Source organism: Gobius niger (assembly GCF_951799975.1).
Source record: "Gobius niger genome assembly, chromosome: 6".
In the NCBI taxonomy this organism is placed as follows: domain Eukaryota; kingdom Metazoa; phylum Chordata; class Actinopteri; order Gobiiformes; family Gobiidae; genus Gobius; species Gobius niger.
In genome coordinates this window covers 22284197-22406092 of record NC_136857.1, presented here as the reverse complement: position 1 = coordinate 22406092, position 121896 = coordinate 22284197, and the positions used below count along the sequence as shown (strand labels likewise).

General features: G+C 41.6%; 5 protein-coding genes across 10 annotated transcripts; all 5 read right to left on the bottom strand.

The window, feature by feature from the left end:
• Positions 1-517: 517 nt before the first annotated feature.
• Positions 518-10137, bottom strand: LOC306965043 (uncharacterized protein). Of its 5 annotated transcripts, none has more exons than XM_079559260.1 (6): positions 9903-10137; positions 9246-9335; positions 9112-9161; positions 8737-8805; positions 2293-2437; positions 518-1451 (listed from the first exon to the last, which is right to left on the bottom strand). In XM_079559260.1, the coding sequence occupies exons 1-6, from the start codon at positions 10108-10110 to the stop codon at positions 1138-1140; spliced, it is 876 nt and encodes a 291-aa protein (XP_079415386.1). In that variant the 5' UTR covers positions 10111-10137; the 3' UTR covers positions 518-1137. The 5 variants fall into 5 exon arrangements, with proteins under 5 accessions (XP_079415386.1, XP_079415388.1, XP_079415390.1 ...); XM_079559262.1 differs by lacking the exon at positions 8737-8805 and adding an exon at positions 2527-2595; XM_079559264.1 differs by having other exon boundaries at positions 9246-9330; positions 9903-10101.
• LOC306965045 (uncharacterized protein) lies at positions 7755-8628 on the bottom strand. Its single transcript, XM_079559266.1, has 2 exons — positions 8518-8628; positions 7755-8163 (listed from the first exon to the last, which is right to left on the bottom strand). The coding sequence occupies exon 2, from the start codon at positions 8069-8071 to the stop codon at positions 7844-7846; it is 228 nt and encodes a 75-aa protein (XP_079415392.1). The 5' UTR covers positions 8072-8163; positions 8518-8628; the 3' UTR covers positions 7755-7843.
• An 11416-nt stretch (positions 10138-21553) lies between the features above and the next one.
• On the bottom strand, positions 21554-30266 carry rhoab (ras homolog gene family, member Ab). Its single transcript, XM_079557812.1, has 5 exons — positions 30150-30266; positions 25554-25711; positions 24333-24453; positions 23360-23490; positions 21554-22801 (listed from the first exon to the last, which is right to left on the bottom strand). The coding sequence occupies exons 2-5, from the start codon at positions 25707-25709 to the stop codon at positions 22628-22630; spliced, it is 582 nt and encodes a 193-aa protein (XP_079413938.1). The 5' UTR covers positions 25710-25711; positions 30150-30266; the 3' UTR covers positions 21554-22627.
• Positions 30267-32455: 2189 nt separating this feature from the next.
• tmem115 (transmembrane protein 115) lies at positions 32456-37279 on the bottom strand. Its single transcript, XM_079558758.1, has 4 exons — positions 36958-37279; positions 35516-36148; positions 33894-34258; positions 32456-32910 (listed from the first exon to the last, which is right to left on the bottom strand). The coding sequence occupies exons 2-4, from the start codon at positions 36005-36007 to the stop codon at positions 32664-32666; spliced, it is 1104 nt and encodes a 367-aa protein (XP_079414884.1). The 5' UTR covers positions 36008-36148; positions 36958-37279; the 3' UTR covers positions 32456-32663.
• A 2648-nt stretch (positions 37280-39927) lies between these two features.
• LOC306963829 (helicase ARIP4-like) lies at positions 39928-101874 on the bottom strand. 2 transcript variants are annotated; one of them, XM_079557548.1, is made up of 24 exons: positions 101851-101874; positions 98007-98085; positions 78192-78321; positions 52796-53039; positions 51875-52008; positions 51570-51749; positions 49593-49807; positions 49250-49432; positions 48355-48488; positions 47319-47530; positions 47023-47226; positions 46716-46854; positions 46427-46604; positions 46120-46329; positions 45826-45944; positions 45624-45745; positions 45199-45298; positions 44629-44834; positions 44357-44532; positions 43896-44092; positions 43262-43452; positions 42990-43079; positions 42805-42894; positions 39928-42187 (listed from the first exon to the last, which is right to left on the bottom strand). In XM_079557548.1, the coding sequence occupies exons 3-24, from the start codon at positions 78286-78288 to the stop codon at positions 41346-41348; spliced, it is 4263 nt and encodes a 1420-aa protein (XP_079413674.1). In that variant the 5' UTR covers positions 78289-78321; positions 98007-98085; positions 101851-101874; the 3' UTR covers positions 39928-41345. The 2 variants fall into 2 exon arrangements, with proteins under 2 accessions (XP_079413674.1, XP_079413675.1); XM_079557549.1 differs by lacking the exons at positions 78192-78321; positions 98007-98085; positions 101851-101874 and adding an exon at positions 65167-65475.
• Between the last annotated feature and the right edge of the window lie 20022 nt (positions 101875-121896).

The following is a 121896-nucleotide window of genomic DNA, read 5'->3' as shown; positions in this document are numbered from 1 at the left end:
AATGACAGAATCAGTTTTACCAGGACAGGATGTTTTAGATTTTGGAAAGGTAAGGCAAGGTTTGAGAGCATTGCCTTGTTGTGTGACTGTATACACGATGACCGTGTGTGATAATTGTAGTCTAATGTGTCATAGCCTGTGTGATGGATGTGATGCCATGTGATGTGAGGTGACGTGATGGTGATGACTGAATGATTATTTGCACTGTATATTCACATTGTAATTCTGCTTTTGTCCCCTAGGACTTACAGATGGAAATTAGCTTGAAAAAGCTACAGTCTGGAACAAGCATCTTTGCTCACAGGCATACTGTAACTGTACATCGTCCTGATAAATAAATAAATGAAAAAATGAAATGAGTTAGAGCCTGTGACAGAGCATACAGTGTATTACAGATGTACCAGTACTTATCATTCCAATCGTTCAAACAATGTTGACATCTCCACAGTGCTCCATTCAGCAATCACACTAAGGTTGGAGTTTTGAACTGCCTCCCTGACTTAATGTGGCAAACGCGAAGAATCAATCATGTTTTCATGAGCAAGAACCACACCACAACATAAGGCGTGATTAAAGAATTTATAAACAGTGAGTAGTCGACGACCACTGGGTTGAGACTGTGGGTGGGGGCTCTGTCTCGGGCGTGTACCCAGATATTCAGGACCCTTTTGGAGTCGCCTCTGGCCACCTGGGGGTGGTATTGCAGCAATGTCATGAGGTCCAAAGAGAGGGGCTTTTCTCACCCAGTGGGTCCACCTCATGAGCACACAGTGATCTGAAACCGAATCATTCCGCGATCATGCTCATGAAGGAGGAAGCAGGAGTGTAGGTTTTCAGTTTTACATCCACAAAACATAAGGTGCGTGTGTGTGATTTATTTATTGCAGATTTTCTGAAAAGCCAAGTTTCAATTGAAGTTCAGTCAAATGAATAAAATAAAATGCGGAAGTGAATTGGCATCGAAGCAGGTACTCGTCGATACTGATGCTTGAAAAATCTGTGGAATTGGCCCAAAATCCGCTTCCGATATCGGAGAAACCAAATAAAACTTAACTCGGTTTAAAAAAGGGTCAAGATTTCCAATATCGGTTAACACATTCACATTTTGTCATATAAAAAACAAGCCATCTCCCAGTCTTATAAAATACCCTCATGTCCTGTGACGCTCAGTCTCTCCTCCGGCTCACTGTCTGCGGAAGAGGGCGCGTCCTCTCCCAGCTGCCTCAGCTTGGCTCTGTAGTACCTCTTCTTGAGTCTGTAGGCGCGCTCCTTCTGTCTTGTCGCTCTCCGTTTCTCTACCAGCAGCTCCTGCTCCTGGGACAGGTTCTTCATGCGCCCTTCCCACTCAAGCAACGCCATGTTCCTCTGCTGCTCCAGGACAGCGATTGAGTCTGATATGTCCGACTTAGAGGGAGGACGGCCACGGCGGGACGGCCGTTTTGTGGCACAGCCTGAGGATGAGAGGGGAGAAACTGTAACTATTACAAAGAAACTAATGTTAATATGCCGCTTCACTATGATCGGACTCATGTGTGAAGAGTGGGTGAATGGGTGAGTGGAGGGGATGGTGTGGGTCAGGTGGCAGAAACAGAGAGAGACAGACTGAGAAAGTGTGTGGCTATGTATGCAATACTTCTGTTGATATATTGCTCTGTAAAATAGACATAAATTTTACCATGTAGGGTAAATGAGCAGCACATTTCTTACCATTGCTTATGTTCCTGCTTGTCTGATATGAAAGAACAAAAAACAGTAATAGAAATTCTATTGGGTCCTCAGTTCTTCATGCATGTCCATTTTGTGTAATCAATGTGACCTGAACACAGGGGTATCTAAGAAGTGTAGTAAGAACACATGTGCACACTGATACACAAGGTTCAAACACAATTGTAGCACTTTGTTGTTTAGCTACACGTTTTTAGACTGTGGTTGGTTAAAACGGAACAATCTTAATTAAACCAGCAACAAATACCAGTCTGTGCTCTTCCCATTCGATATTCAACAAGTCGCCAATGACTCATGATTGTAGATTGAATTTCAGTGCAAAAATCATTTACAAGCTCATAACATGCTGATAGGTGCTGTACCAAACAAACAAACAAACAAACAAACAACTAAATCAATAAACAAACCGCTGCAAGCTTGCTGTTGTCTTCTTACTGAATGAGAGTGCCTTGATGCGAGATTGCTTAGTATGAATAATACGATACTGATCATGCATGACAATACCATGACATGAAAGCTACTAACATTTATTGCTTCTAATTTGATTTGAACAAACCAAGTGTTCACCTGTTGCTGTGATGAAGGTTGTTGTGAAGGCAGGGTGCTCAGGGAGCTGCTGCTGCTGCTGCTCAGAATCGTGGGAAGTGGAGTTCTTGTTGTGGTTGACCTCAGACCACTCGGGAGACTCTGGAGAAGGATCTTGAAATTCAGACTAGAAACATAGGAAAGATATTTCAGCTTTAATTTTATTCTAGGACTGAACATGATTAAATTAGCAAAGATTCACTAACAACAGAATACCTTTACTACAATCGGCTGTGAATGTCCAAGCCTCTTTTTATCCTCCTCAGGCCAAAACGTCCCTTTTACCTAAATAATAACAGTAACATTAAAATCATTGGCTACACTTTATTTTACATTACCCTGATACAATGTGCCTAAACTAAATTTAGTACAATGTCATCTGGAAACATCGGTTCTCAACTGGTGCAACATCACGATCCTGTTTCAATTTATACAGATAAGCTGTGATCAAAACTAAGCCAAAAAACAATGGTTTACCTGAGCCATGCCACCATTCACCTGCCTCGCTGCATCGATGGATTGAGAATTACCTGCGGAAGGAATGTAGTGAAGCTTTATTTAAAGATGCAATAGGAAATGCCTTTACACGAGGTTGTCTAGTGGCTTAACCTCTTAACCCCCACCTGAACGGAGCACATTTTCTCCAGTTTGGCTTTACCCCTTGAACAAAGCGTCAAAATAGCGCCGAAAACGCTGATGAAAATACAACCAAAAAGTGACAAGATAGCAACTATTAAAAAAGCCACAAAAACATAATAAGTGACAAAAATGCATTAAAAAAAACAGCGAAAACCAGACAAAAAAGATGAAAACACGACAAAAACTCTGCAGCAAATGCAAGAAAAAAGTCACTATTAGCTTTGTAGATCTTAGCTTTCAAATGAGGTGTTACTCTGGCCTATAGGCTGTAAACTTTGGGTAAAGCTGAACTGAAGAAAATGCGCTCGGTTAAGGCGAGTAAGAGCGAGATTAATATTTGGACTCACTTTCACATGGCAGATGTAGATGGATGCTTCTTTCGCCTCCAGGAGAATTTGTAAAGCTGGGTGAGTTCTGGGGCCTGTACAAGGCCTGTGCTGAAGAAAAAGAGGAGACATTGAATAGAAACAAATATAGGGGGGAAAAAAGAAAAGAAAAACGTTTTTGCTTTAACCAGCCTTAATAATCACACTAAGCTGGGTTAGAAAGAAAATTTATTTGTCACATACAATGGGAAAACATACTTAATAATATAATAGTGAAGTGTCAAGGAACCCTCATGCTTGTTTAAAGGAATAGGCCACCGTTTTTACATACTGAGATATGTTCTTACCTCACTTTAGCCGAGTTAATATATCCCCGTCTGGTCTTTGTCCGTGCGCTCTGCCAGGCAAACGGAGCACATACGCAGCCTCTCCCACATGTCATATAGCTCCAAAAAAGCTCACGATAGAAGCTACCAAGCTCTTCCACGTGTTCCCTATTTAAATAAAGTTACGTGAAGTGTTTTCATGCGAAGTATATTTACACAGAAATGTAGCGTGTCGATTTTATAAGCAAATAAAAAGGGGGACTATATTGTGAGGCGTAATGATACGAGGAGCACAGCGTCCGCGCAGTAACTCCTAAAGACTTCCCCGCTCACTTCCGTCAATAACCTTTAGGAGTTACTGCGCGGACGTTTTGCTCCTCGTATCATTACGCCTCACAATATAGTCCCCCTTTTTATTTGCTTATAAAATCGACATGCTACATTTCTGTGTTAATATACTTCGCATGAAAACACTTCACGTAACTTTATTTAAATAGGGAACACGTGGAAGAGCTTGGTAGCTTCTATCGTGAGCTTTTTTGGAGCTATGTGACATGTGGGAGAGGCTGCGTATGTGCTCCGTTTGCCTGACAGAGCGCACGGACAAAGACCAGAAGGGGATATATTAACCCGTCTAAAGTGAGGTAAGAACATATCTCAGTATGTAAAAACGGTGGCCTATTCCTTTAAATGTTAGCCATGATCGGCTGTGCCGTCCTCATACACCCTTGCTTGACGAGTACTTAACCACACAAAGTAACAGCTCGATAAATAACTGGATTATAACAATGTTAAAGTGGGGGTATTATGCAAAATCGACTTTTTCAAGCTTTACATCATGTTATTATGTCATTCCCTCATTAAAAACATGCCTGAAGTGTTGCCTTGGCACATTCACGTATTTTTGAGAAATCTGTAAAAACTCTGATGGCAGCCATTTTAGGGATAGGTTTGCCTGAGTCCTCCTAGGAACGCCCCCACCTCCTGGAGACGCCTCCGACCTTTCGTCACCAGCCGAGTAACCAACCACTGCTCCTCAGCAGAGCCCCCTCCCCACTGATGCCACAGACAGCGTGTGGAGGGGGCGTGTCGGAAAGAGTCAGAGGTTCTTAAAGAGACAGAGGCCTATTTCAAGACATTCACTACAGCCATTTTGAGAGAGTAATTTTATACAAGGCAGTTATTCTAATTTACTGCATTTACAGAAGGTTTGGTCATCATTGTAGTGTGCTATAGACTGGTGCTATGTGATTGAAAAAAGCATAATACCCCCTCTTTAAAAGTTAAACAAATCCACTAGTATATCAGGTGCTTTACGGTACTTTATATGGATTTTATTTTTATATTAATGCACATTCTGGGGCTGTATGGGTGGTTAGCAAGGCGCCTTTACTTTACTTTCGCCTCCATGACGCTTTTCAGGGTTTCTGGTAGGTTTTCTGGATGGAGTATATGCGTAACCATGGAGATGGTTCCATCATCAGTGAAAACCTAGAGGCCACTCCACCAATACAGCTGCTGCGTCACTACAAAATGTGCATTAATATCAAATTTAGTTTTCGCCTAAAAAGTTTAATGCATCTATAGGCTGAAAAGAACTTGGACCCTTATTCATTAAAACCTCAGCTGGAATTTGAGGAATTTGAGTCCGCCTCCCTTAAAGATGACGAGAGCAAGTGGTATTTAAAGCCCTGGCATTTCTACTGCACCAGTCGTTCGACTTTTGTTTTTGTTTACTGACGGGGTCTACACATTAAATTACCAACACACCCCTCAGCCAGCCAGCTGTCCCAAGAGAAAACACACCGTGTCATCACCAGCATTTACTGCATCTTCCTCACAACCAGTATAGCAGATTTATCGCACTAAGCTTGTCCTTGACGTCAGAGCATGTTACCTTCCAGGAGTTTACGGACCGCGACTTTGTGCCCCGCGCCCCCCGCGTGAGAGGTGAGCGCTGCCTCGCCCATCGTCTGGAGTTTGATGAATCGGTTGCACGCGAGACATCTGGCGGAGTGGATGTCATGCACGTCTCGCATCAGCCAGTCCCGATAAATGTCCTTGTCCAGCCACGCGTCCTGGAACTTGCATTTCCCCGGCATATTAGCTCGAAGTTAGCAGTTTGGCACTAATGGGCAGACACCGGAAATGACGTAAGAGTGTGTACGGAAGTTGTGTGTCGTTCTGTGAAAAAAGCGGAATGACCATTTTTAAATCCTTTTTAATTCATAAAAGGGGAAAAATGTATAGACCGCACAGGGAACAGTAGGCACACAATCATTCAATATTTAGAGGATTTTTGAATCATAAAAGGCAGTGCTTAACTTTGATATTTTGAGACCTTCCATCGAATTGAAGAGGCAAAACAAGACATGTATTTATTTTGTGCAAAAAAACAATTTAATGTGCCTTACAGAAGAAATAATAGAACAACAGTAAAAATACAACAAAAAATTGGTAAAGAACAATATTTTTTAAAAAAAACAATACATAAGACATATAAGGGGTCATTTACGATGCTTTTGCTCATGTGCACGAGGAGCACATGAGCAAAAGTGGATCAGCAGCAGAGCGTAACTTGCCAACATTGGCTTGTGATAAATAGGGAGATATTTTTCATCAGTGTATCAGCCAAAGGAACTGCACTCCTTTGCCAGGTGTGCGTAATGTCAACCCTTGCCATGTAAATTGCCTGATGAAAATATTGTTTCCTTGATATTCCATTATTCTGCTTACCATTGAGGACAGGGATTTCTTTTTAAAAAGAGTACCAGAAGTAGGGAGACCAGTTCTATAGGGGGGATCGCTGTTATTAAACAATAACAGCGATCCCCCCTATAGAACTGGATGTTTTGGTGACTGGTGGGCAAACAGCTGATTTTTCCGAGCTTGAAGAGCTGTTTATGTAAATCACAGATCTTTTACAGCGCCAGTCTTTTCACCGAAGCAATGCTCTTTTTGTGAACAATGTTTTGACCCACCATAGAACTATTATTATCTATTTAATACATTTGTGTTGCCCACCAGTGCCTCAGATGCGACGACACAGTGATTCTGATTAAGACTGAAAAGTAGGACACTTGAGCTCAAAAAACCTATGGAAAATAGGCTATATTTAAAACAATCTTAGATTAAAAATGTACAACGCCTCAATACCTTTGCACAATAGGAGCAGAAAATAATACAAATAAGAATTTACATGATATCATCTAATGATTGTAAGGGCTACACAGGCCTGTTCACCTTATTCCGTCCACTTTTGCCTCTTTTTGCCTTGTCCCGGCACTTCCTTTGTACCGATTCTTCCGGTCGTGCACGAAGTCCGTTCATTAAGCAGAGAATGAGGGAGAATGTTCGCCGCTAAAATCTGATCTCATTAGACTGATTTGTGTAAAATGTCCAATGTTCATTTGCACCATCAAGTCAACACTGCACTGTTTCTCTGCACGGCCTGAAAACGGCTTTGTATTTGTGTAGTAATTGATTCTATCTGGACTTCTCCAGTCCTGTGTTAACTAATCGGAGAGAAGGGGCGGGCACAATTCATGGCGGCGCCCACACGAACTTCCGGACTAAGGTGAATACGCTTTTTTGACACTATTTTGACATGGTGTGGTAGTTTGGTTCATGTGCTAATGAAGTATAAGAACAGACAGAGTAATGATTGCGTGTGAGCATGAGTGTATGCGCAGAGGCACGGCTCCAGGCCAAGGTGGATCATGAAAATATATTACTTGTTACTTAAGATAGAGAAAATTGGGAGTCTCCCACGTGAATCAGTAGAGTTGGCAAGTATGAGTCATTTGCATTTTTTTGCTCACACACTATTCTTTCATGTTCGTATCTAATTTGGGGCCCTAATACTGTAATTCAAGCAATTTTAATATACATATAAGCGATTTTCCAAATTGCACTTACCATTTAGCACCTGTTTTGATAAATGACCCCATAGGCACTCCTACATTACATAGAGACTGGGTTTTATCATTGTCAGCGCTGAGGCTTGTCTTACATACACTGGCTAAACTAGAGCCCCAGACTCTAGTTTAGCCAAATAAAACTGAAATGCAGTCACTCCATGTTTAGTCCTGACTCTGGCACAAAACCAAATACCAGTATCGGAACAACCCTACATAAAACTGAACTGACTTGGTTTGGAAAAGGGTCAAGAGGAATGTTTTTCAATGTTAGTTAACACATTTAATAACATTCTACAAATAAAAAACAAGCCATCTTCCCCCCTTATAAAATTTCCCCATGTCCTGTGACGCTCAGTTGCTGCCCCTCACCCAGCTCACTGTCTGAGGAAGAGGGCGCGTCCTCTCCCAGCTGCCTCAGCTTGGCTCTGTAGTACCTCTTCTTGAGTCTGTAGGCGCGCTCCTTTTGTCTTATTGCTCTCCGTTTCTCTACCAGCAGCTCCTGCTCCTGGGACAAGTTCTTCATGCGCCCTTCCCACTCAAGCAGTGCCATGTTCCTCTGCTGCTCCAGAACTGCACCCGAGTCTGATACAACAGGCTTAGAAGGTGGGCGGCCACGGCGGGACGGCTGTTTTGTGGCACAACCTGAGGAAGAGAGGACAGCACTTATTGTTAATTGTTAACAACAAGTTGATGTCGGCATGTCGGTAAACACCCATTATAATTGAAACAAAAGAGGTGTATTATGACTATTTATAGGTTTTTACCATGTTACAATGTAATTCTCTCAAAAACTCTCTCCAAAACATGCCAATTAGCAGCTGTGAGTGACATGGCCGCAACCAGATGTTTGCTTGTAATGGAAAATACATGCATGACAATACAATGATATGAAGAGGAACATACATTTTGATATATTTTTTTGTTTGTTTTGGGTATTCATTTTACCAAAAATGTAATATTATTTGAAACATTTGACAATTTAACAATAGTATTCACCTGTTGCTGTGATAAAAGTTGTTGTGAAGGCAGGGTCCTGCTGCTCAGAATCGTGGAAAGTGGAGTTCTTGTTGTGGTTGACCTCAGACCACTCAGGAGACTCTGGTGAAGGATCTTCAGACTGGAAAACAGGAGATATTTCAGCTAGATATTTCAGCTTTTGTGTTATTCTGGGAATGAGTAAGACTGAATAAGCATTATCCACTAACAACAGAATACCTTTACTACAATCTCCTGTATATGTCCAGGCCTCTGCCTTTCCTCCTCAGGCCAAAATGTTCCTTTAACCTAGGACATAATGATAGTACCATTCAAATTATTATATAGATTTTAGGGGAAAAATACTTCTTCATACTTCATGCTTCAGGTCAGTGGTTCTCAACTGGTGCAGCTTCAGGGTCCAATTTCATTCATCTATAAAGATAAGCTGTTACCAAAAACCCCAGATCCAATCGATGCTGGCAGGGAAAACATACGTACATGGAACGCCATAACCAAGTGGCTGGTTGGGTTCCGACACATCAGTGGAGAACCACTACTAACTCAAAATAGAAACAAGGGTTTCAAAACATTTGAAATTGCTACATGGTTTACCTGTGCCATGCCACCATTCACATGGGGTGAATCAATGGATAAAAGATTACCTGCAGAGAGAAGGTAATAAAGCTTACCGGTACTTTTAAATGTACAGATGGATTAGGAAATGCCTTTACTCATGCTTCACTCACTTTCACATGGTAGACAATGTTGGATGCTTCCTTCTTCTCTTGCAGAATTGATAATGCTGTGTGAGCTCAGGGGCATGTACAGGGCCTGTGCTGAAAGAAAAATATATTTTGAATAGAAGAGAAATTTAACTTTTTTTTCTTGTAGCATTAACAATGGCACTAACTAACCACACATCTGCGTTGTACTATATACATGATAATTTTAAACTATGTTATGATGTTTACTCATAAGATAAGATAAGATTTATTGATCTCACAATGGAGAAATTGACTTGTTTACATTCAGCTCTTAGAAACACTCAGGGTGTGCAAATAGGCAGAAAATGTGAGGAAAATAAACAAATAACAATTAAATAGTAAACAAAACAGTGCTTGAGTTTCAATACACTTGAGTTTAAGTAATCTTGCGTCCATCTCCCTCAATAGTGGCGAGAACCAGAGGTCTTTTAAAGAGGTCGAGAGCATTGCTATTTTTATCCTTGTTTACAGTCTGTCTGTCAGGGCACACACACCCCTCAGTCAGCCAGCTGTCCCATACAAAAACAAACTAGTCGCATAACCATCAGCATCTTCAGTAATTTGCAGTTTTCCACATCCTATATAACATTTACAATGAATGCACTAAGACTTAGTTGAATGCTTAATGTGAAAGCATACCGTTACGTTCCACCAGTTTACGGACCGCGGCTTTGTGTCCCGATCCCCCCGCATGAGAAGTGATCGCTGCTTCCCCCATATTGTGGAGCTTGATGAATTTGCAGCACGCTAGACATCTGGCGGAGTGAATATCGTGCACGTCACGTATCAGCCAGTCCTTGTATATGTCCTTCTCCAGCCATGTGTCCTGGAACTTGCATTTCCCCATAGTTAGCTAGAAGTTAGCATTGAGCGCTAGTGGTTGAAGGCAGGAAATGACGTAACAGTGTGTACGGAAGGCGTCTCTTCTTCGTCTTTCTTTGGATGGCTGCCACGAGCGCTCGGCGTGCGTGCTGACACCACCATGTGCTGAACATTAGCCATATAGTCGACTTTCCTTTGTTGTAAAAGTTACCCGGAGGTCTTGCAAACCACTCTTATTGAACTTTTTATGCACAAAGGTGGACTCCCTTGCTTTTCGACTCCAGCTCCTCAACTGCAATCAGCTTAACCGCAAACGGCCTTGTACACGCGAGGAAATCAACACTGTCTTGCTAAAACACCAGATGAAAGAGAAACGGAGGAGAAGCAAAGGGAGGCAACAACCACAAAACCCAGGTGAGAGCCCGGAGACGAGAAGCCGGGATACGGTGGAGGTATTCCACTCCTACGCTGCTTCGGCAGCGAGTGCAGAGGAAACCCCACATAACGTATCCCAAACCTCCACACCTGAGGCAAAAAAGGGTAAAATGGCCCTTTCACTTGATCAAGTCCACGAAGACATTATTAAGACACTCAATGCGTGCACTGACAGTTTACTTTCCAAAATTGAAAAGAACGCAGAATCAATTAAAGATGTGGATGAGAAACTGAAGTGCTTGTTTGCCGACATGGATGAAATGAAAGAGAATGTCCAAGCTATTAAACTTGACGCTACTGAGCAGGAAAAACGCATTGCAACCCTGGAAGAGAAAATAAATGAACTAGAAGCCCACCACAGGCGCTGGAACCTGCGCTTGTATGGTGTAAAAGAAGAGCAAGGAGAGACGCGGAAAACTCTGAAACGTCAGGTTATTGACATCTGTAGCGCTGTGGCACCGGAGGAAGCCAGCACACTGCACATCCACCTGGACGTCTGCCACAGAGTCGGGATCCGCCAAGAGGGAAGAAACCGGCCGATAATCATCCGCTTCAGCTCCAGGGACGTGAAGGAGGGGATATGGAGTGCTACAAAAGACTCAGACTTTTTGCAAGCCCGGAGATTCCGATTCGCCCTTGACTTGACCACGAAAGACAAAGAGACGCGCATGACACTGTGGCCTCAAGTCGATGCTGCGAGGAAGGCCGGTAAAAGAGCCTTCTTTGTCGGGGCCAAAGCCATCATCGACGGAAAAGTGGTAACACGGTAACTTAGTCATGTATGTGGTTGTGATAATGTGTAACCCAAACTTGATCTAAGACCTCTGAAGGAACCTAAATATGATGAAAGGAAAAAATAAAAAAAAAGTTTAATTTAGTTTATTTTAAATACAATTAAATAAAGTACTGCTATTGTTCAGCACTCTTTGGTTTTTGGTTTGTAGGTTGTAAGTTTTTTTTTTTTTTCTCAACCTTAATTTCAAAATTGAAATAAACTTTGGTTCTTTGAAACTTATTTCTTTAAATGTACGAGGCATAAGAGATATTACAAAGAGGAAATCTGTTTTTCTATTTAGCAGAAGGCAAAATGCTGAAATAATTTTCCTACAAGAGACACACTCGCTAAGCGAGGATGTAAAATTCTGGAAATCACAATGGGGTGATCAGTGCTTTTTTAGTCATGGCACTAACCAATCAGCAGGGGTCGCTATTTTTATAAATAAACTCAGGGGTGATGTAGTTGAATTCGAGGCATCAGAAGAAGGTAGATGGATTATCTTAGTCATAAAACAAGGCAACCATATTTTTATTACTTGCAATCTTTATAGTTATAATAACATCCCTCTTGCGAGAAATATGTTTGTGCAACTTTGCTCCAAAATTGAACAGTATCAGACCAAATTCCCGAGCTCTTCTGTAGTTATTGGAGGAGATTTCAATGATGCACCAGACGACCAGCTGGACAGAGTCCCACCTAAAGCCAACGCACAATCTAGATTTAAAAGTACACTCTACACTATAGATAAATTGAATGTTATAGATGTTTGGCGGTTCCTAAACCCCAATTGTAACGAATTCACCTGGAGTAATGTCAACAAATCTCTCTGCTCAAGAATTGACCTGTGGTTGATTTCACCCAACTGCATACAATGTGTTAAAGATGTTTCTCATAGCTATGCTCCTTTATCTGACCATCATGCTGTCACTTTGCACTTTGGAGGAACTAAAAACAACAATTGCTGTAGAGGTTACTGGAAAATGAATGTTAATTTGTTAAATGATGACTCTTTTTGTAGTATGGTCAAAATGAATGCTTTAAGCATCTTTAAGAATACAAATCTTGACCATATACAAAAGTGGGATTACTTCAAATTTAAAATAAGAGAAATGGCTATAAGACGGAGCAAAGAAATAAAAAACAATAATATTGCTAAGGAAAATCAGTTAATGAAAGAACTAAGTGCATACTTAAATAAAACTAATCTTGATGAAGACGAAGAAAACAAAGTAAAGCAACTAAAGGAAGAGATTGACAATATGTATGTTGAATTAACCAAAGGAGCATTTATCAGATCAAGGAGCAAATGGCTTGAGCAGGGAGAAAGGAACTCCGCTTATTTTTTCGCGTTAGAAAAAAGAAACCAAAAAAGAAACAGTATCACTTCTCTAAAAATTGATGACAAATTCACGACAAACCCAAGTGAGATAACAAAACATGTTGGAAACTTCTATGGTAAAATTTATACTTCGGAATCTCAACCAGATGCTTGTGACTCCTTCATGCAGTGTATTGGACAACGTATCCCTAAAATTTCAGGACAATTTCGTGCTCAATGTGATCAATCAATTACCAAAACAGAAATGGGGACCGCTGTTAGATCTATGAAAACAGGGAAAGCTCCTGGCAATGACGGACTCCCAGTAGAGTTCTACGTCCATTTCTGGGATATCATTGAGCACCCACTTTTTGAAGCACTTTCTCAATGTATTGAAAACAATGAAATGTCAAGCACCATGAAACAAGGGGTTATTTGCTTGATCCCTAAACCTCAAAAAGACCCACAGATAATCGAAAATTGGAGACCTATTACTTTGTTAAATGTTGACTATAAAATACTAGCTCTAATTTTCGCCAAACGTCTGAAGAGGGGACTCAATGATATCATCTCTGAAACACAAACTGGGTTTATGTCTAATAGGCACATAAGCTCAAATATTAGATTAATATTGGATTTATTGGATCATGCTGAATACTTGAACACACAAGCACTAATCGTATTCTTAGATTTCTATAAAGCATTTGACACAGTAGAACACTCTTTTCTTTTCAAATCAATCCAAACCTTCGGTTTTGGTCCAAATTTTACAGCTGCCATCAAATTGCTCTATAAAAATATCAACAGCTGTGTCATGCTTTATCCCAACACAACCCCCAGATTCCAGGTAACTCGATCTGTCCGACAGGGTTGTCCTGTGGCCCCATTTCTGTTTTTATTAGTGGTAGAAATGTTGTCAATCTACATTAAAAATGACCCTGAAATTAAAGGCTTACAAATCTTTGGAAAAGAAATTAAAATAACACAACTTGCAGATGATACTGCAATTTTCTTACAAGATAAATGTCAGGTTGAGAAGGCAATAGGAGCAGTGCAAAAGTTTTCAGATGCATCTGGGTTGAGACTTAACATGTCCAAATGTGAAATACTATGTCTTTATGAGAGCAACGATACTGTTATACACAATGTGATGGTGAAAGAAAAAGTTAAATATTTGGGTATTGAGATATGTAAAGACGAAAAAGAACGGCAACACTTAAACTTCTCCCCCAGGTTGAAAAAAACAAAGACTATCTTCAACTTATGGACTCAAAGGGACATTTCAATTTGGGGAAGGACTTTACTAACCAAAGCGGAAGGGATCTCTAGATTTGTTTACCCTGCCCTATCCTTAAATGTGGACGACAAGGTGTGCAGTGAAATTAACAAAATGATGACAGACTTCGTCTGGAAAAACAAACCTCCTAAGATTAAAAGGTCTGTACTTACCAGTCCAATAGAAGCGGGGGGGCTCGAACTCCTTGACTTTATCGAATTAAATCATACTTTTAAGATGAAGTGGATCAAGCAATGTCTGACTAATCCTGACTCCATATGGTTTTTAATTCCCTCTAATATTTTTAAAAAGGTTGGTGGTCTTCCCTTTCTTTTGAAATGTAACTACAGTATCGCCAAATTGCCAATGAAACTATGTGCGTATTATCAACAAGCGTTGTTGGCCTGGAAAATCTGCTTCAAACATAATTTTTCCCCACATAAAGCAATTATTTGGAATAATCAAAATATAATTAAAGGCAATAAATCACTATTTATGACTAAGTGGATAGAGAGAAACATCATACTGCTTCAAGACTTATTTGATGGAAACGGGCAGCTTTTTACATATGAAGCGTTTATGCGTAACCATAACTTTCCAGTCACTTCAAAGGACTTTAACTCTGTAATGAAAAGTATTCCCAACGGCTTGTCAGAACTAATGAAAGCACATCGTAGAACAGCAGCTCCTGTAGTTACAAATCAATTATATATTGATGGGGTCGACATAAAGAGCCACAAATGCTCAAACAAGCATATTCGGAAATGCTTACAATCACTAAACAAAACGACACCAACCTGCAAAGCCAAGTGGATTGCTCAATGTCCAGACATAAACTGGAGGATAACTTGGTTAAATACGTTCAAATATTGCATAAACAACAAAGTTCGAGAGTTACATTGGAAAATACTGCACAGAATATATCCAACTAACTTGTATATGTCCAAATTTAAAGATGTGGACAAGAACTGTTCTTTCTGCAACAAGAACGAGGAAACTTTGACTCACTTGTTTTTTGAATGTACGCTTTCTAGAGATATGTGGACCAGATTGGAGACTCTAGTGCTGCAGAAAACATCCTTTAAAATTCACTTCAGTTGTGGTGACATAATAACTCACTTCAAACATCGAAACGGGAATTTAGAATACATCGTAAACCTGTTTATATTGATGGGGAAAAGCCATATTCATAAAGCAAAGTTTGGAAATGGGAAGCCTCGTTTTAATTCTTTGTTAATGGAAATTAAAAGTTACTTAACTTGTTTACAAAACGTCTCAAATAAGAAATCTGCCAAGACGCTTGATTCACTACAATCACTAAACCTGTCTATGTAATTATAAATCTTGTAGACACTTTTATTTGCACCCGTATGTGATTATGTGTTATGTTTCTGTAACTGAACCTCTGTAAATGAATTATTGTTTTGCCTCGGAAGAAAAAAAAAAAAAAAAAAGAAAAAAGAAAAAGAAAAAAAAACAAACAAAAAAAAACACACTGTTTAGGTGGCGTTCACAATGTAGAATGTGATGGTTTCACAATGCGGCCGTTGCTGCTCCAGAGAAATGCCATTTTTGTAAGAAATCGCAAAAGTCAAATGACAAATGTTTTTCCTCTTGTGTAACTGGGACTGGATTTTCGGACCTATGATACTGTTTTGGCGTCTGAAAGTCCATTCTGTTGAACACGGCCATGTTTTCATATACTATCACCTCTTTTGGACGTTTTACTGAGAGGTTGGCTGGACATTGGCTCATGTGGACGGAACTTTGTGAAGATTTGTTGAACTCTGTGGAATGTTATTATGGCATGTAAACGCAACCTATGGAACGGTTATGTTAACCAACCTTTATGTATGTCAGGTGTGCCGCATGGCCTGGCTGTCCTTTTCTTTAAGTTGGAGAAGGCTCTCCATCAGTATTCTTGTTGTAAACATGAATGAATGAACAATTAAAAAAAAAAAAAAAAAAAAAAAAAAAAAAAAAATTCTTCGTCTTTCTTTTTCTCGGTTGGAAACCAGCCTAAAGGAGCATTACCGCCTCCTACTGTTCCGGAGTATGGGTCAGACAGTGAGCGTACAAGCTCCTTTGTACCTGAACACGTTCATAGGGAGTTAAATATACTGTCAATGGTTAAAAAGGCAGGAAATGAGTTATCTCTTAGCGGTAATTTAATAATTTAGCCCTCAAATGTGCCCTCTCAGTTAATCAGTAATTATTATTATTTTTTTTATTATTATTTTTTTTTATTTAACAAAAATGTACAAACAAATTGGCAATTTTCAACAAATTAATATGACATTAAAGACACCAAAGCAATATAACATAAAACAAAACAAAACAATAGAACATAAAACTAAATAAACATACCCATTCACTCACACAGTTTCCATTAGAGGTTTTCTTCAAAAACACTCAGATTGTCAAGTGCATTAAGAAGAGATAGTGCAGATTTACATTTCATACATTTCAAAGATATCAGATAGTTTCCTTCAAGTTGTCTCTTAAACACTGAAAAAATAGGCTTGACTTTCTACCATTTGCAAGAATGAATAAAATATTTTTGAAAGGCTTAATAAATTGTTCAAAGCATAGTCCGCATATTGTCCAATGTAAGAGTGTCCTGTTGTAACCGGATTTTCGAAGAGATCCAGTCCATAAAGTCCTCCCAGAATGCGTTTGTGTACATACATTGATAAAACAGATGTTCAGTGGTTTCAATGTCTGAGTCACAGAAAGTACAATTGTTATAAACAATACCAAACCTCACTCTAAGCAACTCACTGGATGGATATATTGCATTCAAAATTTTAAAATGAACTTGCTTTGTTTTTGGACTAACAGGAAATTTTAAATATTTAGTTCTTATATTTTTCATCTGTTCAAAATCGTTCAACCATGGACCCATTTTATCGCTACATGATGTTGCAATGGTGCGATTGTACCGCTAGAGGGCATTGCTACACTGTTATATTTTCTATCAAAGTGGAAGGTAGAGCTCTGAGGCCCTTCATGAGTGACATTCGTTCATTCAAACTGATTTAAACTTGTGCATCATTTCATGGGTCCACTAAAAGCATAGACCTACTTCCCTTTCCGTAATGTTAATACCTATCTTTCAGTTTACTGCATAGACGTGTCCTCAAGCCAACATGGTGCAAGAATAACCATTCATAATTACGTTTAGGATCTTTTTGTTTTATTGCTCGACTGTAGCCCCGTGTGTGTAACTAAGTGATGTTATTGTGACATGATAGGGTTATGGTGAGAGTGGGGTAGGGTGTAGGGTCCGCTGTGCGCGCGCACAGCGGACCCTACATATGTGGTGTGTTGGAACCATACGGGTGCGCGGATGGTGGGAGCGCGCATGTACCTCGCCCACATACATCCACACAGACATAGTGTGGTGCTGATTCAATGTGGAGCAAAGTTTCTGTACAAAGTGCCGTATGCCATCGGTAAAGACTGATAATGTGGACGGGGCGGTGTGACAGGGTCGGGGACAAAAATAAACGATAGGAAACTCGGCGGTGCGTTCTACGGGGGTGACTCAACGGGGCAATCCCTCTATATAATAGTTACAGATATTGTGTGTGAGGAGAGATGAGCACATGGAGTCTTCTTGAGAAATTGTTTATTGCTTCCTATACATTTTTTCCAATCTTCCAAGTTTTTATAGTGACCAACCAAACAAAGGCTTATCTTATAAAAAAAACTTATCTCCGTGAACACAGTGATCACTCTGCCTTGTCTTTTCCTATGGTTTCACTGCAGTTGTATGTCACGCCCCCTTTTCTCGTTCTGTCCTCCCATTGGTCGGCCACGTTTGAACCGCCTCGCCTGATTGGCTGGAGCGTACCGGTGATGAGCTCATATTGGTTAAAAATAGTTGGGCTCGCGCGGCTAAAAATAGAGCGGTATATAAAGCGGCCGGCTGAGCGGAGAGCAGCGCTGTGTTGCCTCGACCCGCGGCGGAGCGACAGGCCCTGCAATGGAGCGGCTGGATGAGGAGGAGCGACCAGCGGCACGGGGAGGTTCAGCAGAAAACAGCCACCTCCTTTCGGCTTGGTTCTCTGCGGTGTTTTCTCCGCAGGCAGCGGGTTTTAGAGCGACTCAGGGCGGAGGAGATGTGACGGGCTTCCTTCCTTCCGCTCATTCAGAGTTTAGTTTACTGCTTTCTCCCCACTGAACTCAGACCAGGCCCCAGCCACACACTGTTACATATCCGAAGTGTTTTTAATTCTGCATGCCACATTGACATAGCCAGGGGTGTCCAAAGTGCGGCCCGGGGGCCAAATGCGGCCCTCAGACCAATTTATGGTGTCCCTCGGCCTCTTGCTGTATCGGTACACATCACCAGAGATGGACCTTTTTATTGATTGACTGCGGAATTCTTCCGCAGTCAATTATTGGTTTTCATCTTCTTTATTATTATTCCTCTTCCATCTTTTTCCCGATTTTCTAGAGCTTTCAGCACCTTCATGCTTTGTGCAATTTATGCAAGTTATGCATCAAAACGTTCCGCATGTTGAGGAGAAGGGTGCTATTACTTTTGGGACTTCTGCAACTTATGGTTTTTCCGCAATCGGCCAAAATGTCTGAGATTTTTCCCATTGACTTATAATGGGGCTGCCGCAAATCCATGCTTTTCTGCACTTTTTTCTGCATTTTATGCAATTTCTGCACTTTGTGCATGTTCAGCTTATGCAACTTGTGGGTTATGAGAAAATATTGTCCTTCTGCAGTTTTCCAGTTTTTTTATACGAGAGTTTGAAATTTTTGCATTGGTGTGTATGGGGGAATCCAGCCAATGGGGAGACTCCAGGCCTTTCAGCCATTTGTGCAGCTTCTGCCAATCAAGCACTTTCAACAGTTTGACCAGTTTATGGAATATAAAAGTTTATGCAATATTAACAATTTATGCAATTTTAAAGAGCTTATGCAATTTACATAATTTATGCAAATTAACCCATTCATGCATTTTACCACTTTATGCAGTTTAAACAGTTTATGCAACATGACATTTTATGCATTTTACCAGTTTATGCAAAATAGATTATGCAATTTGAAGAGTTTATGCAATTTTCTGCATTCGCTTCCCGCATTTCCGCAGTCAATCGCAATGGCGCAGCCATTGCATTTCTAGTTTGAAATGTAATCATTCTATACAATTCTAACCTAACAACTAACATTTCGTTGTGAGACAGAGCTGGCATGAAGGTTTTAAGCTTAAATAGAGGTATGGGGCACAATTTAAACCTCTGCTAGTCAAAGGTTTTGCGGCACTAACTACTGATTTACGGCCCTTCACCCCGTGTACGCTTCAATATGCGGCCCCCCATGAAAAAAGTTTGGACACCCCTAGACTAAGCTTTTAGTTTGTACACACAAACTGTTGCTGCTGCTTGTGACTTGATTATTTAAAAGCAAGATGAACCAGACGACCTTTAACATCGAAGGCCATACTTCTGAGGAACGGTATCTTCAGTAAAATCAAAGTCGGGGAAGTTGAATTTCGTCCTACCCAAAAAACGTATTTGTCTTTATAAAGGTTAACGTCTGTTACAGATTCAGACTTACTTCTTTGTGATGTTTGATATTCAAATTAAATAGCTTTTCATACTGACCAATATTGGGCCAAGTTTCAAAGCGCTAGTCATTATTCATTCATGCCATACCCGGTGGTGGAAAGCTACGGTTGTAGCCACAACTGCCCTATGGGGTAGACTGACAGAAGTGAGGCCGCCAATCTGCATCTCAATATGCTTCTGTTTTGTGACGTCTGTCATTAAGTCGAAGGATAATTCTCCTGCTCTTAGTTTAGCCCCTTTACACAGTTTGACAGGGCAATGTTTTTGTTTGAGCTGGCAGATGGTCATGACAATTCTAGCACTGCCACACAAAGGCCCAAACCTTATTATAGTTTTCATAGAAAATGAGCTGCAGGCTGGATTAAATTGTTTGGTGGCCTGAATCTGGCCCACGGACAGTAGTTTGCCCACCTCGTCCAGCCCAAAAGGGGGGCAAAGCAAAACAAAACTTGATGCACACTACACACCTGATCCATTTGTGAACACAAACTGCAATTTGAGACACACCTACACACAACACGTTTCTTATAATGTAGCTTGTATTTCCTCAGAGATTTGCTCCGGTATGTACTAGTGCTCTGTCTGTGAGAAAGAATATAGTGTACATTTGGTCAAATAGCTGGAATATTTTTTATGAAATCTCAGTCTGTCCACAGCTCCACCTTTGCAGTGATATGAAAAAAACAGTATGAAGGCCATTGAAGGACAGGCTGGTATTGTGTCCCTGGGCAAGGCACATAGTAAAGGTATATCTACTGTGATGGCGTTAATGTGGCTGCGTTTGCTGAGGCCACAAACGGGCACAGAATAACAGTCATGTTTCCACAGCGGCTGTGCTTGCTGCCCCTGAGAGTGACTCAGGAGTGGAGGAGGACTTCTAGCACAATAACACCTCAGCCTCAAGATGAGTTACCTTTACCATGGCCCTGTATTGTCCTATTTTTATCTGAAAGTACGGAACAGAGCAAAAAAGAACTGCACAAAGTTTGTTTGGTCTGGGAGACATCCGTAAACCATTTTTTAAATTATTTATAATATGTCATATTCATATCAATCAATCTTTATTTATATAGCGCTTTTCATACCTTTCATGTAACACAAAGTGCTTTACAGATTTATCACTGTGAAGGTTTTCTCAGAAACTATTTCACTCGAAGATGTACTCATGGGATTCTTTGTGGACCATATATGTATTCACTTTAAAGTATAGGCTACTGAATTCCATAATACAGTGACTACAGTACTTGCTGTGCAGGGGTGTTTGTGTTATTTGTGGATCGAACTCCTCTGCTGAGTTACATAACAGCGTTTCATGTCCCCCTCCCACAGAGCGCTTCACCTCAGCCCACTCACTCTGGTCCTGCAGCCACAGCTGCTCCAGAGTGGAGGGAAGACGGACTCGAGTGATGCAGATATTTTACTCATCAGGATTGTACAAAAGTTCATATTTGGGCTCACAATTAATCGTAAAGTTTAAGTTCTCAGGCATCTTTGTGAACCACGAGGAAGTTATTGGAAGATACGGTTAGAGCTTCCAATTTCATCTTTAGCATGTTGAACCCATATGCACTTCTAATTGAATTCTATTGTAATTGTATCAGCAGAATTCCTAAAGCCACCGTGGTAAGTCCATTGCTCTCTAGCTGTTCCTGAACAGCACTAATGAAGCCCATCCTTCAGTTCATTCGAGTCCAGCCTTTCATCGATCCCGGCTGCTCCTCCCAGACCACAACAAAGCCACACGCCACTTTAATTATAGAAAGTCATTTATTACACAAACCGAAGCTAGTTAACAAATATGGACCCCGTCGTGTGCGTCAAGTTATTTACAATTTGCATACAGCGTTTTTTTTTCTTCCACATTTCACAAATTTTAAAATACAATAAAATCAAGAATTTAAAGATAATTGAGTACATGTTTTTATGCCAGATTTACCGTTTTTTCTTTTCAAATCACAAATAAAAGATATCGAACCAGCACATTCCAGCTATCACAGCGTTTGGCAGGTTTGATTGACAAGTGGAAGCGACTAATCACAGGTGGAGATTATCTTGGAGGACAAAACTTTTAAAAAATAAAGTCCTGGTAAAAGCACAAAAAGAAACCTGAAGCCAACATAGAAGAAATCACCTCTTATTTTTAAATACTGATAGAGTTTAAACATATTTCATCAAAAAAGTGAGAAAAAAAAAAAAGTATAAAACAAAACAAAAGTAGTTTCAGGAACAGGCTCCGCCCTCAAGTCAAAAGCATCAAACCAGGACAAAGGAGGAAGAGGACGTCTGAACTGAGGAGACGGGGAACGAAAGGCCATTTAAGCCAACGTGGTTTGGCGTAAGACAAAACTGTCCAAGCACCAAAACTAAATTATCTCTCAAAATTTGATAGTTGGCACAAAGCATAATTTTAACTCCCGTAGCCTGGACATCACTCAATAAAAGATGTCCCAGAAATAAGGTCTGAACACATTGCTGTTTTACAAGTTTTGGAAATGTAAACTACTAACGTTTATCCATCCCATCACCTCTTCTTGTTTCATATATGCACAAATCCACTCACATCACAAGGCATGATAAAAATAGTCCTCTTCCTGGTTCAGTTAGACGCGGTCCTCTTGATTCCTTGGTTTAGTCCTGCTTTGAAGCCGGGGGAAGAGCACGAGTCGTCTCTCTGGACACTGCAGGGAGGCCGGTTTGGAGCGGCGGAGGGTCGGGATTCGCTCGCAAACTAACAGCTGAGCACTTACAATCGGATTTTGAGCCAGGATAATCGAAGGCAGCCGTTACAAATTTTAAAAAAAATGATTGCGTAACGTAATTAATCACAAGCCAAAAAAAATAATTACAGTGAGAGTTGCTTTTACACATTCTACAGCTAAACCCACACTGCCTCGTCAATACTCATTTATGTTTACCGTCGGCTTTACTAAAAGGCTCAGGGTGTTCGCGTCTTTGATCGAGTGAATCCTCATTGTGCCCCCCTCCCCAGCCTCCCTCAGCGCCTCGCACAAGTTCAGTTCAGCCGTTACAACAGCGGTATGTTCGTCCCTCCCTCGGGTCGCACCCCTCCCAGTAGAAGCCCTAATCCCAGGCTGAAGAACCCGGGTTTCAAAAAAAGTCCAATACAGCGACGTCGGCGTCCTGCGTTTAGAGGAGCGTGCATTTACTGCGCTGCTTGCTGCGGCGGGCCTGCAGCGCCGCCCTGGTGGCCATCTCGAACACCTCCCGCACCCCGTCCTTAGTTTTGGCCGAGCACTCCATGTAGCCGAACGCCGAGATGCGATTAGCCATTTCTCTCCCCTCCTCTGACTTCACTGGCTCCTAATGAAAGAAAAGAGCAGAAACAATTCAATTATTTTACTTCTATCATTACAAAGACACATCTAGGTTTTATTCTCATCTGTAGCTACAAGGCTACAGAAAAAGATAATCATGTATATGTTTGGATCAGAGAAAACAGTATGGGCTCCGTCTCTTAGCCAATCACCCCGTGTCCGTCTGTGTCTGCCTCAACATGCTCTTGAATCTGAGAGCAAGAAAACTGCAGCTCTTGTGAAACAGATTGAGAGATCTGTTCAGCAAGTAAAATTCTGATTTTTTAACACATGTAGGTAGATAATCATCTTTTTCTAGCATGATTTTAATAGTAAACTACGTTTTGACTTGTGAAAAGAAGGGATCTTCCAGGGAGAAATGACTTTGCACTCCCACACCCCCTTCCTCAGTGTGAATGATGTCAGGGCTAATTTTAGATAGAACAATGAATGTTGTCGAGTGTCAGTTCCACTTGTTGATACAAAGCCTGTGGCAACTACCATCATGACATCATCTCTACTGTGAACATGCGTGAGGTAATATACATATATAGATAAGCTGTACCTGCTTCATCTTGGCCAGCTCTCTGCGCGTGTGCTCGTCGTTGCGGAGGTCCTTTTTGTTTCCCACCAGAATAATGGGGACGTTTGGACAGAAGTGTTTCACCTCCGGAGTCCACTTCTCAGGAATGTTTTCTGCCAAAGAGAAAATAAGAAGCAGATGATGCATGGCACATGGCAAAGCTTATCCTTCAAACTACAGCTGGACGACACTTTGCCCTTACAAAATACTGCATCACCCATAGAAATAAGTGCAAAATAAGAATTAAAATACCATGAATCAACCACGTCGTCTTCCTATGTCTTACCCTACAATGACAAAAGCTTTTCCCCGGATACGCCTTATCTGCGATTCACTTTATCAGACCAAACGTTTATCGAGCAATTACAATTTCAGCGCCAGATAAAGAAGCCCGTGTCGACCGGAGGCAAACGTCAGCAGAAAAGGAAAAAAGAAATGCCCAGAGACGTTAGAAGCGTCTTGTTTTTACTGCCTGGTGGATGTACAGAGACAGAGACATTAAAGGCATCATTTCCTCTTTAAAACCGCTGACTCATCAACAGGAAGAGCCGCACACACTGAGACGACTGCGACGGGAGAAGAACCAGGGTTTGTCACATTACGGGAGTGTGCTGTTCCTGTGACAGAGACGACGCCGAGTGTGTGGTACGGGATCTTTTATAGTCTGTAAATGTTACGTCACTGTATAATCTGCTGGACTCATATTTGTATTCCAAGTTCATACCCAGATACATCAATGCACAGAATTTGAATGCAAGAACAAACAAGTCAAGGCATTTTAACCAGTGCTCCTCCCTCGTCCCTATGTAACCAGGAAGAGCTCAAACTCTCAGACGCCCTACGACACGACACACTGCAGCCCATACTGATACTAGCGCTGTTGCTCGCTGCACTGGGATCCACCCTTCAATAAATATAAAAGGAAATGTTTTGATATGTGCTTGTGTGGCCGTACCCAGACTGTCAGGGCTGTCTATGGAGAAACACATGAGAATGACGTCGGTGTCTGGATAGGACAGGGGCCGGAGCCGGTCGTAATCCTCCTGACCAGCTGTGTCCCAGAGAGCGAGCTCCACCTGCGATGACCACAGAAGAAGAAGAAGAAGGAGACATGGTTAATAATATGACGCAGCTTGTATACGAGTTTCCCAACCGCACTTCGCAGCTTCTTAGAAACATTTGCAAGTCATTAGGTCATGATCAAATCAAGATCATACCGGTAATGCAACTACTTATAACTACTTAAGATTTGTCCGTACAGTAAAAGTCCATCAAATGCAAACTTCCAGGATTAACTGCGCTCCATTTAATCATCTTTACAAGAATCGTTCTGTCCTAGAAACCACATCTCTCCTGAGTCTGATGTAAAACGAGGAAACTAAAACAGGTCAAATGGAGCGGCTGAGGGGCACAGACCGGAGGGAAAGCAGCAAAAACTCCATTTCCCAGAATCCCACTGTTCCAGAAACAGGTCAGGGCTTGTTCTTCTGAGACGCGCCATGTCGTTTTCTCCAAGAATGTGTCTGCCAAACCCGAATGGAAGAGGACATTCTTTTCATTTTACAAAACTATAGACAATGTGTACTTCATATATTGGCTTCATATATTCTCATCTCGTATCTCGACCCTTCCCGACGCCATAATTGGGAAAAATTGTCCGAGTCAGACTGAACTCCTGCCCTCGCACTTCAAGAACATTTCCGCCGACACCAAACAGAGCTCTGAAAATAAAGCGCTTACACAGAAGATTGATCATACGTCACATGATCTCAGGCTAAGTGGTTCTGAGCCTGTGCTGCGGAGAGAAGGCAATGTAAATGTAGCAGCAGCCGTCTGTTCCAACACCAGAGAAAGTCCCGGAGGCTGAGTTAAAGCGCTAAAGCGGCAGCAGGAGGAACACGCTCGGCTGAGGAGATGGAGCTGACAACTCTGACTCATCACAAAGAGAGAGGATTTAAACGTCTCCTGCCTGGAATGGGCTTTTACTTTATCCTTCCAAACTTCTGTCAGTTTGAACTTCTTCTGCCCATTGTTGATAATGGCTTGCATTGGGACTTGTCGGGAATTTCTGACAATGGACTATGGAATTTCTTTTCAACCATTAAAATGTGGTGACCTCTCCTCCGCCTCGACATTAAACAATGGCCTCTTCAGAACGTTTGGTGGTCTTTCTCACCTGTTTCCCATCGACCTCTATGTCCGCCACATAGTTCTCGAAGACTGTAGGCACGTAGACTTCAGGGAACTGGTCTTTGCTGAAGACGATCAACAAGCAGGTTTTCCCACACGCTCCATCTCCGACAATCACCAGCTTCTTACGGATCGCCGCCATTTCTGAAACAAAACACACAAACAGGAGATCACACACCAGGAAACGGGAGGGCTGACGAGAAGGTCAACAGGGGCGTTTCATTATAAACAAATGATGTGCGATATATCCCTTTTGTGGTGATGAGATTTATGTGACCGAGTGAAAGAGATTGACAGTCTGTATCGTTTTGCTGACATCCTGCGGGCCCTGTATGTGTGCTGTAGTTAGAAAAATGAAGCAGCGTGTTGCGTTCAAGAGCTGCCAGACTGTCGCTGGGTGTGAGGGAAGTGAAGAGGAGGCACCGTGTTAAGAATGAGTCACTCCTGACTTTCAGCAGACTCCACCATTACTGTACAAAAGAGCCACAGCACACGACTGGCCAACAGCTTCAAGGCTCAGCTGTTCAGGCCTTGGATCTGCTCGGCTTTTGTTTCAGGAAATGTAAAGCTTCATGCACACTTTAACCATTCACGGAAAAGTGGCTAGACGCACTTTGTCAATGCTCACATTTATGCTTCTGAGCTCTTGCCTGTATTGCAGCCGCCGATACCAAGGTCCGACATCACAGTGAGAATAAAAACTATCCTCACGGCTTGTTACAAAAGACCTCCACTCTAAAGAGAAGGCAGCAAAGAGATCAGGCTAGCTCTGTGATAATTTGGTGAGTCAAATGTAAAACAAGCACGCCACAGCAGCCAGAATCACTGTATTATACCACAGATTTTTTTAACACAGGGTGGACTTGAATACAGTTTAGGTGCAGTAAAATGGTGTGAGCCCTGACATTTGTGTCCAGATGAAAGTGGCGTGGCAGCAGGTTTACAGCGCTCATCACTGGCCTGAGCGGAGCAGCAGAGAACAGTGGTTTACGACACAGTTAACCCCTGACTTATGACGGCTGTGGGTCCCTCACTGACGGGAATACAGGCTGCTAAACCACACAGGGATGGGGGCGGCCACTGCACTGACGGAACAGAGCTGCTTTTCCTTCATGCATGATCAGCCAGATGCAACTTCCTCTATATCCTAAACAGATGATCTTCATTTGGTCCCTAAGCGACTGAATAAAAATCATAGTTGATACTTTCCCCTATTTTTTGAGCTTTTAGAGAACAGAAGTGGTTCTTAAGTGGGACAGCGCTGTCAGGACGATTAAAGCAGTGCATTTGTGACTTGAGCAAAATAAATACTCAAATCGGGGCAGCCATTGCCTCGAGCTCTGGGCCACAGCAAATGTCTGGGACCACAGGCCTTCGGCGAAATGAGAAGCATCTGTTCTCTCAGGGCAGACGCTGACGTGAAGCAGTGACACAAAGTGAATGAGGGACATATGATTAATGCCGGTTATGTAAGCCTAATTGTGACTGGTTCCCCTTTGATTGGAAACATTAAACTGGATCTAGACAAAACAAGACATGCATCACAGCAACACAACAGGAAAACGGCCATTAGCTCCGGACTGTGGTGAACTGTCTGACCCTCGAGTTCAAAGAGTGGGTCTTAAGAGTGGGCAGCAGGAGATAAGAGGGTTTGCTTTGGGCAGTGAGCTCATAAGGGACGAAACAATATGCAGTGTGACAAAGATAAAAGATAAAAATAAGACTAACGTGCGGGAATGGAAACATTATAAAGTGAAATTGTGAGGCATTAAGGCTGTTGGTCTGGTTTAGCACCTGGTAAATCAGTTCAATCGCTTTTCTGTCCCTCCGTGATCTCAACATGCCATCATTAACTTGTTCTTAAATTAAAATACCAACATGAGGATGCTTCAATGACAACTCATCATCACCAGTACACACACGTGGCCCCGGTAATAATTTCACAGTTAAGTGATCATCAGCTCCTGTAATACCATAAATCTCATGTCCTCCCTCATAAATGTATTAGCACAGCGGCAGATGAGGACCCAGGTGCGTCACAGGAACTAACAGCATGTGCTCTGCTCCGGCTCAGACCTATCACTCAAATGAATTAGGCCCGAGGATAGACAGGAGAGAGATCAAATTATTGGACTGGTTATTGTGAAATGGTTAGTTCCATTGAAACTAAACTCTTGGCTCCGATGTTCACATTACAGTCAAACCCTCTCTGGCTTTGTATTGACAGAAAGAGTTTTCATTCATTGTTCGTTAGAGAGTTCACCTCTGCCTCCTGTCACTGTCGAGAACATGAATAATATAGGACTTGATGATTCACCGTTTGTATTTCAGAAAAGCCCATGCGGTCGACAGCTGCTGCCTAATGAACAAGCTCGTTTTGACACAAACTTGTTTCGAGATCTGTTTCAGTAATCTCAGGGAGCAGTTGAACTTTTGAACTAAAATGTGAACTAAAGAGTGAGCGGGAAAATGCTGTTCCAGTCACATGATGCAGTCTGTTAGGTATAAATAAAACAGACAGGCCCTGGTCAATGGCTGCAAATGGCGTGAAACTTTCAGCATTGAGATTGTCAATCTGCAATGTGCCGCTAGGACGTCCAGCACCAAAGTCAGGTTCACTCTCGCTCGCTCCCTTAAAAGGCTCTATACTTGATTTCTTTGATAGCTGTCACTGTGTCACTTTCAAATAATTGGTTGCATCTTACCTCATCCACAACTTTCCTAATGTATTTCTAGCATCCCTATTCTTCACAGTGATGAGTTTATACGCACTTTCAGAATCACTTTTTCAGGACAACTGTCACAATAAGGCTTACAACAATGTGCCTGCTAGTTCCTGGGGGGAAAAAGTGTTTAAATGACATGAACGGTTTGTTTTAACAGATGTCTACTTTCACAATTCACATTAGGAAGGAAAAAAAATGACGGTGGTGAACTCCATTACCTGGGAATAATATCAGGTATAGGGCCTTTAACTTCTCTGAACGCTGCCAGCAAAGTCTAGTCTTTGCCCGGTCCCCACTCATAGACAACGAACACAAGGAATGAGCTTCATTGGCTAAATAATGCTGCTAAACAACTTATTTGGACAGATATGTCTTAAAGATCGGTACGTTGCAACGCGGTAACTCACTCAAAAGTCATGGAAATGTCAGACAAAAAATGGTCGCGCCGGTGCAGCTAGTGAAGGTTAGTTAAGAGCTCTGCTATGGGAAACTATGTTACAAACTGTATGTTAAACATAATTGCACACTGGAATGCGGTTCCAAATATAGGGGCCGATTTATGTTTTTCCCAGTGGGTGCCCAGTCAAACGAGCTAACCATTAGAAAAACTAAAAGTCCTGTGGAGCAGAACAAGACAGCACCTATATCAATGTAAAGGAATGACCCGCACATACATATGAGAAGGGGAAAAACAGCTTTCGTGTTTTACAGGTTATATAATTTCGTAATCAGGACAGTCTGGGTGCTCATAGATTTGGGTGGTGGGATCGCTACGATTCCAATACGTCAACTACGTTTAAGAGGTCACTTCTATCGTGATTTTTTGTTAATTCCATTACTTCCTTAAACATCATGGTCTAAATGTGCTATTGGCCCCTCCTTAAAGCCTTCCATAGCGTGTTAATAAGAAAAACATACGATCGGTTTTGGCTGAGGAATGCCAAATGTTTTAATAGGGTAGTTAGATGTCTGTTTCCATTAATCCACAACACGATTTGGTAGTTATGCAAGAGGTTGAAATAATTGCCTAAAGGTATAGCTTTCCATCGCTTGCTACCAGCTGGGATTTTCTCTGTGAAACTTATGTTCTGCAAAGCAAAAAAAACAATTATAGCAATCTTCGTTTACTTATAAATGCAGCCATGCCACATGTAAAGATTTATACAAAAATCCAAGTGCCTGTCGTATAAAGAATAAACATAGTACGAGTATTTCATCCGGTGCAAAGTCTAAGATTGTTTTTAACGTGGTGCCTCTGGGTGGGTCTCCAGAAACATGGCGTCATCACAACGGCAACAGATGGCCGTGTGTCCGCAGTGTAAGAAAGGGTGTGTGGCCAACCTCCAAAACTCCCGACACCCAGCCCCAACACCGCCACAGCCACGGGGTATGACTCCACGGGATATATATCCACATGAACTCAATATTCACTCGAGTTTTGTCGACGAAAAGGGCGATCATGTGGGAGTTTCAAAAGTCACCGTTTGAGGGGGAAAAAATAGCTTCATTGTTCGGTATCGGTCACCAATATCGCAATTTCAAATGCTGAATTTAATGAGTAGCAAGGTATTTTCAACAGGTTTAGGAGATGTTCCATGAAATAAAGTAGGCTCTTGTTGTAATATGTATGAATAGGATAACTAGAAGTGCTTTAGCCCGGAAAAACTAGCTTTTAGCGAGTGCGGAAGCGGCGTTCAAATTGAGGTCGGAAAGCTAGCGGTTGACGTAGCTTTGAGTTAGCGCAGCTTCACCGCGCTGTCGACAACTTTAAAATTACATATTTTCGCTTTACAACTAGCGATATTACTGTATTTACACTAATAAATGTGTGTAAAGAAGACGTGGAGTCAGTTTACCTGTAGTTTATGCGTCTAGAAGCTCGTTTCGATAGGGTTTCGCTGGAGAACACTGGTTCCTTCTCGGTCTCTATCGTTACAATGAATTAGCGGTGACTCGGGAGCGCGCTGCGGGGGGAGGGGTAGCGGGCACGAGCACCGAGCCACGCCTGCGCGTGCACGAGACGCACTGGACGGAGCGCATACATATCATACATATCATACATATAGATGAAAAACGCAATGACCGCATACATAAAGAAAAAAACTGTTACCGGACCACAGCTTCAACACCATGATCCCTCCATTAAATAAAGAGCGAAATCTAAGTTATGTTTTATGTTTGATGTTTCATGTTGCACGATCGACCGAAAAAAAAAAATCCTAGTTGTGAACCTGTTCATGACAATGGCAATATATACTATTCTGATTCTGAATTAATGTGCATAACTTTGTTACCATTTAAAACTAGTTTACAACAAAATAACACATGCGCCACATGCTATTAAAAATGTCCAGAGTGACACAAAACTTAACATTAGTGTTGCTGTTAATTCTTGTCATTCTTCAGGTGTCATTTAAGTGTTGGAGTAGCAAAATTACAATTTAATAAAAAGTTCTTACCAGTGGTTATCCTTACCTGTGATGAACCCAGACTCGGGGCTATTTTTGTATGGTGTCAGCACGCCTCCTGGTGGATAGTTTGTGGACATCTGCAACTATTCACTTGCGTCAGATATGCAGCAAAACTTTAGCGCGTTTGGTAAACCTTATGCTTATGCTAGACTATCTCGTCTAAACATCAATAGCTGTGTATAGTCTATAGCAGGGGTAGGCAACGTCAGGCCCGGGGGCCAAATCCAGCCCTCCAGCACAGAACCTCAGGCCTCCAATATGATTTTAAGAAAATATTATAATGCAAATATAGGATCAAATACCTGTCAAAGTGCTCTAAAACTGTCTGAAACTACACAGAAACACACTGGAGTCTTATTAATATAACTGGGTTTGTTTTGATTAATTTCAGTCTTAAAAGCAAATCTACGGAAAACATGTGTCACAAATACAACATTTTATATGATATATGACAAATTACAGTTCTATTTGGGTCGCAGCTTGTCATTAAGGTAATGGTGGGTCTCGGAGCCAGACCACTCAAGAACCACGAATGCAAAACATTGGCATTTGCAAAAAATGGTTCTTAACTTTAGGCTACAATGGTGAGGTTCGACCCTTGGTGTTTGGGCAATGATGAAAAACGGCCCTCCATGACGCAAACTTGCCGACCCCTGGTCTATAGCGTCATAAATGACATTAAAAATCATCAAAAAAATTAAACACATTTCTGGACACTAAAAGACACTTTGCTTTGCATTATTCATCCACTCCATACTTGATGGTGGCAAGCTACTATTGTAGCCACAGTTGCCCTGGGATAGACTGAGAGAAGTGAGGCGACCATTCTGCACCATTGGCCCTCCGACCACCACCACCACTCACTCACACTACATTCATCCAGGCTTCCTAGTATTCCCAAATGGTCTCCCATCCAAGTACCAACCAGGCCCTACCCAGCTTGGCTTCCGAGATCTGACGGGGTCGGGCGGAGCTAATTCGGTATGGCCCCATGTATGAGTGCTTAGCTTGGATGGAAACAGATGCATCAACAGTGAAAACTTACTAGAAACCCTAAAGACAATTGGTCGTGGAGCCTCATACAGCCACCATAATGAAAAGGAGAAGCAGCATTAACCACCCATATAGCTGCTGGATCATTGAAGGGTGAAATACGCACTAATATTTAACTAAATTTAACTAAAAGTTGAACCTTTAAAGTGGCAAGGAGCGACATAAGACAAATAGGCCAAAAAAGTATTTTGTGATTCTCAATTGATTTTGACACTATGATCTAAATATTTTATATCTGTATAAAAATTGTTTATGCAATGCGTAGTAAAAGTCGACAGCTTCGACATCAGTAAGGAGAGATGAAGATAAAAAAATTAAGTCATGGTAGGATTGAATATAATTGCTTGAAAAGAGGCTCTATACTTGAAGTTTCTCCTCAAGGTCTCCTCTCCTAAAAGAAATCAACCGAAAAGATTGTATGAAAAGTTTTACATCAGGATCCTCAGAAATGCTATTGTGTCAATTGTCCTGCAAACATTACTTGCAATCTCTTGAAAATATGCTTTAGACTTGCTTCCATAGAGCTACGGCTGGTGAAAACCAGTTAAACCAGACAAACCCACACCATATAGTGCTGTCTGAACAGAAACCATGGTGTTAACCCAACTCAGAAAGCCCCCTTTAAAACCCCCAAAAAGTAGTGCACCGATTTCGTTATTTATTTAGAAAGTTGAAGAGAAACAGACATAAGCAGTGAACAGAGCTCTGCGAGAAAGTCCAAGACAGAAAATTCAGCTTTAACAAGAAGAAAATGTGGAGTCAACATCAACTTCTCAACACTGTACAGCGCTCCTCTCCAATCTGTCCACAGTTTTTGGGGATTTTCTTTTGTTGTTGCTCTATTTGTTACGATCTAGAAGGTGCGTCCTCAAAGCTGATGATACTGGACTCCGGCGCTGTAGATGACGTTGTGCTGCTGCTGTGGGCAGAGGCTGTGATAGGTCCAGAGGAGGACGAGGAAACAGGAAGTAAGGGCTGAGAGTGTGTTCTAAGTTCGTCTTCGTCGTCGTCCTCCTCGTCATCCATACTGGGCCACGCAGACTGGTCCTCTACACGCTTCAGACGCTCATTCAACGCCTTTAGGGCCAGTTGTCTGAAAGAAAAATGGGAACATTTAAGATGGTGCAAAGACAGGTTATTGCTCCTCTGTGGGTGAGGAACGATACACCACTAGTCAATTAAACGGTTTACGAATGATGAACCAGACTATCATCGTTTCTGAGAGTCATTTTGAGAGTCCTCAGCGTGCCAATAAAAGTGGGAAAAACAAGAATGACAAGAATAAAGAATGCAGTACGTCAACAGCCATCTCTGGTTTCAGAAGGTTTTATGGATTGATCTCCCAAAACCTGCATTGTGGAGTCTTGTAAAACGTCATGTGAATCGTGTGTCAGTGTTCCCTTCAGGCAGTTTGTCAAGAGTCACACCCCATAGTCTTATCGCTTGTGATTTACATGAGCACAACTCAAAATGCAAAATTAATTCCCGATTAAACATTTTACAAAAAAGAAAAGGCAAAGAGGTGTTAGTCCTCTTGTATAAATTTACATTTTTATATGTTAAAGCGTTTAGGGAGTGCAGTTAATGCGGTGTCACATTTCCTCAAAGACAGCCAAAAACTTTATTTAAAAGGAAGTCAAACATTTGTGAGCTTCTGAGAAAAATAAATCAAATTGACTTTAATAGTAGTGAAATGAAAGGGAGGCTCGCTCTCTTGTAGCGTTACTGAGCTGGAGGATCGAGTGTCATGTTATTGAATGGAACTGACAGACATTATGCGAAACAGACAATACAGTGAATGGAATAATGATCAGCGGCAGCAGCTGGAAACGCTCATATGAAATGACAGACTGGGGCATCACTGAGACAACAAAACATTTGAGACAATACGGGGCAGGAAAGACTTTAAGAGGCCAGTGATTACCAGCCAGAGGAAGAGTTTTTCCCACATCTCCAGTTAATAATACATATTGATTCATTCCAAGGTTGCATTTATATCTGTTTTTAAGTTGCAACATGGCTTTTTATTTTGTAATTAAACATCCACTGAGACATTGTTTCATTAAACCCGCTCACCTTCTCCTCTCTGCGTCCTGGGGGTCCGTCCCGGGCAGGCTGATTGTTATGGAGGATGGTGCCCCCACGTCGTATCTCTTCACCATTTTCCGGCACACCTTGATCTTGACCAGTGCCGCGTGCACTAACCCGGCCAGGAAGCCCACGGCCGGCTGCAGCGCCTCGGGGAAGAAGCTGGCGAAGGCGAAGTGGTCCGACATGTCGCCCCGACCCCTGCTGTGTCTCTGGTAGAAGCGCAGGTAAACCCAGCCGGACAGAGCGCCGTACACGTAGGCGGCCAGGGCGGCGGCGCTGTCCAGTAGACCGGACAAACGCAGCAGCGATAGGAGCAGGAGAACCAGGGCAGGGGCCGCCTTTAGTCGCACCTGGAGGACGAATGAGCAGATGAGGAGTGTTGTCATGGCGTTCAAAAGATTTCAAACTTTATTCGATGGCCAAGGCAAACAACTGAATATATATTATAAAACAGTCATTTAAGTATCATGTTATTCTTCTCCAAATAAAGACAGGAGAAATGCTTGTGTTCGATTTAGATGGGGAAAAAAATCTGTTAACGCTTAGTAAATGGGGGAATAAAACAGTAGCATCAGCTTAAACACTTGGATTGATCCTAAATCCTGGTCTGAAAGAAAATATCTAGTTCACTGTCCACTAACTGCAAGGCAATGAGCTGCCAATTCCCACCATTCATCCATTTATTCACACACGCTAATGTAGCAGAGGAACAGGGACAATGGCTGAACAGGAGCCAACAACAGCAAAGCATTTCATCAAACCTGCTCAACGCAACCAAATGTTACCACAAAAATGAGATTTTATCACTGTACATATTGTACATTGGCTTAAATGTTAGTTTTAGGTTTGGTTACCAACCACAGGCTAACGTTATTTGAACATTTTGTGCTGCGTGGGTTATCCCATTTTTAGATCTGTGGTATGTGTATCACTACTTAGACTTTGTCAGGTGGTACTGAGGACCACCGACATGTTTAGACTTCATTCATTTCAATTACAGGCAATTTATTCCACGCTTTAATAATGCATTTAAACTAGGCGTTTTCTTCCCGTTTTAGACACAGTTTACATCCATGTAGGACTCGTTACAAATCTCAGCACCTCATCGCTAAAGTTGCTCCTGTGAAAGAGCAGCTTCTGTGGGCCCCATTCAGACCCCAAAAAAAATGTTGATTCACATGAAATCACAATATTCTCTAAACCCTTATGTCCATAATCTTTAAACCCCGATCTTAATCGAGCACATTTTCTCCAGTTCACCTTTACCCAAATCTAAAAGCTTACAGCGTATAGGCCAGAGATACGCCTCATTTGAAAGCTAAGACCTACAAAACAGATCTAAACAGATATTTTTCCGTGCATTGTTGTCACTTTTTTTGAGATCTTTTTTCATTGCTTTTTTGTCGCTCCTTTGTGGCGTTTTCATCTTCGTTTTAGTCACATTTTTGTCACGTAATGAGAAAAATGTGCTCAGGCGGGAGTCAAGTCTCAATACCATATAATCATGAACACTGGCGTCTGCCTCCTATCTGAGAATGTGACATATTTACATTGTCATTGACATAAAACAAGAATTGGTAAATAAGCTCTGAATAAGCTCTACTCACCTGCGGCACTCTTAGCACAGTCGTGTCTCCCATCGTCTGCTTCAGCGCCACCAAAACTCCTCCCAAAAACCCGGCTACTCCGTCCACTCTCACCGCAAACAGGAAGTCCAGGTCAAACGTTGCTACGTACGTTAGGAGATAGGACAGCCCCGCGAGTAGACCGGCCGAAACATTCACCACGGCAAAGAAAATAAGCAACTCCAGAGCGCCCCACAGCGGCTCCAGGAGACGTCCGCAGGCCATCACAGTCCCGACGTTAGCAGCCACGCCCCAGATGTGCTGCTCAACCACGCCATGAGTTACCAACGTCCAAACCCAGAAGTTTGGAGGGAACAGATACCCAGGTGTCACCCCTAAGGCATACGAAGTGTCCACTGCAAATGATAGGAGATAGAGCAGGACTACCACAGCGCTGATGGCCTTTACGACAACGCTAGTGCTGGCTAACGCTGCCAGGAAGTGCTGTCTGGCCACGGGCAGGTAACGATTCATGGTGGAGATTTGAGGTGAAGGGAATAAAACTCTCTTGTGGGGACCGTTTGGGATTGGTAGAAGCTTATCAACAGTGGAGTGAGGTGAAGGCAGGTACGTGTCCAAGAAGCCTCACATATTCAAGAGGAGTCATCTGGAGAGCTGTAAAAAGAAAAGAAATAAGCTTTAGTAAACAGTTAATATTGGCCCATATTACTGTTGGTCAGGCCCACACAATAGAGCAAAACAAAGAGATGTAGTTTTTGATTGAAAACAGTCAGTATATTTTAATCTATTTAAGCCAAATATCAAAACATACCATTCAAACCTAACTATCTACTCTATCTATCTACTCTATCTGCTCTATTTACTCTATTTACTCTATCTATCTATCTATAAAAAGGTAAAAGTTCATGTTGATAACAATACCATATAAATTTGACTCTGAATTGATTAATGCTCAAACACAAGTCTTTAATGATCCAACTGTTTTGACAGGCCCATGACAAACCAGAACGCTGAATCGTGATACAAGTTATCCACTCGTTTTCGTTGGAGCAAAAATAATCTAATACTGAGTCAATATTGTTTCTGAGTGAAATTGATCAAATAACGAAGGAACTGGAAAACCAAGTTAGAAGCCTGACCCTCCCAGTCCACCAAGGCGACTTTACATTACAGATAAACAAGCAGAAGGTAACCTCTAATAGCTTTTGTCACAACTTTGCGGCCTGACCTTCAGACACCAGCTGAAAGAATTCACTAGTTTTCACAAGCTCGAAGCAAAGATGTAGAGAGAAATACGATATCCAGTATGCAAATCCTTCCTCAAACTGTCAACTTCTGTAGGAGCTTAGAGTTAGCTTGTCAACATGTTAGCATGAGTGACATAAGGTGTTTTACGGGCGTATCAAGAAGGTATTTCATGTGTTGCATCTGACATACAGCGGTTTAGGTTGTAATAGTAAGACCTTATTGAAAATCCGACTCCAGGAGCTCCATTCCCGGTGTCAGCGTTGTCTCGGCCCAGCGTTTCCAAAGCGAGCCCGAGGATCTCTCGTAGCTCGCAACAGGCCTCCAAAACAAAGCCGAAAACGGGCCAAAACACTGTTGAATCGCGTACAATTCAAACTAAATCGATGTTAACTCAGTCCAGTTGGCACCAGATCTAGTTTGACAAGATATACTTCTTAGGTAGCCGTGGAAATTGGTTTTAATCGCGGCGGACACTCCTCTCCTGCCACAGGAACAGCGGTGAGAGGTACGGGACCGTACGGACCTGCGCCGTCTGCCAACGTCATCAGGAACGCTGGAACGTTCTGTCACGTGGTGTTACGCAGCAGCAGTGCCTTCTGGGAAATTGAGTACTTTGATGACAGTAATCGTGCGTGGCAAAAATCCATAAAACTTTCAATCAATAAATGTAATTGCAGTGATATTTATTGATATATAGCCGCAAATGCTAGTTAGTGAATTGTTCGTTCATTGTTTTTTGTCTCAAAGTAGATTATTTTATGTTATTTAGTTTATTTGAGCAGCGTACAAATACAACTGGGAAAGGAGGGAATTTGCATGCTCAAAAGGAGCAGACCTACCCCTGACAAAAATAGATTTTGTTGAAACATAATCAAGGAAATGCATAATTCTAATATCAGAAAATTTTATTTTAACTCAACAAGATGAGTTAAAACATAAATATAGCCAACCTATTGTAGTGCCATCTGGTATGATGTGCAGGAGCATAAGCCAGGGCTTTTTTTTTACACAGTTTTTACACAATTGTAATGATCTAAATGTGCAATTATTGTTCTGAATGTTCTGAAGATAAGCTTGTCCACTCTTGCAGTTCATATTCCAGGGTTCTTTCAAAACTTAATGCTCCTCAATCTATTTAAAATGTGCACTGAAGACTGAAACCTGAGATTGAAAAATTAAACTGACAATAAACTCAGTATACCCTCTTCCCAATCCCGATGAATAAGCCAGAGAATGTTTATTTCGAACAGTTCTTTATTTACAAACTTCAAAAAAAAAAGAATCCAAAAGTAATCAGAGACATCATCCATTGACACAATATGAACAAACACGTTTTTGATTCTTTCCTACAGAGACAGCAGCAGCAGCTCTCCTCAATTTGGAATCAGACAAAACTGGGCTTGTAGGTAAAATAAATAAATTCAAGTATCAAGCCGCCTCCTCACGAGCACAAGAGCGTGTGGTCGATTCAAAGCTGTCTTAAAGGATGACATACAGAGACATTTTTGATATGGAAAATGAAGAACGTACAAGACAAAGCACTTGTCACATTTAAGAAATTCTCTCAAGTGGCATCGATTTTAGCTTCATGAACACATGCAACAAAACTACTAGCTAGACTCAATTCTCAAGATGAACACAAGCTATAGAGTTCTGTAAAGAGTTTGAAAATTAGGTGACTAATATGGTGGTTTTTTTTAAAATGTTTTCTTAAAGGCAAAATGAAGACACACATGCTTTTATGGTAATGTGTGCTGTAATTTGCATGCGAGCGAGAATAATCTTTTAGCGGGAAAAAAAGTCACAGTACTTATGCTGGTTTCGTAGCAGTTCAAATTCATTTAAATAATGTATTTATTGAGAAAACATTATCAATTATGCATTCATTTATTTCACCAATTTAAGGCCCCAGTAACACAGAAGCATTTTTTTGTCATACATTTGCCTTGAGTGTTTTCTTTCGTCCCCATCATTGCCGTCACCTCAGTGCAAATTGTTAGACATTGTCAGCTAACCCATTTACAAGGCTCCATATTGCTATTGAGTTTAACAATCAATGATACTCTTATTGCAAATCAACCTATTTTTTTTTTAGTATTGAAAAAAAATCCCATCTGTAATGAAATCTGTGGCAAACATCATTTAAAAAACTTGAACGCACATCCTACATTGTCTTTGTGGCAGAATGTTAGCGTGCAAGTGTTTTCCGAATGTGAATGACTTCTTTTCTCGACTGTACTTATGCAGTAATTGATTGGTCCACATATTTCCACACAATCACATTATAGAGTCAAAGCAGATGAAGAAAACAGAAACAATCCGTAACAACAAAACGCAACAAGAAAAATAATTGTACAAAAATACAAAATAGTAATGAATAAATACAAACTGATATAAATAAATAAAAATTTGGTAAATTAAAAAAAAGAAAGGAAAAAAAAACAGAAAATGTAAAAAGAGGAAAGTATATTAAAACCAGCTGGTTATGGAGAGCAACATTACATGACAATATTTGGAAGTCGTGACCATTTAGGATGTTTTTAACATCTTTAAATCGAAGAAGGGGATCAAACTCATAACAAGCTTCTAAAGAGTGGCATGGTACAAACTGAGATATTCAAGTGTTGGTGAAGAAGCAAACTCACAAGCTCCTCATCGAAAAGCAGGAGATACCATAACCACTCTGCCACTGGGAGCACATGTCGGACAAAAAGTACAAAATGTAGCTCTGGGAAAATGTGTATTTTGTAAAAGAAATGATGATTATCTGCTCATTTGGATATCGGATCCTTTACTGTTTTTCTCACTCTAATAAGTAATGGTGTATCAACTTTTCAAAACAATAGGGTTTGAACAAACTGCAGTCTTCAGTCTGTTTTTTTTAACCAGTCGAAATGCTTAAAGGCGACATTAGTGTCCATGACTGTGAAGTGATAAGATATGCGCTTCTTTTTTGGCCTTTTGTGCTTCTCAATCGTCCTTCTTCTTCATCTTGATTGTTTTGAACAAAGCTACATACTGTATGTTTGGTTCACAATGGTGATTTTTTTTTCAGCACAAAATGAGATAAAAATGTGAAAAACAGCGAAAAGTGAAAACTGGCTCAAAACTTAACTGAGGACATTTGGAGAGAAGTAAGATACACATTAATGGCTGCAGACTTTGTGACCACATGTTTCTCTCGGTTTAGTTTTTTTTGACCTGACTAAACTTTAGGCTTTTGGATCTTTTCTGGTCGTCCAACTAGGCCTAATTAATTTAGGTAATTTTGGTTTCCAACAATTACCTCCAAACCTCACTTTTAAGCACTCCAATGTTCTCAGTTTGTTTTTCTTTCATCTAAAACCTTGATTTCATTTCGCAAAACCCTTTTTAGGAAAACACAGTTGTGAACACAGTAACGATACAAGCCTACAAAACCAGCGAAACATCGGCGTCTCAACCTCTTGCCGTGTGAAAACACATACAGAATTATAGGCTTGAGTGAGTCATTTGCATGTTTTTTTCTCCGCTAGGCTACAGTAAGACTGCCGGTGGTGAGATGTACTTCCTCTCACGAGTCACATTCAAAAAGATGGAGGCAGAAAAAGGCATCTTCTGTTTGTTTGTAATGCCGCTACAAGCAGTAATTTATCCTCGTTTCCTGGCGTTTTTTTTTTTTCAGGCAAGTGGTTCATGTAAATATATAGATGTTTACAAAAGAAAAATAGAAACCAGATCTTTCCGCATTTGCTGCCTAAAGATGAGCCCCCTTCAGACCAAGACCAATATGTTTGCTTGTTATCAGGTGTATAGGTGTGGACAATATCACCAATTACAATATTGTATATGTATATATATTTTTTCTTCCTATTTCTTTTACTACGTTAATACAGAAACAAGATATTTTGCTACACTGCAATAGACTGAAGCATGTTACCTTTAAAATGGTAAGATCACTAAGCTTTTAATAAAGAGTAAAAAAAGATTGCTTGGGTTAATGATTTATGAGCTACACATCTTTATAAATGGACACATTTATTGGGCCTACCGGGTAAAATTTTACATTAAAGTAATCACCGACTGTATTTCTTTCAATACCAGGTCTGAAGGAGGCCCAAGATTCATTAAAAAAAAGGCCTGGTTTAAAGGCATTTAGCGTTACATTCTCATTGCTTGAGTTTAAGGTTTTCAGCGACTGGTTTAAAAATAAAGCCTCAGGATGATCCCATTTTTTTTTAAGGTCTTAAACACCCAGGTCCTGGCAGTGAATATTTTCAATCGATTTAAAATGCTTTTTCTCAGTAGCAAGACTTAACAACTGACGAAACAATATTTAGAACAAGATGTTGCTACCAGCTAATGCCAAGTCCATAAGCAAATACAGTCTTTAGCAAAGCAGAAACTAGAGCTTCTACGCAGTACGACTAGTGGCCAAACGCGGTCACTGCAGGCATTATCCACTCAGCAGTTTCTAAACAGTCCAGTGATTTCAATTCGGAAGCTCACAGTCCAAAACAGCTCAAAAAATCCAAACTTGTCTCTATGAATTGCCCATTTTAGCACAGCAATTAGCATTTTATTTTAGCTTCCCTAATGGCCCGTTTCAAAAATATTCAGTCTTTCAATCTCCTTTCACTTCAATCACGTCATCGTCGTTGTCTGAGCTGCTAGCACTGCTGAGGTTAGCGCTGTTGACGAGCACGGATGCGCGTTTGTTAGTTTCGGCGCTTGTGGGGAATTTGGAGAGGAAGCTAGCTCCGGCGGGCCCAGGAGTGGCAGCTGGGCCGAGCAGATCTCCATTGCGCATCGATTTGGAGTAGAGATTGGCCAAAGAATGGGTGTACGACATGGGGAAACCCGGGGGTAGCATTCCGGAAAGGCCCGCCATATTTGGGCTAAGCATGAACGGAGGAATGCTGCCCGAAGAAGAGGTTGTAGTTGAGACAGTTGAGGTGGGAGATGTTGTGGAAATATCTGGGTATAGATATCCAGATTCGCCCATTTGGGAAGCTTGGAAATAGGGGGAATTCATGTAGAGGGATCGGCTAAGAACAGTCGGATTCAAGGCAATGTGCGGAAGGGGGTACGCGCTGTTGTACGGATAGCTTTGCGAGGCTAACGCAGCAGTAGCTGTGGAGTGCTGGCCCATGTTTGGTTGCTTGCTGGGGCGCTCCTCTGAGATGGGAGAGGAAGATCTGCGTTTGGAGCTAATGCGCAAATCTTGAGGAGCAGCAGAAGGAGCGGAAGAGGCGGAATTAACGGCGGCCGCCATTTTGGGAGGGGCAGTGCCATTGAGAAGAGCAGACTCCTTTTGATCAGAGGTTGCTGTGTAGCGCTGGAGCTCATTTATAATCTCGGGGCTGTCTGGAGAAATGGGGCGGGGCACAGATGGCAACTTTCTGGTAGGTGAGACACGGCCCTTGCTCCCATTGGAAGAGAGGTCTTCAGGTTCAGGCTGGGAGTCTGGAAAGTTAAAGCAAGAAATGGTTAACTTGCTGTGTTCCATAAATAAGAAAGGATTTATATTCATTACATCATTAGACCATTTATGATTTTGAATTATGGAGTCTCCAGTTTATATCATGAACAACAAAAAACAATCCTCTTACTGCCCATGAGACAGCAGGCTAAATGTGAAAGTAAATACACTTTACACATTTAAAGCAGAACTTAGTAACTCATGCCACTAGAGGCCACTGTGGGTGTCGTCGCATGTTGCGTTTTTACTCATTAATCGTCCGTGAGAGTAAATACTACGCTGACAGGAAAGGCAAAGGGAGAGAGGGATATAGTACATTCAATTACACAATGAAGATATTTTTTTTCACTACAACTTGGCTGTAAATACTGTCTCCGACCCGGTGCAGGGAAAACTGCAATTGTTGTTTTCTGGCCAGAGACACCGGGGGAGATGAAAGACCCCCCGATCATCCCATTAACACTTGTTAGGTAAACACGTTACTTAGTTCTTCTTTAAATCCAGTATTGTTGCAGCTAGAATTGAATATTTAGAAATAGAATTCTTGTAAAATAAATAAATAATTACTTCCTCATTCCAATCCAAGTCATGTAATCCTTACCTGTTTGAGTCACATTTTCCTCTGTTGCCTTGACTTTGTTTGCGGCTCTTATGGCAAAGATTCTGCCATCTGAGGTCCGAATGTAGGTCCCTGGACAAAAAACAAGTCCATAATAGACATATTTAGATCAAAGCTCAACAGTTTAAAAGGTTCACTTTGTACCAGATATATTAGCACATGCATACCTTTAGTTCCCTTGATAATGTGGATGCTTTCTCCAGCCAAGATTCGGGCCTGAACATCTGTCGAGCTGTTGGTGCCGGGAATTACTATGTCTAAAAGAGATACACAACATTTTTACTTAATTTATTTGTACGGATTGTATATTGATATGTATATTTATTTATTTTTATTTACTTCTTTTCCCTAAAATGCAGAATAGCCAACTTTAAATCTTTGTTATAAGTGCTAAAATGTTTGCTATTCAGATTACATAAGCGACAAAACCCATAGCTACCTGTTGATGTGACAATCTTCTGCACAACGACCCCAGCCTTCTGTAGACAGTTGACAGGAAAGCCTTCCATTTTGGACTCAGAGGAGGCGGAGTCAGGATTGGGGGCCTGGCCAGGCGTCATGGGAACAGGATTGGACTGGACCGGACGCACACTGGCCACGGGTTTGACTTCAGCACGAGGTGGAGGACGCCTGGGTGAGGAGAGCAAGAATAAAGATCGATAAGGCTAAGATAAAGTATTTTAGTTTTCAATCAGTTTATTATTTGACAGAGGCAAGGCAAGGCATGTTTATTTATACTGCACATCTCTTAATCCCCGCCATAAACGAGCGCTTTTTCCAGTTTGGCTTTACCTAAATCTAGAAGTTACTTTTTTGTTGGGTTGTCGCTGCATGTTTCTCACGTTTTATGTTGTTTTTTTGTTGCTTTTTTGTAACTTTATTGCCCTGTTTTCGTCACTTTTTGATGCTCTTTTGTTACTTTATTTTTGTGTTTGTGCCACTTTTTCTCCTTGTTTTCGTCACTATTTTGACATTTTTTTCAAGAAGCATATAGATTTGGGTGATGCCAAACTGGACAAAATAAGACTGGTTCCGGTGGGGGTTAAGAAATTGATCCCCCATGTGTTACTGACCAGTTCCTCTGGCTGAAGGCAGGTATGTTCGTGAGGCTCTGGTCGCTGGCGGGGTAGTAGTGAGCGTAGGAGGGTCGAGTGTAAGGGACAGAGGCGCGTTTTTCCTCCTCGTAGCCTTTCTTTGCTTCTTTCCTCTCTGCAGAGCTTAGCTTCAGCTCGCGCCGATCCATCAGCAGGGACTCATGAGCGAACGGTTGCTACAAAATGCAAAATAAGCAGAAAGTTGGTTCATTTCATTCATTTTGTGATAGGCTGCTGTTAAAGAAGATCACATAAAAGAACAGACATATACGGGACAAACGACTACTACTCTTTCTACACTAGCTCAAGATATTTTTTAAAAAGTAAGGAAACTATCATTACTAAAGCATGTACAATGGACATGCTTGCTGAAATCGCACCACCAGAGGGCGCCCTTGTCTACGTTGTTGCACATGGACTTTCCTGACAGATATGGCTACCTTTGTGATGAGGTGTGGGTAGCGACCCAGTGCCCTCTTCAGGACCGACTCCAGTCTGTCACTGGGCTGAAGCTGGACCTCAGAAGGGTGCGGTTCTTCATCGACAAAGTGAAGGAGGGATTCCACCTCCCTCCGTGTGAAGGTCAGGACTGGGTTTAAATCGTCCACCACACGGTCTGAGGAGCAAAGAGGCGAGTTACATTAGTTTATGAAGCAGACTTACAAATAAAAGTAACGCTTGGTAAGAAGACGGCGGAATAATTTGGACTCACCGGACATGCCCTGTTTGGATATCTGCCGGTCGTAGATCTTCTTCTCCAGGGTGAAGTCGCACACCAGCCTGTAGATGTGGCACTGCTTTTTCTGTCCGTACCGATAAACCCGGCACACCGCCTGGGCGTCGTGGCAGGGGTTCCACGAGGCGTCGAACACGACCACGCGGTTCGCTCCGATCAGGTTCACTCCCAGACAGCCAGCCCTGAAAGAACCGACACAAACGGACGGTTAGGATTTGTATCAGAGGAAAAGTCATTAACCTCTTAACCAAGCACATTGTCTCCAGATCATCTTTACCCAAATCTAAAAGCTTGACTGGAGTTTACAGCCTGTAGGTTTTTTCAAGAAGCTTTTATATTTGGGCAAGGTCGAACTGAAGGAAATGTGCTCGGTTCAGGCGCAGCTTAAGAGGTTAATGATAAATACACTCACGCATATAAGCAGGAGGATGAAGTAAAAACAAACATCTGTCCGAGTATACAAACTAGCTTTTCGAGTTTGTGACCACTGCGAAAGTGTCATATTTCGTTACTCTGGCATTTGTTTCTGTGGAGTGCTGTAGTCACCTGGTGGAGAGCAGAAAGACCCAGGCCGAAGTGTTTGTGGGATCATTGAACTGGTTGATGAGACGTTCTCGCTCTGACGCTGTAGTACTGCCGTCCAGTCCTGAAGAGAAAATGAAAAGTTTAAACCATTTTATTTCAATCGCTCAACAATATTTTGTGTGTGAGAGCAGTGTTATGAAAGAACAAGGCAGTTTTCAAAAGCTAACACCAGGTGGCAGCACTTATTATGGGTCAATGGCAAAAGCTTCTGCAAGCAAAATGTGTACAATAAAAATAATAAAAATAATACAAACACTGTGAGGTAAAAAGAAAGACTAAATCTACACTTAATGACTATGAACTTAACTAAAGAGTCTGTGCTTTAACATGTTCTTAGAAAGTACAAAAATATCAATGACGGTGAGATTGAACTGGTGTGACCGTACTGTAGTAGTTGAGGTTTCGGACCCAGTTCTGGTTGGGTTTTTCCTTGTTGGAGTTTGGTGAAGGGGGAACGGTTCGCTTGGCCAAAAACTCTTCGATCACTGTCAGTGTGGACAGGCTCTGACTGTGGGATGTACAGAATGGCTTGTATGAGATAAAAGTACCAAGGAAAAACAACATGCAGTCTTATGTTGAATGTCTCACCTGAAAACCAGCAACTTATCTCCCTTCCTCACGCTCTCTTCGATTAAATGAAAGAGCAGAACCATTTTTGCTGAATTCTCCAGGAGGCCGGGTTTGTAGTCGTTCATAATTTCTTTTGCCTGAGGACAGATACACACATTTCTCACTATTAAAATGAAGGTGTAAGTTAGACATTACACCTAGGTTTCCTTGGCTTCACATATTTAAAACTATGATGAATAATTACCATCAGCTTTATCTAATGACTTAACTAATACCCCTCATGTCCACTTGAAACTTGCCTAAAATACATACCCATTCATAAGTGATGACCTGGTTGGCCTTCTCCTGCATCTGGGTCAGACTGAGTCCGCCAATTGGATTCGGCGCATCCAGCGGTTTGGTCTTCTGATTGGTCGTCACCTGGCAACGGGAGGAGGTGATGTCATCCAGGTCCAGATCCTGCTCACTGGCCAGGTTCTCCTTCTGTAGGGCCTCGTACAACACGTCTGGGTGGTTCCAGATCTGATGGGGGAGGGAGAGGAAAACCCATCAGACTAAAAGAACTTGAACACACATGAACAAAACATTAACGCATTGGTAACAGTTGACTTTCTCCTACCTTGCAGCAAACGCAGAAAGCCTTGAGAGGATTCAGACTGAGCCAGCCCGTGTTTCCTGCCTCTCTGAATCTGTTCATAAACTCGGTGTACAGCGCCCTCTGCAGGGGGGAGAGGCGCACCAGGATCACATGCTCCTCCTTCGATGGGAGCTGATCCTTCAGGACGTCATGGCCACGACTGTGAAAACACATACGAAAAACCCACGTTCATCCAATGTGCAATTACCACTGACTTCTGCAGCCCCCGTAGACCGGATGCCGTTCCATAATGCATGTCGGCTACACTCACCGTTGGACGAATCCTTCCAGCAGACTGTGCAGCACGTGGCTCCTGTATCTCATGAGCTGGACGTCCTGGGGAGTGCTGTCCACGCACTGCCCGTTCAGAATGGGCCGCTCAAACATGTTGCTGAACTCTTGACGCGTACCTGCAGAAGAGAGGAGAGTTTCATTAACAGGGAAGTGAAGCTAAGGGAAACATAGCTTTGGATGGTCGAGGGATGAGAAATTAGGAGCGTGAAAATAGCAATTAACGATGCAAAATTAAACATTCAAATAATCAAAGTAGTAGAAGAATCTTCGAGAGGTTTACACACCTAGAAAGTCTGGCCGCACAAAGTCCACCATGCACCAGTACTCAATGAGGTTGTTCTGAAGCGGGTACCCGGAGAGCACCACCCTCCTGCGGGTGCGGATGTTCTTCAGGGCCTGGGAGGTGCTGGCGTGGCAGTTCTTAATGCGATGGCCCTCGTCACAGATCACCACATCAGGGCCGGGCCGCGCCAAGGCTCTCTCTATGCCTGAAAGAGGAGCAATATTTGCGTTAATCGGACAGTGTACAACAACAAAACATGTTTCTGACCCAAATCGTGTTGTTTCACATCATTTTTACCTTGGAGCAGCTCCTGTTGTTTGTCCTCCTCGTCCAGGTCGATGACGGAGCCCGAGCCGCTTGCGCTGGTGGAGTTTTTCTTGTTCTTTTTCTTGCGCCCGGCCACAAAGCTCTTCTTGAGGGACAGCAGTCGGTACATCTCGTAGCCCATCAGCAACACACCGCCGTCTCTGTACCAGTCCTCCACAACCTTTGCTCGGCTTGCTGTGTTCCTAAAAATGTCAAATATTAAAATACAAAACTGATTTAGTAATTACTTTTCATGTCAAGCTCCGACTGTAAAGAGAATGCCCCATTTGGCATACGCTTCTTGCCTATTGGTAGTGAAGGTGATTAAATAAGTGGCTTTCCATGCTTTGCTTATGTCTCGTTACATTGTATCTATTTATTTATTTATAGTTGACCTTTAAGAAGCAGCACTAGAAGCAAGGCCAGTATTACCTCGATTTAAACAAACGACATCATGCACTTAGACTCACAATACAAACACTATATACACCATAATGGGTAGCGTAGATAAAGGGGATACTAAAAAGTAAGCAGTCAAGTCGGAGTACTAGTGCAGAACTGTGAACATTCAATTTGGCCTGACCTTAACATAAACCGACGACACATTAAAATTCAGCACAACTTTTATGATTATAATTAGATACAACTGCAAATAGGTCTCCAAACCACAGCAATGATATGCGTAATGTAATACAGCCACAGCCACTGCGGGTATTACTAGTAATTACTGGATTAATGACTATTATTTAGAAGGTTCTGGTGAAGACAGGTGTCATTATGTAAGACCGATGGAGGAGGGGGGAGAGAAATCTGAATGAGGTCAGTGGATCAAGTGTCTTAAAGGAACACGGGCAACACATTTGTTTTACATAATACAGTTGGAGCTGATTTAGACCTGGTCCTGTCAAATAAATGGATTAGAACATGCTTAGTCTTAGGGTTATTGAGTTATATGCATGTGCTGCTGCAATGGTTTTAGTTTTTAATATGCATATAAAGGAGTGGAGTGATGAAGTATTGTACTGACTTGTGCTCGTCGTTGAGAATATGTACTCTGAACTCCCGTGGAGTGATGCGTTTGGGGTCCACGTCGGGAGGCAGAGATTCAGCCGCTGGGACCCATGTGTTGAACTCGTGCAGCCAGTTCTGCAGAGTGTTCACCTGGGCGAGAGAATCGAAAAATCCATATTTAAAAATATTTATTGATGTTCATTGCAGATCCTTTAAATGTCAGTATTATTACTATTTCAAACATCTATGTGTAAAAAAGAAAAAATCCCAACTGCTTATAATAATATAATTAGTTTTTTTTGATTAAACATGATAATACATAAAGTGCTTGTGGACGAGTATGGACGACTATTGCAATTTATTATTAGTAAATGAGGATTCACAGTGAAGTAATATACTGAGACAAGGCAGCAACTAACAATACATTCGCAACCTTTTTTTTTTGTTTAACCTAAAAAAAAAGGGACGTTAACTACTGATGTAAGTAAATAACATATCCAATATTTCAGCAATTTTCCACAATGTGAAAAAACAAAACAAAAATCAAACAAAACAATCTATCTTTTTATCTTGAATTACTACTCCCCAAACTTGAATAGGCTTTATGTTTGAAGCAGTTGAGGGGGAAAACAAAGAGGAGAAAAAAAGTAAACCTTAAGCAAATGTTGAATTATGAATATAGTTTTCTACCCAATAAAGATACAGAGACATGGGGAGGAGCAAAGTGATGAATAAATTTATATTCTGCCAGACAACGGCTAAAAAGAGTGGAAAATTGTGTTTGACGCAATGCCGTCTGTAGCTATTCTAGGTCCACAATTAATTTCAATCCATTTGAAAAACATCCCTAATGAGTTGAAGTGCATGGAGTTACACAAACAAACATATAACATTGTTTTTTCTCCACTCACGGGGACAATGGCGAGGACCGTGTGGGCCTGCGTGTGTCTGAACAGAACGTCGATGAACGAGATGACCTGCAGCGTCTTGCCCAGGCCCATGCTGTGAGCCAGGATGCAGCCGAAACCGGGACTGCTGCTGAACTGCTCCAACGACTCCACCAGGTTATCGTACAAGAACCGGATACCGCCGATCTGCAAGAGGATGGTGTTTAGAAGAAAGATATTTTTGCCACTATTGCCCATCACTAGACTCATAATTTTTTTCTGTCCGAAAATTTGCACTTGAAACACACACAAAAAAATCAAACAGGTCGATAACTTTGCTTGAAATAGTGGCATGATGTGCTCTCACCTGGTGTGGTTTGACCGCTCTTGCGAGTTGTGGCGTGAGGAAAATGTCTGGGTCACTGTCTGGGTGGTTGGTGTTGACCAGGACTCTCCCCCGGGCGTCCGGCCCATTCAGAGCGTCGTTCACGTGGGCTCCTCTGGGCTCCGAGTCTCTCTCCTCGGTGGGGCTCTCTCTGGAGGTGGGAACCGCAGAGGCCTCTTCTGAAATCGCCGTTACTGCTAAAGAAAATACAATTATAGCTGATAGAAAAACAAATTCTCCCATCCAAATCCTTACGTTATTTACTATCAATGACCACTCAACTATTTCAGCCTCCTCTGTTTCAAGTTCACCACAGCAGCAGAATCATCAGCCTCTCCGTCTCCTCCTTTTAACAATCACTACCTGAGCCCCATGTGCCACATCTGTCAATCTCTCCTGATCGCTGACTATTTCTACGCTTGACTTTGATTCATTTGAAAAACTAGTATAAATCATCATAAAATGATTCTGCATCACTAATTAAACTTTTCTTTCCTCTAATTTCCATAGAAATTCAAGAGTGTTCCTCAGGTTGTAAGTCAAACTTTAAGTAGTAAACTAAAACGAAATCTACAAGTTTTGATTATGTTATTCTTTTTTTTGTCAGGAACCATTCAAAAAAAGACAACTAAAAAAAAAAAGAGTCAGTATTTAATTCTCAACTTGACTTCAACTCGAATGTGTGCCATAGCCCAGTTTTGAGCAGTGGTGGGAGTAGACGGGGCAGGTTACACAAGCTGGCAGTGCAGAGCGAACAGATAGTCCTTATATAAGAGCCATGTGTTATTCAAGTGGATTAGACTGTACAGAGGAGGCTTACACAAGCGCTCTGTGTCACTGTGCCACCAGCACATCTAATGCACTTCACAAGTAGAGGCAGAATCCTAATTAGAACACTATCGATAAGTCACCTCCTCTATCACAGTATAGCCCTCCTTAATATCCTAAAAGATGTCAAAACATGTTAGCTCTTTTTCTGTACCCCCTTGAACCCCCTCATGAATGTAAGTAAAATAAATAAATAAATACAAGTTACCAAAGGGAGTGAAAAAGTGGGGAAAAAAAAGCGAAAAAAATAAAATTTTCACAAGGGCATTTAAAAAACAAAATCTTAAAAATCATCTTAAATGTCCAGACTATTCTACTACGCTACTATAACATCCATCTCAAAGCGTACTTTGTTTGATTGCCCAGGCAAATCCAGGATATAAACACCACTCTTGTGTTATGTGCAGACAGAGATGAGTGGTATCTGGTTTACTGTGGACAGCGGAGTTCAGTACAGCCTGTTCCCGAGCCACTGCCAGTGTTAAATATTCAAAAGCAGCAGGAGCAGCTGATCCACACACAAAAAAAACATACTTTTTCACAATTTACTGGTCAAGCCTTTCGGGCAAGTTACACGGGAAATTGAATCATACTTCATCGATTTGCCACAAAATAGTAACAAATAACAAGTTTAAGGCTAATGTGAAGGAGTAGAAGTCGCTATCAAAAGAATTGTATACCTCTGGGGATTACCGTGTTCCCCAAAAGTATATCTGTGTGTCATGTTTGTCTTGCCTAATTCATGTACAATCCGTCTTTCCTGTCGTTTCACATTGTAGCCCTCAGGCTCAGAGCTGGTTCTACAGTTGCATGTAATTCAACCAAATGTCATTAATTCTATTACGTCTGGTTCCCTTATTGTCACAGTTTCCACGACTTTATGAAAGAAAGAGCCAATGGAGAATCTTAAGTGTGTGCGATTTGGAAGCTGGAACCTTTATGAATGAAACGAGAGCTGAGACATCAATCAGTTTATCATGTCGGATTTGTGTTTTGAAGCAAATATAGGTCTAAAGTGTGACTTGCATGTAAAAAGTTGCTCTAAATTTGCAAATTGGAGTTTAAAGGAACATATTTAGTGAGGAGATGGTTTTATCTGTTGAATTTATACTGTATATATATAGTTCTTACCAGTTTTGTGTGGGATCTTTGTTGTCTTTGAGCGCAGTGCATCATTTTTACAGTCACCCTCTCTGATCCCTTGGCTTCGGGAGTCCAGGCAGATCACTTCCTGTCTATAGACCTGGACTTCCTGTTGAGAGGCTGCTGTCGTGGAAACGGAGGATGGCTTCAGGTGGTTTGTTACATCGGCTGCGAAAAAAGCCACATAAATACAGTTTCAAATATATTCTGAAGACTACAGTCGAAAAACTGAAGTTGAAAAGATAAACAATTCCCTCCAATGTCCAGTATGCTTGCTTTTCTACATTATTTACCTGTAGAGTAATCACGCAGCAGTGGAAGAGGATAGTCTTGTTTTCTTTGCTGCTCAAGTCGCTTCCGTCTCTCTAGCTCATCCTGTTGGGCTGCTTTGGTCGTCGCCTCCAACTGATGTTCGCGAAGCAACTTTCTACAAACACAAAGGAACAACGCATTCAGTAACTGCCAGATTTCCAGTTCGGAGTCGCAGAAAAGAGCGACGTTGCGGACTACGAACTTAGTAAAAATGCCCGGGCCAGTCCTCAGTGTGGAGCAAGAGCAAATGTATTACTAGCAGGAACAGCAGCACTGTAGTAGCAACGTTGTATTGACGTAGCGTATTTCAAAGACAGTGGTTCATAGTTAAATGAGCCGAGAATGGTTTGACTCATAACAGTGGAGAAACGCTCGAGGGATTCTGCACTTATATTCACCTACAAACAATTCTTCCATTTGTGTAAGATGTGTGTAAGGCACTTTCGCCAACGGTAGACTTTTTAAAGTGCGCTATAAATAAAGTTGGTATGATATGGTATATGCAATATGTATGTCAGCAACATCTGTATGATCAAATCTAATATTCTATTGATAACATGAACTGGGTTAGCAATATCAAACTCTCGAAAGTATCATTTAGAAGGTACGATTTTTTAGGACACTTCTCGCATAGTAAACTGGTACCAGTTGACCCCCTGCTGGTCACAGTGGGTAATAGCACATACTGAACAGGTGAATTAGCAGGATGGCTATTAGCAACATGAAAATCTGTGAGTAATTACGTGAATATCGCACAAGCTGCAGAGTATAGCCGGGCAGAAAGAATTCAGTGCAAGAGCAAGAAGAGGGTTGACTACATGGGCATAGAACTGGGGTTACACCCAGTTACTAACAGTGTAGTGGACTGTGCGCACCGACGCTCGCGGAGCAAAGCCTCGTACCTGATGTTGCGTCTCATGTGTTGCGGTTTGGAGCTCCTCTTCTTGGTGAGGTCGTGGGTGGGGGAGGGGCTCCGGCGGCGTGCGGGATCTCCAGGGTTGTGGGCGAGGCCTCCAGGGCTGTGGGCGTGGTCTCTGGAGGGGAGAGGCTGAGAGGAGGACTGGGGAGGAGTGCACTGCCATCTCCCCGGGTCTCCCCCCTGCGCCTCATTCTCCGAGCTGAAGGGGGCGCTGTGGTGGGACTGGTCTGTAATGAGAAGGAAAAAGAGAATCTGAGTTAGTATGGGCTAAATCTGTGGACACAACCATAGGAGTTTTCGGAAATAGTCAGTGCAGTCACGAAAAGAAATTCTTTGTTACACTTAAAATGAAAAAATAAAATAAAAATGAATACATAGTTGGATATAATGTAATAATCCTGTGTGTGTTTCAACAGCATAAATATAACAGTCACAAAGAAAAAAGCCGGTCCTTGTTACCAAACATCCAAGATTTCTTGTTTACTTTGACACAGGCATTTTCATATTCCCACTAGCGTCATTAGCTAGCCTCTCTGTTTACCCCCCTCTGCAGGGTGTTTTATGTAAGATGTTTTTTGCGCTCCTCTCTCTCCCTCTGTCCACATCTACAAACCACCAATTTCTCTCTAAACTGTGTTCTTTGGCTGCGACTCCATGTTTGCGCAGGCAAAAGCTTGACTCTTCTTGGACACGCTACACATCTCTCACTTGTTGTTGATGTCTTTCATAAGCACAATATTCATGACTGTTGCATAACGCACAGATCCAGTTCAGTGTCTCTCGCTGCTCTGACTGGGAGGAGCCCAGACTTCTATGCTATAGGCAAATATAGGCTACTATACAACACCTTTACATCTAATTAAAATCCTTGTGAGTTACTTTAAAAAGGACTAGCCACAATGGGTATTTGTAGAGAAGCCCTAAATTGCACTGATTCTAAAGTATTGTACCTTGACATTACTCGAGTAGAATATCGATAGGGTTCAGTAAATATTGAGGCGTATTCACAAATTCACAAATCAGGTAGACAAACCACACAATGAAGTGTTTTCCAATAAGGTGTTAATTCTGTTTTAAATTATGTAATATGAAGCACAACAAATGTTTTTACACATTTTTTTGTAAAAGAAAAGTGACAAAAATGATTTGAGCTTTCACCTAACAACCAGTATGTTATTGGGGCAGACACTTCAAAACACTACGCACGTCAACATTGCCAAGAATGCTTATTGATACAGGGAGTGAGGGCATCTCATGCGAAAATCTGCCCCAAATCACAACTATGGTAAACATGCGACTATCAAGTGAAGCCATGTTATGTATTGCCTTTCCTCTTCAGACATATTTCACTCATGATCAGGCATATATGTTGTACCTATGTGATGCATAGTTTGTAAAAGCCTTCCTCTTACTTTTTCCATGTCCACAAAAACCATGGAGACGGTTACTCAACAATGTCTGAACGAGGAGATAAGTGGGGTTTCTTTATGCGAGCTCTTAGTGGTTTGGTAATGTCCAAACAAAATGCATTATGAGTTCCCGTAATATAAAAAAAAAAAAGAAACGCACACACTACTTTAGCGAAGGGGACAGTTATGTAACGATTCCTGAAATGCATACGCACAGAGGAGCGGTGGTAGAGTGGAGGCAAGTGTAGATTTATTTTGGATGTGATTGCTCCGTGTTTCTGGGAAAGGTTCAAAAGTCCAAGAATCACTCGAAACGGCAGCCAACTGGAACAAGACGTATGAAATGGGCTAAGTCGAGGCCGTGGCCATTTGTGGGTTTAACTGATAAGCAAAACACATACACATTTTATACAGTGCGAGTTAACATAACGGTAGAGTTGTGTATTGAGAAGTGACAGCACAAGATTACAAATTACACACCGATATCGCACGCCTCACAGCAAGAAGATCACGGCATCGACTCCTAGACTGTGACACCTTTCTGTCAACCTATGTCTATATTTTAATTGTAGTTAAATCGTAAAGCAACAAGTTTCGAACCGTTCTGCTCCTGGGAATCGTAAAACATGCAAATTCCCGCGCCGCAGAAACGGACGTGCAAAGTTTTATGAGAGCCGAGGCGAACGGTTTAAAAACACAACTTCCTCCCTCTGTTTGCTGGTTCGACCCATGACTTGATTTGTGTGCATTTCTTTTCAATGAGATACATTTTGGACGCGCCTTGTCACTTCATCTGAATCCACAGGCAAACCAGACACGAGCCCGATGTGCTGCTGACAGCTGCCGTGACTTGACAATCAAAGCCAACGGAAGCGCATAAAGCATCCGCCGTCTGAGCCACAAACTGTAGGCTTTATTATAACCTGCCAAAACCTTGGACACCTTCCCTCTCCCGCTTTTCTTGTCGCGGAGACCAGACAGAGTGTACGGGTTATGCAACGGCAAACATAAAACAGCTTATGTAACTAATGAAAAACCAAAAAGCAGCCCCATAGAGAAACACACGGGGACAGGGTGGGAGCGAGGGGTCTGGGCGCTGTGGAGACCAAAGGGAGCGGGTGGGGGGGGGGGGGGGCGTTGGGGTTTATAGGGAGCGCGGGGGGGGGGGGGAACATCTGATTGGCTGAGAGGTCGCAGACAGCCGTTACATAACATACAGCACACCGCGTACAGAGCTGCAGCTGTCAGTCAATCACCAAACAAGCCGGGCCTCGCAGTTTGGACAAGAGCCGGAAGGGGATGATGCAGTTTGATACAGTAACAATGGGATGAATAGGCGAGTGAGTCAGCGGCAGTGCCAGTGCAGGGAACTATAGTAGCGAGTGGTTACAATAGTCCTTTGGTTAATTTTGGATCAATTGTTGTTTGTTGATGCCTTTTTTTTGGGTGTTTTTTATGGTTTCTAATCTACGTTTATCCGGAAATATCAGCCTCTTCTGCTTCCCCATCTGTCCTCTTCCCCACCACCACCAGTGCCTCAGCTCTGGGGGAAGATAAAGTATCTTTCTAAACTATTTTAAGTGGACACGACACAGCCAACGTTTGCTCCCCGAAGAACGTCAAGCGCCACGCTCATTGTTAACCTAAACCTAAAGGTCGTATGAGTTGACTTTACAGACGATGCTAATGGCCATGTTGGCGTTTCTCAGCTGCAGGTGAACAAACCCCTGAAGCGTAATTTGCGACGGGTTCAATTCATTTCAAAGGCGGCTGCTGCTGTGATTGTGGTGTGTAAAACGAAACGAATCTCAGCGTAGAGTTACATTGAGAAAATACAATCTTGGGGTACACTGCAGACACATTGAAATTACTTTGATTTAGATAGGGAGCCAAAAAGGCTTTAAAAAAAGGCAATTTTATGGCTTATCAAAGGTCCAGGGTCCGAATCTCCCAATCATGGCCTTAAGTAATGCCCCAAGTTCTCATAATCCCAATGTTCATTATATCTGTCCTTATATGGGGTTGGGGCGTTTCCAAGGAAATTTGGAGTAATTGACTGTATTTTCAGTATTTCTAGGGCACTTTAACAGGTATTAGTGTCATTTGTTTAATAATATTTATCCAAAAAAAACTTCAATGCTGGTGCCCCCAGGCCTGGCGATGCCTACCCCTGGTATATATATAGTATGGCTGCTTAGTATATAGGAAAATGATCATTACTAAGATAATATATGGTATTATAAAATAGTCACAAAGTATCTCAAGATCAAGGTTCAAAACAAAAACACACATAAACCTAAAGATGTGGAAGAGTTTAGTGTGAGTCAGAATTTTCCGACTTTTGTTTCCTTTTAGTCTCGTTATAGTTTATAAATCTTGCTTTGACACATTTTGATGGAGAAACTAAAAAAAACAAATGAGACTATTTTTTGTTTAAATAACCGAAGTGTCAAAAAGGTTCAGTAAAATATCCCAGTAGACTAGACAGCTGTATCAAATACTGCAATTTTCTTCACATACAGTACAATCCTATTTCCACACATGTGTCTGACCATCTATTTCCTTTATGTCGAAATTAAGCTCCGGAGACATTTGATTGAGCACGTAGATCCCTGTACAAATCAAAAGACAGCGCACCGGCGTCGAACCCCCGTGTAATTCAGAAAACATGATAAAAATGTGGCGTCCAAGAATGTGCGGCCAGTGGGACCCGCTCCTGTCTGAGAAATGAGGGAGTCGTCTTGTGCTGAAGTTACGTAATCTCATCTGTGTATGTAAGTGTTTATGTAACTAAAGAACACTGGAATAAAAACACATGAATGAGACGATCTGAGCCATTGTTAAAGGATTAGAGGGGGAGTCAGACATTTAAATTATGTAAGACACTTGTACATTGCGTTCAAGCTTTGGGTAACGGAAAAATGAAAAAGAAAGGTATTCAGCACAATGACGTTCAAGTTGTACTGGTAGTTAAGTTGCAGTACAGACATTACAACCCAATTTTTTGTTCAGATGTAAAGTTAAATAGGTAGATAGGTCCCTTTCAGTAAAATAAATAAATGTAAGTCATTTGTTGCTAGTGTAAGTGTAATGTCAGACTTTGTTTCTCGGCCAATCATTTTTGTTTTCTTGCATAACATAATTGATAGGAATGTGGGATCTTCTTGACGCATTTGGTCAGAGTTGATGACGTGAAACTTAGCTATATTTTATCCGCATCTGCCAAAAAGATGTCACTTTTCAGCCTTGGGGGGGGAGATTACACAACCATCAGAAAGAAAACAATAGTTGCCGATTGTAAATCCATTATGTAACCGTCTCTGATTTCAGGAAATGACTGAAGAGGTAAGTTACAGCAAACTTAGGTAAGCTACAACAAACAAGAGGATTTGACCAGAATGCTAAAGACAACTGATGGGGGGGGGGGGGGGGGGGCAGAAACATGGCTACTTTTGTTCCCACGGTCCAACAGTGAAATCAATGTTTTCACTTTGTGTGACAAGGGTTTGAAATGTACAATTTAATAACTTGTTACCAACTACATTAAAGGTGCACTGTGCAACTTTTGGCTGTGTGGGTGATTAGCTTAGTGCCTTTGCTTTTCATCCCGGTGGCTCCTATGATGCTCGAGGATCAAGTTGTATTCAGGTTTTTTCAGGATTTTTGGTTTTCGGAATGGAATGTAACCATGGATACGGTTCAATCAGTAGCGAAAACCAACCAACAATTGATCCTGGAGCGCCCTACAGGCCATCGGGTCAGTAAAGGCGCTATACTAACCATCCAAGCATCCGCTGGATCACTGAAAAATCAAATACAGATTAATATCAACTTTTCATTTTTTTTTACCATAAAAAGTTGCAAACTGCACCTTTAAGAATTCGATCAGAAAGCAATGAATGAAAAAAAAGTTTCAAATCCTCCTATCATTGGATTAGTTTAAACTGTGTACCAAATAAATTATATTCTTGGAAAGCTTAGTCACCTTCAATAATACTACTGTATTCATAGATACCCATCACCTTTTACTTTTTTTTACTTTTATCTCATCTGTGCATCAGACAGAATAATCCCAGAGGACATCCAAAGTGCAGCGTCTGTCTCTGTGTATTTTATAAGCTGCTTACTCTGTGACGCCACATATTTACTACAGCTGCACACGGAGAATCCCCACGTCACAGTTATCCAACGGAATTCCAGGAAAGACACGGAAATGGTGTTCAACAAGTAACCACGGTGTACGTTTGTGCCAAGAACAGGAGGCAATTCTAAATCTACACAGGGCAAAATGTTGATTATGGATTTATAGTGATGGATGCAAATAGACAGACGGGCAGACTTTTGCTGCTGTTTTTAAATATACTGTCAATGGTGTGAACACAGAGAACCAGCTTATCATGATGCAGGGGCTGTGTGGGTCAGAGGGAAGGGGCAGCAAGATGACAATTACTACAAAGGAAACATTGATAGCGTCGTTGGTACCACTATTTAAGTTGATATGGTGGTGCACTCCAAAAAAATATTCAACAAGACGTCTCCAACGCAAAGAATCCTGGCTCTTATCTGCCTCTCTGATGCTTTCAATTTTATAATGGTATGAAGGCAACCTCACTTCAAATCCTCTCCTCTAGTTCCTTTACAAAAACGACCTTCTCTCCTCCAGACAGTGCAGCCAGGTGCAGTGGTGAGCATGCTCAGTTCACTCCGCCTTTTACATAAAGAGAGCGTGTGTTATAAAATAGAGAATAGGAGGCTGCTGTTGGTTTGTAATTACACCTGAGGGAACGGAGCAACAGGTCGGGCTGAACTGGGACCAATGTGGAGCTTAGCAAATGATGCTCCAAAAAAAAAAAGATGAGAGAAACAACAGATTGTGTAAGCGGAAAACATTGCTAAAAGGGTTTCAAACTGGCAATCATAATTGTGGATTTAAATGGAATTGTGCACACGCAAACTGCTCCCTGGTGAGCTTGCGAAAGCTTCCAAACAGAAGCAGTCTGTTTTTAAGAATAGCAAGCAAACATCGTTTACAAGGGGGTCAACTATCAGAGCATATTCATACTAGCATATAGCACTGACCCATCTCCTCCCACTTAATCCCACCCTCTCTCCAACCCTTCACATCGTCAGATCAGCATCGCAATGGAAGTAGGTCAAGCTCTAATCCCCACACAACGGCCATTTTGTTATAGGAGGCTAGTTTAAGCGAAGATGCATTGGGCTTGATGAAGAAAATCAAAACAGATTTACACTAAGACGCCAAGTTCAAACCCTCACCACTGGCATTGTGTGCACTGTTACTATTGCCGCGCCCCAGGATTGGAAAAGCCAGAATAAAACGATCACATTTGTTACAAGCAACCAGCGGAAAGCAGAAAGCGGCAACATCAGACTAATGCATTTTTATTATCGACATTGGCTGCTGCGTCCGTCTACGGGGCCGAGGCTGGATCTTATGTAACAACGCCCTGTTTCAGTTACACAACGCGCACCAACGAACGCTCTGCAGAAAGGACAGGCGAAATTCAGCCCCTCAAATAAATGAAGCGAGGCGTGGCCGGCCGTGGAGTGGGGCACAATTAATCGCTAACAACTGGAATGGTCACTCTTAGCAAATCGCAAACCCCGGGCTGCTTTTCCAAGTGACAGAATGCCCAGGGTTGAAGGTTGATCCAAGAGGAAAATGGTTCATGAACGCAACCAAATGTCTAGGAAAATAACGTATAAAAAAGGTTTCTCCGCAAACAAAACATCTGGACTCATTTTCGACTAGACTTAGACTTTAAGAACCTCTATAACCCAAATGCTGCCAGCTACTAGCGATGAATGATTTGTAGTGGTGGCAATTAGAGCACTGAAGTGATCAGAACCCAGTGAAAAGGTTACAGCGGATTGGGAGGTTGGCGTGCCAGTCAGCTGAACTCCACACTCCCAGTAGTCTTATTAACAAAACACACACAATAAGCTAATCCTCCAGTGGGTATGACCTCGAGCCTGGCGCGAGATCTGGAGATGGGTCATCAGCTCATGAATGAGGACTGACTGAATATTACGCTCACGAATTAACAATAAGAGTCAATATCTCTCACGCAGATCTACTCATTTCACACAGTAACCCACATCCCTCGTGTCCATCTGTGCAAGTGACTTCATCTTTTAAAAAACCCCGGCCTGAATTTTAGCACCAACTTCTCCCAACATCTGCTACAGCCTTTGAGACACCTCCTACATTCTGCTCTTCTCGGCTCGAGGAGAGGAACCAACCCTGACGGTCACATGATAGTCGCCTGAATCGTCTGCCAATACAAACAAACAAACGCCCTTACATGATTTATAGTTTGACTCCGCGATGAGGTGAGCTGAGGTGAACCACTAAAAACAGGTCTAAACAGCAGGCAGAGGGCCATTTCCTGAGCTGGGGTTACGTAAGGCAAAAGACAAAAGATGGTAGCATGAACCAGACACCTGCCTTATGTAACCGGCCCTGGCAGGAATTAATAAGGTTTTATGGGCGGTTGCAAAACACAAAGGATATGAAATTAGTTGTGGCTAAGTAATGAAAGCTGCCAGTGAGCTCATTCTTTTATACTATTGTTAATGTACGGAAAATTGTTGTCAGTCTTTGTTCTGTTCTTCAGTGCCCCAAATGTATTGTATCTGAAACCATGTTTTGCAATACTTTGATACGCAAGTCAGTTATGGCAAAAAATATTACAAATGGTTTGGTCTTAAATATTGTTAACACCAGCTTTTGGAGCTTGTTTAACCTCTTCACACCCACTTTATTCAAACCCATTTTCTTCAGTTCGGTTTTACCCAAAGAAGCTTCTGGACTAGAGTGTAGCGCCTCATGTGATCTTTCGTTGCATTGTTGCCAAGCTGTCGTCACAGTTTTGCTTTGTCTTTTTATCCTTTTTTGTCACAGTCTTGCTGCTTTTTTTCTAAATTTTTTGTCGCTTTTTCTTAAATTATTTTGTTGCATTTTCATCCTTGTTTGCAACTTGTTTTCGCAGCTATTTTGACCCTTTGTTTCAAGAAGCTTTTAGACTTGGGTAAACTGGAGAAAATGTACTCGGTGAAGGTGGGGGCTTTTAAGTTTAAAGCTGTTGCTCCAAAATTGTTCTAAAGCATCTGAAGACGAGCTTTTAGATGACAAGACTTGTGATTGCTTCCATTTCAATTGACTCGGTGCGCAACTTCAAATCAAAACAAAGCTGCCCAAGAAGTGACTTCCTGTTTCGATCCGGCACACCAAAATGAAAGCACTCTTTTATTTATTAGTTCAGCAGTTCATTAGTTTAACTTTCTTTCCGCCTCACTATTAACAGACAAAACACTTGTGTGTGTTTAATGATATTCTTGTAATGTGTCAAGTACCTGCTGAACTAATCAATGAGACGAGCTGTGTGCTTTTATTTTGATGTGCTGGATCGAAACAGGAAGTCACTTCTTGGGCGTTATGATTTAAAGTTATGCGCAGAGTCAATTGTGTATATTTTGTCGATTCACATGTTCACTGTGAAACACTTTGTGATTCTATCTGTGAAAGGTGCTATAGATTAAAGTTACTTCTATAGCAGAAAACAAGACCTTTTCAATTGTACAAACTATAGAGCACCACCCAAATACAAAAGTAGTACATCCTTACATGTTCGATAAGTTATCAAGCATATTACAATTATTATAACATTCACATTCAACAGCACTTCACTTTAACTAATCACACGATGGTGATAGGCTTTTTGTAATGCCATATAGTCATATATGAGCATACCTATATTTGCTAATCCATGTACAAGGACTTTGAAGGTTCAGCCGTCTTGCACCCATTCGAAAGCAATCATTGATATACTTTTGCAAATCAATATCGTCCCACAAAATAGGTCAACTATTGTAGAGGTCAGAGGTCTAGTCAAGACTGTGGAACGCTGACACACACTCACACTGACTAAAACACCTTTAATATAAGTCTGAAACAGAGGCTGAAGTCGGGCCAAAGTTACACGCGCGATAAAGCTGTATGAAATGTAGATAGCTGCTGTATAACCCCTTTTTATATTTACGACATGCTTTGGTGAATGTGTCTGAAACCAACTTTTTTGTTTTCAATTAATACATTACTTCAGACGTAATAAATGGTTTTGCAAAGCTTGTACTGTATGTCTTGGCTACATATAAACCAGATTGCACTTATATAAGCCGAAAGATTTATGAGAAGAGCTGCTGGAACAGAGTGAGCGTGGGGTGAAGTAAGGTAGGCCAAACATTTTGTAGGCCACTGTGTCAGTCTGCAGCTGCAAAGGCGGAGAGAGAAGAGAGAGAGGAACAAAAAAAAGGAGGAGGAGGGAGGAAAGAAGAGAAGAGAAGGAGAGAGAAGGAAAGAGTGAAAGAGGAGAGATGGAGAGTGCAGGAGAGAGGAGAGAGGAGAATGAAAGAACGGAGGGAAAGGAGAGAGGGAGGGTGCAGAGTTACGTAAAGCATTCACACAGGCAGCCAACAGGGCACACTGTGTACTCTCTGAAAGACCACACCAGAGCCCGCATTCAAAAAACAGGGGACAGACGTCACAGGAGGGTTATTATAGGGGATGTTTGGGAGCAGCACAAAATAGGATTTAGACTAAAATGTCAAGCAGACATTGAAATGGGAGGGCATGAAACAAGAAGAATCATCTGCCTGTTTTTCAAGATTAAAAAGGCTGAACAGAACCAGCCTCGACTCGTGTGCATCACTTGTCACCAGTTCACTGCTGTTCTTTCCTAGGACCATGTTTCATAGATGCTGACCACACCCTAGAGTTGCCATTTCGGAGATGCCCATGAATGTTTCTCCTGATCAATGCCAAAGCGCAGACTGACTTACGGTGCAAAGAAGACCCTCCTTATCACAGTGTCATCGTGACCTGCCTCAAAAGAAGGGCACACGGCACCATGCCCTGCCCGTGTGCAGAGTCTCCCAGCAGCAGTGAGTGATTAAACACAGGTAGGTGCCCCCTGAGTCACGAGGTTATACAAGAGGCATTATAAAAGACGGGCTCATGTAACATTGTGCTCGGAGTGTGGCATATGTAAAAGCAATTTTCACTGTGCCGGATAAAGTTCTGCTGTAGTTCTGCATAGTTATGTGACTCATTGGCCATGTGTCTCGGGTTGATTGCAGAATTAACGAAGACTACAGACGGCATTTCAATCCGTGACATATTGGGAGCAAGAATAAAGGCTTCAAATACAAATCTTAAAGGAGGCACGGACTGAAATAAATAAAACTATACTAAAAAAATCAATGAAGTGACATATTTTTTTCTTCCAAGCCAACCACTGTATATTATCAAACCCTTTTCCATATCTCCATCATCTCTTTCTATACAGGCTGTCCAAGGCAAATCTAACTCTCGGGAACACAATGCCGGTCCTCCAGTGCTCACACGTGCCTGCATGACGCACCCAGGAACACATTGTACTTTAGGGATTTTTAGTGCTCCTGACTCACTGCTGCTCCCGTTCCAAACATTCAAATCAGTAACTCATATAGGCCGACTGTGGTATTCAAATCTAAGAGACAGTTGTACAACGATATATGTTTAGCATGTTGAGTATTTCGCCAAGTAGATCACGTTCATAATCCGAGGTTGTGGTGTTGTTTATTACAACCCATTGCAAAATACTGTTGGTCACGTTGTTGCTTGCTCTTTTTAAATCCGTTTTAATATATTTTTTATATATATCGCTTGTTTTGGGTCACTTTTCATTGCTTTTCTCTGTCACATTTCATTGCGTTTTTTGTTGTGTTTACATCATGTTTTTGTTGCTTCTTTGCTGCATTTTCATCTCGTTTTTGTTGCTTTTTTGACGCTTTTTTCCAAGAAGCTTTTAGATTTGGGTAAGGCCTAGCTGGAGAAAATGTGCTCTGTTCAGGCAGGGGGGTGAGAGGTTAATGGAACATTAGGTAGGCTTAGGTCTACACGTTTATTTTACACAGTATTATATAAGAGCAGAGTAGACAGAGAAAGTCATGTCTTTTTTTTGTCTCTGTCCTGGGACAGGCTGAACTCACATGTCCCTGCTGACCCACTGCTCTCGTGAACCATATGTGTGTGCGTGTTTTCTTTTGTTTTTTCCCCCCCTTCAGTCGCACGCGTTCTCCGGCCACATGGACCGGTCCTAACCCAATCTACCAATCCTACTTCAGCACCCTTTGACGTTAGCGCAAAACGAGCCAATCAGAGCGCGGCGCCGGGACCACAACAGCACGCGCACGCTGGGAGCGACGAAAGGCAGAGGGAGCGCAGCGGAGAGGAAAGTCAGTAAAATTGCATAAAATTCAAACAAATGAGACCGAGTGTGGGTTGAAATGAAGAATGAGACACATACAGAGGAGCGAGTTCCTAAATGTTTGAATCCATTGACAAAAGACGAGCTGGATCAGTGAATGCGGGACTGGCGACGAGACTGTTACACAACCGCGTTAAGTAACTTAGCCATGATACACGTTCAGTTCATTTCCACGAAAGACGCTTCGACCCACAAACCATCGGCACTTAAAGGCACATTTCTAGTTATTCCTAATTCAATCTGTAAAACACGTGAAAATCATCGCGAAACAGGAGCACCAACTTCAAGTATTTCGCTATGTGGAATAAACTATAACTTGCCATCGCAACATATAGTTTGAGAATTTCCAACGTGCCTTTGCTTTTACATTTTGTCAAGCCTGGTCCCTCACCAAAGCATTGAGGGCTACAAGTTGCTTTACTCTTTCTCCAGAGAGCATGTTACAAAATTGCGCATACGTAACAATAACATTTTCGACGTGATCTTCTACAGTCTTTCTCTCCTCCAAAACATCAACGCAATATCAACACTGACAACTCATTCTTACTCGATCATCTCGTGTTATTAACGCAGACTTTTCCCATTATTATTATTTCTAGTTCGACAACACATACCTGCAAACGTCTCTGTCTCGTCCAAAAGCAGCATGGTTCTCAGTCACCGAGCTGCCGCGCGTCCCCGGTGCGTAATAGTTGTATTGTTGCCCAGATAAACTCACTTAAACAAGTCTACACTTTCTTATCGTTTAGGCGGATCGTCGGTGTGGGACCGGACCGGACCGCCGTGGATGCTCTTTCTTCCGAGTCGAAACGAGTGAGTGTGCAGGCAGCCGCGCGCTGGAGGCTCCACTGAAACGCTTGCATAACCTCTCACGCCGGAGATGGGGCCCGACGAGGGGGTGCTCAGACGGACGGTGTCGAGACTACAGGGAGGTCTGGGCGGGATGGGCTGCGCTCACTCCTACACATCCGCACAAACCCGCCCACACACAAGGTTTTGTATTAGGTCATAACTGCTGTGACACTGGGTTCCTGCTATGGTTCCTGTGCACTTTGCAATGTTTAATGTAAGACTTTTGAACCTTTTGAAGACCAGGAATTACAAAAAATTTAAGACCACAGGCACCTAAAGATGACTCGCATTTAATATAAATTTAAGTCAAATTATATTTCACATTCTAAAACAAAACAAAGAATATTAAATCATTTGTATAAATTACATAATTTACAGAAACAGGCAACCTGCATAATATCAATGAACAAATAGTTATGATGAAAATAAGTATTAGGGAGGGAGGCCGGCATTTTATTTTACATATTACCTCAGATTGAGACTGCGGATACAGATAGAAGGAACACATATAGACTCTACAGTCCTAATCCAGTCTGAACATTCTAGCCTCAAAATGCTGACCAAAAAAACAAATCATTTTGACTTATGGGAGCAGCTGGCAGAATTGCAAAAATAAATGAATGAATAAATACATGAAAAAAATAATACTAAAAAAAACATAAACATGCAGGTTCCGGAAAAAGGAAAATAATTACATTGATTTAACTAGAATAGTTTGTTTTAAATCAGTTACGGCAGCATATTTTGGGGTCAATGTTTTGTTATAAACTATGCATAAATGGTCACAAATTGTTATCACCATGAGCAGCCAGGGCGCGGTTACACAGCTGTGGATCTTAGCAACAACATTCCCAGTGTAAATTAATCAAACTGACGCTGAACTTCTTACCACGCTGAAGCCGTTAGAGTCACCGCAAAAATCCCATGTGTACAAAACCGGCAGCTCCTACCATGTAATTGATGCTATTATGTAAATAGTGTATTTGATAACAGCTAATGTGAAAAATAAGTTGTGCAATAATGAGCAAGATTTATTTAACAACTAAAACGCATTATGTAAGAAAGAAAATGCATAATATTATTAGTTTTTTTTTCCATAAATGAGTGCTGTAGTTTAAACCTAAACAACATACTTACAGTCTGTGTGGTAAAGATGGCCACCACGCACATGGACATTGTTATAATCTCAGCGTCACAGGTTAGAGCTCTGGGTCTGACAAATTTGCTGAATGTCTCTCCCCGCACTTCAACCCCTTTTACCCTGAGCTGCCCCGTCTATAAAAGCAGTCTAGAAATTTCTTCATCATGTTGATAAACGTGTTCAACTTTTCCCAACAGCCGATTGTTGCTGCTACTGCCAGTTTTGTGTCAGTGCTGTATGCCTGAAGGAAGAAGAATCTCTCATTGATCGTACGGAGCCTGTATGAACATGCTGAGGTTCAAATGGAGTCAGTATCCTCAAAATGATTGGGAATTGAGAAACAAAACAAGTCAGGGAGCACAGTGTCACATGATTTGTGATCCACATCAATCCCAATGTCAAGGGGCTAAATACAACTATTTGTTTAAACAGAAAACTTGCCCATAAACAAAGACACGCTAGCTAACTAACTTAAATACTGCATACATACATAAATAAAGACCACACTGAATTTAATTTTGCACTATCCCAGGAAGGAAGACATAATTAAACAAAGCACATCATAAACGCTTTCCAAAATCATATACGGTAAAGCTGTGATTCCTATTAGCTTCAGGACACGTCTCCATTCATGTCAAACTGCTTTTTTTGCACTTAGTCCTTAGTATATGTTAAAGTTTACTCCATTTCCTCACAAAGTTCAATCAAGCTTTCATTAAAAGATGAAATTGGTTTTATATAGCGGTTTTCTAGACACTCAAAGTCGCTTTACATTGCATTATTCATTCACTCCACACTTGATGGTGGTAAGCTACTATTGTAGCCACATCGGCTCTAGGGTAGACTGACGGAAGCAAGGCTACCAGTCTGCGCCACTGTCCCTCCCACCAACCACACACTCACTACTTTCACCCTGTCTTCCTGGTGTTCCCTAACGGTCTCCCATCCAAGTACCAACCGGGCCATTCCTGCTTACGAGATCTGACGGGATTGGGGCATTAAAAACAGTCAGAAAACAATCAAAAATGTTCCTGTGACGCCCTTTCACAACTGTAAAGCACGCACTGATAAAACTCACCTACACACAACTTGTAGATTAGGCAAGGACAAACGTAAAATAAATAATAGAACCCTAAACTCAAGGGGAAAAAAACACAATAGTCTAGAAATAAAGCAGAGGAAGAAAGAAGGACTAAAGGGACATAAAACCTGTATCTGTATATAAATCCAACTTCATGCTCATCACCACATAGCTACAACTTGTCTGCAACTATAACGGGTTAAAAACATTTCACTGCGCTCTTCAGCAGAGATTTTCCATCAACATTATGAACGTTGAAATGTATATTTTGGATTTCTGCTATTTCAAAACCGCACTGTAGACACTTTCGCCGTACCTACTCATTCAGCTTTCATTTCATAACAGCCTATTATGAAACCTCCGACTAGACCGGCACTGCTTCAGATATAGGTCAGTGTGGTAGAGATACACTCTCAAAAAGCAGATTGGATTTCTCTTAAAGTGCTAGCAACATGTAGCAGATAGACAGTGTTAGCTAGAAGTAAAACATTGTGAGAACAGGAATAGAAGTTAGAGTTATAAAAGTACTAAGTCAAAACCTCCACTCACCCATGACATGTGGAGCTCAAACTTTGCCGACTTCAAATGATCAGTTCATGGCATTCAGCACAAGCTCCTCAACTTGTTAAAAAAGCCAGGTCTCTCGTATACATGCACAGTGTAGCCATGGCGGTCCTATATGAACGGCGCGTGTTGAGTGTGTCTAAAGCCTGCCTTGCTGTGCCCTAAAGAGGACAGAAAGGCCAATGGGACAATTACAAAACAATGTGTCCATGAAAGCTGCCCGGCGCTGTCGTGCGTGGAGTAGCCCCCTCTGTCTGGGTCCATGCATTGCACTTCCTGCCTCTCTCTCCCCCTCCTTTCTGCAAGTGGTGATGTCACTAAGCCCCGCCCACAACAGAAGCTGCCTTAGGTAACAATATACTGGTAAAAAGATTCAAGCCAGAAAACAGGAGCCGGGCCGACAACCCAGGGCAAAGGACAGTGAGGTAGATGATTGAGACGAGAGTGGGCTTATTTGGATTTTCTTACATTTGACTTTTATTTAATCAGGAAAGAAAAGACACACCAGAATCAGAATTGAAAATATTTGTAGTGGTATAGGAGGGACCGGAGGAGGGAAACCTCTGCAGACACGGGGAGAACATGTAAACTTCACCCAGAGAGGGTTTTGAAAGAAAAAGTTATCAGAATACTTCAAATTATTACTTGACTGTACTAGATAATTGAGATCTGAATACACTTATTGAAATACCCAAGCCCAAAATGTGTTGCTGCTCTGTTTGGAAGCTCAAGTCTACCACATCAGGATACAGACACATTTGATAAAGCGAGTGCTCATGTGCAGCTTTTCTCACCATTTGGCAACTGCCTTGATAAATGACCGTCTTATACTACAACTATATGGTATACATGAATGCAATGCAAAAGAACTAGGACTACAGAGGGTCGATGCCTGCGTCAGAGACTACAGGGACTCTGGTAATCTATGCAGCCCAGACAGAATCTATGTCCCCTGCTCAACAAGATCTGATTTTAGCTTAAAAAAGGCTGCTCAGACCTCCATACCAAGTTAACATTACTGTTTTGAAGCATTTCTAAATAATTGTGCAAGCTCTCAGTTGCACAGGAGTTTTCCATCATAGACAAAGGTCCAGGCTTAAAGGGACAGGCCAACATTTTTACATACTGAGATATGTTCTTACCTGAGCTTAGACGAGTTGATTCGTACCTGTCTGGTCTTTGTGCGTGCCCTCAGTCACGCAAAACAACCAGAGATGTTGCTAGCATTTGGCCTCTCCCAATGTATTCCTATAGCTCCAAACAGGGTGATTTTAGAAGCGACCACACTCTTCCACGGCACGCACAAAGACCAGACAGGTACACATGAACTCATCTAAGCTCAGGTAAGAACATATCTCAGTATGGAAAAACTGAGGCCTGTTCCTTTAAGGACCTTTGTCTACCATTTGACCTGGAGATAAAGTATACCTGGAGAACAAAACCATGCCCATTCTGGCTATGTAAAGGGATAGATTTTGATTTGATAATAGTTGAGGAAGTGTAAACGGCCTGTCCTTGATGCTGCTTCTAAGACTGGCTACAAACAAAGCTGTTTTCAAACCTACGGAGCATGAGGTCATGGTGTTTGGTCTTTCTCAGCGCCCCTACTACGATAACATTTATGCTACATTTGTGTTGATCAGAGTTTTTCTTTCACAAAAGCTTCAGCTCTTGATAAGCACTGATCAAACAGAATAACACACGACGTGAAAATGTTTCAAAGTGAAACGACAGTCCCAGTGATTAAGGCTGTATTTGTTTACCATTTCATCTTGTAGTGTTTCTTTCATACAGAATACATATTTTGAGTTAGTTAAAACACGGAACATGTTCATCTTTTATAATTTGACCATGACAAATGGGACAGAGGCCTTTGTTCTCTCAATATACTGGGGATGAGGAACTTCGAAAACCTATAAAAGCCTCTTGTCAGTGACTGGGACCAACTCCATAAGCTGCACCATCCTTTCATTTCTGCGATCAGAATTCCAGCGTACAGCTCCACCCCAGGTTCTGCCACCAGGCCCTTTATAGCAGGCAGTGAACCTGTTTAGTCTTCACTGCAGCTGGTCTTAACTGTGTTTATGAGTTTATGAAGTGTGATCCCTTCAGTTTGAGCCAGGTTACAACAGGTTTTCAATTTTGAGACATTAGACATGCTCTTCTTCCTCCCTCTTCATTTCCTCTCATTTACTTCATAAAAGGTTAATCATTTCACTTGTTAACTAGAGTGAAGTGGAAAACCGTTTGTAATGTGCATGACTTCATAGCTAGTCTAACAGCCTGGGGCAACTTAGAAGTGCTTTCTTTCATTTCCAAAACACAAAGCACTCAGTCAGGTTTAAAATAAACACAACAGGCCTGGAGCAGCAATTCTTACTCATTTTTTGTACATTCTTATCTACACAAACGAAAAACTTTCTGTCGAACACAACTTCAAAAGGAACTGAGAGCTGAGCGATCTCGCATATGCAGAAGTGAAATAAAGTCACCAATTGTTATAAGATGAGACCATTTACCATTTGAAGAAACCAAAACAAAGACAAGTGCAATGATTCAAAGGAAAGTACAGGCTACAGTTTTTAAATTTCTTGTATTCTTAACTCTTTAGTTGTCCCCTACTGCTCCGGCTGTCTGTCACAGCCCCTGCACTGGAGGTAAGCCTGCACAGCTAAAAATGGACTGCTTGCTTTGAGATGCTAATGTTGCCAACGTCCAACGCGGGCTTAGGACATCAAAAAAAGTTAAGTTAATTCCTGTAGAGAAATTTGTTCTCTGCATTTGACCCACCCTCGATGCCGCTGGGGCGACCTGTAGGAGGAGTGAGCTGCCAGCGTGGGCCAGCACTCTGGACCCATCTCCACATGTGGAGCAATGCTGAGGGTCAGAAACATCTGCACATTATATTATAAATCTAACCACACCGTTTTGTTTTGTTGATTAATTAGGGCCATATTTTGTCTGATTTTTTCCAGCTTTGTAGCTTAAATTCATTGTATTTGTTTAATTGTCATTCAAATTTCCGACTTGACAGCTGGAACACTGAAACTCAGAAGAAACTGCTTTCCCAGCTCTGAGTTCTGACCTCCAAAGACAAATGGAACGCAGCACAAGGCGCACTTTAGCCCAGGCGACTCTCACTTTGATTCCTATCATAGACAAACAGGAGCTGTCGAGTCAAAAGCAGCCAAAGAAATCAGGATTACATAAACTTAAGCTTCAGTTGTTCTGGTGGAAACTAAGAACATTTAATAGATCAATAAAAAAAAACCTAGCCAAGTAAGCATTGTTTCATGAAGTTTGTTTTTTAATGAGTGAGCCTGAATGAGGGACGATAGACAGAACTGAGCCCAGGGCTACAATCCACCGTGGCTTGTTTACGTACAGTCTAATGTCTGTTCATGAACACACACTGTCCTGACCAAATACACAAATATAGTGCCATAATACAGCAGCTATAGAACATGGGCCACATGACTAACCTGAACTGAGTTGAGGGCTGCACCAAAGATAACCTGAATTTAATTCTGATAAATTTTCTCCCATTCCCAAGAAGCGCGTCACTGGCCTCAACACTCAGTATTTATGAGCTGCTGTGGACGCTAGCACTAGCCGTGTTAGCATTACCGTATATGTTGTAATTAGCCTATTGATGGTGTGATCGTACCGCAGGACCCAAGGGGTTTTCAATTCTACTTTACAACACTTTTAGACTGTGATTCCTCTGCCACTCATTTTCTACAGTTCTGGCTCATTTACGCTGATGTTTGACTGATGTTAGCAGCAACTTCTGGATTCTCTCTCGTGTTTGTGCATGTGCAGCTCACCTCAAAATTGACCGTATTTTGGGAAGTGAGAAATTGTAGATTGAAATAATTTGGCAATTATAACAGCAAAATAAATGTGTGGGGAGAAATGTTTTACAGTATTAGCAAAGCTAAGACAAAGGAAAAGTTTTTTTTGTTTTTAGATAAAATCCACAATTAGCCACTATTTTTACGTGTACAACTTTGCATCGACGAACGCCCAGAAGTGAGCCCATTACAGAGCACTGATTCCTTGCGTGTCTTTTTTGTGCTTCTTCCTTTTTGCTGACAAAAATCAAGACATAAAACCAAGGCTAGGTAGTGTTTAACTCACTGGGAGGTGCTGTTTTTAGCGGGTTAACGACAGAGCAGTTGACAGGGCAGTTTTTGGCCTATGACGTCAGGGGCACATGTTTAACCAACCCCCGAACTCCAAAATAGTGCATTTAGTTTAATTACATCTGTGCACTGTGCAGTGTGCAGACCATTGCCTGCAAAACACCTGTGGCTCCATGGAGCTCTGAGCCAAATCGATTTATTCCAGAATGGGTGAGATGCTAAAGCGAGCATGCGGACTGTCGATAGCATTTAGAGGATGCTTTTAGCCAAGACCCACAAATTTGTTCAAGTTTGTCCGGACTACTGGGTTAGAAAAGGACGTACTGTAGATGTGTCACTTTTCCACAGCTTTCACTGTGATACGCAAACAAAAGAAACACCAGTTCCTTCTTTTAGACACAAAAAGACGCCAACACATTTGAGGTCTCAATTTTCCCAAGATACTTATTCCCCGCTTCACACAAATTATTTAGTATCGCGCCACTACTGTACAAAATACTACCCATAGGATTTTGTATATCTTAATTCTACTTCACACATATACAACAAACACATATGTATGAAACGTGTGACTGCTTTTGTTCACACAGCTCCGCCAGCTCAACAAGTGTTTCATTCGACCCTGGGACCGATCTAAAGGAACGGATAACACTGCCATCTGCTTCAGTTTGACTGCGTGGGAACTGTAGAAAACATACTGAAGGCTGTAATGATGACTAAAAAACTTAAGGGTTTTTGTCAAACTGTGACAACTGTGACAATAAAAGTTTGCTCGGTGGAGGGCCAATTTTCTTCATCGACAAAAGACCAAGGGCTGGACCTTCCAATTCTAGCTGAAGTAAAGCATCACTTGCCGAAATGCCAGTATTGTACATCACATAAGGCTTAAATGGGTGACTGCTAAGAAATTTAGCAAAGGAATCAAAGGAATCAACAGTAGTTTTCACACTTCTAGAATATTTTAACTGACAGTTGATCTCTGATTTGTGGAATTATAACATTGCCCAAAAAATCTTCTTGAGGGCCAGAGGTTCTATGATGGAGGGTTGGTTTTGTCCCCTGGGCCTGATGTTGCCTACCCCTGGGTCATGCACGGTCCATGCATGTGATCTGAATCTTTATTTCAAATGTTTTTATTGGATAGGACAGTGCAGTGTGAAACAGTGACATGTGAGGGGAGAGAATCGGCCCATTGGAAACCATCTCTCTGCCCTGCACATGTCTCGCAAACTAACCCTTACTAAACCCAGAAAAAGTCAAACCCACACCATCCGTGAAAAAAAAAAAAAAAACTAAAGCTGTCCCCTCTTTAGTGTTGATTGTGATACTGAAGAGAACTGTTTAATTTTGGGGCGTTTAGAGCCTTCCGTTTGTCCTCCCTGTCGTGGTTTCAGTAATGGCTTCTCAAACACAGACACATGCAGAGCACACATCGACTGTTACTGCAGCAGGTCGTGCTGTTTCAGTGACAAAGAGGGACATGAGGAGCTCTTGACCTCTTTTCGGGCAAACAATTTCAGCATTGCCAAATTTTCTTTCGTAGGCGCTGTACGTAACTTTCATTCCATGTTCCGTGCACTGGTAAAGTCCAGCTCAGGGAGTATAATACTTAAATAGAGTGACAGATAATGACAGCATATCGTTTATTCATTTTCAAACTACCCAACAGGCAATGTTTGCAGTCATGTGTCTTGCCCCAGACTGCACCTGCATGAGTGGGATTCAACCCGCCAACCTTCTCGTCATGAGATGCCACTCTACCATTTAAGCCGAGCCACTGTCGCCCGTTTCAGAGGGCTACCGTCTCTCTATTTTGGAGAATTGGAATTGGCCGTCTGTTTTCTCGTCTCGTTTTGGCTCATAGGGAGAAGATGGTCCCAAAATGAGATGTGGGATATTGTGCTGTGGTCACACTGTAAAAACTAAAAATTATACTATAAATTATTTTTCCATAGTGCTTCATACAGAACAGTCCTGTTTTCTACATCTAGTACAGTAGGTGCTTTTACATTTAAAACAGAAGTGTTATGTTATAAATTATCTTAATCAATAAAATTACATAAAAACTAGACGAATATCCATTATGTTGCGGTACATTGTGGGAGAGCGTGTCTCATATGTGGGTTTGGGTTTCCATAGAGACTCTGTACATTGCTCACAGAACATTCAGTTCATGAGAAGTGACAAAGTGTGAAGATAATTATAGAAATCTCAAGTTCCAACAAAGACCGATGACAAAAACCAGTGGAAAATATGTTTTGCATGAAGAGGAGGGCTGTAGCTCTGACAAAGATTTCAGAGTACGTCAGTGGAACATGCGTGCTCCGCCAAATACATTAGTTTATTCAACAGTATGTGAAGGACTAGGTAGTAATGCAGATCTGTGGTCATTGAAACATCTGGGTCAGTTGCTCCTTGTGTTTCAGTGGGGTAGGTAAAGGGGGATAATGGCATGAAGTGGGGGGTGATGCAGCATTGTTGAGAAGGAAAAGGCTCTGCAGCGGTGGATGGCTGGTGTCCTGGCGACTGTTACTACAGAAACAGATGCATAAGGGGGGGACGAGAGTGTGTGTGTTGGGGCAGAGGTCGGTGAGTAAAGATGTTTTCCACATTTTCCAGAACAAACGATGGCATGATAGGATGCTGCTCAATGATATTAAAACATACTTAACATCAATGTGATTGGACAAGGCGATAATGAGGCGGTCGTCATGGGAACACGGGGAAAGTTTGGGGTTAATTTGGGGAAAGTACAGGACCAGTATGTTTATTAACTTGAACCTTTAGCTGCCACCCTTTCTTCAGTCTGCCTCAATGCACCTGTGGCTAATTAAAAAAAATATTTATTAAAAATGGACTTAGACCTTCAAAAACAACACTTAGTGCAAGTTAAGCATCCTTTCCTCCTGGTAGCTTCTCTTGCTCCCTCCTCGGAAACCATATGTACGTATGTAACAGGGCCGCGGTGTTTCGGCTCAGGCGTGAAGGTGCAAGAATGTTCTTCACAGGTTCATCGCAGGGCTCCATCTGTCAGCGCTCTGCTAATAAAGCCTTATACAACTCTAGTTCAGACAGTGCGTCAGGCCCAACCTCATACCTACCTAATACCGTCAATAATTCAACATGTTCACTCTTTATGGACAAGGGCTGGAATGCTCATACAGAGAGTGTGTTCTTGTTCATTCTTCAAGCTCCTATTATACTAGATTTAAGGGTAGACTTTATTGTCCCCATACGGAAATGTGCATTTGACCCGCCATGCTGCCGTCTGGAGCAGTGGGCCTTTGCTGCTCCTCTGAGGGATTACTACCTCACTCAGGCTGTGACTGCCAAGGCGCTGTCCTGTGGGCGCCCTGGTGCCGGTTGGGGTTCCCTTGAGGCTCCCACACCTCTGCAGGGTGCCGTATTTTGGTGACATGGCGGCTACAGTCAACGTGCTGCACGAGAGCTCCTCTGATGATCTCACCTGGTTCATTTGTACTCCACTGCATTTTATTCTAACGTGTGTGAGTGAGTATTATATTGTGTATGTCCTGGTGTGCAAGTGAATGTTCATGGTAAATGGTCTGTACTTATATCGCGCTTTTCAGGCCCAAAGTGCTTTACAGCAAAGATCCACTCACCCATTCACCCATTCTCATTCATAAACCAATGTGTGCAGACATTGGAGGAAAGGTGGGTGAAGTGTCTTGCCCAAGGACACAACGACTTGGTGCATCTTCATGAGCTGGGATTCAAACCCCCTACCTTCCGATCATGAGACGGTTGGCATCGGCTGACTATATAAAATGTATTGTTAATATATGTGGGGACAGGGATCATGAATAAGGTGGATCTGGTGTGGAACAGGGAAGTTAAGGGATGTATATAAACAAATAAAAAATGCCTTGTTAGAATGAGTAACACAGTCAACTCAACAACTGAGTAATACAAGTAATGCACAACAATTCAACAGTGTGCTGCCCACACCGCAATGATGTAAGAAGTTGTCAAGTTTTGGATTATGACAATTTGTTACTTAACCAAGAGGCATTATGGAAATTCACCAACCAAATTACACAACTGCTCCTGTTGTTGTCCTCTCTGTCTCTCCTTTTCAAATTTCCCAAAGTGTTTCATAATGAGGTCAGTGTCACCCAAAGCTTCTGACGTTAGCAAGCACAGAAGTTAGCAAGCCGTGGTAACTCTTCCTCCTACATCAATGCTAATAAAGCAGGATGAATCATGTGTTGTGTAACCAATCACAATGGACTGCTTTTTGGAGAATGCTTAGAGATTAGGCTGGCTGTGGGCTATTTGCATATCAAGAGGCTAAATCTGAGGGCTACTATGGTTTTTGGGAAGGGAACAGGCAAAAAAATATGATTACATACTCTGGGTTCGGACAGTTTTCTGACCTCTTAAAAAAACATTTTTTAATTTGGTAAAAAGAAAGAAAGTACACTGATTTGCATGATGTCCTACACCAGGGGTGGGCAACATCAGGCCCGGGGGCCAAATCCGGCCCTCTAGCACAGAACCTCTGGCCCCCAAGATGATTTTGATAAATATTATTATGCAAATAAGAGAGCAGATACCTGGTAAGGTACTCTTAAAATGTGAGAAATAGTGTGAGCATTTAAAAATGTCCTGTCAGAACATCCCTCTTAGTAATATATATGTAACAGTGATTCACTACTGGTGGGTCGGGACCCAAAAGTGGGTCATGGAACCATTTTCTGTGGGTCGCGAGTCTATAGGGAACTGAAACGGCATGGAAACACTGTGTCTGTTAAAATGAATGTTTTTGGGTTGTTTTGATCATAATTTCAGTCTTAAAGGGATATCTACTGCTTGTTCAACAAAATCTTGTGTGGAAAATACAATATTTTATATCATCTGAGGGTAATGGTGGATCCCAAAGCCCTGCCACTTGGAAATAGTTCTTTACTTTAGGCCACAACGTTGAGGTTCGGCCCTTGGGTGTTTTGGGAATGATGAAAATCGGCCCTCCACAACACAAACTTGCCAACCCCGTCCTACACTATAAGCAAAAATAGAGTTGGCCGAAATAGGCATTAAAGAAGTATTGACTATTGGCCGAAATCATATAAAAGCCAGAATTCTCCACACTTATATCACCTTATTATTATCTTTTCTTTACGCACATCGACATAATAAGGTAAGGTACATAAATGAATATAACAAAGATCAATTTAAAATATAATTTGCAAATGCAGACCAGTTGTCCATAAATAGGTCAGTTTTCATTTGCTCCATGTGATACACTTCTTTCAGTTTATTTTCCATTGGCTAATAGTGCGGGGCTGAGCTTTGAGCCAAGAGACCGTAATCATTTTCTTTGCAATCAAGAGTAGTATTTTTAGTTGGGAAATGTTACAATTTAATCTGAGATTGCTCGGGAATATTCCCAAAATTATGACATTCGGTTCCAATGGAATTTAGCAATTTACATTCTTAATTTACAACATCACTCAAAAGGAGTAGGCCGGAGCAAGAAAGCTTATAAGTGCAAACCCCATATTCAATGTGATTAACATTCATGCATTTCCGAGTAACACAAGTGAGGACCAATTCCAAACATAATAGTCTATCCTTTGAATAGAAAAGAGCTCTCAAAAGGCATCAACAGTAGTGAAAATGTCTGAAATTCATGTGTAAAGCTGCTTTAGGAGGTAAAAATCTAATATTTACAATGAATTGTATGGTCATTATATTGACCAACATCAGTTATCGATGTTTCCAAGCCTCTTATTGGTCTTGGCACCTGAACCCACAGAATTCCATATTATTCCGGCTCCCTTGAGTTAAGAGTACAATCAAATGTGTTCGAGCTGTGTGCCTTATGAGACTCACAGTAGGGCTCCTCTTCCTCGCCTTCTCTGCTGTACTCCTCGTCACCGTTCATACAGACGTTCACGTTCGCCGGCCATCGATCCATCCCCTCCTCCATGGTCAGACGCTGCTACCTCAGACACATCCTCACCTGCAAATAGAGAGAAATATTTCAGACTAGAGCAGGGCAGCGGTGGGGCACAAACGTAAATATTTCAGCGCTGGTGTGTGGTGATGTCCTCATTGCGTTGTATGATGGATGGTCATTTGCACACAGAACCGAAGGCGCGGCAACTGATTTTTGCACACAAACGGGGTGAAATGGATGAGATAATTCTTCAAGGCTTTTACGTAGAAATTCCCGCGAACCATCCAGGAACTGCAGCTGTTGTTTTTGATGAGGCGCTTTTGGCAGCAACTGTTGTTTGCTTTCTGAAGTCTGTGTCTATTGTGTGGATGACCTAATAGTTTACTACAGCGTTTTATATACTACTGAAACACCATCCGTCCATAACCTCATGTTCGCTTTTAAATGGGCCACACAAGTAAAGCCAAGTATGACTTTGCAGTAACATTTTCTTCCGCTTCGTAGGACTCTTTCTCTTCAGGGAACTAAACTGCTTTCCCTTGTAAACTTCTTAAAGTAGGGCAGATAAAATTTGAGCCGTGTCCTCTGTAGACTCAAAACTATTTGATTCACTGCCACTGAGGTTTACATAACGTCCTATAGCGGCAGCGTGAAGGTGGATGGAGCACTTCTTATATAACGCACAGTCAGAGCTGGCCCCCAACTGTTTTAACTTGACCTAAATTATGCACCTGCAGGCTGTAAACTAACTACCAGTTTTTATCAGGGAAGTGGGTTGGACCCTGTTGGGCCTTTTCCACCAGTACCCATTTATTTGGCTGTACTTGTATGTACCCGCATGAACCGGCTCTATTCCACTCCGCTGCTTTTCCTCTACAAAAAGGGAATTCTCGGCACAACGTGGCACAACACCAGCAATGCTCAGTCAGGAGTTTTATCACCCTGAGAATAAGGCAGGAGAAGGCTGTAAAATGTGAGGTAGGTTGTGGATACTAGGTTTGCAAAATTACAGAAATTCGGACATGGACATTTTCCATTATTAATGGGAATAAATAGGGAATTAACACAACTGGGTGTGGCATTACTCAAAATGCATGTTTAATGGCTCAAAAACAAAGGAATGGGGAACTAATACTGTAGTTAACTAATTGGTTACTCAAAAACAAAAAAAAGGCAGTCATTTGTTCATTTAAGCATTTTGACCGTTTTTAATTTCTGAGCTTAAGTTCCCATTAAAAGTTTCTGGCATATGTCAAGAAATGTATTGGGAATTTACCCTTTTTACCAAACTAAGAACAAGAAGATTGTATTTCTGCTTTGTCTGCAAACAGAGTCCCAGCTCCCATCATGAAGATTATGTTCCACATTGCTTTACTGGATACTTTTGTACATCTTTACTGTGTTTTTGCTAAAGTAATTTGAGACCTACACATTTCCCTATTCTGAAACACTGAAGAGGCACCAAGAGCCCCCACACCTGCAGCACAGTGGAGGCATCACAAGAGGTGCTACAGGAAGCAAAACAGGGACTGAAAGACTGTTGTGGAGCGGCGGGAGCTGCGTAGGAGGAAGAGGAAGGAGGTGGAGCTGACCAGTGCAGGACACCATGCTCTAAAACAGGGACAAACCCAGGAGGCGGTGCACCGTTTCAGAGGATCAGAGGAGACTGAAGGCAGCCAGGTTTCCTCTGGGTGCTACGGTTTCCCCGACCTCCAAAACATGCTGGTCAGATTGGCCCCACAGTGGCGGTGCGCTCAGTCGCAGTGGCTCAGGACTAACCCAACACTGTACAATGAAAAATAAAGCATTTAACTAACACATGCTTTAACACTGACAATGAACCTGACCTCAGCTTGTTTGCAGAAGCACCAGATGGAAATGCATGAAAGCTGAGTACCGTATATGCGCAATAAGTAAATCCTTTTACTGAGGCAGCCATTTGCACCCCAAGACCTCCACTTGCAAGTACTTAAATCCGACTCTGTCGTTAAGAGTCTGCAAGTGCCTTACATCACCACCTCAAGCCAAGGACACCTGCTGCACTTTAAGACAAGCTGTACTTTGTTTCTTTTGCGCATCTTTCATTTATATCAGTGTTTTTCAACCTTTTTTGAGCCAAGGCACATATTATTCATTGAAAAAATCACAAGGCACACCACCAGCAGAAAATGGAAAAAGATGTAACTCTGTAGCCTATATTCAGTCGTTCTCATCAAAGTGTCATGAATAGGATCACCATATAGTCTCGCTCGCCACAATGCCATTGATCATCACAAATGAGCTACCTGCGGCCACTTACTGATATGGAAGAGTATTACATGGTTACTCTGCCGATCACTAGAGGGCACAGACATTCGGAAACTGTACATTATTTGCGGATAATAATGAATTTATTTTTAAAAAGACAACTAGGTTGCATAATTTCCCAAGGCACACCAGACAATATCTCACGGCACACTAGTGTGCCACGGCACAGTGGTTTAAAAACACTGATTTATCTTGTTCTTCCACGGTTCTCAAAACTTTTCACACAGAGTTCCACACCAAAAAATGTCAACCAAAATTGGACCAAACAGCTTCCCCTTCAATCTAAAATGCTTAGTGCACGTCTCCTACATTGAATTGCCTGTGTGCATGCAGCGATCATTTTTCTTTTTACTTTAATACTTTTTCAGAAAACAAGTGGATGCACCATTATGTTCTCCTCCGTAGCACTTAACCAACTAATGCATGATGCATGACAGATATAGCAACTAGGGTTGGTCCATATCATACCGCGCACGGTAATACCGGTATAGATTTTGGACACCGGTGTAAACTTTCATACCGCGGTAGATGAGATCATTTGCATGCGCAGCTCATGTCAGAACCCCACGGAGATGCTGCACTCAGAGTCACTTAAAGCAGCAGCATAAACGTGACTGTGGAGGCTTCAGGGGCAGCGCCTAAAGAATCTAATGATATGAATGAAGTTTGCTGCTTTTGTCGCTCATTTACGAGAAAAACCCTCAGGATTTGCGTCTTGGATGAACTCCGGAGAGTATCGCTAGCTAACTTGTTGGCAAATAAAACAAAGACAACCACGTTGCAAACGTGGTTAAAGGCTAATAATATTCTTCTCCTTCTCATCACAAGCGCTCACGTAAGTCTCAGGACAAGCTCATATACGCACTTCTCCCCCTCTCTCTCTTTCTTTCTTTCCCTCCTGCGCGCATGTGTGTGTGTTTGTGCGCGCGGGTCTGGGAACGGGGGAGTGACACGCACAGGAGAGATAGGAAGTATAGTGAATCCTTTGAAAGTTACAATTAATTTTACTCATGTTTCTGGCAAACACATGTCCTAAACACGTTATTGCCTGACAGTAAAAACTGCACAGAGGAGGGTGAACTTAGGAGCATTTACTGTTATGGAGATGAAGGTGCAAATAATTGTAGCAATATAATTTGATCTTATCTTCTGTGTTTTTCAAGATGGAATTAGAGATTTAGATGAATTTAGATGAATAAAGAGAATAAAATAGCTGTCAAGGAATTTGGCTTTGATTTTTCTGTATTTTGCCAGGTGTAAATTATATCGCCAAATATACCATTATGGATATATTTCATTTTCATACCGTGATATAAATTTTTGGCCATACCTTGCCCTGCCCTAATAGCAACAAATTAGTTTTCGAAAGTATCGGAAAACATCTTTCATAACAGTACAGGAAGCTACAATTTATTTCTCTGACGTTCCTGCTCACCCATTGACCATAACAACATGTTTCATAACTCCCTGGGTGCAATCATCTCATGTTGACTATATGTGTCTGTAGTACAACCTCTCCTGTTCTGTCTTGTTCTCTGCTCACCTTTTTCTCTATCGATTTAGTTAATCTGGTCAATGACAGCACCTTTTATCAGAAGTGCTGCACCTGGATCATACGGACACATGTAAGCGGCAGGAATACAGGGGGATAAATTATGAGATACAGGGACAGCATTGGGGACTTGCACATTAAGAGCCAAATTATTACATTAACATATTAACAATATCAACAGTCCATTTATTTTACTCTCCTGGATGACTAAGCATTTTATATAGATCTACAGTAAGTCATCAATTGTTCCATTCTGCCGGTTCTACATTTACTGTACATGATTAACTTTTTGCTTTGCTTTCAGGGGATACCACAGTTTGCATTTTTGTCCCACTGTACTTGAGACTTGTTTAAATGAACGTTCCCAACTTTTGAAGCTTTTAGGGCGGCAGGATTAAGTGCTATTTAAAGGTTGCAATAAGTAAATAACAAAGGGGCTACATTTTGGTGGCACGGTGGTGAAGTGGTTAGTCTTTCTGTGTGGAGTTTGCATGTTCTCCCCCTGTCTGTGTAGGTTGCCTCCAGGTACTCCAGTTCCTCGTACTACTAAAAACAAGTGCAATAGGGAGTTTGTGTGAATGTGTGAGTGAGTAGGTGGGGCTACTGCCTTGTGTTTTTTAGCTCACTTGTGAGCTAAAAAATGTTTGTGTCCCGAGAGAAAGAGATGAAGCCTAGAGCCGGCCCCGCTGTGGTGCGAATCGCCACTCGCTCAGCCGTAAGGAAGCGGGGGAAGCTGGAGGACGCGGGAGTGGATGAACATCTCACCGCATGGACCATCGACTACCTCACGGACCGACCACAGTATGTGCGGCTGCACAGCTGTGAGTCTGAGGTGGTCGTCTGCAGCACCGGGGCCCCTCAGGGCACCGTCCTCTCACCGTTTCTCTTCACCATCTATACATCGGACTTCACATACAACACGGACAGCTGTCATCTCCAGAAGTTCTCCGACGACTCCGCCATCGTGGGCTGTGTGTCTAAGGGGAACGACCTGGAGTACCGGTCAGTCATCATAGACTTTGTGGACTGGTGTGAGCGCAACCACCTGTGCTTGAATATCAGTAAGACGAAGGAGATGGTGATCGACTTCACGAGGAAGCCACTACCGCACACACCTCTGAACATCCAGGGGGAGGACATTGAGGAGGTGGACAGTTTCAAGTACCTGGGTGTTCACCTCAACAATAAACTGGACTGGTCCCACAACACCAACGCCCTGTACAAGAAGGGCCAAAGTCGCCTCCACCTTCTGAGGAGACTGAGGTCGTTCGGAGTGAGCAGGCCTCTGCTCAGGACTTTTTATGACTCTGTGGTAGCCTCTGCTCTCCACTACGCTGCCGTGTGCTGGGCCCCGGGCAGCACAGAGCGGGACAAGAACAGAATGAACAAGCTGGTCAGGAGGGCCAGCTCCGTCCTAGGCTGCCCCCTGGACTCTGTGGAGGAGGTGAGGGACAGGAGGGTGTTAGCCAAGCTCACCTCCATCATGGACAACACCTCCCACCCACTGCACGGGACTGTAGAAGAGCTGTGCAGCTCTCTCAGTGGCAGACTGAGACACCCTCAGTGCAGGACGGAGCGCCACCGCAAAGCCTGCATCCCCACTGCTGTCAGACTGTACAATAAGACTGTGAAGTAACGCCGACTGTAACAAGTGAATTTCTCCTTTGTGAGATTAATAAAGGTTTATCTTATCTTATCTTAATTGTGTTACTGAGACCAAAACAAAAGCACATGTTCACCCCCCACTCCTCCACAACACCTCTCCCTCGCCCTTCCCAGCCGCGGAGTCTGGTTGGAGGAAAACGCTGTTCTACATAACATCGCCATTGGCCATGAGTGTTTCTCCATCCCACGTACTTCCCATTTAATAGCGAGTGGCCCTATGTTTGTGAAAGGTGCTATACAAATAAAGTTCTTTCCTTTCCTTTTCCTTTCCACAACTCATCATGGAATATATTGGATTTTAGAGCTTTCTAAATTCTGGAAGTGAGTGTTCAAACTGTAAACAACCACTGCAAATAAACTTAACTTTGTTTACTGTTTTCTTATACATTTTCTCTTCCTCATCTACTCAATGCGTAGCCACTGTCAGGTCTTCTTTGGATAAAAACCTGCAAACTCTGTATTTTAGGTCTATAAAGTCGCTTTTCCATAGGGAGTGGACAGGCTGTGGCCAAAGCATTAAACCGTAACTAATGTGACGTGAACAGACTGCTGGCCTGATTGACAAACGAGAGAGAAGACAGCCCTCACCACTAACACGCAGGTCATACGGATTCAATATTTTGTCATGCGGCTGTTCTAAAAGGGGATTTTGCCAATAATAGCATTTAGCCGCTTGAACATTTGCAAGTTGCTTAAACCTTCATAGTTTGTATTTTAGTGGTTTCTTTTTTTGTTTTATTAGCCTTGGTACCTCTGAATGATTCCATAATTTCCACAGGAAGGCTGCATTTGTCCACATTTGTTCTTGTGCTACAAAACTTTAATGACGATCTGTACAGCGTGCGCCTCTTTGGGTGCTCCGCCCACCCCGACTGCGGTCGTGAAGTGTAGTGGGAACAAAAGTGTGTTCTGGGTAGATTCGATACATGCAAGTAGGTCGGGTGTGCGCGGTAGAGCCGGGCAACAGTGGCTTAAGGTGCTCTAGACTAGAGCAACAGTTGTCAAATTCTTCACAGCAAGAGCCACCTCATAAACCTTTCAAGTACCACCATCAAAATCAAAGACATCCCAACACTCTAAAGAGCCTATGGTTTCAAATTGAGGTGATGGTGCAGCTAAGATGGTGGTGAACATCAAAATGCTCATGTTTTGGCTTGGTTTAGGATAATATTTCTGCAATTCATGGACCTGCATGGGATCAAAACTGTGCCAGGTTTCACGTTATCTCTATCAGCACAAATGAGCTAAGGCATTTGGCCTTAGCTCATTTGTGCAGATAGAGAAGACATTTTCTCATTATGGTATCCAAAAGTGGTGACTATGAACAAAAATAAAAATGTGATTTTGGTGAGTTGAAAGGACTTTCAGTCATAAGAATAACATGGCAGGTTTGGAGACATAATCCCTATCAAACATATGCATTGGTCCTTGCATCTACATTTTATAAGTGGTCAAGTATTACACAAATCAAACGCATGTGTCAGAGCACATGATGTCGGACCTATACTGTGAAGTGTATGAAGCCTATTATGAACACAGGCTGTCACATATAAGGGTATTACACAAGAGCAGGTCTATAGCTCTCAACAGGTGTTGTACAATTTTTCCATCAAACACTAGTCCAAAGCTCTACTTTTTATAAAAGAGCCTTTTGATTTCAACGGAAGGAAAAGGGACATTGTGTAATGCCTCCTATATGGCTAATGGATAAGTGCCAACTGTGTAAAAGTGTTGGTCATGATATTTCAGACACACATTCTTTGAACGAAAAGAGGCAACCAAACAGAAACTGTGTGCTATACTGATGAGCAATAATAATGGACATTGTTTAAAGAAAGCTATTAGCCGAGCAACGCATATCAAACGCTGAAGACAAGCTGAACGGGGACGGAGCGGTTCTGGCGAAGGCGTTGAAACGGATTGCCGAACTAGAGGCGAAGACAAATGAATTAGAGGATCGAGGACGTAGGAAGAACATTCGCCTCTTCGGGTTAAAAACTGGCGCACCGGGCTCAAGCACGCTATTGGACTTCGTAAGTAGCATGCTCCCGAAATGGCTGGAGCTCACTCTAACTTCTATAATACTAGAGAGAGTGCACTGGGCCGGTTCGAGCTCTACCCAAAACAAAGCAGTCCTTATCCGTTTCTTGAGAGACCAGGACAAGGAAATGGTGTTACGGACGGCCAAGAAGCGGGAAGTAATACATGATGGAGTTAAACTTGCCTTCGTCCAGGACCTATCTCCAGAGACTATGCGGCAAAGAAGAGAATTCTCCGAGATCAAAAAACTGTTCATTGAAATGGGAATATATCGTGGATTCACCTTCAACCCATGTAAACTGCGGGTCTTGCATGAAGATCGAATTCAGCTGCTAGCCTCTCCACAGGAAGCAAAGAACTTCTACCGAAGCATCAACACCGGCGCTGATGAGGGGTAAAGCACGCTATCAAAAGTGGTGAGTGAGTCATATAGACTGCTACAAGAACATTTGTCTCTATGGAAAAACTGAACGAACGACTTAACTCAACAGGACCTTAGGTCCATTGAACTAAAGATAAGATACTGTTTTCTCAGAATGGACCTACAGAAAAGCAGATACTCGATTTTTCTTCTTTCTTTTTGTTTTTGTTTTGTTAGTGTGGTGGACTGGAATCATTAGCCTACGACGCCAATCTTGACTGGGGCTCTGTTAGATAGATGGGGGTGTCTAACCAGGTTGGGGTAGTTAGACTTGAACTCACTTTTGGTGAGAAAGGGCGGGGGAAGGAAGTGAGTGTGGGAGGGGAGGGAGGTGTGGGAGGGTGGGAGGCGTGGGAGGAGGGAGGCGTGGGAGGTGCGGGAGGAGGGAGGGTGGGGGAGGATGTGGGGGGACGTGGGACAATTGGGACCCTGAGCAAAGCATTTGTTTCTTTTTTTCTTTTCTCTTTTGTTTTTTGTTTTAATCTAAATCTAGTTATGTTTACTTTCACGGTGCGAAATTATAAAAATAAAATTATTTTATGGCAAGTGCATTAAAAGTGGTCACATTTAATGTCAGAGGTCTATGGCATTCTATTAAACGCAAACGAGTCATGACATTTTTAAAAAAAGAAAAAGTTGAAATAGCATTATTACAGGAAACACATCTGTCCAGTGGGGAACATAAAAAACTTAAAAGAGATTGGGTCGGGCAAGCTTATTACTCAAGCTTTAAGCAAAATAAGAGAGGTGTGGCCATACTAATCCATAAAAAGATACCATTCATCTTTAAGTCTCAACAAGACGATCCAGAGGGCAGATACATACTAATTAATGGACTACTCTATGGACATCAAATCACAATATTAAATGTTTATGCTCCAAATGAAGACAGACCACAGTTTATGACAGATATGATAACGTTATACAGTCAACACAACTCTAAACTTGGATTTATTGGAGGGGACTTCAACTGCTGTATGAACAATAATATTGATAGGAGCTCAAGTGGTATGGGGAACTTGAAGGCCTCATGGGCCTTAAAGCAGGCATCTGAAAGCACAGCTCTCACTGATGTATGGAGATATCTAAATCCTATTAAAAAAGACTATACTTTTTTTTCAACAAGACATAATACATATTCAAGACTTGATTACTTTTTTCTGCCCCATAATCTATTATCCTCAGTAGTCTCATGCAATATAGGGCCAATCCTTATCTCAGATCACTCGCCAGTGTTTCTTAGTTTAGTAATATCACAAAATAGCCATCAAACTAAACACTGGAAATTTAATTCTTCTCTCCTCTCTAATACAGAAGCCTGTCACAATATTAGACGTTGGATTTTACAATATACTGAGGACAATATAAATTCACCAGTGAGCCCTGCTACCATATGGGATGCAGCAAAAGCTGTAATTAGAGGCCACTTGATCTCCTATACAACAGCTAAAAAGAAAGCGGCAAACAAACTAACTGAGGAGTTACAAAAAAAGTTGCAGTACGCAGAAACCAAACATAAACAATGTCCAACAAAGAATAACTTGAATGAACTAAAAGAAATAAGAACAGAAGTTAATAAAATTAAAACAGAAGAAATTAAAAAACTGTTATCTTTTACTCGACAACGTCATTACGAATATGGGAATAAACCAAGTCGACTACTAGCATATCAACTTAAAAGGGAACAAGCTGAACGCACTATAAAAGGTATACGTACTGCAAATGGAGAATTGACATACGATAATGATTTAATAAAAGACAATTTCCTAAATTTCTATACTAAACTATATACAACCCAAAATCCACAAGACTCAGAAATTAAAAACTTTTTGAAAGAAATAACACTCCCCACCATATCTGAGCCCGACAAAGAGCGATTGAATGCTCCATTTACAGCAGATGAAGTCCTCGAAACTATTGTATCATTGCCTTCAGGAAAGTCACCAGGACTTGATGGATATACATCAGAATTTTACAGAACATTTTGGCCCCAACTTATGCCACTCTTTATGCCCATGCTTAAAGACTTTTGTGAAAACAGTATACTACCTATGTCTATGAAAACCGCGTTGATATCTCTTATTCATAAAGAAGGAAAAGATCCAACTGAATGTACATCATACCGCCCAATCTCTTTATTACCCGTAGATTTCAAAATTATATCCAAACTAATTGCAAGGAGACTACAAAGTTTATTACCACACCTTATAAATCCTGATCAATCAGGTTTCCTAAAAAATCGATTTGCCTCTGATAATATTAGAAGATTACTTAATGTGATTGACCACTCGACCCTATCGAAACAACAAGCACTAATTCTATCTCTTGATGCTGAGAAAGCGTTCGATAGGGTCGAGTGGCCATACTTGATGAAAGTCCTAGAGAAATTCAACTTCGGAAGCAACTGTATTAGATGGATTAAATCACTATATGACAACCCTCAGGCAATAATAGCTGTTAATGGAAACTTTACAAATCAATTTGCCCTGACTAGAGGATGCCGTCAAGGATGTCCTCTGTCACCGCTTTTATTCAATTTAATCATAGAACCATTTGCGGAAACAATTAGAATGGATAAGAAAATATCTAGTATTCAAATAGGAGAAGTTGATAATAAGATCTCACTATACGCAGACGACATTGTGATTTACCTATCTGAGCCAGAAAAATCCATCCTCCCTCTTCTAGAAAGCATAAAACGTTTTGGAGGTATATCAGGTTACAAAGTCAATTTACAAAAAACAAATGCTCTGTTACTTAATACTAATATTACTAAGAAGCTTGAAGAAATATCTCCCTTCACATGGACTGAAACAGGTTTTAAATATCTTGGAATTAATATAACTCCTAAACTTAACGACTTATTCTTGTTAAACTATAGGCCATTACTGGATCAAATTAAAAACGAGCTGGAACACTGGAACCTCCTACCTATTTCATTCCTAGGGAGAATAAACATAATAAAAATGAATATTTTACCTCGCTTTATATATCTCTATCAATCTTTACCAACTTACATTGATAAGCATTTTTTTCAAACTTTGAACAAATACCTATCACGATTTATTTGGAAAAAATCAACTCCAAGAATCGCATTGAAAACACTAACTAAACTCAAGGAAAAAGGTGGTTTGGAGCTTCCGGATTTCCAGCTATACTACTGGTCATGCCAATTGAAGGCCATGTTAGGATGGCGCAAGAAACAAGATGCTCCCCACTGGGCATACATTGAGAGATACCTATGCAATCCAATAGATTTAGAGTCATTGCCATTTATTAATAATACGAAAATGGTTAATTCAATGTTTAGCAACTATGTAGTTTACAACATTCTATGTGCTTGGCAAGATGCTAAAAAATTTTGTGGACTCTCAGCATTGATATCAAAATATGCTCCTCTGTCCTTCAATCCTGACCTTCCACGCGCAATTGGAAAATGTTTATTTCAAAATTGGAAAATTTTAGGAATACTTCAACTGAAGCAATTATTTGAAAATGACACTCTTAAGGATTTCTCCTCATTAAAAACAGAATTCAGTATTCCAAAACAAGACTTCTTTAAATATTTACAAATACGCCATTGTATTACTACACTGATTAAACATAACCGATTGGCTAACGAAGTGTCAGAATTGGAGGAAATTATCCTAAATCCTATCCCCTTAAAAGGGGCCATATCCAAAATCTATAAATGTTTCATAGAATATCAGGGTTCATCTTTTGCTACGCTGAGAAATGTATGGCAGAAGGATTTGAATGTAGATTTTAACGAACAGCAATGGAACAATATCTGTAAAAATATATTTTTAAAAATGTCATGCAACAAAATAACAGAGCAGACCTATAAATTCATGCACAGAGTATACTTAACTCCTCTACGACTGAGTAGAATGTTCCCAAATCTATCTTCAAAATGTAATCGATGTAAAACACAAACAGGGTCTTTTCTTCATATGTTTTGGGAATGCAAACACCTAACTGAGTTTTGGAACTCTGTGCATGACTTTATGGTTAAAACGATAAAAAGACCCCTAGATAAATCAACAATAAGATGCCTGTTTGGTATAGAACCGGATAGACAAATTAGCTCAGTAACACAGAATCAACTGGGAATTATTGCATATCTAGCAAGGAAATGTATTTTACTTTGTTGGAATCATGATAGACCGCCAACATTTTTTATGTTCGAACAAATTTTGCAAGATACTCGACATTTGGAGTTCCAAACGTACTCTGTAAAAAACAGGCTGGATCTTTTTGAGGATCTCTGGGGACCTTTTACTTAACTCCGACAGTGACCATGTGACCACCATATGCGACCATAGGTGACCTGTTGAAGACTACAACAATGTACTAAGCACCAAAAATCTTGTTTATTATTATTATTTTTTATTTATGTTTATTACATTTTTATTTATTTCTTTACTACTATTTTTTTTAATTTTTATGTAATTTTTATTTTTATTTTATTTTTTTGTATAATTTTTTTTTTTTTATTACTCTCCGAACCGAGCACACTTTCTCCTCATTTTTTTTCCATCAATTTTTTTTGCCCCTTTTTTTTAATTTTTTTTTATTTTTTGGTTGTTTTTTTTTGTCGTCACATTTATCAACGATTTCTGTTAAGTTCTTGGCCAATCCCTTGTTGTGTTTTTGACATATGTTTACCGGTCTTCTATGGCCTTTTTGTCATTCTTTAGCCACCCTATTGTTGTGTTTTTGCCACTTTTTTTTTTTTTAGCTTACTATATTTATACATTTTTCTGTCTGTTTATTCATATTTTTGCCACTTTTGTTTGGTAGCTTGTTACTCTCATGCTGCTAGTTTTTTATTTATTTATTTATTTCTTCTTGTGTGGCATTTCTATCACTTATTCATTGTATTTTTTATTTAGTGATTTTTTATTTTTTTTATTTTTACCACATTTCTGTCTCTTTATTATTACTGTTATTGTTAATATTACTATTACTATTATTTTTACTATCATTTACTAAATTTATTTTTGGGTCTATTTTATTTTTTTATTTTTTCCTGCTGTTATGATGTTTGTTTTTTGGATAACTTATATCATACATATTACAGTCTGCTAGTCCGGTGCCTAAATGTAATTACTTTTATTTTTACTTGCTGTCGGAGGATATTATTACTATTATTATTTTTATTATTACTATTATTATATGTGTGTGTGTATATATGTGTGTATGTATGTGTATATGTATGTATATGTGTGTTTATGTATGTATGTATATATATATATACATATATATATTTTTTTAATTTATTTATTTATTTATTTTTTTGGTTGTTTTGTTGTTGTTTTTTCTACTATTATTATTATTATTATTGTTTTTATTATTTTTTTTTTTAATTATTATTATTTTTTTTTAATTATGTAACATAACCCACTTCCCCCGTGCCCCCCCACTCCGGGGGATCATACTATAAAAGCATTAAAAAATAAAATAACAAAAAAGAAAGCTATTAGCCGATAACAAAGGCAGGTCAATTGAGAAACCACAGCCATTGCCCCTTCTGATGCATATTAACCCTAATCCAACTTCCTAATCCGACATGACTGTTTTTAGTACTTTATCGACCAGCACAAATTACCCTCGGCCCGTTTCATCAGCTTTAATGAGTCACCGAGCACCTCACATGTGTCTTGACCCCGTTGTTATTGTTGTGGTTCAAGGCTTAGGTCAAAAATAGCTTTGATCCTGAGGCCTGCACCTGCCCCTCTGTAAATAGACCTGCTACGTTATCTAAAGCGTGTGTGTGCTCAAGAGAGGGAGCAGATTTAGGACAGACAGGAGCACAGTGACCCCAATAACTCAGCAATAAACAGGAACGGACATTTATTTATAGAAGTCTCGCCCACAGCAGGCTCAGGGATTCAAAGAGGGTGGAGCATGTTGAATTTTATAACCAACTATATATAAAAACACCGAAACAGAAACAATTACATGCATTGTGTCTTATTGCTTCAACAAGTGTTTACAAGGTTCTTCTAGAAATACACTAAGCGCAACAAACGTTTAACCTCTTAACCCCCCCTTATCCGAGCACATTATCTCGAGCTCGACCTTACCAGAATCTAAAAGCTTCTTGAAAAAAAAAAAACATAGCGACAAAAACGAGACGTAAATGAATGTAAACAAAAAAGCATCAAAAGAATGAAAAGAAAAGCAACAAAACAGACGATTACAAAGTGATGACAAAGCAAGAAAAAACGGCAAAACAGGCGACAAAAAAGTGATGGTAAAGCAACCAAAAAAACAACAACTAAAAAGTGACGACAACACGGCGTCAATGCGAGGAAAAATCTTGGATCAGTTTTGTAGGCCTAACCTCCAGTCCAGCTGAACTGGAGAAAATGTGCTCGATTAAGGTCGGGGTTAAGAGGTTAAATACCTGACATGTTTCAACGGAGTGGAAATCTCCCTCTGTCTTCGTCAAATAAAATCTGCAGTCAGTACTACCTCAGTATTTTATAAGTGCAGACCAATTTGAAGTCAACGTTTTAATAAAGCCTTTCCAAATATTTAAAGACTTAAGACGGGGGGGAAAGAGCTCTCAATAACAAAACCTTCACTCTCTCCGTCTTCTGCATCCTCTGCTCCCACACCATGTGACTTCATATCCTCCAACAACCTCTCGGCCTCCTGATTCCACCACATCCTTCAACCACATCCACCACAATCAAAACTCCGAAACTGTAACTACGGGTCAAAACCGTAAGAATCCACCTAATCTTCGCCAAATACCTTCAGATCAATACTTGTAGTCTTGGTGGGGAAGGGGCGGGATCTATAAGGCCCGGGTTCTCTCTGATTGGCTACAGCTGACAGCGCTCTCCAACCAATGGGAGCCTGAGTTTTGGGGTCAGTGGGTTTGCTTGGGTTCATATGGGGAGAGGCAGAGGAAGGGACCGTGTTGACCTCTATAGTATAAGTGTGGGAGGAGGGGAGGCCGATGTATGAGACACGAGAAGGTTTACTGGGTTTACTGGGTTGGAGTCACGAGAGTAGCGCACGTAATGGTTGTTTACTGATTGAGGGAAAGGCCATGGCTGGTTTAGACCCGCGCTAGGGCCGGGTTTTGCACAAGGCTTGGACTTAACCTTGCCCAAGTTTAGATCTGGTGCAGTGGTTGCGATTAGATTTGCAATTTCTGTTTAAAATAGTCAGTTCTTTAGCACTAACATTTGAGAAAAGACTGAACTGCTAAACTAATCCAAGGATTATATGTATTTCAGAACACGGTTTTCAACCCCTATACTGCAGGTTTAGTGGGTTTTAAGCATAAACAGAGACAGTATGTATTGCTGTTGGCCTTAGAGATTATTGTACTTCCTGGATTACAGCACTCTTTCCAATTTACAAAATGCAATTACAATTTACACTCCATTGCGATAAACTGGGCGGCACCAAAGCAGATCAGATACAGTATTTGTGATTATCGCTATCTTTGACTCAGTATGTTACATGAAATCAAAACAAAACACTTTTCTTTAAATATAACACAAATTCTAAGAAATTAGGATGAACTTCCAAAGGTTATGTTAAAACTAAACCTTTAGGATATTTTAAGTCACAGCACAGTTTTTTATTTATGTACACAAATCAAGTAGAGACCTACCTGGTTTAGTCTTGGAAGTCTGTATGTTCCTGATTTGGTCCTGGTCCCTGATCAGACCTGGGGTAGTCTCAGTCCAGACCTGTAGGTTTAGTCCTGGTTTGCATCTGGTTCAGCCCTGCCTGACTAGTCCTTCTCCCTTCTCCCAGTATGCACAGAAAGATTCTCCATTTACGTTTGGGGGAGGGGTTATGGTATGTCGGAGGAGGGGGAGGAAGGCACTACAGCACAACGACACTAGTGGGTTTTCTGGTTTGGAGTGAAAAGAAATGGAGCAAAGGGTCATTATTTTGACACCTTATTATAACGCCTTTCTATCTCAGGTGCTGGATGGGTCAAATGCTTTCCCTTAAAAAATAAAATATACCTTATTAAATACTCTAATTATTAAATGCCTGTTATAAAATTACGGATTACTGAAAGTTGTCAAAAAGGTGTTTTTTTTCTACAGTTTCCTATAGGTTTGCAAAATGCCCGTCTACTCTACAAAAGCTGAATCTGTTGACCTGCCTTCAGTGCCTCCAGCTTCTACATAACTCTACATAATCTCGGCAAACACCTTGAGCTCACGAGAATTCACGCTTATAAGACAGTCATGCAACAACACAATGTGGTGAATGTGAGATCAGAAAAAATTACGAGGATCACTATTTTGAAATCACTTTGGCTTAAAACAAACACAACACACATCCCTACACCATTTCCTTTATAAAAACATAAATGTTCATAAATTGGTCAATTAGCAGTTCTTTAGATACCAAGTTTTGATGGCTGTTGGGTCCAGGGGCAGCGCTAAAGAAAGTTACTAGGTGGATTTAGTACAGGCGTCTCAGACATGCGGCCCGGGGGCCAAATGCGGCCCGCGAGGTATTTTTTGTGGCCCGCGAGAAGATTTCTTGGTTATATTATATGCGGCCCGCCGGTAAATTGCATTGAACAATTAGAACTACATTTTCCTGAGGCACCGTGCGGTAGCGGCAATGCCGCTCTTCACTCCAAGGACTAGCATAGCGGACCGTGCAGACATGAGAATAACAACATCAGACAGAGGAGGGAGATGCGGCGCCTCTGCTAACGACTTATCAACTTTTTTCAACAAAGACACGGACTAAAAGCAGCGGACTGAGAGAGAGGAGCTTCTGAAACAGGTGGGAGACTGTCAGAACGCGAGGGAGAAACTTTAGTTGTTCAATTAACATGTGCAAGAAAAGTTACAGCAGCAGCATGACAAAAAGCACCTTTACCATCTTTACCTTTATGACTTTGCAAAGTGAACACTTTGTACTGTGTTTAAAAGCGTCACAACAGTAAAGTGAGGAGCCTTTTCTCTCCAACTCTCTCTTAGAGCAACATTGTGTGCTCACAAGAAGCACATCATGTTAAATCATTTACTCTTTATTAACGACACATGTGCGACCACATGATCCATAGTTAAATTAAAAATAGAGAATATGGAAATGTATAAAAAATATAAAATAATTACAGCAACATCCATCCATCCATCCATCCATCCATTTTCTCCACATTGGTGTGTCCTGAGATCAGCCCAGTCTGTATAATGGCATTTACACATTCATTATATTTATTTTACAAGGTAATTGGAAATAAACACAGTACAAAACAAGTTTGTTGCTGATTTTCAACTCCAGTCCTTGGTTGGGCCTTTCTACACTACATTAAAATTACATCTGTAGTACATTTTGCATTTCTTTCTAAACAGGCACAGACAGAGACTGGACCTGACTCCTGACTCACTGATGCCCTGAACCAAAACTAGATTTATTACAAAAACACAAACTGTCTGAGTCTTAGCTTAAACATGCTTAAAAATAAGCTTAAAAATGTGCAGATAGGTAATGTACCGTTTATTTTAAGATATATTATAGCAAAAAGTTGCTAAATCATAATTGGCTTAATAAAAAAGGCTAAATCTGATGCGGCCCCCGACCAACACTGAGTTTGCATTTTTGGCCCCCGCTCCAAATGAGTTTGAGACCCCTGATTTGGTATATGTATCGGAAAAAGTATTGTTCAGGTACCGGCATCGGTATCGTAAGCCAAGTATTCTTAAAATGGTTAACTTAAAGGTGCATTATGCACAACTTTTTATGTGTTAAAAACAAAATATGTGTGCGTTGACCTTGTAGTGGCCCTGAAGCGTCGCAGAGACTACTGTGATGGAAAGTGAAGGCGCCATGCTGACCACTCAAACAGCTGCTGGGTCACTACAAGGTCAAACATGCACAAATAAAAATATGTTGTTGTTTTTTCACATAAAAAGTTGCATAATGCACCTTTAAACTGGTATTGCGAAAAAGTTTGAAGCCCATGGTGGAAATACATCTAATGTCATTGCAGATCGAAACAAGGCCACAGCTAGGGCTGAAACAGTCCAGTAATCAACAACTAATCGATAACTGAAATAGTTGACCACTATTTGAGTAATCAATTAATTGTTTTCTGGTATACACAGACTCAAATAGAGCAAAAAGAAAATGGAAATGAATGACGAAAAACAGCTTTGTTTTTAGTTCGGATATGTAGTGTTTTGTACATTGTAAATTTTTCATAAATATCTGTGCCTCATCCAATCAGAAAGCAGAATTAGAGCCTCCATCAAGCGGCGTCACTTTAGCTTTACGTGGGAAAAGGTCTGAAAAAACACCATACGAGCGTTCGCTGTTATTGTTTACCTCTGCAATTTTCGCCGGATGTTTGGTAGGCAGCTGATGCATACAGGCCTCTAACTCGGTTTTATAACATGATAGAACTGTTACAGCACAAGAGAAGCAATGCCCTGTTTATGGACATTGTTTTTGCTGATTATAGGATTTTAATATAATGTTTATTAAATAAGAAAATGTAAAATGCCTGTCACGGCCAACAGATCTGATAACATCGCGATCGCTCGTATTTCCATACACCTTTCACAGCCAAGCAATTACTCATATACAGTATGTGATCTGTAGATCAATTGATTACCAAAATAATTGTTAGTTACAGCACTAGCCACAGCGAATACTTCCTCTGAAATATCACAGTGTGACCTTTGTTTTGGGGGGTGTAACACCAACAATAACACTGAAAATTCCGGTCGAGAAGTCTGGGCCAGCCTAAGAATTTCACGTAGAGACGAGACGACCGCTCTGCCACCCATCAACACGTTACCTCTGTGTCAAGTCAATGACACCAATCCTATGACCCCACTTTCCCATAATCCCTATGCTCCCACTGTGTCCTGCGCTGTGATCTGGCCTCCTTTCTCTCTCTCTCTCTTTCTGTCACATGTGGTTCGGATCACATTAAAATTCATAAATGTCAACTTTATAACAGACTGCAGAGACTGAGGGACCGGACGAATCATTATCAGGACACTACAGATGATCTAAAGGTGTCAATAAGTGGACTGTGAAGATAAAGTATGATACAAGTGCATTAAAGGGAATCTATGGTGGTTGTTGTCAGACTTTGATCAATGAGACAGCATGGATTCTTCACACGACGTAGTGTTAGAAGTCTCAAGATTGTTTCTCCCACTATATTTTACCTTTTTTCTGGTGGTTTCTTTTGTTTGGTTGACCCTCTCACTGCATTTTGCCCAAACCAGACGCAACATGAGCTCCAAAACCACGTCCACCCACTTGACCTCAACCAGCTACTGTGGATATTCCCATATAATAAAGACAAAAATGCATTCACTGCTTAACAGCTGGAGGAGGTGTGTGTGGACCGGGAAGTTTGGGCATCTCTGCTGAGACTGCTGCCCCCGCGACCCGGCCCCGGATGAGGGGAAGAAAATGGATGGATGGATGGATGGATGGATGGATTCACTGCTTATAACAGCATTGAGACTGTGGAGATGCTTTTGTTGCTTGCAAAATTAGCCTATTTAGACCATTATTGCTAAAAGTGTGTCCAGTCTTGGTTTACTCCAGGATACCGTAAAAAGATTTTCCATTCCGGTACATAGTGAACGATACCTGGTTTACTATGCCGATAACTAAGAAGCAAGACTAAGAGACTGAGCAGTTATCATCAGGGAATGTGTTCACTTCAAGAATCTCCACAGTGACTCTGTGGAGCAGACGCAGTGTGCTGCGTGTGTATTGATCTGAAATGGAGAATACCTGAATGAGCTGCAGATGGCCACACTCCTCTCTTGTGGAGATAATACTGAATGCTTTCAATGGAGTGGAACGCAGCACACTGCAAAAGAAAGGAACAATGACCAATCAAACACAGCAAAATGTCACGTTTGTGTAGTGCTATTCTACGGCTATGCTCACAGTGAGTTAGTATCTGGGAAGAAATCATTACAGTTTCATTCATGAGGCAATATAGTGTGTGCGGTGTGTCATACGTATCTATGACAAAGTGTTCTTTTGACCCTCGAGTACAGTGCTTTGTGAATTTGGTCCTGATAAAGAAAAACATCTTCAATCTTCCTCACTTCGTCTCTGCGGTCTCCGAACTAAACTCACATTATCTGGCTCTTTGTACAATCAGGGCCTCCAGTCACCTTTTCTAAACCTGTCTAAATGTAAGTCTGTGCCGCTCTGATGTTGTGCTTGTTATGGAGGTTAGGTAATGCTGACAGGAGGTGCTGAGTCACACAGGGCTCCGGTGTGGGAGGGACAGTCTCGGTCTCTGCCCACACTACAGACCTCTCCACATGGACTACAGAAGGACAGCAGCATCATGCACAGATGGAGGTTTGTTCACAATAAGGGGGACTGTTGCATAGCCTCAAGTGGCTAAAAGGACAATGTGACTTTTACATGCAAAGGTGATGATGGATGTCACGCTTTGTACATTTGTAAAAGGAGTTTTCCAACTAAACCCCAGTCAGTGTGGCTCGGTGATAGCCTGGCTATTGGGACCACCAGTTCACTTTCTCGTAGGAGAGGCGTGGTTTACCTTGTGTCCTTGGGCAAGACACTTCACCCAATGTGTGAGTGGTTGGTGGTGGTCAGAGGGAACGGCGCAGATGTGAGCAGCCTCGCGTCTGTCAGTCTACCCCAGGGGAAACTGTGGCTACAAATGTAACTTTCCACCATCAGCATGGAGTGAATGAACCCCCCTCCCTCTCCCGTGTGAAGCGCTTTGGGCGTGACTTGTGTCATCTGAAAAGCGCTGTACAAATAAGATTCCCTTCCCTTTACGATCGTCCATAGCCATTTATTGGGCGCTACGAATGTCTATCATATGCGTCTCTGCACGTAGCCATAGCCAATTGTATCAATTGTATCAGATGACGTACCTGCTGTAAACTTTCAAGCTAAACTATATGGAACACGGTCTAAAGCTTGATCAAAAGATGGAGTTGCTGTTGTCATGTTGGATCTGTAAAAAAACTTCAAAAACTTTGTTTGTTTTTTTTATCCGTAAACAAACCACAAGCTTCCGTATATCGAATAGCTTGTCATCGTCTTGCCGTCCCTCCTTGCTCTGTGATTCTGTTCACTGGACTTTTGGCTTGTGTGTTGTACCACTCTTACTTTTGACTACAAGAGCTACAGAGAACCCTCTGAAGATTGAAGTGAAACATCCGCAACTCAGTCCATCATGTCCAGAAGACGACATACAGTACTGTATAAAATCTGTACTAAGCTCTGCTATACAAAAATAGCCAGTGTACTGTCAAAACAAGCTGCTGAGTGGAGCTGCGTGGTGTTGCTGCGCATGGGCAGAACAATCGGGTCATTTTGCATTCAGCCACGGAGTTAGTCGTTGTTGCCAAATAAGATAATTTCATACATTTACATGTCAAATTAGGCTGCCTATTCTACAATCAATTAGTAAATGAAGTAGCTGTTAAAACAATTAACTGTCAAGATAGCTGTAAAAAAGTACAAGTTTTCTCATTAATCATAAAGTAGCATTAATTTGTGACAAAAGTAGCACAAAATATTCTTCTGTTATTTTGTCATGTAGTAATATGCAAAACAAACTTTAATACCACTAAATAGCTCTTTTCAATGAGTAACTAAGACATGCGCATCACTTTTAGCTCAGCTTGACAAAGCAGCTCAGCTCGATGGAACACTGGATTTGAATAGACAGTCAGATGGAAACCAGCGACTGTCTTGAGTTCTGGTCTCCTGAACAACCCGCGCTGATGGTTAATGAGATTCTTCTGCATAAGACATGGCAGCTTTTTCTCCACAGCTCTTTTGAGTGAGTGAGTGAGTGAGTGAGTGAGTGAGTGAGTGAGTGAGTGAGTGAGTGAGTGAGTGAGTGAGTGAGTGAGTGAGTGAGTGAGTGAGTGGGTTGAGTGAGTGAGTGAGTGAGTGAGCGAGTGAGTGAGTGAGTGAGGGAGGGTCAGAGAAGTCCATGGTGTACACTGGCAGTTTACCCCAAGGCAGCTGTGGCTACAATTGCAGCATACCACAACTGTGTGTGGACTGGAGTGAATAAATAAATGAATAGCTGTCCTGTGCTTTGAGAAGCTTATCAAGCCTGTGACCCAACTATTGTCAGCTGTTATCATTATATATTAATAATAATAATAATAATAATAATAATAATAATAATAATAATAATAATAATAATAATAATAATAATAATAATAATAATAATAATAATGCATTGGTTTTATATAGCGCTTTTGTGGACCCTCAAAGACGCTTTACATTGCACTATTCATTCACTCCATACTTGGTGGTGGTAAGCTACTATTGTAGCCACAACTGCCCTGGGGTAGACTGACGGAAGCGAGGGAACCAGTCTGCGCCATCGGCCCCTCCGACCACCACCACTCACTCACACACTACATTCGCCAGGCTTCCAGGTGTTCCCAAACGGTCTCCCATCCAAGTCCTGCCAGGCCTTCCCTGCTTAGCTTCCAAGGTCTGACGGGATTGGGCATCGCAAATGCGGTATGGCCACTATATTGCCAAAATACATATGGTGCCAGAAATTTAAAGTCCTATACTGTGTATTTGTCATTTTAAAAGGCCACGTTTGTCAATGTTTTATAGCCTTAAACTAATACAGAAATGAAACACAATTCAACACTAATTAATGAAGTTGGGGTCATTTTTATCTTTGATTATCATCCTATATTTTAAATACTCTTAATTGCATTTTTTAAAGAAGGAATTTCAAGATGAATCAGTTTTACAGTTCATTGTGATGCACCTCACATTATAGACTGACAACTATAATATATAGCCTAATGGTGAAGTTACAGTTTCCATTCTTGTATCCTTCACTCAAACAGTGGCAAACCACATCCTTAACCAGTTTGGCTTTACCCAAATAAACAACGGTAAAAGGACAACAAACAAAAAAACGCCACAAAATAGTAACAGAAAAGGTGGAAACAAAGCGACAAAAAAGCAACAAAAAGATGTGACAAAAACGCAATGAAAAAGATCAGTTAACATTAGTTTTGTAGGTCTTAGCTTTCAAATAAGGCAGTACACTGGCCTATAGGCTGATATAAGTTATCAGTTATGCAGCAAAAGGATAAAATAAAAGAATGAAAACATTTTTACTCTAATAAAACTTATTGCAAAGGTATAAATAGCTTAATATTAGTCTATAGAATGAAAATGAAAATCATGATATATTTTATTATGACGTCAATAATCGTGACACCGTTTAGATCAATGACAACCTGCGTCAACCTATGTAACTAAGTGACTATACCTTTTGGCATCTCGTACAAACACGGTTACAGCGCCTCAAAAATGCCCATTTACTAAAATCACCCACATAAGCTCATGCTCTTTGGACAAAGGTGCTGTAACTCATGCAGATCAGAACCGGACACTCACTTCCTTGTGCATTGTTTTTTAAATATATACATATATATATGCAAGTTTGCACTATCCCGCTGCTTCTGGGACAGTGATGCTTGCACTGCACCCTGCTCCTTTTGTTCCACTGACTACAACGCGCAACGATGTATGACCAACCGGCATCAGCGTGCTTCATTAACATGCACTGGGCTAAAACATGACTTACCTCAAAGTCCGGGTCAAAACATCAAGTCTTTTTTGTAGAAAAAAATAGCAACAATAATTGAGTCATTAGTTGGTGTAAAAACAGTTGTTTCTGATGCGTTTGGTCTCGCGCTCTGCTCGAAAAGCCATTACGAAAGTTCCCGGAAGTGGCACAGCCGCACATCACAGCCACAGGACAACAGTGCGGAGTGTTCCAGTTATGTTAACATTTGCCACGCAAATCTTTTATTAGCATACGAGGTTATTGTTTAAGGTTTTTTTTTCTTCAAATTATCATTCTTATTATTATAATTATTATTATTGATTATTTTTATTAAACATTTCTTATTATCCAACTTTTTCAGATTGGTCTATATAGGCCTTAGTCTTCTATGTAGGCTAAGTATACATTTAAATTAGCCATATATGTTATTTATTTGTGTGTGTATGTGTGTACTCAAACGGGGACAAAGCACATTCATAACAACATGTACAACATGAATAACTCTTCAATATAATGTGATGGTGCATCTTTTTAATGTACCTTGATATTTTGACATTTCAACTGTATGTCGTTACACATACAGTATCCGCAGACCTAGCGCTACTAGAACAGTAGATACTGTCTTAGACCGCCCTCTAGTGGCCGCACCCACACACTATTTTGTAACAGCAAGACTGTTGCGCAACTTCAGTTCAGAAAGACCTTCCATTTGTTCTTTTGTTATACAACTATAGCGGCCATGAGGATTTACCTTCTCAAGTGGAGCATGGCTTATCTAATAGTTTTGTGCAATACTAAGAATTATTTTATAACAACACGTGCTCCTGCAGATATGACTCATGAGGCAATCAGAGGGGGGTAGGGCCACGTTACTTTTAAATAACATGACTCAAATACAAGTAAAAAGTATTATGGAGGAAGTAAAAGAAAAAAGTGAGTACTGCGAGTAGGCTACCGCGTAACTGTTTCAGCACAAAAAAAGTCTTATTTATTTTCAGTGACGCCATAAATTGTGTGGAAGAAAACATGAAATCATGAGGAAATCGTGATATTTACATTGAAAAATCCATGCGCATGCGACGATCTGCATCCACTGTAGGCTACATTAAATGTTTGCTAAAAGTGGAAATGGTTGCAAATTTGCAATTATTTATTTTTTGCTCACATAAGAGTACAGATGCTTGATTATAAATTTACTCAAGTAGAATTAAAGAGTAGCTAGTACCATATGATAACACTACTGTAAGAAGTACAATTTTTTCAAAGGGTTACTGAAGTTCCCGCGTCTGGAGGCAACAACAAATCAACCCTAAATAACAAGGAAGGATGTTTCCCTGACCTTAAAACACATGTCATGCATGACTTCTGTAACAAAGCTTTGCCTCTCAACTGCTGGTACCTTGTTGAATTCATAACGTCCACAAGATGGAGCCACCCACCGTCTAATCTCTCTGCATTCATTTCGCACGACAAACAATCTAACTTTGCTCTTCCCGTAGGCCTCCTAAACTATCTCAATCTGAAAACGTGTCACTTTATCTACAAAACATCTGAAAGGAGTTCTGCCTCAACGATGTTTAGGCTACTTCGCATACTTTTGTATGAATAAAAAAAAGCAAATGCAGAAGAGAAAATGAAGAATCTGAGGTGGCTGATGGTTCTGCTGCTGCAGTGACTACAGCCGTGGCAACATCTGAATAGCAGGGAGAAGTAGGGGAGAGAGTTTAAGCATACAATCTTCAGGAGAGAATTTATATATAAGCTTAACTTAAGTGCCCAGACATCTGATTGAAAGTAAAGGTCTTTTCATAATTTAATAGGCTATAATACAAATCAGACAATACAAATAATGTGTGGAAAAAGCCATAGACTAGTATATACCCACAATCTCTCGAACTCTTTTAAAGTGCTGATTTGTGAGGGTGACGTCAGGGCTTCCCCGTTTCTCCATCTCTCTCGGAGCAGTGTTGGCACGGGCCGTATTTTAATCTGTTTAAGTATTCAGACCTCTCTGTGTCAATGAGCGCAGTCTGTCAGAGGAATCGATTGGAAGAAACCTGCGGGACATTTATCAAGCTCAGCACTCAACACCAGACGAACCAACATGGCTTTCAATTATCTTTACATTGATTTTTATCTTTGCTTTTTGTTTTTTGCACAGAATGTTTCCTGCACCTTTATAGATAGCCATTGTTCATGTCAAAGTAAAAATATTAGATGATAGATTAGAGTAGAAAGTTAGTTGAGCGACTTGGATCCATCTGCAATGTGGGGGGAGTGTGAATCCATCAACCTAAAACATGTGCAATAGATTTCGAAGTACTGAGATTAGTTTCTGTGATTCTCATATGAGCTGTAGAAAGCAGTTCAAGCACGTATGAGCATTGGAGAACTGGTGAACTGTGAAGTCTTGGGTTTTGCATGAGCGCACCAAACAACAATCTAGTGATGACTTAAAACGTATACAGTATAACGCACCTTTCCCAACAATTATTTTATTTTGTATCTGTACCTAGTTGTTTTGGTTGGAACGGTGTATTCAAGTATTCAAATCACGTTGTCGTTCTCTCTTTTATTAATTTGGGAAAGATAAACAACAAAATTGTTCACTGAGACAATCTGACGGAAGCGCTACAGCTGGAGACCCATGATGACCCTGTTTTCACGCTTTGTGGACAGATCTTACCAGATCTACACCATTGTAGCCTACTGGTTCTGTCTCAAGATATTTATAACTGTTTTCAGTGTTTTGACGTCAAGCACTTTAAATGCATCCTGTGTGAAACAGTGGTGGTGAAAGTGATGGTTTAAAAGGTCCTCTTACCATTGAATGCTTTATTTTGAAAGACCGCTGGAAAAAATGGCATTGTTGCTGTCTGTCTGAGCATTAGGATATTATTTATTTCAGGTTTGTTTGTTTTTATGTCATGTTATTTATGAATTTATTTGACAGACAGTCCACATGAATGAATATTTCTGTAAATGTATTAACTGCCGTGCTATTTCAACTGTTGCCCTGTTGATCATATAAATCTCACATTGATAACATCTGAATGTTTGAAACAAGAGAAAGAATTTGGTGCAACGGCAGGTCACAGTTCAAACAGAGGACATTGAGGATTAATATGTCCAGTTACTAGACCTACACTGGGTTCCAAATTATTATGCAAATTATATTTCAGTGTCATAAAGGTAAAAGAAAAAGGTGAATGAAGCTCAATGAAACAATGAAACTCATGGATGGTTTAAGTGTAATTATCACCATTCAGTGTAAATACATTTTGTAATGTAAAGCGACTTAACTGATATTGGGGCAGACAGACGCTATAGAAACAATCAAAGGCCCTATATTTATGGGCCTTAAAGACAAATGAAAAGCAAAGAAAAATGTCCAGCTTGAAATGGCTGCTGAGTTGAAATTATGCATGCCCAACTCAAAGACAGGGTGAAAGCAGCATTTCTAACAGAAAATATTATATCAGCGAAATTGAGGATGGACTTTGTTGAACAAAGATCTTTTTTGTATATTGTGTTCCTGAAATATGTGTATAAAATGTATTATATTAGGGTTTAAAAAAACAAAAGCCAAAGTTTTACCAATGGGCTCTGGGCACCCTCAGGGCTGTGTACTTTCCCCCTGGCTCTTCTCCCTGTACACAAACTGCTGCACTAGTCACCAGTCTGTTAAACTGATCAAGTTTGCGGACGACACCACCCTCATCTGGTTCATCTTGGACCGTAATGAGTCTGCCTACAGGAGAGAGGTGGCGGCTGGCGTCCTGGTGCAGCCACAACAGCCTGGAGCTGAACGTCCAGAAGACAATGGAGATGATTGTGGGCTTCAGTAAAGACACAGACCCACCGATCCCCTCTCGCCCTGACAGACTCTCCCACCCCATCTTCATCGTGGACTCCTTCCGTTTCCTGGGCACCACCATCACCCACCATCACAAATAAAAGCCAACCATCAGCTCCCTCATTTAGAAGGCCCAGCAGAGGATGTTCTTCCTGCGGCAGCTGTGGCAACTTAAGCTGCCAATCAAGATGCTGGTGCAGTTCTACACGGCCATCATCGAGTCCATCCTCACCTGCTCCATCACCGTGTGGTACCCTGGCACTACAGACTGGGACAAGCATTGACTGCTGCGCATTGCACATGCTTCTGAGAATATGATTGGCTGTAGGCTCCCATCTCTCCAGGACCTGTACACCTCCAGCACAGGAAGGGATCACAGCTGACCCTTCTCACCCTGGACACTGACTATTCACCCCTTTCTCCACATGAAGGAGGCTACGGTCTATCCAGAACCATACCTCCCGCCACATGAACAGTTTTTTCCCCTCCGCCATAAGACTCATGAATGAAAACAAGACTCAACAACTCAATATCAGACTCATGAACATAATAACCTATTCCAGCCATTTACACTGCCCTACTGCACTAGGTCCACACTTAGATCTGCTGCTAACACTTAATGCACCAGCACATCTGTAAATATACTCATGCTGTTGCTCTATGTCAAATTGTTGTTGTCTTATCATATTTTATTTTAATCTTCTTTATGCATCCCGTCATAGTCTAATAGTTTAAAATTCGTATAGTTTATTATAATTTACAGTGGCGAGAAAAGTAACATGTGCAATAATCTCTGTATCAGCTGCACTTTATTAACTCTGAGTGATCTTCTTGAACGCAGACTGTAACAAGTGAATTTCTCCTTTGTGAGATCAATAAAGGTTTATCTTATCTTATCTTAAAAAGTAAGCACACCGTTTGGAATTTCTCACATTTCTGCCTATAAATTGGTCACTAAATGTGGTCTAATCTGCATCAGAGTCACAAGAATGATTAACTAGTGTCTGCTTAAACTAATACCACCCAAACATTTACATTTGATCATATTTTTATTGGCCACAACATGTAAACATTCACAGGAGAGCATGGAATAAGTAAGTACACCGACTGAATCTCACTGAACTGCAGTTCAGAGGAATGGTTCAAGATTCATCCTGATCGTTGTAGCGTCTAATCTAAATATTCAGTGGACTGTTGGACCCAAAGTTGAATAGTTTGGGAGGAACACACAACGTCATGTGTGGAGGACAAATGGAACAGCACACTAACAACAAAACCCTATGCTCACTGTGAAGCATGGTGCAAGAAAATCATGGTGTGGGGCCAGGGCTGGACTGGCCATCGGGAGATTCGGGAGTTTTCCCGGTGGGCCGTCGTACTTTTGGTCCGGTTGTGCCAATCAGACCGAGATAAGGCCCGTTATATATTAACACCGGCCCACAATTAGCGGGAAAAGCCATTGGAGTATCTATCTTTACATAGATGCAATTACACAACCACAATAGAGGGATGTGACACCTTTTATACCCCTCTGGTGGCACGCTTTATTGAGTCATGGTTCCCAGATAATCTTGTATAATGAGCAATGGGCCTCTCGGACATAACACTCATGCCCCTCACAATCCGAATATAAGAGGAAATTGTTCATTGTAACTCCTTCCAGAACCCACAGAACATTAGACCTCTATTTTTTGTACATTTTAGACAAATGTTTGCAAAGAAGTGCATGCTGGGAGTTGTCAGGTGACTCCGTCTTGCCCCTCGTCGTCAGTGCAGTTTGGAAATCTTCTAGTTTCCATTTAAAGGATTTACAATGTTTGGCCTTTTTGGGACTTCTATTTTCACTCCACACCTGCTGAACTCCGTGGTGAGTTTTACCTTTTCATCTTCAATCTACAGTGGGATCATTTGGTTGGTTTTGAAAAGTTTATTTGTGTTGCAGTCGCGAGTGGATCTTCATTACGGAACACACATTTTAAAATTATTTAGAAGTTTTACAAAAGTTCCTTCAAGTTATAAATGACAAGATTAAAGTGTTGTGCTATGAGGTGTTAGCTTGAATTCGGCAGAAACAAAATGCAACTATTGTCCTCGATTTGTAGCTTATACTGTTTTAGTTCAAGCCAAGGTCTTATTGTTTTGCTCATCACCTCGACTATTGCATTGAATATGACAGGTTTTTTTTTTTGTAGAGGGCCGGTCTTGACCCAAAAGTCCCGGGCCGATTTTTTCTGCCAGTCCAGCCCTGTGTGGGGCTGTTTTGTTGCCTGAGGGCCAGGACAACGTGCTACCATCAATAGAAAAAAATATTCACAAGTTTATTACAATATTTTGCAGAAAAACCTGAGACATTCACAACATTCATTGGAATAAGTGACCCTTGTATTAAATACAAGGGTTGATCCCTCTTTCAGGCTGAATCTTGGATCATTCCTCTTTACAAAACAGCTGCAGTTCAGTGAGATTTGGGGAGTGTACTTACTTATTCCTCCCTCTCCTGTGAATGTTTACATGTTATGGCCAATAAAAATATGATCAAATGTAAATGTTTGGGTAATATTAGTTTAAGCAGACACTGTTTATTTATTCCTGTGATTTTGAAAAGGATCAGACCACATTTAGTTGTCGGTGTACTTACTTATTCTTGCCAATGTATCTTAACTATGTGATATGTGTTTTATGTTATACTGTATGTTTCATGTTGCACGATTGAACTGGAAAAAATAAAATCCTAGTTTGTAAATGTGTTCACTAACAATGGCAATACAAACTATTCTGATTGTGATTACCCGGGTCCGCAGCCTGTGGTGCACTGAGGCAAGAATACATAGGTCAAATGGAGGACTTCGAGGACAATCAAGTCACAATACAAATAAGTTCATGCAAAAATGCCAATAGCTTAAGAATCTCCTATTAATCCGCCCCTCCCCCCACCCCCCAGCAGACATACATACATACAACACCGCTCTACCTATGTCTGCAGTCAGTATGAGCCTAGCACGTTACAGCCCTGATGGAACCCACCTGCCTCCCGCTGCCCCCTCTCATCATCGACCTAAAGTGAGTTGATTCAGAACCGTGTGTGAAACTGCATTGGTTTAAACGGACACGTGACTCCGGCGCAGTCCGCGTCCTGACACGGCTGCGCGCTCACGGCTCCCCCCCCCGCCCCCCCCTCCAACCGCGGAGCGAGAGCACTACAGCGAGGCGAGGGTGCGCGAGCGGATAGATATATACGAGCGTGCGCGTCAAGAGCTGCCTGTGGCGCACGCTCTCGTTCCCTCTCTGCACTTTCTCTCCTCTAGTCACATGAAACACTTATAGGCCGCTTATTTATAGACGGGGGTGCAATGGTGGAAGAGGAGAGTGGCTGCATGAGGGGTTGTGGGTGTGAAGCCTAAACTTTACTGTGAGTGGAGTGGAGTGCGCGTCTCCTAAATTCCCTACATGAATTAAATGGTAGGCTACATCCACGTCCAAGAATTTGTACTCCTATTTTTCAACATTCCGATTCAATTGGCCCACACTCCCAATCACACCTCTGTCCCGCGCCTCTGTTCCGTGTCCTCTCCGTGTAATCATCTGTCCATCTCTGGGTCCCGCGAGCCTCATTCGGCTCCATCTAATCTCATCTCATCTGCTGATCTCGTGCCTGTGTTTCTCACACTCTTCCCAGGCAAGCACGCGCGGCTCGCTCCCGACGCCACCAACCCCACGTGACTCTGAGAGCAGCCCAGGAGGAGGAGGAGGAGGGGGACGGGGGCTGCTGGTGCTGAAGCTGAGGAGGATGATGGCGCGGACGGAGGCGCGGCGACGTTAGGTGTCCGCGCTCCGCTAACGATTTTCTCCCAGTTTTTCCCCCACTGAACAACGACGCCATTTGAGAGAAGAAGCGTCGTCCTTTCAGCTTTCGACACAGCGGTGCGTCTCCGCCGTCGAGACCGAGATGGGGAACGAGGCGAGCATGGAGGGCGGCGGGCAGCCAGGCGACCCCGCGTCCGCCGCCGGAGCCGGGATGATGGGCTCCGCGATGCCGGGAGGAGGAGGGACCGCAGCGGGCATGGGGCAGCATGTCAAGCCACTGAACGGAGCTGCAGCCGGCGGGGGCATGGCCATGGGAGGCCCCGGGATGGGCATGGCGAGGTAAGGGCGCGCAAACAGCTCTCTCTACGCGACGTTTACGTTCACACACATAGCCAGCAATGCGTTGATTAATCAACGATACCGGATTTGACTTTTCCCAACATTTTCAACGCTGGTCCTGCTCTGACATCGCGCGAAATGCCGCGAACAACGCGTGTAGTTTCACGCTGTAGCACCACCTCTTCTAAAATGCTCGGAATGAAGCGTTTAGAGGCTGTAGTAAAGCGCCCAGCATTATGCGTAATTCACAACGTAAATGAGTTTGTGGCTACAACGCTTGCTGGCTCGTGGACTTGCCTCTACTGTTTTAGAACCGAGACGGCATTTGGAATGACCGACTGTGCATGTGCATGTCCACAGAAAAGGCGGGATCGAGGAAGGACGCAGGGATAAGGTGTAAGGAAGGGAAATAATCGGTGCAACACATATATGCAGCGGTGTAGTAGTATGTTAAAGGCGCGGATTTTGGTTCGATTTAAAAAAAAAAAAAAAAGGGGGAAAAAAGGGCTATAGGAATAGTCGAAGAGAGCAGCAAAAGCACACGCGAGATGATATAGATAGCCACTGTTACTTCCACCACTACTACTACTTTACACACACCAATAACTCAAATGGTCATGCCTTTTTTTTTGCCTCCTGAGCCGCCATGAATTACCAAAAAATGTTTCCAGAAGGCGAGAGCATCTTCAGGTGATCTTGGATGCTGCATTGCTTTTCCAAAGGAGCTTGAGGAAGTGAATATGAGAAATTGAAATCAGTAAAACGGCCATTTAATGTAAGCCCCGTTGCATGTCCCCGTCCTTGGTGCTGAGCAGTTGCTCTGACTGTATCTTCAGGGATACCTACCCCGATCCCCCACGTTACACGTTACAGTGTTTATGCGTGGCTTTGTCCCATGTAGTGGTGTGTGTGTGAAACCCTCTCCAGCTGCTGTAGATGCTTGCTGCAAACCTCTGCTCCGAGTCACATGACACGGGTATTTCTGCTTCAGTGCCGCTGCCCCACCTCATCGTGTGGAGACGGTGCTTTTTTTCTATTTGGATTCTGAAAGCTTGCTATGATATATAAATGTAACCTACCCGCATGTCAAAAAGTGTGGCGGCACATGTGTGGTTGTGAGCGCGTCGGACGGAGGCAGAGAGGCTGGTGGACTGCGTAGGTGGAGCGTGATTGATTGGAGTGGTAGCTACTAACCCCATGATAACAGGGAAGAAATGTTGCCTATTGAATGTGAAACCGCAGGACTCTTTTATGCACTTGTGTATAGGATTTGTGACATGGTTATGAAAGAAACTGGATACTGTACTTACAGTCTCGAAATCTCAATCGAAGCTTATTCACAAGTAGTTTTAACGCAGTGTGGTAGGAATAAAAATCTGATGTTATCTTCTCAGGTGGGAATCGTGCATCATTGTGCATGGAACCAGGAAAAACAGTCCCTTCTGGCTCCGAGGCCATTATTAGTATTCGTAACTAAGATGTTGCTCGATACATCTAGGCTAACCTTACATTGAAAAGGAAATGACAGCGACAGCCTTATATATTGTTTCACTGGGCACTTGTTCAAGCTTAAAAACTTTTCCGAGGGATTCCCTTTTGGCAAGCTTAGAACACATTTTTTATGACTTTATAGTATAGAGCTTGCCAAGTCAAGATGTCCCACTTTTTCTATTTATTGCGGAGTTGGTTCTTGAATTGGATGTTGTCGAATTCTCAGCTGGGGAGGGCTCAGTGTGTTTGGATCAAGAAACTCAATGTAACCCGGAATAATGACCGAAGGTTGTATGTTATTGTCTCGTAGGGGAATTTGTCTTATGCATTTGACCTGTTCTTCATCTGGAGCACTGAGCACCCGCATATCGTGGAGTACAGCACCTTTGGGCCCATCCCCAGATCTCATGTTTGGTCTGGACTAGCTGGAGATTTTAGTGTATTGTTCATGTTTTGGGTCCGTGTACATGATCATGATTTTGTGACTGATTATTTCTACCATTTTTGCCCAAATTGTGAAAATGTAATTTCACTCAAGACATTTTGTGCTGACAGTTGATGTTGTTAGGCCTAATAAATATGGGTCAAAACAACTATTTGACACTTCCTTCTTCATCAAGTTGCAAACCATGTTTGCAACTTGACTGCCACCGGTCCGGAGAAAGCAATACACACTAATGGAATCACAAGAAGAAGCTAACATGCTAACGGGCAAAGCTAACTGCGGGCTTACGTCACTTTAAACAGTATTTACAGCAAAGTTTGAGTGAAAAGAATATTTCCATTGTATACTTGGATGCACAGTAACCCCCTCTCCCTTCGCCTTTCCTGTCAGCGTAGTATTTACTCTCCAAGACAATTAATAAGTTAAAAAATCGTAACTTGCTACTACACCTGCATTTGCGCTTATGGCCTCTAGGGGGAAGAGTTACTTAGTACTGCTTTAAAGTGACACAATACATCACATTTGATACAAAATAAGAATTTGAATGGCTGCATTGAGGTTTATTATGTCATTTGAAAACTACAAATATGATACAAATAGGCCTTTGCCAACATCAGTATCCAATCTCACACTGAACCAAAATGGTTTGAAAACATACAGTAATTGAATTGCAAATACATCGCATCATAATTGTAATATGGGGGGCAATTGATATCTTTCTTTACAGTGTGCTGCCCACATGAGCTGTCAAAGCATTTGGAAGCAACAGTAGCACACCTCATCCCTTCCCCTACAGGCCGTACAGCACAGACAGCTGAGTCGGCAGTTTTAAATCCTCAGTCTAAGTGCGTGTGACAAGTGTCCACTCAGTGAAGGGCCTTGATAAACCTGTGAGTAAGACATGTGTCCAATCACATCTGGAATCATGTATCCAACCCCAGTTTCCATTTAATCTGAAAATTGTTTTTACGTTTTCATGGCAATCTTCGAGTGACGTATATGGGAGTGTGGACTGGCATATTGGTATGCAGATGGGCTAAATATGTGCAAATCACCATTCTAGACATGGCTAACAAAAGTCACTGAAGCATATGCCTGTTAAGACTATACACACTGACTAAAGTGACAATGTTGTGCAATTTTGACATGTCACATTCATTCAAGAAGAAAGAATGTAAAAATATTGAAATAGTTGGAATAGTTCGAGCGCTTAAAGATTGTATTGTATCTGAGCATTTTTTACTGACTTCACATATAGTTGACTTCACATGTTTTTCCACTTAATCGTTGTATGTTCAAGTGTCTATAAAAATGTTTGTCAAAATAAAAAAATAGATGTTCTATGAATAGATAACATGATGCAGGTTTGGTCTAGCGGGATAGAAAGCATCCCTTTTCTTATACAGTGCAGTGTCTCTCTGCAGTCAGGTCTCCCCTTCTGAACCTCTTCATCCGTGACCCATCTGAGCTCCGGCATGCTGCCTTCAGGGGCTGTGGGAATAACTGTAGTCTCTCCACACATGCATGCACACATATTCACTGTCGCGCGGGAATGACCACCACACGGCTGTGCTCAGGCTCTATGAAAGATATGTTCAAATGAATCTGACTTCGATCTTTTGCTCGTGTAGTAATGCTAAATGTGATGCCAAACCTTTTTTTCCCCTGTGAGTTACAGTTACAAAATAAAATCTGAGCTGAGAACTCTCGAGTAACTATGGGACTAAAGTCGAGTGCAGTCTGGACACTGGACAGTGAGAAGACAATTAGGATATTTGATGATATTTCAGCACCAAAAAAAGGTCTCAAAACTAGATCTAAGTGAATATGGACATGCTGTATATAGTTTTAAAGCTATGAACCTGGAGAATTCAGTTTTAGTTTTAACCGCTGCAAATGTATTTTAGATCACTGTGCAAAATGCCACGGCTAGCATCAGTATGCTAAAGCTAGTGGGAGCATGCTAATGCTAACAAAAGCTAATCAACGCTGAAGGCTGGGTCAGAAACTAAGATAGAAATACCTAAAGTAGCCTAATAAAATAAAATAACTGCTGTTGAAGCCAAGTGTTTGTATTTTAGTTTAAGAAATAACATTATATATTAATATAATAACATATTAGTAATGATCAGATCACTTCATGTTAGTTGTTTATATTAATGTGACCTAAAGCCTTTCATACCCAAGGATATTTAGGGTAGAAAAGTCCAGTGATCCTTGTTAAATGTTTATCCAAAAGTTTATCAATAGATATAACTGATCTGTAACATAAAATAAAATAAATAAAAAAATCTGACTTTATTGATAAAAAAATATGACTTTATTGATCTTAACATGGAGAAAAGAGTCAATTAAATGTTTCACTCAGAGAAAGCCGCTATGAAGAAAGTCTCTTGTTATCGGTAAATATCGGATGTCGGCAGATTCTCAAACCCCAGTATCGGTAGCAATGAAGCTGGACAATTTTAACTTGAATGTACTATGTTTTTGTCATTTGGCCTGTGGAAATGTACAGTATTTACACATCAAGACAAAACGATTGTAGTGCTCTCTGTGAAAAAAAAAAAAACATCAGTCCGTGGTGCTGGTGTGGACAGTGCTCTCAGTGAAGACACCTGCCGTTTAGAACAACACTCACACTGACACTTCTCAAAATATTGAATCACGTCACCTTGTTTATAAGATCTGGGTTCAGTCTGACGATTCCTTTGTAAACACATCGCCGGTCGACCACAAATACCTCCAGTGGAGCAGCAGTGGAGTCTGTGTGTGCAGTATTAATGAGACAGAGCCATGTGACCAGTGTGGGTCACGTGTGGAGCCTGATATAAGTCCCTCCTCTCCCCTCAGCTTCTCCTCTCTCCTCGTCTTCCTCCATCCATTCCACCCAGATCTCCCCTCTTCTGTTCATCCCATAGGCCATGTTTAATAGATCGGCAGCGATGTGCACTACACGAGTTGACTAAAACACAATTCCACAAATGTCGTCCTGGTGAAAAAATAATGTCTGCGCTTTCATTTGTGCTGTCAGTGGAGATATTCAGTTTTTTGCCTGTATTTGTTTCAAGCGATTAAGCCCCATAATTGAAGCGATATTCTTCTAGTTCTATCCTCATTTGACATATGACCGAATTTACAAAGTATTGCAACATGTGCAGTATCTACTCTTTGCTCCTCTTACCACCAGTACTCCACTTTCTAAGAGGACAACAATCTTTCCATTTCACTTGCTTTAAGTCCTCCATCAGACTGAACTTCCCTGAATTATTAATGAGAGCAAACTCCGTCTCTCGCTGCTGCCTTTGTTGTTTTTACACTAGTTCACTTTCTCCCTCTCCAATAGGGCTGCCCGATTTTATAATTTACGCAATTTTATTTAGACTCCTGAGCATCACAAAGCGGAACTGATGTTTTATGTTGTAAAGATTTGGAATAAAGTCAATGTATGCGAAAGCGAGAAAGGTGTGAGTGACTGGGATGGTCAGGATTTCCAAATGACCAGGAGTGCCCTCTGCAGACACCATTGGGAATGACATGGTGTTAGAACAAAAATGGCATGCAAGCAAATCAGTGGTGCCATGGTGAACACACTGTGGGCACAGAACTCCTGCGTACAGGTCTGGTGGTGGATTATGAGCTCATACCAGTTTCATGTTCTTGTATGTGGCACAACACAACCAGGAAATCCAGATCAGGGAGCTTCATCTGTAGAAAAAACAAAAAAACTAAAGCAATGAGTGAGGGGAGCTTATTACGTGGATAAGAGATCAAAAGGTTTGCAGAAGGAGCGTTGTCATTTGATTTTGTTGAATCGGTACGCTGCTAACGCTAATACAGACCTAAATAAACATTAACATGATTGTAGAGATCTAAACTAAACTAGTTTTTATGATCAATTCTGACCATTCAAATCGCAATCATTGAATTTGTGATTTCTATTTAACTCTCCACCTTCACTCCCCGTTTTTCATCTCTTCTTTGCTAAATATATCTGTATTTCCCACCTCTGTCACACCCCCTAATGCCGCCGTAGCCTCTCCGTCACCTTCTCCACTCTCTCTGCTGTTACTGGCTCCATATGGGCTCCTGCAGGTGTTAATAAGGAGGGCTTTGATTGGTTGGAAAAGGGGCGTGAGAGCCCAAAGGGGGCGGGGCTAGCCATAAAGACTGTGCATTTGTCGATGATGGATGGAGATCGCTTGACATTTGCAAAAACAGATTTACATATAGACTGGCTTCGTACAGTAGGCTCGCCCTATTTTAAACCAAGTGTTACAGCTGTAAAGGGAATGGAGTGCATCCAACTATGGGCCATAGGTGGAAATGAAGCACGCACAATAAGAATTTCATTCAGTTATTTCCTTTCTATATGAAACTAGAATTGTATTGGTAATATTTAGTTTATACATTCCTGGATCATGTTGAGTTTCCATGCTTGCATTTTGGTGGGCTCCATAGAGTATTACATTTTTCAACTGAAGCTAAGTCTGGCAGAATTGGCTTCTTCCAGTGTTCCACTCTAGACTGGAATCCGTGCACAAAACCTATAGGAGAAGGATCCTTGTCTCTTCTCTGTTGACGTGCTCAAATTACCTGAGCCGCGCAACTGATCCACTGGTGAGTTTACAAGTTGGTTTTCATCTTTCTCCAAGTGATTTAACTGCTGGAAAGTTCACAAAGGAGTAGTAAAAAAGAGGCCTGATTTCCCAGTTCCTTGAGATCCTTTCCAGTCCGAGCTTCAGTCAGCGTAAGTGCATTGTCATGTTTTATAAAGCCTTGTGTCAAAAGTGCGCCGTTGTATGGAGTTGTTTTGTTTTGAGTCCTGACTCAGAGCTGCTTTGCCGCTCTGTTTACTCAGCCTCGTCACACATAGACCTGAAGGGACCTGTGTGCTCATACGTAGCTTAAAATAGTCCCCAAATAAACAAACAATGCCCAAAACCGGCGGCTGGCCTTGTGTGTGCACTCAGGCAGGTGGCAATAGACCTGACTCAGTAAATATGCGCAGTGGATGATGTTTTCATCGAACACCAGTGGAGCCTTTATTACATATAACACAATGTTTTTTTCCTGTATTTACTATGGACAACGCCAGAAAATTGTGATTTTTCTTTTTTTTTTTCGATGATTGCTTACATTTGCTTACATACTTACATCACACTTACATTTGTGATAAAGTTTTCCCATCACCGGTCACAATGCACATTTTAAAAAGGAGTTATTATGCAAATTTGACTTTTTAGAGCCCTGTCACAATGTTGTTCTCTCATCCAAGGCATACCTTTTTGAGCTGCCAGCGCCTCTTTGAGCAATCTTAAAGTCAAATCATAGCAGTGGCAGTTCCCAAAAAACTCCTTCTGAGGTCCTACGTATCCAAGAAATGCCTTGTTCGCTTCTCGATCTCGTGCTAAGCTCAATCTCATTGCAGAATGAAACAGTTGTCACAGCGTCATCACAGCCACATGGGCCGCCCGGTCTATTTTATTTTCCCTTCACTGAAACAGCTGTGTAGCAAAGGAGAGCATGAGGAGGGTGCGGTGAGAGGGGCTTGGGATTGCTTAAGATCAGGAAGAAACTATCGGATATTTTGTTTCAGCTGTTTTAGATCAATACTGCATTCTACCAAGAAGATAGTGGACGTTATTATGTGTTTGACATTTTAATCAAATATGAGACCCATGGAAACACAGGGAGAACATGCCCTCCGCAATGTAATACAGATTTTGATGGGGAACGATAATGAGTTTTTTTTTTGTTTGCAAATATGGCTTTAGGTTAATTACAAATGTGGACAGACCTTGGACCATGTAATGAGTAATGAGCTTGCAGTATGGAAAGAAGCCAGTTGAAGTAGCATCATTAGCAGTGTGTATGTAGGGTATGTTATATAGATTACGCTCCTCAGATGATGGGGCCAGATGGTTGAAGTGGAGCAGGTCTGGAGGAGGAGCAGTGAGTTAGAGGCGCATATGGACGCGCTACCCCATCACATGTTGTTACATCGACAACTTGCCTACAAAATCTCACAATCTCGCTTCAGAGGCTTCTCACAGCTACGGTGTGGACACTAGGCCACTACAGGGCTGCCACGTGACAGACTGATAACTGGTGTCTGTAAGAAGATATTCAAATGGCCACCAGAGCAAAAAGTGAATTTTAAAAGGCAACAATTCGTAAAGTCAATGTCAAGATCAATCCCAATCCTCTGAATACAACAAAGAGTGCTGCTTACCCCATTGTTTAGACCTCCATTAGACCTTCCAAATTCATCACCAAAGACTGTCTCCTCCATACAGTGAACTGTGCGCAGATTTGTGTAGAGAGTCTATATGGGGTACTGCGCTGTGTGCTGTTGTTGCCGTTTGATGCCAATTTATTCTCTTTACAACTTCAAGTGTCAACACCACAGCCTCTGTCATGGCGCCCACTCGAGACCAATTTGCGGTGCTCCTCTCCCTCAGATCCGAGCGTGTGATGGCGCGTCCTCACCTCTGTGCATAAGAAAGAACAGTGTTGAACATACAAGCGTCCCTGTTAGCTGTTAGCAGGTTTGTCTAAGTCAGCACCGAACCAAATGCTGAGCTCTCAAACACCCCCGACGTCCTCTGCAGAGTTTTCGCTGCAAAAAGTCATTTGAAAGATGTCACAATATGGGGCTGAGTGGAGCGTGTGCACATTTAGAAGTCAGGTGGGACAATGAAAATGGTTCGATGCCAAGGAAAAACTATAGTAAGTAAAGTGACCGAAATTTGGTGGGATACTTTCCTCTGCCCCCTTTTGTGCTATCAAATAAAGTCTTCCGTCGCAGAAATGTTTAGGGAAAAGATGATAATTCAATTAACAGCAGCTACGATGACTATCAATGAGAATGTTTCCCTAAAAGAATCAAATGTTTTGGCTGCTGTGGTGTAGAGCCTGTATATACCGTGTGTTATCAGGACGATGTTTACAGCAGCCTCAGTCTCTGAATGAGTTTTGGGTCTGCGGCAAGAGATAAGAGGCAATAACAGACACAGGGCCAGACTGCATCCAATCGGACTCATATAAAGATGGTGTCGGCGGCTGCAGCGAGGAGGTGTGAAATGGTCGGGCGTTACAAAATCTGCACAATCACAGGGAAAACAATGGGAGCTGATGGAATATCTGTGAAGCCATGCAGAGAGACAGAAATCCGCATGCAAGATACAAGAAGTGTGGATTTTAATGGGTGGCACTATGGCAGAGCGATTAGCAAAAAGGATTTCTGGAATCCTCTCATAGTAAATATTTTTGTCAACAGGTTTTTTGTTTTGTTTTTTTGAAATATGATTGACTTGATGAGGCTTGAATGGGCAGCCCTTCAGTAAGTGGAAAATGTTCAACCTATCGTCCCATGATGCATCATTGCAGCCAATTCAATTAATTATTTTCTATGGAAAAATGCAAGGGCTGTGGTAATGGAGGAATGGCATTAAGAAATTACGTGGTTCAAATTCTGCAGAACAGGCCATATTAAGCATACTAACTGTGACCAATGTTGCACCTTCTCCCCCTTTACATTTTTTAGAAAACTGCAGAGGATGTAATGTGTCCCTTGCAAACAACAAAATGTGATATCACTATTGGGTCTTGTGCATTAAAGGCCTCGTATCAGATTTTTTTGTTTACAAATATGAAAGATGGAGTGAGTAAAGTGTAAAATATTGGTTATGGTCATAACTCTTAACTTAACTTTTCTGAACTTTTCTAACATGCTCATAAATTGAGCTCATATTTGATCAATAAATATAAATAAATAAAATGAATATAATAAAATATACTGAAGGACCAAACACATTTCATTCCATTACTGCGTTCAAGGCCATTTTAAACGGCCAATTCTGAAGAATATATCAGAGTGTTCACAAATGCAGTAAGTTAAGCACTTTGTATTTTAGTCTTCTCTCAAATGTTAACATCGTCCACTGTAAATCCAATCTTTTTAAAGCATTTAAAAAAAACATACATTTTAAAATATAAATCACAATTTCTTCGTGTCAAACGTTTTTCCGTAATCGTTAAAGCCTGAACTCTGAGCCCTGTGGTGGTTTTGTTGTGTTTTGGTAGTGTCCTGTCCAGAGCCCTGGGGGATTTGTAACACACTTCGCTTAGCGCTGACCCCTACTCCGGGCCGCACTCAGATCAGTGCCACTTAAACTGGGAACACCACAGAGCGAGGCGCCTGGACCAGAGCCAGGGGCCGCACTGGGGTCAAGAGTGGATTTGAGCAGATCACATCAGACTGGGAGAGATTACAACACGATTTGGGAAATGGCTGTCAGTCTTACGTAATATTTTGATTCCTGGAAAGTTCAGTAGTTGTTTGTTGACTTTGCCTTTAGAGTGTTGAGAAAAATAGCAGTGATGGATAAAGTACTTAATTTATTTACTTTACTTCGCAGGAAAATAGATTTCTTTTGCATTGATGTTTTTGAATATCGCTGATCCAGCATTCGTGCTCTTTGTAAAGCAGTTGTCAACATGCTTAAAGGAACAGGCCACCGTTTTTTCCATAATGAGATATTTTTAGCTGAGCTTAGACGAGTTGATGCGTACCTGTCTGGTCTTTGTGCGTGCCCGTGGAAGAGCGTGGTAGCTTCCAACTTCACCCCCCGTTTGGAGCAATAGGAATACATTGGTAGAGGCTAAATGCATCTTTGGTCATTGTGTGTGACTGAGCGCACGGGTAAAGACCAGACAGGTACGTATCAACTCGTCTAAGCTCAGGTAAGAACATATCTCAGAATGGAAAAACGGTGGCCTGTTCCTTTACAACTTTTGATGTTACAGTCTATGAGGAGGCCACAAAATGACTTACTTAAACTTTAGATTATGTAAAGAACTACATACATTATTTCATTATCAAGCATAGTAACAAGGGGTTCACCAAGGTTGTCCAGTGACATCCTAACTCTTCGGCTAAGAATATGTTGTTGTGGATTTTCTTGCTTAATAAAGCTTAAGAGAAGTTTGTCTAGTCAACATGTGAAGTTTATTACACAAATGCATTTGCGGAGAGGGTTACACAGAACGCGTGGGTCATGGTAAGCTCTACCTGCTCAGCTTTGGCCTCCTCTTTTATAAGTTGAGAACCACAGACAGAGCAGCAGGACAGGGGTCATACACAACAAAGGGAAGCCCAGAAACACAGAGAAATGGTAATACAGTTGGAGATGTTAATGCAGCCACCAAAAGACACTTTGCATGGGAATGAAATCATGGTGGCGTTTGGAGGCAGAAGGAGATCTTTTGCTGTTGGGGAGATGGGCCATTTGGGACCTTTGTCTAAAGGTGCGAGGGCCTCGTCTGGGGTCCAGGGAAGGCCGGTCTCTCTACCTGGTTTAGTCAGAGGCCCAGCAGGGGACCCAAGACAGGACGCCAGTGTGGTTACTAATTTAACTAACTAAATACTAATACTAAAATGCCATAACACTGTCTACTGTTACCATGCTGGTATGTTTACACAAAACTAATTACCTTGACAAATCTGAGATCAATTTGATTCTTTTGCTGAGACCTGTGCGACATACTGTATATAAAAGATATGCCTACCTATTTTACAGCCTTCTCAGTCATGTGGAAATAAGTTCAGATCACTGCTATACTCATGTTTTTATCTTACTATTCCAACTTTTGGCTTATGCCCAGTTATTCCATCCCATTGTTTTCCTAAACCCTAGATTTATGTATCAACACAGCATTTCAACTGGAGAGATTCGCTGACTTTGCCAACAAAGGCTTAGCGGCTGAGCGGTTAGCATAGCGTTAATAAATCTACTTTGAGAGCAGTTCAGACCGGCGCATGTGTGGGTCAGTGAGCTAATGTGCAACTTCTCAGTCTGTGCCAAACTCAATAACCGCCGGCCACTTTATTAGGAAACACATACCTGATGTTGAAACCGTGCGGGATCACAACATGAAAATGGAGAAGAAAGTCAGATTAGATCATCGAATACAACTGCATCTACGGCTTGGATTTCTTCTTCCAACGCTAACATTCAGTATTATTCCGATGTATTGGTTCAGGTTTTATTCACAGAAAAGAGTGAATGATCAGAAAGCTCTTGGTAATATTCCTAAAGTGTGTCAGAGGATGTTTTATCACGGAATA

Excerpts from the sequence above, each read along its gene's own strand:
- LOC306965045 (XM_079559266.1), bottom strand. The coding sequence starts at position 8,071 with ATGGCACTGCTTGAGTGGGAAGGGCGCATGAAGAACTTGTCCCAGGAG.
- LOC306965043 (XM_079559260.1), bottom strand. The coding sequence starts at position 10,110 with ATGGGGAAATGCAAGTTCCAGGACACATGGCTGGAGAAGGACATATAC. Across the intron at positions 9,162-9,245 it reads ACATTGTCTACCATGTGAAA|GTAATCTTTTATCCATTGAT; the intron begins GTGAGTGAAGCA and ends TTCTCTCTGCAG. Across the intron at positions 2,438-8,736 it reads TACAGGAGATTGTAGTAAAG|TCTGAATTTCAAGATCCTTC; the intron begins GTATTCTGTTGT and ends CTATGTTTCTAG.
- rhoab (XM_079557812.1), bottom strand. The coding sequence starts at position 25,709 with ATGGCGGCGATCCGTAAGAAGCTGGTGATTGTCGGAGATGGAGCGTGT. Across the intron at positions 24,454-25,553 it reads TAGAGGTCGATGGGAAACAG|GTGGAGCTCGCTCTCTGGGA; the intron begins GTGAGAAAGACC and ends TGGTCATCGCAG. Across the intron at positions 23,491-24,332 it reads AGACAGCCCTGACAGTCTGG|AAAACATTCCTGAGAAGTGG; the intron begins GTACGGCCACAC and ends TCTCTTTGGCAG.
- tmem115 (XM_079558758.1), bottom strand. The coding sequence starts at position 36,007 with ATGAATCGTTACCTGCCCGTGGCCAGACAGCACTTCCTGGCAGCGTTA. Across the intron at positions 34,259-35,515 it reads CTGTGCTAAGAGTGCCGCAG|GTGCGACTAAAGGCGGCCCC; the intron begins GTGAGTAGAGCT and ends TTCGTCCTCCAG. Across the intron at positions 32,911-33,893 it reads CAGGACGCAGAGAGGAGAAG|ACAACTGGCCCTAAAGGCGT; the intron begins GTGAGCGGGTTT and ends TTTTTCTTTCAG.
- LOC306963829 (XM_079557548.1), bottom strand. The coding sequence starts at position 78,288 with ATGGAGGAGGGGATGGATCGATGGCCGGCGAACGTGAACGTCTGTATG. Across the intron at positions 49,433-49,592 it reads GAGCGGTCAAACCACACCAG|ATCGGCGGTATCCGGTTCTT; the intron begins GTGAGAGCACAT and ends ATCCTCTTGCAG. Across the intron at positions 46,855-47,022 it reads TGTGCGGCCAGACTTTCTAG|GTACGCGTCAAGAGTTCAGC; the intron begins GTGTGTAAACCT and ends TCTCTTCTGCAG.